The 144179-nt window shown below is 42.8% G+C and overlaps 1 protein-coding gene across 1 annotated transcript; it reads right to left on the bottom strand.

Moving 5' to 3' along the window:
• Positions 1 to 14605: 14605 nt before the first annotated feature.
• Positions 14606 to 108917, bottom strand: LOC126473841 (ATP-dependent translocase ABCB1-like). The gene is made up of 19 exons (XM_050101169.1): positions 108812 to 108917; positions 105447 to 105547; positions 103061 to 103357; positions 93395 to 93584; positions 89924 to 90148; positions 86559 to 86684; positions 82772 to 82975; positions 79108 to 79278; positions 74320 to 74527; positions 68054 to 68313; positions 64067 to 64171; positions 60296 to 60457; positions 53641 to 53844; positions 41202 to 41443; positions 38553 to 38712; positions 34455 to 34646; positions 33167 to 33373; positions 29455 to 29601; positions 14606 to 15300 (listed from the first exon to the last, which is right to left on the bottom strand). Exons 1-19 carry the CDS (start codon positions 108866 to 108868, stop codon positions 15100 to 15102), a joined length of 3459 nt encoding a protein of 1152 aa, XP_049957126.1. The 5' UTR covers positions 108869 to 108917; the 3' UTR covers positions 14606 to 15099.
• Positions 108918 to 144179: the final 35262 nt, after the last annotated feature.

Consider the following 144179-nt stretch of genomic DNA (forward strand, 5'->3'; position numbering starts at 1 on the left):
AATTGCTTCCAGTCTTGCAGAGTACCTTGAGTTTCACGAGCATGTGAAGGCGAGCATTAGCCTGTTGCAATAACACATCACCTTTATATTGCCAAAACAGCAAAAGGACGGGTTGTAATACCATAACTTAGACACTACATTCCTTTTGTTGATTCATTTTGCTTTCTGTTTTGTTCAACATCTCATTGTTGAGCTTCTGTAAATGTTGTTTGATTGAATCTATAACACAAAATTGTATACTCCCTTCTTTGTAAAAACTTTGGTGTCTTGGATTGATTCTATGCAATGTAGTGTATATGTCATTTAAATTCTTTGTCTCATTTGGAGGGAACAAAACTTACTGTATATAATTGTAATTTCTGTGTGAATAATTTTTTGTAGAAATGTCAATATATGCAAATGTTTTGTTTTATTTAATATGTCTGGTTGCTGTTATGTAAACCGCTGACCTTCACTCAGGGTTCTGGCTTATTTTGTATGTAAAAGGTGGTGTGGTTTCCTCGAGAACGCAACAATGTAGCGCGCGCAAAATGTGGTGGGCATGGATAGAACGGTGGAACCAAGAGTCAGTCGGGAACGAGCAACCAAACTATCAACTGCTCATGTAAAAGTTGTGTATTGTGCTGGTTCCGCGAGAGGCTTTTCCTGACGCTTTCCAATGTCTCGGATGGATGGATAAAGAGCTGGAACTATTCTTAAATTGGTATCCATCATCGCCACCAAGAAATGACAGAGTCCAGCAGTTCTACCTGCAAATCCACCTACCAACATGCACTCGCCACCACATTGTGCAATCACTGTAATAGAACAGAAGAACTATAGTAATGTACAGTGAAGGATCAGCTCACTGGATGTGTTAGTGTGCTCAAATATAAGGTAATTTATAACTGAATTAATGTACTTACCTTGATTTTTTTCCTTATCACACCTCCTCTCAGGTTCCTCTCAGTTTGAACTATGATTACCGAGTGTCCTTGGTGTGGAAAAAAGTGAAAGCCTCAAAACCAAACAGTTAATTAAATAAGGTTGTTTGATCTTTGGTAAGAAGGGAGTATTCAGATTTACTGTGGATTTAGTAGAATTGTGGGAGGTAGTAAATGTAGCTTTGTGAAAGCCTTCCAGATATTGAAACAGTCCAATTTAAAGTTTTGTGGACTTTCAGAGGTACTTATTTAATCATTGACTTGAAAATAGAAGACTGTATTAATAAAGACAATTTGCTGTTACTTTCAAAAATTAAATGTTCTCAAAACTGTGGCTTATACAGTTTTGCAAATTAAAAGATCTGAGTGCAGCCTGCTAAAAATCACCCAAAGGTGAGCTATTGTCTTATAACTACATCAAGTTGTGTTCTACTACAGTTTAAGTTGGGAACTATTACTGTTGAAAGTTACATGTTCATGCTTGTTAAGTGCTTGTTTTTTTAAAGTATTGAAAGTGTGTTTAGTTTGCTCTGCTACAGTGGTCAAGATTAAGTGCCCCCCTCCATTGAAAGTAGTTAAAATGCACGAAGTTACTTAATTATAGAATGTTTCAATTACTCTTGCTATTCAAGTCAAATTCTATACAATATTGGGTTCCTCTTGTGTATTAAAAGTGCATATTAATGGTGTAACAGGATCCACAGTTTGTCTATTGTACTCATGCTAGATAACGATTAACAGAAAGACCACTATCTATGAAAACAGTAATTTCTTTACTCGAAAGACAGTGAGAAGTAATTTGTTAGTGCCCTTCATTTAGTTTTCATTCTAAGTAGAAAGGTGTTTAGTAACGAGAGACTTAATCTACGCATAATAATTAATTTTGCTGTGAACCATATCCATATTTCATGTCAGAGAGGAGTATATTTGAAATGGTAATATTGAACCTATGTCCAATTCATGATTCTACAGTGCACTGTAATAGTAATATTATTGAAACCACTCAGTTTTACCAAGTCTTGAAAGCAAAAAGTAGATGTCATTATCTGTTGTAATTATGCCATTAGCCTCGTTCTTCTATAACTGTTAACACTTTCACTTTCTTCATAGGCTATGTTTGCCCATTGAAGTTACTTATTTTCAGTTTCTTGAACAAGAATGTTACTCAAGTTTGTTTGTGTGGCCATCGTCCGCAGCAAGCATATAAATACTTGTTTTGCAAATCAAACTGCCTTTTCTTGCTGCTAGTTAATTTATTTATCCCATACGCGTTTCGCCTTCTCCTGTTCGAAGGCATCATCAGTAGGATCTATAATGATACAGTTTTGTTAGTTATAGATTATCAAACAGTTCACTTCGCGATTTTTTGTAAACATGTAATTACTTACGATTTGCTGATCTGCGTTTCCTCAAATCTGGTCTCGAGGTCGCACTATCACTTTTATCACTGTTCAATATTCACATCTTTGTGTTTTCGCCATCCACACACTGTTCACCATGTTTCTCATTCTTTTTTGTGGTGGACTATCGTTCTTCTGTCACTCTATACAACTATTTCGTCGTACACTTCTTTTCACAGCGTAAATATTGCGACTCCATTACGTGTTTCATCGCCTTTGGCATGTTTACCTATTTGTTGCCAACCTAACGAAGTATATGTTCGTTACTAACTTCTGTTTATAATGAAACTTCCTGGCAGATTAAAACTGTGTGCCCGACCGAGACTCGAACTCGGGACCTTTGCCTTTCGCGGGCAAGTGCTCTACCATCTGAGCTACCGAAGCACGACTCACGCTCGGTCCTCACAGCTTTACTTCTGCCAGTACCTCGTCTCCTACCTTCCAAACTTTACAGAAACTCTCCTGCGAACCTTTCAGAACTAGCACTCCTGAAAGAAAGGTCCCGAGTTCGAGTCTCGGTCGGGCACACAGTTTTAATCTGCCAGGAAGTTTCATATCAGCGCACACTCCGTTGCAGAGTGAAAATCTCATTCTGTTTATAATGTTTATACCGTGTATGTGCGTATGAGTGAGACAGAGAGGGGGGGATAGAGCCGATTTTTTTTTTTTTTTTTTTCGTTTCAATATTCTGAGGAGGGGTCATGGATGAGTGAGTGTAAAGATGTTGGGTTCTATTACTATTACATTGGACAGTATTATTATATTTATACTTTTTGCGAACATTATTCTATTATTTTATCTATTAGTGTAAATAATGAATTGCTTGGCATGTGTACTTGGTCATTCAACAGGATTTTCCCCTCTGCTTTGGTTTTATGTATCTGGTAATTTTCTTGCATGGTCAGAAGGTGCTTTTTATTGTTGATTCTAATTATTCTCATGTCATCTTCTCTAGTGGTTGGTTTTTGGTCATTTTCTCTAAGGTGTTCTGCAAATGTGGAGTGGTTTGTCCCATATTTCCATGCTTATATTTGACATCAAATGTTCTCCCTGTTTGCTCTATGTATGTGCCTTCACAAGTGTTACACTGTAACTGGTATATACCTGCTTTCTGGTATATGTCTCTGTTTTTTGTCATTTTTGGGGTGTATTTTTGTATAGAATTGTCTGTTGTGTATGCTATGTTTATTCCCTGTCTTTTGAAAATGTTGGTGATTTTATGGGTGAGTTTGTGTTTGAATGTCATTGTGTACCATCTTGTGTTTTCTTACATCTTTTTCTGATTATCCTGTGTAGTTGTAAAATAAAAGCAGAAAGCTCCAAACAACAGATAACAACATAACAGAACCAAACACAAACACACAGTCCCATAACAACTATACTGTCTGTCTCACATAAGCGAGCGTTAGTGTTTGAATTCCAGGCTGACCCTCTGAAACTTCTGAGCGCCGTTGGGTGTACTGGCTTTTCTTATTTGTTCTTGTTGTTTGTATTTGTATGGCTTCTAACCGATTTTTCAATTAAGGCCGTTTTGCCCTTAAAACGTAAGATTGTTTGGGCCCTCTGCCTAATTTAAAGAACCGTTTTAAGGTAAGGCCTTGGCCTTTTAAAAATTTATATTGGTCTGAGTCTTAAGTGATGGACCTTCAGCCGATTATTAAATTAAAATGATCTTGCCATTAAGGCATGAGATTGTATGGCGCATTCAGCCAGTAAATTAATGCTGTGTTTTCTTAAAAAATTTCTTGGCTCTTGTAATGTTTGGTGAAATAAATAAAGTTGTACGTTCGAGTGTAACTGACAGCCGCTTATTTTGGCCCCTTTCCACAATTTAAACTACCTGTCCCGTCCTGCGGGTTTAGCAGGGCGTTTCAACTTGCTACAGCATCAAGGAACAGTCTGACGTTTTTAGGAGCAGTAGGTGGGAAAGGAGGGGTGGCAGGAGACGCAAAACAGAGTACAGAAAATGCTGGGTGTAGTAGTCGAACAAGCATGGAACTGTAGCTACGTTTTGAATAACATACCTAATTATCTTATGGGGTTATCATACACAGGGATCATTATCTATAAGACTTAAATTATACAGGATAATCGTATGAGAAAAAATGAACGGTACCTTTTTTGACAAAATTAGTTTCTCACGTACACAATTAAAATATTCCTCGAGATTCAAGCTTATATCATCAGTATTTTTTAAAACGGTTAACCTTGGGCACAGCGTAAAATCACAGATACAGGTTGGCTATCAAACGGAAAGCAAGGCAACAAAAATTCAATTTTTCATAGCAGTAATTATTTGCTCTACATAAAAATCCACCCCTCCCCCCCGTATGAACCATGGACCTTGCCCTTGGTGGGGAGACTCGCGTTCCTCAGCGATGTAGATAGCCATACCGTAGGTGCAACAACAACGGAGGGGTATCTATTGAGAGGTCAGACAATCTTGCGGTTCATGAAGAAGGGCAGCAGCATTTTCAGTAGTTGCAATGGCAACAGTCTGAATGATTGTCTGATCATCTGGTCAATTAACATAAACCAAAATGGCCTTGCTGTACTGGTACTGCGAACGGCTGAAAGTAGGCGGAAACTACAGCCGTAATTTTTCCCGAGGACATGCAGCTCTACTGAGTAGCATGGAGAGCTGCCTCAGACTAGTCTTTGGACTGAAGACCGCAACAACAACAACACGTAAAAATTTAAAATGATGCCATAATCTTCTCATTAAGAGGCGTAAACTTCCGTTAAACACTTAACGAAGTGGGACAAGTATTACAGTTAGAAACTGTGTACATATCTTGGGACAGTGTAAGTTGTTTGCTGTTGTTGTGGTCTTCAGTCCTGAGACTGGTTTGATACAGCTCTCCATGCTGCTCAATCCTGTGCAAGTTTCTTCATGTCCCCGTACCTACTGCAACTTACATCCTTCTGAATCTGCTTAGTGTATTCATCTCTGGGTCTCCCTCTACAATTTTTACCCTCCACGCTGCCCTCCAATACTAAATTGGTGACTCCTTGATGCCTCAGAACATGTCCTACTAACCGATCCCCTCTTCTATTCAAGCTGTGCCACAAATTTCTCTTCTCCCCAACTCTATTCAATACCTCTTCATTAGTTATGTGATCTACCCACTAATCATCAGCATTCTTCTGTAGCACCACATTTCGATAGCTTCTATTCTCTTCTTGTCTAAACTGTTTATCGTGCATGTTTCACTTCCATACATGGCTACACTCGATACAAATACTTTCAGAAACGACTTCCTGACACTTAAATCTACACTTCCTCAGAAACGCTTTCCTTGCCATTGCCAGTCTACATTTTATATCCTCTCTACTTCGACCATCATGAGTTATTTTGCTCTCCAAATAGTAAAACGCATTTACTACTTTAAGCGTCTCATTTCCTAATCTAATTCCTGCAGCGTCACCGATTTAATTCGACTACATTCCATTATTCTCGTTTTGCTTTTGTTGATGTTCCTCTAATATCCTCCTTTCAAACACAGTCCATTCCGTTCAGCTGCTTTTCCAGGTCATTTGCTGTCTCTGACAGAATTACAATGTCATCGGCGAACCTCAAATTTTATATTTCTTCTCCATGTATTTTAATTCGAACTCCAAATTTTTCTTTTGTTTCCTTTATTGCTTGCTCAATATACAGATTGAATAACATCGGGGAGAGGCTACAACCCTGTCTCACTCTCTTCCCAACCAGTGCTTCCCTTTCGTGCCCCTCGACTCTTATAACTGCCATCTGCTTTCTGTACAAATTGTAAATAGACTTTCGCTCCCTATATTTTACCCCTGCCACCATCAGAATTTGAAAGAGAGTATTCCAGTCAAAATTGTCGAAAGCTTTCTCTAAGTCTACAAATGCTAGACACGTAGATTTGCCTTTCCTTAATCTATTTTCTAAGATAAGTCGTAGGGTCAACATTGCCTCACGTGTTCCAACATTTCTACGGAATCCAAACTGATCTTCCGCGAGGTCGGCTTCTACCAGTTTTTCCATTCGTCTGTAAAGAATTCGTGTTAGTATTTTGCAGCCATGGCTTATTAAACTGATAGTTCGGTAATTTTCACATCTGTCAACACCTGCTTTCTTTGGGATTGGAATTAATATATTCTTCTTGAAGTCTGAGGGTACTTCGCCTGTCTCATACATCTTGCTCACCAGATGGTAGAGTTTTGTTAGGCCTGGCTCTCCCGAGGCTGTCAGTAGTTCCAATGGAATGTTGTCTACTCCTGGGGCCTTGTTTTGACTCAGGTCTTTCAGTGCTCTGTCAAGCTCTTCACGCAGTATCATATCTCCTATTTCATATTCATCTACATTCTCTTCCATTTCTATAATATTGTCCTCAAAATCATCGCACTTGTATAGACCCTCTATATACTCCTTCCATCTTCCTGCTTTCCCTTCCTTGCCTGAACTGGGTTTCCATCTGAGCTCTTGATATTCATACAAGTGGTTCTCTTTTCTCCAAAGGTCTCTCTAATTTTCGTGTAGGCAGTATCTATCTTACTCCTCGTGCGATATGCCTCTACATCCTTACCTTTGTCCTCTAGCCATTCCTGCTTAGCCATTTTGCACTTCCTGTCGATCTCATTTTTGAGACATTTGTATTCCTTTTTACCTATATCATTTACTGCATTTTTATATTTTCTCCTTTCATCAATTAAATTAAATATATCTTCTGTTACCCAAGGATTTCTACTAGCCCTCTCTCACAGTGTGTAAATTACCAGCACTATATTGACTCAGTATTTGAGACTTACAGCACTTACTACTTCCAACCAAATTCGCACATCATTTCACTGTGCCGGATCGAGACTCGAGCTCAGGACCTTTGCCCGCGAAACGCAAAGGTCTCGAGTTCGAGTCTCGGTCCGGCACACAGTTTCAATCTGCCAGGAAGTTTCATATCAGCGCACACTCCGCTGCAGAGTGAAAATTTCAGTCTAAAAACAATTACTATATAGTCGCTGTTCATATAGAATAGCTTAGGTATCATGACTTTTAATTTGTTACTACTGTAACAATTCTATTCGCAAAACATTTGGCAGACGATGTCCACATATGCCTGTGAACGTATCTTCAAAATTACCTCATATATAGTTAAGGAGATACAACGTCATAAACACTGAGATGTGTGAAAAACTAAATTTTGCTTAAGACAGAGCGTAAATTACCCACAGTATACACATCAGATGTTTGATAATGAAATCACTTAGCGATTTCCTATAAATTATATATGTAATTTCCAACCTTTTCTATATTTTTTCATGCTTACTCGCTTAATGCCAGATGTTTAACACATTAACTCAATACTAAAGAAATCAGACGTTGGAAGCTGTTTTATACACTGGTATCTGAAAAAAGAGTCGGAGTTTGGGGTGCTTACTTGCAAATAACAGAATTATGGATGAGATAAATGTTTGTTTAATTTGATTGCCATTGAAACGCACTAGAAAGTATACTTCCGTTGATATCAACATAATTTGACTGCTTCCACTGCGTTCGTGATGGTATTATTTGTTTCTTTAATGATACTGATTACTGCTGTAACATGTATGTGAAACCATATTAAGTGAATCTTCCGTCGGTTCTTGGTAGAACAACAAACTGGTGCTTTTCATTTATTGTATGTGAAATGTTAAAGGAAAATTATAGTAGGATTATATTACGTGAATACATGTTTGTGACTGACCAGTGAACGCACAACAAGGATATGCTTCGCCGCTCTGAGAGCAGGGGCATCGTAATAACTCATACACTCTTTTGTAAATACGGAGCACATAAGAACGTGTCAATCATTGAATGTATTTATGTTAGGTTGTCCCTTTTTGTCTGCTCCAAGTCTCTTTGAAACTGTAGGATTTAAGTTTGCTACAAATATGTACCTCTAGTCAAACTGTGTTATACAAGTAGATCTCAGAATTTTCTACCTATCTGAAATACTGTTATTAAAAGAGAGTAGACTATCGCAATTTACAGGAACACGTACCATTGTCGATGTCTTTGTAAGCACTTGTCTGGTGAAATCGTGTAATGATTAAAGCAGTGCACTCAATTCAGTAGTGAGAATGATACATAGCTTCTTGACGGTGTCTATAAACCAATGCAAGCACCTAGTGGGATCGTTGCTTCAATGCAGCCACGGTTGATTTGCTAATAAGTGTTCACCAACTAGAGGAGGAATTATTGTGTAGTGATGTAAATGCCAACGGGATTTTTAAACTCGAAGGAGCATTCCTTCTGAAATGTGGTTCTTCAAAGATATTCTAATGTAAGGAAATATTACTATTATTATTGTTGTTATTATTAAGCATCAGATTGAGGAGGGGAAGCAACATATACTTGCGTGGCTCCCTTTCCCGTTTAGATAGTGCCGCTTACCATTGTTGAACAGTGAGGCTTTGTGCGAGCGATGTGCGGTTGGAGAAGTAAAGTTTGCTAAGAAATTCCCGGACGTCATTCGCACTGAAAATGTACCTAAGGACCAGTTTAAAACTGAGTTTGAAGAATATTACAAGGGGTGAAATATAAGTAGTATGTTAACGTCGGTCTCGACTGTTCTGTCCGCACAATGACGCGTCGGACACGGATGGCTCTGTAAAATACTTGGCACACAGAAAGTAAATGATTAAGCAAACACAAATTTAGAATAATTGACACTATAATTACGAACTTGGACTTAATGTACATATAACGTGTTTACACTTACGTCAGTGACAATGACAGAGCTTGAATGATTTGAAAAGTTTAGAAATCACGTAGCAATGTCCATTCATTAACCACTTTGCGTTTCTGACACGTGCTAGTCCCACATTCAACAAAATGACAGTATTTATCTGTAGGATTTAACAAATTACAAGTCTAATAATGACGCCTATGTAATGGTGCGTCCATACTACACAGGAGATAAAAAGAGAGTGATATCGTCCGGCAGTGGACAATGGGTTGCGTGCTTGTTTTTTTTTTTTTTTTTTAATATTCAAATGTCTTCAGAGTCTGTCTTTAATATCGATGTTTTTACATGCGCATTGAATTTTTCTATAGTTTCGTAAGGGCGTCAGTGGCGCTGGATTCACTTCTCGCTGTAAATCGTCAAAATACATCATTACAATGCGTAGTTAAATATTATACACTTGCAAATAAATGGTTCTTGGCCTCTTTCATTACTCAAACCAGTGTTTTATGTGACGAGATGTGGCGGTGTGAAAATACAACATCTCTTCGCCTCCCGCGTAGAGAACGTGAACTCCTACTGTATTCTCGTGATCCACACACAATTCCAGAGATGATGCAGTTGCACGCAGTATATGCATTCATGTAAATTGTCAAACTCACACTCTTAAATTAATTAACATAACATATACATCATAATATCAGTAATATTTATCAAATAAGTGCATAGAAGTGTTTATTCCTTAAAATTAAAGTCCATTGTTTTCGCACTATTATGCTCCTATCCCCTGTGGTCGGTGCCACGGTCATTTGTGTTCGTCTGTCAATGGACAGGCGGTAACCTACATTTCTTGAAAACTAACTGTACAACACATTGATCTAGCTTTCATATTCTTAAATTTTTAAACTCAATCCTGCTGAAAAGAGAGAAACTTATAATCGAACATGAAAATCCAAGATAGATGGCTTATACACTAATCATTGTCTGTACAATTCTACGATGTTTTAGTTAGTTTCAGGGGTTTTGTCTCTTTTGAAGCTTATCGCTTAAATTTACACTAATAAACTTCCATGTTGCACACGAACACAAAACATGTACGTTAAGTCCAAGTTCGTAATTATAATGTCAATTATTCTAAATTTGTGTTTGCTTAATCATTTACTTTCTGTGTGCCAAGTATTTTACAGAGCCATCCGTGTCCGACGCGTCATTGTGCGGACAGAACAGTCGAGGCCGACGTTAACATACTACTTATATTTCAATCCTTGTAATATTCTTCAAACTCAGTTTTAAACTGGTCCTTAGGTACATTTTCAGTGCGAATGACGTCCGGGAATTTCTTAGCAAACTTTACTTCTCCAACCGCACATCGCTCGCACAAAGCCTCACTGTTCAACAATGGTAAGCGGCACTATCTAAACGGGAAAGGGAGCCACGCAAGTATATGTTGCTTCCCCTCCTCAATCTGATGCTTAATAACAATAACAATAATAATAGTAATATTTCCTTGCATCAGAATATCCAAAGATATCTTATCAACTTATTATATTTTAATTCTGCAACATACTGTACTTTGCTTGTAATTTAATTTTTAACGTCTGCCTGTTTTAAGGCATTAAAGTGTACAAAAAACATTGGTTTATTTGATTTGCGTTAAGGATGTTAATATTGTTAAAAGTCTCAGATACGATGATGACGTGTAAAATGTCGAAGGATTTATAAGTGCGACACGTGTGGAAGCACAGTCTTCTGCAATGTACTACTTGATAATATCCTTAAGGCCAAAGTTGCAAAACTTAAAATAAATAATTTCTGCACTCAAACGATAATATGGTGCTTTTAACAGAAATCATTGCAATGCTTCCAAATGTCCTGGTGTTTGTCACGCTTCACATTTCACATCCATATGATTCTGTTCTCCAGACTTGTAGTTATAGAAAGTTCTTCCTCCATGCTCTGTCAGTAATTTGTGTCTGTGTCAAAATACTATTTATTTCTTTACTGTTAGAATAACTGTAACATACAGAGACATAATTAATAGTGATGTAGATAATGGGAGACGGTTCTTCGACAGGGAGAAACATAAAAGTCCCACAATCATATCTGATTTCAGATCGCGCCCACTTAGCTTATGCTCGTGGTATGAAGTGCAGCACCCACTTTAAGTGCAATAATGGTAAACAATCATCTTACACTCTTTATTCCTGTTACATTTAAGTGCACTTAATTTTTGCTTTTGACAGGTAATTATTGTCTCAAATGAGTTAATCTTCGTCTCTTTGGTTTTATTCTGTTTATATTAATCACAGTTTATGCCAAGAAGCCTGTCCAAGGGTTTCATTGTTCTGAGATACATTTTCTATCACCAAAACGTGAACAAAATGGTCACGTATTCCCGTATTTGTAATATGCTGTTAGCTTCTATTGCCATTTTCACAACAAAATTGTACAAAGTTTTGGTAATATTGTTCAACCTCCTCCCCACCATAAGGTGGATCTTTATAATCTATGTAATATTTGAGAAATAAGTAATCAACATATGCTATGTATTTGTAAAATTTCTGTTTTGTGATTTGGTGTACCTATGTTTGCGAATGACTGATCATACCGTCTCAAGAACACAATGTTTTTTCTACAATCACAAATAGAGGCTATTTGTGACCCTAGAATGATCGTCATTGGTTATAAAATCAAATTCAGATCGTCTGGAGTCTTTCGAGTGACCTTCATACCCGGTGTTTTGTGAGTATGAAGTCTTATTTGCAAACGATCATTTCACGTTTAGCCTGGAACTTATACTTGACATCGAATTTCCTATCCCTGTTACTTCAGTTAACAGTCTCACATTTGCAAGTATAGCCTTTCTCATTCAGGCTGTACTGACATTTATGGTTCAAAATGGCTCTGAGCACTATGGGACTTAACTTCTGAGGTCATCAGTCCCCTAGAACTTAGAACTACTTAAACCTAACTAACCTAAGGACATCACACACATCCATGCTCGAGGCAGGATTCGAACTTGCGACCGTATCGGTCGCGCGGTTCCAGACTGTAGCGCCTAGAACCGCTCGGCCACTCCGTCCGGCTGACATTTATGTTGCGAGGATACTCTCCATAGACGATACCATCATAAAGTGAAGACTGGCTGCATATCAAAATAGAAACAGCATTCAGAAAAGCATCAAAGTAGATTTTCAAAACGGATTGAATAATATACATTGTTTAATCGGCAGCCCCATTTAAGTAACTACTCAAATATTTTCCATGTAGACAGTAGAATAAACATGGATAACATATGTCTGGCGTGCAAAAAGCAGGTAAGTAAGGAAGAAAGGTAGTAAACAGTGATGAATGTACACAGGTTTCAGCAACGATAAAACTCAGAGAATGGTAGATATTATGGAATTTTCTATCGTCTCAGACAAAGCGTTCGAAGTTGGCATGCCTTATGTACGATTTGTACTGTGCTTCTCATGCAGTCACCTCTTTACGTTACTGAAGAATTTCCTGACTTTTTCATTGCTACACCTGTATTTAATGCAAAAATGACATTATTCCACATGGACACTGAGACATAGGTGCTGAATTACAAGATCAGTTATTATCACCAACTATAAAATACACCTATAAGAATATAGAAATTTTCTTTATATTTCTTGGGCATTTCACATCAATTATCAGTTTCAGAAAACCATAATGTGTCTTGTAAGTAGGCTGTTTAGGTTTTTATGTTGGTAACGCCATGTAGCGCTCTATATGAAAATCACTGACTGTGCTGTATGCAGTCTGTGGCTGGTTTGCATTGTTGGAATTTGCTATTGTAGTGTTGGGCAGTTGGCTGTTAACAGCGCGTAGCATTGCGCAGTTGGAGGTGAGCCACCAGCAGTGGTGGATGTGAGGAGAGAGATGGCAGAATTTTGAGAGCGGATGATCTGGACGTGTGTCCATCAGAGACAGTAAATTTGTAAGACTTGATGTCATGAACTGATATATATATTATGACTTTTGAACACTCTTAAGGTAAATACATTGTTTGTTCTCTATCAAAATCTTTCATTTGCTAACTATGCCTATCAGTAGTTAGCGCCTTTAGTAGTTAGAATCTTTTATTTAGTTGGCAGTATTGGCGCTCGCTGTGTTGCAGTAGTTTGAGTAACGAAGATTTTTGTGAGGTAAGTGATTCATGAAAGGTATAGGTTATTGTTAGTCAGGGCCATTGTTTTGTAGAGATTATTGAAAGTCAGATTGTGTTGCGCTAGAAATATTGTGTGTCAGTTTAAGCACAGTTATGTATAATTTTTCTAAGGGGACGTTTCAGTCTTTAAATACATTTAGTTGTTATCTGAATATCTTAATTGTCTGCTAAAAGGATCTACTAAGCTCTATCTACTGAGATTCCTGTTTTATGAAGACTTGTAGACTGCGGTCTAAAAAGCAGCAAGTCCTGGAGTACCTTTGTGTTTAGTTACCACTAAATAATGACGTGATACTCGCGGAGAGACCCGTCATTGCCCGAGTATTTATTAATAACTGTTCATCTACGCCTGTACCACGCAGCTTCTGTCCTTGTGCTTAGTGTTTATGACTTCATGTCTCCTGTATTGTATGTTGTACATTAATATTATTTTGCAAGTACATTCAGTGGCATATGTGAAACAGTCAGAGAAATATTTTGCGAATAGAAGAAGAAGCAAGGAAATAATAAATTTAAACATCATGCACAATGTGGCTGATGTCTACGTATCTCTATGTTTATGACGTCATATCTACTGACGTATATATCGTACGGTAATGTAATGTTGTATGTACATTCAGCGGCATATGTGAATATTGTCTGATATATTTATTGCAAACAGAATTAGTAGCAAAAAAGTAATAAACTTAGACGTCATGCATGATGTGACTGGTTTTCACGCAGCCAATCGTTTATGACGTCATATCTCCTGATATATGTGTCGAACAGTGACATAATTTTGCACTTACATTCTGTTTGTGCTTACCTCCCTGAGGAATTTTGATTACTCGAACAGCGGAAGATTACTGAGCAATAAAAATTTTTTATTTTATCATCTTGTAGGGGTTGCCAGCGAGAAAAAATTTCTTGAAGGTTTGAAATTATGTGTAAAGTCTGTTGCAAGTGTCTAAGCGTCTAATTCTGAACTACTGGGTGAATGAAATCTGGGAATTCACGCTTGTTTTTTACTCCCATCCTCACCACTTTGATAAGTAGGTGGTTCTTACCCGTCCCCCCCCCCCCCCCCAGGAAACTGTTGACTGACATTAAGGTATATGTACACCAAGTTTTGTTGAAATCGGTCTAGCGACTTAGGAGATGGGGAATATACATCACACACATATACACGCATACGTAAGTCCATTCTTATAATTTGTATTGACTGAAAGTGTAATGACGAATAAAAAGGACATTGAAGGAAATAAAATAGTAACGAAAAACGTTATTATAAAACTTGATATAATTTTATTATTTTTTTACAAATAAATAGATAAATATTTTTAAATAAATAAATATTAGACAAGAACTGCAGAGAAACGAAAAGCACATAAAAATAATTTTTAAAAAATCAGTGTGACGAATGAGTCTACTAACAATGTTATTCTTACAAAAAAATTATTTTTCCGTCAGGTTACTCTACTTTGCGCCTAGCGTAGACTGTATTTATGTCTGACGAATCAAAACTGTTATCATTTTCGAGACACTTGAGAACAACTACAAATGGAGGGAGAAATTATAATGGAAGAGTGCACAATACGAAATAATGATCGAAGATAAAGTATTTATCACTGAGTCAGTATAGTCTCCTGTAGACCAACCATTGTCCCACAGGAGTGTAACAGATGTAAATACGGTCTGACCTATAGAATTGAGACAACGACACGAGGGCACTACGACTAAATCACGTACATCGAGAAGTGTGTCTGCATCGAGTATCTGCATCTGCTGAAATGCTGAGTAAAAGTCTGTGTTCTCCAGCTCGCGGTGTTTGCAGAGGTGGTCTTCTCGCACCCACCGACCGATTCAGCCTCCAGTATCGGGGACAACTCTGAGGCCAGCGCCCTCCTGGACGACTACCGGTGTCCCGCCTGCAGGCTTTGCAGCTTGTAGTAGAGGCCGCGTCGCTCCAGCAGCTCAGCGTGTCGGCCTCGCTCTGCGACGCGGCCGTCGTTGATGACGCAGATGACGTCTGCGTCCTGGATGGTCGTCAGCCGGTGGGCGATCGTGATGCACGTGCGCCCCTCCTTCGCCTTGTCCACCGCCTCCTGAACTACCTGTCCCAAAAGGTCATCGCCATATGTCAGTCACATACACAGAAACAAAAATAGCTGTGGAAGGTGTAACACAAGTGACGTGAACTTTGTACACTGTCGCTCCTCTAAAATGACACATACACTATCTGTGCAAAAGTATCTGGACACCCTTATGTAATGCAGAGTTGACCACAAGTTGTCATGATAGACGGACCCTCCAGAATAAAATGAGTCGGTGAGTGTTGATATTGTAAGTAGAGAAGCAATAACAGCAATATGGGTTGGTCAGAGAGCTCAGTGACATCGAACTTGCACTAGTAATTGACGAGACGTCATCAAGTAAAACAGAAGTAACATCTGGCGTTTCTCACGGATATGTTATAGGCCCTCTGCTGTTCCTGATCTTCATAAACAATTTAGGAGACAATCTTACGTTTTTTGTAGATTATGCAGTCATTTACCGTATTATAAAGTCATCAGATGATCGACACAAATTACAAAACGATTTAGACAAGATTTCTGTACGGTGCGCTAAGTGACAATTGACTCTAGATAATGAAAAGTGTGGAGACCTCCACAAACATACCAAAAGATATCCGCTAAATTTCGATTGCTCGACAAATCACACAAATCTAAAGACTTCATATTTAACTAAATACACTCCTGGAAATTGAAATAAGAACACCGTGAATTCATTGTCCCAGGAAGGGAAAACTTTATTGACACATTCCTGTGGTCAGATACATCACATGATCACACTGACAGAACCACAGGCACATACACACAGGCAACAGAGCATGCACTAGTACAGTGTATATCCACCTTTCGCAGCAATGCAGGCTGCTATTCTCCCATGGAGACGATCGTAGAGATGCTGGATGTAGTCCTGTGGAATGGCTTGCCATGCCATTTCCACCTGGCGCCTCAGTTGGACCAGCTTTCGTGCTGGACGTGCAGACCGCGTGAGACGACGCTTCATCCAGTCCCAAACATGCTCAATGGGGGACAGATCCGGAGATCTTGCTGGCCAGGTTAGTTGACTTACACCTTCTAGAGCACGTTGGGTGGCACGGGATACATGCGGACGTCCATTGTCCTGTTGGAACAGCAAGTTCCCTTGCCGGTCTAGGAATGGTAGAACGATGGGTTCGATGACGGTTTGGATGTACCGTGCACTATTCAGTGTCCCCTCGACGATCACCAGTGGTGTACGGCCAGTGTAGGAGATCGCTCCCCACACCATGATGCCGGGTGTTGGCCCTGTGTGCCTCGGTCGTATGCAGTCCTGATTGTGGCGCTCACCTGCACGGCGCCAAACACGCATACGACCATCATTGGCACCAAGGCAGAAGCGACTCTCATCGCTGAAGACGACACGTCTCCATTCGTCCCTCCATTCACGCCTGTCGCGACACCACTGGAGGCGGGCTGCACGATGTTGGGGCGTGAGCGGAAGACGGCCTAACGGTGTGCGGGACCGTAGCCCAGCTTCATGGAGACGGTTGCGAATGGTCCTCGCCGATACCCCAGGAGCAACAGTGTCCCTAATTTGCTGGGAAGTGGCGGTGCGGTCCCCTACGGCACTGCGTAGGATCCTACGGTCTTGGCGTGCATCCGTGCGTCGCTGCGGTCCGGTCCCTGGTCGACGGGCACGTGCACCTTCCGCCGACCACTGGCGACAACATCGATGTACTGTGGAGACCTCACGCCCCACGTGTTGAGCAATTCGGCGGTACGTCCACCCGGCCTCCCGCATGCCCACTATACGCCCTCGCTCAAAGTCCGTCAATTGCACATACGGTTCACGTCCACGCTGTCGCGGCATGCTACCAGTGTTAAAGACTGCGAATGAGCTCCGTATGCCACGGCAAACTGGCTGACACTGACGGCGGCGGTGCACAAATGCTGCGCAGCTAGCGCCATTCGACGGCCAACACCGCGGTTCCTGATGTGTCCGCTGTGCCGTGCGTGTGATCATTGCTTGTACAGCCCTCTCGCAGTGTGCGGAGCAAGTATGGTGGGTCTGACACACCGGTGTCAATGTGTTCTTTTTTCCATTTCCAGGAGTGTACTTAGGGATTACAGCTACGAATAACTTAAGTTGTAACGACCACATAGGTAATTTTGTGGGTAAAGGAAACCAAAGACTAGATTTGTTGATAGAACACTGAGAAAACAGAACAGGTGTACTATACGCTTGTATGTCGTTTTCTGCAGTGTGGGATGAGCATCAGATAGGTTCGACGGAGGATGCCAGAAAAGTTAAAAGAAAGACAGCAATTGTTTTTATCACGATGCAATTTACTTAGCGTATCACAGTTTGCATTCCAGAAACGTTGCTCGACAGAGAATGCTGCTTATACATTCACTTATTAAATAGTACAAACCTTAAATAATAATATATCACCAGTTGGTATTTTTGTAATCTTTCTGCGACATTTGATTGCACAGATTATGTCACACTCTAGAAGAAATTTAGTTTCACTGGCAGGATGGTTTTTTGTAGAGATTGTTTGTATCATACTTAGCAAACAGATTGCAAAAGTGGGTGCTGAATACTTCAAGCAATGTATGAAGCATAGAAAATTATAGGGACTGGTGACAGTTCGCGAAGGGAGTCCCACTGTGTTCAATTTTGGGCCCACTTCTATTCCTTATATATGTGAATGACCTTCCACTTAATATTAAATAAGTAGAATTGGTACTTTTTTGCAGACAGAACTAGTGTTATAATAAATATCATTAGACACAAAGTGACAGAAGAGATGGTTAATGATATTTTACAACGAATTATGAAGTAGTTTTCAGAAAATTGTCTCTCCCTAAATTTTGAAAAAACTCATAATATTCAGTTCTGTGTAACAAACTGAGTCGAAACTACAATTGATGTAGTACATGACTAGGAGTCAGTAAGGATGATACATGTTCCAAATTTCTGGGTGTACATATTGACGAAAACTTTAACTGGAAAAAGCATATTACTGAGTTTCTCAAACAGTTAGGTCCAGCTACTTTTAATCTTCATACAATTGCAAATATTGCTAACACACAAACCAACCTCTTTACATATTTTGCATATTCTCAAAAAATAATATCTTATCGAAAAATTTTCTGGGGTACCTCATCACTTAGAAGGAGAGTACTGATGACACAAAAGTGAACAGTGAGAATAATGTAAGGTGTTCATGATGATTTGAGAAGAACAATGGTATCCATACCTATAACACTAGAGAGAAGAATGACCATTGTTATCTGTTATTAAAGCTGACAGTGGCTGAGAGAGAAATTCAGTATACAGCTTTTTATCTTTTGCCCAATAATATAGGACACCTGACATCAAGCGATGCAAGTTTTAAGTCTAAATTAAAATCATTCCTCCTGAACGACTCCTTGTGTTCCATTGACAAATTTGTACTTAAGACCTGATAGCCAGCAGAAAAATGAGTTTTTAAGTGTAGCTGCATGCGTAGATCTCAAATAATAATAAGTTCAATAATGTTGACACTAATCATGTATACATATCCTGTAAACTTACTCATTCCACGTCATTTCGATAAAAGAATCGTTCAGATGTACTATGGAACATATAACTAACTAACAACAGCTAAACCAAGTCTAGCCAGACCCCATGTACTGACAGGCACTGACTGTGGCCAATGCAGTCAATGGAATTAGTGGAAGGAATAACTCATGCATTCCTAAGTGCTATCAATAGTCCAGCTAGCACAATGAGTATGTGTAGGGAATTAAAAAGAACGGGACACAATGCTGCAGCTCCTCAAAAGCCACACATTTCCGTAGTCAGTGCTAAGTGAAGCTTGAGGTGTTGTAAAGAGCGAAAGCACTGGACAGCGGATGACTGGAAAGGAGTGATTTGCCGTGATGAATCACGCTATACCCTGTGGCAATCCTGTGGAAGGGTTTGGGTGTCGCAAATGCCTGGAGAACTTTACCTGCCATTATGTGTAGGGCCAACAGAAATACAGAGGAGATGATGTAACGTTCTGTAGGAGTTTTAGAGGTGATGGTGTGGTCGCCTTCTTGAGACCACAGCCGGCCTCGGTGACCGAGCGGTTCTAGGCGCTTCAGTCCGGAACCGCGCGACTGCTACGGTCGCAGGTTCTAATCCTGCCTTGGGCATGGATGTGTGTGATGTCCTTAGGTTAGTTAGGTTTAAGTAGTTCTAAGTTCTTGGGGACTGATGACCTCAGATGTTAAGTCCCATAGTGCTCAGAGTCATTTTTGAGACTACAAAAACGCTAAATGTGAAAGGATTTCGAACACATTTAACAGCATTGCATACTGCATTCAGCAGAAGAACTGTTCACACTCGGTGACTGTATCAGCACTACAATTTGCCCTATCATAAATAAGCATCAAAGAGGCCTTGGCTTGTGGACAATAGCAATCCTGGAATGGAAAACAGTAGGATGAGATGGTGCGATGACTTGGCATCAGACATCTACTACTACTACTACTACATCTATACTCCGCGAGCCACCTTACGGTGTGTGGCGGAGGGTACTTATTGTACCACTATCTGATCCCCCCTTCCCTGTTCCATTCACGAATTGTGCGTGGGAAGAACGACTGCTTGTAAGTCTCCGTATTTGCTCTAATTTCTCGGATCTTTTCGTTGTGATCATTACGCGAGATATATGTGGGCGGTAGTAATATGTTGCCCATCTCTTCCCGGAATGTGCTCTCTCGTAATTTCGATAATAAACCTCTCCGTATTGCGTAACGCCTTTCTTGAAGTGTCCGCCACTGGAGCTTGTTCAGCATCTCCGTAACGCTCTCGCGCTGACTAAATGTCCCCATGACGAATCGCGCTGCTTTTCGCTGGATCATGTCTATCTCTTCTATTAATCCAACCTGGTAAGGGTCCCATACTGATGAGCAATACTCAAGAATCGGACGAACAAGCGTTTTGTAAGCTACTTCTTTCGTCGATGAGTCACATTTTCTTAGAATTCTTCCTATGAATCTCAACCTGGCGCCTGCTTTTCCCACTATTTGTTTTATGTGATCATTCCACTTCAGATCGCTCCGGATAGTAACTCCTAAGTATTTTACGGTCGTTACCGTTTCCAATGATTTACCACCTATGGCATAATCGTACTGGAATGGATTTCTGCCCCTATGTATGCGCATTATATTACATTTATCTACGTTTAGGGAAAGCTGCCAGCTGTCGCACCATGCATTAATCCTCTGCAGGTCCTCCTGGAGTACGTACGAGTCTTCTGATGTTGCTACTTTCTTGTAGACAACCGTGTCATCTGCAAATAGCCTCACGGAGCTACCGATGTTGTCAACTAAGTCATTTATGTATATTGTAAACAATAAAGGTCCTATCACGCTTCCCTGCGGTACTCCCGAAATTACCTCTACATCTGCAGATTTTGAACCGTTAAGAATGACATGTTGTGTTCTTTCTTCTAGGAAATCCTGAATCCAATCACAAACCTGGTCCGATATTCCGTAAGCTCGTATTTTTTTCACTAAACGTAAGTGCGGAACCGTATCAAATGCCTTCCTGAAGTCCAGGAATACGGCATCAATCTGCTCGCCAGTGTCTACGGCACTGTGAATTTCTTGGGCAAATAGGGCGAGCTGAGTTTCACATGATCTCTGTTTGCGGAATCCATGTTGGTTATGATGAAGGAGATTTGTATTATCTAAGAACGTCATAATACGAGAACACAAAACATGTTCCATTATTCTACAACAGATTGACGTAAGCGAAATAGGCCTATAATTATTCGCATCTGATTTATGACCCTTCTTGAAAATGGGAACGACCTGCGCTTTCTTCCAGTCGCTAGGTACTTTACGTTCTTCCAGCGATCTACGATAAATTGCTGATAGAAAGGGGGCAAGTTCTTTAGCATAATCACTGTAGAATCTTAAGGGTATCTCGTCTGGTCCGGATGCTTTTCCGCTACTAAGGGATAGCAGTTGTTTTTCAATTCCGATATCGTTTATTTCAATATTTTCCATTTTGGCGTCCGTGCGACGGCTGAAGTCAGGGACCGTGTTACGATTTTCCGCAGTGAAACAGTTTCGGAACACTGAATTCAGTATTTCTGCCTTTCTTCGGTCGTCCTCTGTTTCGGTGCCATCGTGGTCAACGAGTGACTGAATAGGGGATTTAGATCCGCTTACCGATTTTACATATGACCAAAACTTTTTAGGGTTCTTGTTTAGATTGTTTGCCAATGTTTTATGTTCGAATTCGTTGAATGCTTCTCTCATTGCTCTCTTTACGCTCTTTTTCGCTTCGTTCAGCTTTTCCTTATCAGCTATGATTCGACTACTCTTAAACCTATGATGAAGCTTTCTTTGTTTCCGTAGTACCTTTCGTACATGATTGTTATACCACGGTGGATCTTTCCCCTCGCTTTGGACCTTAGTCGGTACGAACTTATCTAAGGCGTACTGGACGATGTTTCTGAATTTTTTCCATTTTTGTTCCACATCCTCTTCCTCAGAAATGAACGTTTGATGGTGGTCACTCAGATATTCTGCGATTTGTGCCCTATCACTCTTGTTAAGCAAATATATTTTCCTTCCTTTCTTGGCATTTCTTATTACACTTGTAGTCATTGATGCAACCACTGACTTATGATCACTGATACCCTCTTCTACATTCACGGAGTCGAAAAGTTCCGGTCTATTTGTTGCTATGAGGTCTAAAACGTTAGCTTCACGAGTTGGTTCTCTAACTATCTGCTCGAAGTAATTCTCGGACAAGGCAGTCAGGATAATGTCACAAGAGTCTCTGTCCCTGGCTCCAGTTCTGATTGTGTGACTATCCCATTCTATACCTGGTAGATTGAAGTCTCCCCCTATTACAATAGTATGATCACGAAACTTCTTCACGACGTTCTGCAGGTTCTCTCTGAGGCGCTCAACTACTACGGTTGCTGATGCAGGTGGTCTATAGAAGCATCCGACTATCATATCTGACCCACCTTTGATACTTAACTTAACCCAGATTATTTCACATTCGCATTCGCTAATAACTTCACTGGATATTATTGAATTCTTTGCTGCTATAAATACTCCTCCACCATTGGCGTTTATCCTATCCTTGCGGTATATATTCCATTCTGTGTCTAGGATTTCGTTACTGTTCACTTCCGGTTTTAACCAACTTTCCGTTCCTAATACTATATGCGCACTATTTCCTTCAATAAGAGATACTAATTCAGGAACCTTGCCCTGGATACTCCTGCAGTTTACCAATATTACGTTAACTTTTCCTGTTTTTGGTCTCTGAGGACGGACGTTCTTTATCAACGATGATAATGTCCTCTCTGGTAAGCCGTCAGGTATTTTATCGTTTCGCCCAAGGGGGGGTCCCTCTAACCTAAAAAACCCCCGTGTGCACGCCACACGTACTCTGCTACCCTAGTAGCTGCTTCCGGTGTGTAGTGCACGCCTGACCTGTCTAGGGGGGCCCTACAGTTCTCCACCCAATAACGGAGGTCGATGAATTTGCAACCATTATAGTCGCAGAGTCGTCTGAGCCTCTGGTTTAGACCCTCCACACGGCTCCAAACCAGAGGACCGCGATCGACTCTGGGCACTATGCTGCAGATATTAAGCTCAGCTTGCACTCCGCGTGCGATGCTGGTTGTCTTCACCAAATCAGCCAGCCGCCGGAAGGAACCAAGGATGGCCTCAGAACCCAAGCGGCAGGCGTCATTCGTTCCGACATGTGCTACTATCTGCAGCCGGTCACACCCAGTGCGTTCAATAGCCGCCGGAAGGGCCTCCTCCACATTACGGACGAGACCCCCCGGCAAGCACACCGAGTGCACACTGGCATTCTTCCCCGACCTACCCGCTATTTTCCTGAGGGGCTCCATAACCCGCCTAACGTTGGAGCTCCCTATAACTAATAGGCCCGCCCTCTGTGACTGTCGGGACCTTGCCGGAGAATCGGCCACTGGTCCAACAGGCGAGGCATCCTGTGGTGGCTCGGAAACGATGTCATCACCACTAGGAAGCACCCCGTACCTGTTGGAAAGGGGTAAGGCAGCTGCCACGTGGCCAGATCCCACCTTCGCCTTTCGGCCAGGCACGCGCGAGCCCACCACTGTCCGCCATTCACCCTGGAGTGATGGCTGACCGGTAAGATGCTCACTGCCGGAAGACGCAGCGACATCAGGGGTTCCATGTGATTCCAAGGCCACCGAAGTAGGCATAGGTCTCACCACAGTTGCCCCAACGCCACTACGAGCCGACGCCTGCGCCTCGAGCTCGATGAGCCTAACAGACAAAGCCTCCACCTGCCCCCGAAGAGTGGCCAATTCTCCTTGCGTCCGCTCACAACAACCACAGTCCCTACACATGACTATGTTTACCCTACTCTATACGGTGACAAATTCCCAAGATAATCTTCTGATGAGCTACTCTGATAATCAAGAAACACTCACTGAAATACGAGACGCGAAAACTACGCTAGGTTTTCCCAGAAAAACTATTTAAAAGCTAAGCGCAGCAAATAAGTACAAAAACGCTTTATACAAACAGTACTCGCTGCTGCTGGTGCTCTCGCTCTGGCTGTCACAAGACAACTGCTGATTCAAGTGACTAGTGGCTAACGGCCGCGAAACAAACAAAAGACGGTTTTAGGGCGCTTTCTGTTCTAAACGATCAAGAAAACAGTAAGAAATCTAACACGAAAACTACGTAAAGTTTTATCAAGAACTTTTAGTTACTATGCAGAGCAGATAAACACAAATAGAATCCCTTCCTTAGTGGAAGGTCGTAAACAAAATGCAAAATAAACGCTTTATACAAACAGTACTCGCTGCTGCTGGTGCTCTCGCTCTGGCTGTCACAAGTGTTCAGCATCACTATCGTCTCTCATTTCGGCTCTTGAGGAAATTTTGCTCTACTATGGAGTGTGTGCTGATATGAAACTTTCTGGTAGATAAACGCACACGCCGCTGCAGAACGAAAATTTCATTCGCCCAAGGTGTGGCTAAGCCATCTTTCTGCAATATCCTTTCTTCCAGGAGTGCTAGTCCTGCAGGTTTCACAGGAGAATTATGAAAACTTTGGAAGGTTGAAGATGAAGTCCCGGTGGAAGTAAAGCACACAGTTTTAATCTGCCAGGATTTTTCATACAGGAACCTCAGTGAAAGTGTCCATACAAAGTTGAAGCAGTCAAAAAGGCGAGTCAAGGGTACACCCTATGTCAACTAATAACTGTCCAGATACTTTTGATAAGGTAATGTATAAATTGAAGGAGCCAAGAATGCCTTTGTTTTTTTCCTTTTATTGGCCCTTGAAGACCTAACACTCATGTGTGTATATAATATGCCATTAGTACGTTGGAATATTACTTTTACTTTTTAAATGAATTTCGACTCGTTCCTGAGAACGGTTCGAATCCTCTATCGATGCATACCAGAACACGTAAACTGTCAAGAAACATGTATTTCTCGCTTCCTCAGCTTAGAGCTGATGCGCAACACGGAAGAGTGACTGTTCAGATCTTCAGTGTCGACATGCGTTAATGTTATCCAGCTTCCCACATGGAGTGAGTGGCCAGTTTCATCTCCTTATCTGTCAAAGACATACAGCATCTATTGGTGGTTGTTATTAAGCTCCTCTTGATTTCTGATTAACTTGTCTGTCAGACGAAGGTTTAGAGGTTCCGATGCATAACCATCGCCAGCTCCTCTAAGCAGTGGGGGCTTAAATCCTGCAGTGCTCCAATGCATCCATTTCTTTTTTTTTCACTTCTACCGGGTTACTTGTTTGCAACATGTAGGTCAAGAGCACGTAGTATTCTTTCAGATTTAAAGCTACAATTGCGAGTGACGGTTTCCCAGTTCTCCCATTCCTGGAACCAAGTAGCTCGGTTCCTTTAAGTGAAAGTAATTTACATTATAGCTATCAGTTACACCAGCCAAGTCCAGTTATGTTGCACTGGAAGAACAGTTGATATGTAGCTCCACTGTGTCAGTGAAGCACGAAACTGGAAGTGAGGAAGCTACCGAATTGACTACTTATTAAGAACTTCATTTGGTTGGAGATAATTACACAAAGACAATGGGAACTTTTATGGGCATGTGCAACGTTTGAATAATTCAAAAACTCACCAAAACCAACGCTATTTCTATAGGCAACTCCCCTTCCTCCAACCACTACAATCTCCACCCCCCTTTCATTTTCTTAGGACGAAATGCAGGTTCCATAAAAACACGGGAGAACTGCCGGGTATCAGTAACTTCCTGCCACGATATTTCAGCGCAGAGTCTTCTGGCCATCTTCAGGTGAATGCCACTGTAGTAGTACTGGCGAGTACGCTCTGAGCTCCGCTATTTAAAGCCTTCTGAGGTGACATTGCGCATGCGCTGCTCAGCGTGCGCGTTCATAACGGCTCCGTGCGCTGCGCCTCGCGCCCTCCACTGCGAAAGCCTGGCGTATCGGTGTCAGGTCGATTTCCATCTTTATGCAGATAACTTCGTCGACTACGAAGTTTCTCTATAACAGGATTCCAAGCAGAGTTCAGCTGATAACCGCTGTCTCGATTGATGAGAGTCTCGTTGTCAGACAATCTTATTTCCACAGATTCATTGATAATCGAGCTCTAGAAGTTTGATGTATGGGCCAAAATTTTTGTGTCGTTGTAATTCATGGAATGGTCTGTGGAAATACAATGTTCGGCGATTGCGGACTTGGTGGGTTGGAGAAGGCGAGTATGCCGTTGGTGTTCCACAATGCGTTCCTGCGCAGTTCGTGTTGTTTGCCCTATACACACTCCTGGAAATTGAAATAAGAACACCGTGAATTCATTGTCCCAGGAAGGGGAAACTTTATTGACACATTCCTGGGGTCAGATACATCACATGATCACACTGACAGAACCACAGGCACATAGACACAGGCAACAGAGCATGCACAATGTCGGCACTAGTACAGTGTATATCCACCTTTCGCAGCAATGCAGGCCGCTATTCTAACATGGAGACGATCGTAGAGATGCTGGATGTAGTCCTGTGGAATGGCTTGCCATGCCATTTTCACCTGGCGCCTCAGTTGGACCAGCGTTCGTGCTGGACGTGCAGACCGCGTGAGACGACGCTTCATCCAGTCCCAAACATGCTCAATGGGGGACAGATCCGGAGATCTTGCTGGCCAGGGTAGTTGACTTACACCTTCTAGAGCACGTTGGGTGGCACGGGATACATGCGGACATGCATTGTCCTGTTGGAACAGCAAGTTCCCTTGCCGGTCTAGGAATGGTAGAACGATGGGTTCGATGACGGTTTGGATGTACCGTGCACTATTCAGTGTCCCCTCGACGATCACCAGTGGTGTACAGCCAGTGTAGGAGATCGCTCCCCACACCATGATGCCGGGTGTTGGCCCTGTGTGCCTCGGTCGTATGCAGTCCTGATTGTGGCGCTCACCTGCACGGCGCCAAACACCCATACGACCATCATTGGCACCAAGGCAGAAGCGACTCTCATCGCTAAAGACGACACGTCTCCATTCGTCCCTCCATTCACGCCTGTCACGACACCACTGGAGGCGGGCTGCACGATGTTGGGGCGTGAGCGGAAGACGGCCTAACGGTGTGCGGGACCGTAGCTCAGCTTCGTGGAGACGGTTGCGAATGTCCTCGCCGATACCCCAGGAGCAACAGTGTCCCTAATTTGCTGGGAAGTGGCGGTGCGGTCCCCTACGGCACTGCGTAGGATCCTACGGTCTTGGCGTGCATCTGTGCGTCGCTGCGGTCCGGTCCCAGGTCGACGGGCACGTGCACCTTCCGCCGACCACTGGCGACAACATCGATGTACTGTGGAGACCTCACGCCCCACGTGTTGAGCAATTCGGCGGTACGTCCACCCGGCCTCCCGCATGCCCACTATACGCCCTCGCTCAAAGTCCGTCAACTGCACATACGGTTCACGTCCACGCTGTCGCGGCATGCTACCAGTGTTAAAGACTGCGATGGAGCTCCGTATGCCACGGCAAACTGGCTGACACTGACGGCGGCGGTGCACAAATGCTGCGCAGCTAGCGCCATTCGACGGCCAACACCGCGGTTCCTGGTGTGTCCGCTGTGCCGTGCGTGTGATCATTGCTTGTACAGCCCTCTCGCAGTGTGCGGAGCAAGTATGGTGTGTCTGACACACCGGTGTCAATGTGTTCTTTTTTCCATTTCCAGGAGTGTATGTTCTGCCGCATTCACACGGAATTTTGTAAACACCTGGTTTACGCAGGCCCAGGTCGTCTTTAACGGATCCCACCAGTGATTAAATTTTGGTAGGAGGGCGAAAGATAACTCTTACTTGATACTTTCTCAATATTCTGCCTCTCTGTGAAGAAATATTCCCAATAAATGGTATATAAGCAGTCGACCTGAAGGCCTCTTCCTCTTCCTTGTTCCGTCGTTTGTAGGTCTTCATCACTCTGTTCACTTGCCTAGGTGAAAAGCAATTCTTCAAAAATACTTTTTGCAGGTGTTCTAGTTCCTCTTGAAGACTGTCGGCGTGAGAGATAGTATGGGCACGGTGGACCAAGGTTTTGAGAACGCCCATTGTTTGTGCTGGATGGTGGCAACTAGTAGCTTGTAGATACAGGTCTGTATGAGTGGGCTTTCTGTACACCGAGTGACCAAGTGTGCCGTCACTCTTCCGTCGCACCAAGACGTCTAAAAATGGCAGACAACCATCTCTCTCTATCTCCTTGGTAAACTTTATGTTTTCATGTATGGAGTTCATGTGACGTAAAAATTCTTGGAGACGGTCCAGACCATGAGGCCACACTACAAAAGTGTCGTCAACGTACCGCCAAAATACTGTCGGTTTAAAAGTGGCAGAGTCGAGTGCCCTCTCCTCAAAATCTTCCATAAAAAGATTGGCCACCAGGGGAGACAAAGGACTCCCCATGGCAACACCATCAGATTGTTCGTAAAATTCGTTGTTAAATATAAAATATGTAGAGAGAGTGTGCTCAAACAACGAAGTAATGTCTGCACCAAACATATTGCCAATGAGGTGTAGTGAGTCCACCAGAGGCACCTTTGTGAACAGTGAAACCACATCAACACTGACCAATAAATCACTACTTTGCAGTTGTAGTGACTGAAGTCGACTGATAAAATCACCAGCATTCTTTATGTGATGTGCACACTTGCCTATCATTGGTTTGAGCGAAGATGCCAAGAATTTTGCTAGGACGTAGGTGGCTGCTCCAATGTTACAATTGGACGTAATGGCACATTTTCCTTGTGGATCTTAGGCAGTCCATATAGCCTAGGTGGAACTGAACTGTTTGGTTTCAGTCTCTTGATGACCTCCTTCGGTAGAGAACTATTTGATAAAAGTTCTGCTGTTTTTCGCACTACTCGGCTCGTGGTGTCCTTATCGATTTTGCGATACGTTGAATCACATAATAAACATTGATCTTATTAATATTATATTATTATATTATTTAAACATCACGAAATGCAGGGTTTACCTATCAAAATATCTCTGGTTTTTGACTAGTCGAAGCGCCCGTATTGTCATGAACTATCGTGGTAAAAATGAATTTTATGAATGCTAGCGCAAAACATAATAGTGGTATAAGAACTGACAGAGGAAGTACAAGAGTTTTACAATGTAAGAGCATTACTACTTTACATAGCCTAAACCATGGGAAGGAGGCTAACACCAGTGAAGAAACGGTTCATCAGCAACAGAATGTAAAGTGAAGAGGAATAAACTAAGTAGAATTTGAAATGTGGTGATGCAGGGGTTACAAAGAACGTTGTCAGACAAAAGACGAAATGAAAGGATGCTAGAAAAAAATAGGCAAAGTATGTTTGGTAAGCTATGGAGAATATTTAATTGGGTACTGGAAGTACCAACAGAAAGCACGACTTGAAGGGGCATTAAAATATTACAGGTAACAGTATGTAAAACAAATATTGAATATGTTGAGTTTACTAGAGATAAGGCACATTGAGGACTTAAAGAAACGAAGCCACAGAAACGAAGCCACTGATTTCCCAATTTCGTAATGGAGCAAGTAAGTGCGAAAGAGTAAAGAGAAATGCGTAGAAATTTGTATCATTAATAGAGGAGCATTCTGACTGTACGTCGTTCCCACAGTGACTGCAATAAACACTACGCAATAATTCTAATAAGATTAGTTTACCTTCTCACTCTCGGCATCGAGTGCAGATGTAGCCTCGTCGAGCAGCAGTATCTTAGGGTCCCGGACGAGCGCCCTCGCAATGGCCACGCGCTGCTTCTGCCCCCCAGAAAGCTGCATGCCCTTCTCTCCCATACGTGTGTCGTAGCCCTGCAAGCGGAAATTTAAACAATTGTTCATGAAATTGTTATGCATTAACATGGCATCAAACCTGATGTTCCAAAACTACACCAATGTTCCTTAGAGACAGAAGAACAAAATTCCCAATTGTGAATACATGACGTAAGAAAATTTGTGCCGGACCCAGAATCGAATCGGGATTTCCTGCTTTACGCGATCGATCTCCGTAACCACTTCGGCTATCCGAGTATGCCCCCCATATGTCACCGTGTGTCCACGTCCTACTCTTGCACAGTTGCTCTGAGTCTCGCACCGAGCGAGGTGGCGCAGTGGTTATCACACTGGACTCGCATTCGGGAGGACGACGGTTCAATCCCGCGTCCGGCCATCCTGATTTAGGTTTTCCGTGATTTCCCTAAATCGCTCCAGGCAAATGCCGGGATGGTTCCTTTGAAAGGGCACGGCCGACTTCCTTCCCCGTCCTTCCCTAACCCGATGAGACCGACGACCTCGCAGTTTGGTCTCTTCCCCCAAAACAACCCCAACTCTGAGTCTCGCAGAGTGAAAGACTTCTTTATTATTGTAGCTGCCTGTCTAGGTATGTATACTATTTTGCAGTGTCTGTGTTTTACGGTGTACTATGCAATGTCCTTCATACATGTAGTATGCAATGTCCGAAGGACATTTGATTACCATCTTCATCACGCAGTGAAAGCTGTCGGATTCCATAACAGCGGAGAGTCGAAAATTTAACAACTTTTAATGCAACGTAAGGGGAACACAGACACAAGCATAAGGCACTACTGCGGTATCTTATTAACAAGAGACAACAGAATTGCAGGAATTTTTCCAAAAGGCCTGCTTCCAATGACGCAGAACGCGTAACAGCTAAGCACTTGTCGAAGATTTCTGGCGTAGTCCAAACCTCTTCTCATGCTGTGTGTTTGCTGCCAAAACTCGTTTCATAGTTCCCAAGGTTTTAAGTCGACCTAGTTTAGCTCAGACGACAGATGTGGCGGTAGACTTTGGGCTCCATATTTTCGATGAGGTTTCTTGCATGCACGTCTTTAATGTGAGAGCAAAGTTTCTTGCGATGACATTCTTGTGAAAAACAATTACCGGTTTTCTTGACGCGTTACTCTGGACGAACCCTCACGCTTTCGACGATCACCAACATCGTCTTTTTTAGAAGCAGCTGTTGGGGCTGCTGTTAGGGTAGTCTTTTATAGCACAAAGACGGTCTGTGATTGGTCAGCGTACGTGATCATTGTATTATGTAGCCATAGGTAATGCCGACGTCTGGTGCGCCACCGCTCCCGTAGGAATGTAAAGCGATTTGATATATATCCAAGTTTCCATTATCATTTTGACATAATCCGTATAGTTACCATCCAGTTGTTGGAATAAACTGCCATATTTGTTTCAAAAGCAAAGCCGTTCTTTGATTAAACTGTACACATCACACGTTATCTGTATCGGCTGAAGTGCATTTTCGGAGCTTAAGGCTTGGCTGTCTTGGCAGTTAAAGAGTTTGTGTTTACGGAAAAGTAAATATTTCTTTAGTAGCCTATTTAAGGATTTATTTTTTAAAGCATGCCATTTCTAGTAACAGTCGGCAAAGTGTTTTTGTTCAGATGTGAACAGCGAAACATTACGCCGTAGTGACTGCTACCTATTGCTTCTCATAAAGAAAATTTATCGGTATTTCTTATGAAATATCAATTCGAGTAAATCAGTTGAGGCACCGAGCTCCCATTCAAAAAATTCGCTACAGAAATACTACAAGATTCAATCCTTTTTTTTTTTTTTTTTGGTAATAGAAGGACAAAAATTAACGTCCGTGGACAATTGAAACGTTGAGTGAGACAACCAAACTTGTCAAATTTACGAAAACTCAGAATGCTACACAAGAAAAATATACAGAGTATGATGAAAAGTGGAGTATGTAGTACGGATTACTGATGACATAGAGTCTGGCTTGTATAAGAAGATAAAGTGTTAGGAGTAGGACAAACAACTGGCAGCTTGTTAGAGCAGTAAAAAGAATGATGAGTGCGTAGAAAGCATGTCGCAGATGCCACAACAACCGGTAAACACGTAAGGTCTGTCAGTGCAGAAATAAGGTTTGTACGGCCAGTGCCCGTTCGAATATAATACTTTTAGACATTATGCCGCGTCATTTTTAAACAAAAAAAAAACAAAAAAAATACGCAGCAGTCGTTTTTAGAGTTTCTCTGAGGACGAAGACTACGAAGACGTTCGAAACGTCGGATTTATAGTCGTTTTGTTTCGGCGGCCTAAATCTCTAAAAGGCTTTTATTCAAGTCGTTAACGTTTTCCAATTACAAAGCAAACACTAAAAAATCAAAGAAAACTCTAACACTTCACTTGTATCTTCGGTTTCACAATATCGAAATTGTATCTCTGCTAAGTTTTTACCGAAGAGAATACTGCTAGTTGATGGAATATTCGGTAACATCGTGCTCATAAACAACATTTAATGGACGGTAAACTCATTTGTGGAGACGTTCAACAGGTTTCCATGAGTGAATGTGTACTAGAAAATACAGGAGATACAGTCATGTGGACTGCGGTTCATACGTACTCCACACTCAAAAGTAACTGGATAAATCTCGATATGGATGATTCCTGCATCATTATTACGTCTGGCTCAAGACGTATCCAAATGTTGGCGCTAATTAATAACATTTCCCTTCATTCCCTCCCCTTCCCTGCGTACCCATTCCCGTCGCCTCCCAGGCATCAGCATACAAATGTGAGGCAACCTTACACGTATCATTAATAAATGAAACACATAGTTTTAACGTTACGCATTATTATGAAACATTAACACTGTGGGTATCAATTTTTACCTTGTGGATACTCTTCCAAGTACCGACCGAGCATTTCAAGCATGTTATACAAATTGACTGAAACGGTTATTCTAACAAAAATTTAGGTTATTCTAACACCAGCGTGTGCAATTGCACCACATCTTATAACAGAATTTTCCACCTGCATCATTATTCTCCCGTTGCCATGATCTAGAAATTCTGAAAAGAAACTTAATTCTGTCTTTTAACCCTTTATTTTAGTCCGCAGGTCACCCAACAGTTTCCATATTGTTGAACTCATTCACTCAATTTCAGATTCTAAGTATGCTTACTGGATCAGTCAGTATATTAAGTAAGTCAGTGTTGTTAGCACTGTTCTTGAGTTACTTAAGTTCATTATTCCGGTTAACCTGAACTCTCTGACTAATTTCATGAGTTGCATGTGTTCACTACGCTCCTTGCTCACCGTTATTATCAGACGATATTTTAAATTTACTGACCTCAGTACTAATTCTCACTCAGCGCTACGACTTCTTCATTTTAAACTATGGGCTTAGAAAACACTGCGACTTCTCCTACACAGGTCTATGTAACTTTTGAGGCTCCTGATTATCAACATTAAACAATGAGAACAGACGAGCAAATCTGAAGCCACTAAACGCAAAATCGCCTGCAATGTAAAGACTATAAACTACACCCAAGACATGATAGCACTACACTGGTCAGGAATAAATATTAACACGGCAGCCCGTGTTACATACCTGGGGCAGAGAAGCGATGAAGTTGTGGATGTTGGATTTTTTGGCAGCTTCAATGATTTCGACCATGGTCACCTCCCTGGAGTTGTCGCCATATGCGATGTTCTCTGCAATGGTCCTGTCGAACAGCACTGGTTCTTGGGACACAAGACCAATTTTCTCCCGCAAGTTCGCCATCTTGACCTTCGACACGTCTCGGCCGTCCAGTGACTATTGAAAAAGTTCATTCTATTTAGAGAAGGACTTTACTTTTGCAGCATTTATATTGAAGTCTAAAACATCCAATGATAATAGCGACACAATAAAAAAAGGATGTAGCGGTTTGTATCGGACATGTAATGGAAATTACAGTATGTTTCACAAGGAAACTGACATATGTTAACATGTACGGACCATTCTGAAAAAGAAAAGGCATTATACGAAGTGTGTTCTCTGCTCGTTAGTTTCCGAGATACACCTATTCGAGACTATCATGGAACTGGGACGGCATATGATGGTCAATTAACATTGCTTTATTTTATTGAAAATTTCCATTTACAGATCTTGGTACCTGACAGTAAAATACTTTATTTCGCCTCCCCATCGGAATGGTCGACACTTTACAAGAGAGGTTGTCAACTCGCCCCAAACTTCATTTAAAGCACTTTTGACTTTCGTTGGGTTTTTGATACGAAATAGCTTCAATTTTATCGTGCGAGGTTTGTTCTCCAATTGTCCCAATAATAGAGACCTTGGGCCAGCTCATTTTTTATTTCGCGTTACATAAAACAGAGGACACTATGGATAAAATAAATCACTCGCTTCTTCTTCGAGCAGTGATCTGCAACTTAACGTAAATTTTTTCATGTTACACCATCCTGCCCTGTACAGTATTTATGAAATAACCCACATAAATATCGGATCTTCACATGCTTCAGGACGTTAGAAAGTTGAAATGAAAGATTTCAAGCGAGAAAAAAAGAAAATATACATGAGGCAACTGATTGTCTCAGGAGACTCACCGGGAATGACACACGATGTTAAATTAAGACATGTTTAGATAGCTTTGTAAGAAAACATAAGTAGCAGCTTATATTAGATAACTCCAGGGGCACTGAGAAACATAAAACATAAGGGTACGTTAAAAGAGGGAAGTAAGTGGCTCGAATGTTAGTGAAAGATCGAAGAACGTTGTAAGAATGTGGAATGAACAAGAAAGACTTGAGAAGTTTCATTTGTTTAATAAAATGCTCCTAAGACAAACAAAATTTCTCAGTTTCCTCACTGAGGTGTCAGATGACAGAATACTCACCACAATGCCAGATATAGGGTCGTAGAACCTCTCGAGCAGCTGTATGCAGGTGGACTTGCCGCAACCAGAGGGCCCCACCAGTGCCACCGTCTGGCCTGGCTGCACCTCCAAGTCTAGGCCCTTGAGCACCAGGCTGGCAACTCGCGTGGGGTACGCGAACTCGACGCCAGAGTAGCGCACATCGCCGTGGCTCTCCTGTGGAGACAGCGAAGTCACTGATGTAGCAGTGAAACTCATAGCCTCAGCATGCTTAACGAGTGAACTGAGATCCAGCCTTGCAGATACAACTCGTAGCTGGCCAAGCAAACCAAGGTACTCTCTCTGACGCCCCTTGCCCCTATCTCTCTCTCTCTCTCTCTCTCTCTCTCTCTCTCTCTCTCTCTCTCTCTCTCTCTCTCTCTCTCCGCCTTTCTATCAGCGCCACGACTCACGCTGGCTGCTAATGCCATGCAGCAGTGCAGCTCAGTCGCTGCTGGAGTACTGATTATAATAGTTACTGGTTTACTGTTCCTGTTAACAAGTATCGCACTAGAATAATATTTTTGACAGCTCTGTCTGATGGGGACGTAAAATCCCGCTTTAAAAATCATTTTGTTTATAATGGGAAACAAACCTGTGCTTTCCGTCAATGCTGGTCGTCGCATGTAAGACGTGATTAGCAGTATTTTTTTGTGACGACTCCAGTGACACACTGCAAAAACAGAATTGCAAATATCTACCGAAACACCAGAGAAAATGCACCTGGTGACTGTTAGTACGGACACCCGGTATGAATAAGTGGCAGTCAAATGAAAACGAGACACACGGACGAAAGGTAAGTAAACTGTCCATTATTTCAAAAGTTATCGCAATAACTGTTAATATATTTAACCCATTGTGAGACAAGATGGTTAACGCCTACATGCAAAAATGTTTGCTGTTGTCTACGGAAGTGGGATTTTAAAAGCGGAATTTTACGTCCCCATCTGATAGAGCGGTCCAAAATATTATTCTAGTGCGGTACTACTTAACAGGAACAGTAAAACAGTAACTATTATAATCAGTACTCCAGCAGCCACTGAGCAGCACTGCTGCATGGCATTAGCAGTCGGCGTGAGTCAGGGCGGTGCTAGAAAGGGGGAGGGAGAGAGAGAGAGAGAGAGAGAGAGAGAGAGAGAGACAGAGAGAGAGAGAGAGAGTACTGTGGCATGCTTGGCCAGCTATGAACTGTACCTACAAGGCTGAATCCCAATTCATTGCACCCAGGCAGGCACTCCCTCGTCCGAAGCAAATCTACAGCAAAGAACGTCTTTCTTCAGGGCTCCAAAAATGCGGAAATCGCATGGCGAGAGATCGGGACTGTGTGGATGGTGTATAATGAGTCCCAAGCATAGGCGAACCAGCCTTGGCAACATGTGGTCGGGCATTCTGTTGGTAGGTTGTTTCGACTACGCTGTAGAAGTTTTGCTGCTTACACAGCTTCCATACAGTACTCAACAAAGCTTCCATACAGTTCTGCACTGTAACGATGTGGATTCCATATTTTTGGAGCCCCAAAGAAAGACGTTCATAGCCGTCCATTTGCTTCGGGAGAAGAGAGACACATATGGATGCAATCATAGTTCCATAGTCAACCGCAAACATTTTTTCATAAATGCTTTGACCGCCTCGTCTCACGGTAGCATAAATGTATTAAACAATTATGGCGATTACTTCTGAAATAATAGGCACTTTACTTACGTTTTCCCACCTGTCTCGTTTTCATTGGAATGTCCCCATATACTGTATAAACACACATACTGTTTAGTAGTTCGGCAGGCATCAATAATAAAATGTAACCCCTATATCCAGTACGGGAGAGTGACTGTAAAGATCAAGAACTTTACGATATCCCAACCATGAGATTCGTACTCGTACAGCCTCACATGCCTTCTAAGTAGAATGCACTGTTTACGGAAAAAGTGAAGCGTTAGAAGACATGCTCGCTTGCCAATGCAATTTCGTATGTATACACACCAGTGGATACGTAAATGATTGTAGTTGAAAAAAATGTTCCAATGTGTGTGAATTCCTAAGGGACCAAACTGTTGAGGTCATCGGTGCCTAGACTTACACACTACTTAAACTAACTTATGCTACGAACAACACACACACACGCACACCCGAGGGAGGACTCGAACCTCCGGCGGGAGGGGATTGTAGTTGCAATTCTCTGTGAGAGCTAGTACCGTTACCAGAATTCATTAGTGTTGCTTGTGTTTAGTGGTATCTCCCGGACTTGTGTGGTAAATATGAGATGTAACGAGACTTAAAGTTCGAGTAATCACAGTGAAGAACACTGAGATGCCGCGTACTTGTGTGAGAGCGATATTAGCACGTGACAGTTAGAAAGGGGTTTCATTGTGGGTCTCCATTTGGCCAGCTGTCAAATGTACAAGATCTAGATTTGTATAGCATTCGACAGTGGCTCAATGTTGAACTGCACAGGAACGTCAGAGCAAGGATACTAGTCGTCAACGTTACAGTCAACCACATGTACTCATAAAGATGGTGGATCTGCCGTATCGTACACCAGGCACATCGTAACCCTTTACATCTGCGCCTGCCACCATAGAACCAGCAGTGGATTTCCTGCAACATTCTGTGTCCTCCTCCACTATTGGTCAGAGACGAGCAGCAACCGGACTAGGGAACTTCTGTCCCATGATTAGGCTGTTGTTGACACCACAACACAAACGGCTGCCTTTGCAGTGGTACGGTTACCGGGAACATGGGCTGCTGATTAATCGCGTCACATTGGGTTCAGCAATCAATATCACGGTTCTATCCAACCCCGGATGACCATCGTCGGGGAGTATGGCAGCGCTCTGGGGAGACGTTCCATTCTTCCAGTGTTTTGGAGAGGCACAGACGTGCTACTCTTGGGGTCATAGTGTAGGAAGCCATCGGGTATGACTTCAGGTTACAGCTAGTAGTGAGTGAAGGGACTCTTACGACACAACGGTGCGTCACGGACATTCTGCGTCCTCGTGTGTTCCCTCTCAAGTGACAGTACCGATGTGTCACTTTCGAACAGGACAATGCTCGACCACACATGGCATGTGTCTCTGTGACCTGAGTGATTTTGAGATTTCTCGTGGCCAGCAAGAGCCCCATATCTGTTCTCGATAGAACATGGGTGGGACCAGCTCGAAGATCAACTCCGTGCCAATGACAAGATATCAAGGATCAGTTAAAACAATAAAGTTCCAGCTTGCCTCAAGAGAGGATACAACGGTTCTTTGACACACTTCCTAAACGAATGATTCTATGCGTTTAGGCCAAAGGGCGTGCAATGTCCTATTGATAAGTGGGCTCATACTGCCAAGTTCTTTGCAAATTTGGCTCGATTTTGTAATCAGTGCAATAACAGACATACCCTCTCAGGCCATGAAGATATATTTCGTTTCACACTCCCCTTCTGGATGCTTCATTGTTTTTGGCAGTGTATTTAAAGCAATATCGGACCTGCATTCGGAAATTTGTCGCACCTTTGAAGCAAATTCCGATTAAAACACGACAGCTAACAGATTTTCCACAGTTTCATTCGTGTATCAGTCTGATTAGGGTCACTATAAAAGAAGCGCAGTATTAAACACTCAGTACAGACGTGAGTTAACCGCCATTGTACTTAGTTGTTATTTTCGCTTTCTATTGACGTAGAAGTCATGGGATCGATTCGTGGTGTTCACCCCTAATTTTTATGGCTAGAGAAGGTCTAACACGGTGTCCAGTCTGCCTCGTGGAACTATATGAGAGGTTATGGGAGAAAATGACAGAAAACTAGAGAGCTTATAAATGAGTGAGGGACTGGTTGTATTTATTTAATATATCTTTTACCGACGTGAATTACGCTCATCACACACACACACACACACACACACACACACACACACACACACACACACACATATATATACACACACACACAATCCAATTCAATAATTTTTAAAAAATTCCACTAATAATTTCAAAGCTAATCAACGTTCAGCAGTAACAAATTATTTTATGGTTTTCTGAGAACAAATTTACTGGTGAGGAGTGGGCGGAACGCCAACTCCAGGTGTTTCCCATACTCACCCACTTGTCTTCCAGAGCGTCAGGTGCATCGAGAACTCTAGGCTCTCTCTTGAAGAGGTGGAATGCGTTAGAAGCGGCGTCTATGCCCTTCTGGAAGTTAGGCGCGAAGGAAAGGATGTTCGATACAACGTTTGTACCCATGATGAGAGCGTTTGACACTCTGTGGAAACAAAAATCGAATCAGGTCACAGATCAGAGGGGCTCCCTAGATTTAAACAGTTAACGTGCACACATCTGACGAATTTTTCAATACTTAAGAACTGAAATAATCGCAGTTTTGCACACACCATATTAAACATGGCCGTAGCCTTCTTTATCAGACGTCAAGCTAACTGATAATTATGACAACCGAGATTTCGCAAGCAATAGTTTCATTTTGCTCAGTAGCAACATGTATCTTATCTTCACGACTGAACTGCAGATGACCATATCAGCGGGTCAGCTGAGAGATAAAATACATGTAGATAACAAGTGCGTAAGTAGTAATCAATATTAGACCGACATTGTATCTTTTCACCAAGGCAAGTAGATTCCAATTGGATTCCAAAAATTCACGAATACATATTCAAAAAAAGTGTGTGGAATCTTATGGGACTTAGCTCCTAAGGTCATCAGTCCCTAAGCTTACACACTACTTTACCTAAATTATCCTAAGGACAAACACATACACCCATGCCCGAGGGAGGACTCGAACCTCTGCCGGGATCAGCCGCACTGTCCATGACTGCAGCACCCTACACCGCTCGGCTAATCCCGCGTGGCGAATACATATTCCAAAAGATTATAACATCACTACCTTCTCCGAAATATGAGGTCTCAAACATTATTTTGATTGAAAACGAGTGTAATTCAAGTCAATGCTTGTGATACTTGGAATAGACAATTAAACAGGCAAACAGCATGATCCTCTAAATGTTTTTGCACTGAAGCGCCAAAGAAAGTGGTATAGGCATTCATATTCAAATATAGACATGCAAAAGCAGGCAAAAGACGGCGCTGCGGTCGGCAACACCTATATAAGACAACAAGTGTCTGGTGCAGGTCTTAGATCGGTTACTGCTGCTACAATGGCAAGTTATAAAGGTTTAAGTGAGTTATAGTCGGTGCACAAGTGGTGGGACAGAGCATCTCCGAGGTAACGATGAAGTGGGGATTTTCCGGTACGACCATTTCACGAGTGTACCGTGAATATCAGGAATCCGGTAAAACATCAAATCTCCGACAGCGCTGAGGCCGGAAAAAGATCTTGCAAGAACGGGATCAACGACGACTGAAGAGAATCGTTAAACGTGACAGAAGTGCAACCCTTCAGCAAATTGCTGCAGATTTCAGTGCTGGGCCGTCAACAAGTGTCAGCGTGCGAACCATTCAACGAAACATCATCACTATGGGCTTTCGTAGCCGAACGCTCACTCATGTACCCTTGACGACTGGACGACACGGGACTGTTGATGACTGGAAATATGTTGTCTGGTAGGATGAGTATCGTTTCAAATTGTATCAAGTGGATGGACGTATACGCGTATGGAGACAACCTCATGAATCCATGGACGCAGCATGTCAGCAGGGTAATGGTCCACCTGGTGGAGGCTCTGTAATTATGTACAGTTGGAGTGATATGGGACTCCAGATATGTCTAGACACGACTCTGACAGGTGACACATACGTAAGCATCCTGTCTGATCACCTGCATCCATTGATGTCCATTGTGCATTTCGACGCACTTGGGCAATTCCAGCAGGATAATGTGACACCCCACACGTCCAGAATTGCTACAGAGTGTCTCCAGGAACACTCTTCTGAGTGTAAATACTTCGGCTGGCCACCGAACTCCCCAGACATGAACATTATTGAGCACATCTGGGATGCCTTGTAACGTGCTGCTCAGAAGAGATCTCCACCACCTCGTACTGTTACCGATCTATAGACATCTCTGTAGGATTCATGGTGTCAGTTCCATCCAGCACCACCTCAGACATAAGTCCAGTCCATGCCACGTTGTGTTGCAGCACGTCTGCGTGCTTGTTTAATCGAGTGATAAAAGTTATTGCTTTACCAGAAAAATAAAACATTGAAAATAAACATACCAGATAAAACTCTGCTTATAAAAGAATGCTGCAATTCTCCCTTTTAGAAATAATCGTACATAGTTGCAAACACGTCTTCCTAAGTTTCCCATGTGTGAAGTATTCAGTATAGCGCTGTCTCACTCATACATCTGCTCGGAATAGAGTAGTAGTGGGGTAAGCCGGAGCACTGAGCAGACTCGGCTACGCTCGCCTGAGTAAGAGTCTGTCGACTACACCTTGCGAAGTATGTAAGACTTTTAAGTAGCTTTTACGCAAACTCCACAGTAGTGGGGGAAGCACTGAGCCGACTCGGCTACACTCGCATATGTAAGAGTCTGTCAACTACAGCCTACAAAGTATGTAAATCTCTTAAGTAGCTTTCACGCAAACTCCACTTACTATTTTCTCTGTGATAGTTGTCTGAGCTATAGTTAACATAGATCCACATACGTTTCATGTAGGAAGCGCAATATGAGTGCAGAAACAGCCTACTTCCTGTACAGGACCTGCACAGTGATTAACGACAAGTCCCTAGCAGTTTCAGTTGCTAGCAGTCTCAGTTTCGCAGGGTGGTACTCACTTGTAAACGTTCTCGTAGGGCAGGCCTTCCGACGCGATGAGCGATCCGCCGAGCCTCATGGCCGCGGCGTACGCGAAGAAGCCGACGCTCCGCGACAGCGCGTACGTCAGGGCGCGCACGTGGACGCGCCGCTTGCACACGTCGAGCGCGGGCTGCAGCTCCGCCATGTACTGCGCGAGGAACTGCCGCTCGCGGCCCAGACCCAGCACCGTGCGGATGTTGCCCACCGACTCCACCGCCACCTGCCACAAGCGTCATCATGCCTCTGCCTACACTCTGCACAGTACACAGGAAGGTATCCGTGTGGCACTGATGGCTCGAGTCCCTGAGGGGTGCCAGATCGCCTCGTGCGTATACGGCTACTTTCCAACACGACCTGTAAGTTTTCAACACTCAGTACATTATGTGATCAGAAGCACCTGGACACCTCCATGTTGTTGTTGTGGCCTCGAGGCCGAAGACTGGTTTGACGCAGTTGCCCAAACTACTCTATCCTATGCAAGCATCTTCAGCACCGAATTACTGTTGCAACTATATCCTTCTGAATCTGCTTTCTGTATTCATCTCTTGGTCTCTCTCTACAATTTTTATCCCCCACACTTTGCTCCTGTACTTAATCCGCGATCCTTTGATGTCTCAGGATATGTCTTATCAAGCGACCCCTTCTTAGTCAAGTTGTGTAACTAATTTCCAAATGGCTCTGAGCACTATGGGCTGAGGTCATCAGTCCCCTAGAACTTAAACCGCTCGGCCACTCTGCCTGGCTCCACTAATTTCCTTTCTCCCAGATTCCATTCAATATTTCCTCATTAGGTACGTGATCTACCTATCTGATCATCATTTTTATGTAACGTCACATGTCAAAAACTTTTATTATTATTGTCTAAACGGTTTAGCGTCTATGTTTCACTTCCATACATGGCTACAGTCCAGACAGATACCTTCAGAAAGGGCTTCTTAACACTTAAATCTATATTCGATGTTAACAAATTTCTGTTCTTCACAAACGCTTTTCTTGTGATTGCCAATCCACATTTTATATCCTCTCCATTTCGGCCATCAGTAATTATTTTGCTATCCAAATAGCAAAACCCGTCTACTACCTTAATCCTTTCGTACTTGAAATATTTCTGGAGGAAGGCAAATTTTAATTTATGTGCCAATGCTCTTAGGTGATTTTTTAATGACTTTAGGTGCAAGGTTTATAAAAAAAATATGTACCATATTTCGCAACATGCTTTACACATTTGGATTCATTTCATGGAATAAAATAATTAATTACGAAATATTCTCTATTGTAATAAATAGTAGTAAATAATTATCTTGCAAAATAACAATAACAATACAGACTTATACAGTGGAGTGAAGCGAACCATCTACATCCGTGTATTCTGGCGGTCACGAGCTGCTACGTTCTGCTGCAGTGACTTGCTGAAATTTTCATAGTCATGCCCAAAGATGGTGGCCCTTGGGCACGAAGAAAAGGTTGAACATTCAGAAATGTGTAAATCAAGTTACCATTGGCAAAAAATACTTCTGTTGCAGCCAAGACACGGTAAAAGTTAATATATACAATGCTAGCTAGAGGATGTGGAAGGGTTAAGCGTCTCGTTTTCTAATCTAATTCCCTCAGCATGACATGATTTAATTCGAGTACATTGCATTGTCTTTGTTTTGCTTTTGTTGTTGTGGCTCTGAGCACTATGGGACTTAACATCTGAGGTCATCAGTCCCCAAGAACTTAGAACTACTTAAACCTAACTAACCTAAGGACATCACACACATCCATGCCCGATTCGAACTTGCGACCGTAGCAGTCGCGCGGTTCCAGACTTAAGCGCCTAGAACCGCTCGGTCACTCCGGCCGGCTTGCTTTTATTGATGTTCCTCTTACATTCATCTTTCAAGACACTTTCCATTCCGTTCAACTACTCTTGCAAGTCCTTTGCTGTCTCTGACAGGATTACAATGTCGTCGGTAAATCTCAAAGTTTTTTAATTTCTTCTCTCAGAACTTTAATTTCTCAAAATTTTTCTTTGCTTTCCTTCACCGCTTGCTCAATGTACAAACTGAATAACAGCGTAAGCTTCAATCGTGTCTCACTCCCTTTTCAACAACTGCTTCCCTTTCATGACCCTCGACTCTTATAACTGTCGTCAGCTTTCTGTACAAGTTGTAAATAGCCTTTCTCTCCCTGTATTCTACGGCCGCTACATTCAGAATTTCAAAGAGAAAATTCTGGTCAACATTGTCAAAAGCTTCCTCTAAGGCTACAAATTCTAAAAAAGCACGGTTTACCTTTCCTTAATCTACCCTCTAAAATAAGTCGTAGGGTCAATATCGCTTCCCGTGTTCCTACGTTTCTCCGAAATGCAAACTGATCTTTCCCGAGGTCGGCTTTTCCCAGTTTTTCAACTCTTCTGCGACGAGCTCGTGTTAATATTTTGCGGTCATGACTTATTAAACAGATAGTTTGATAATTTTCAGACCTTTAAGCAACTCTTTCTTCGGAATTGGAATTTTTACACTCTGCTTGAAGTCTGAGGGCATTACGCCTGTCTCACACACCTTGCACATCAGATGGAAGAGTTCTGCCATGGCTAGCTCTCCCAGGGCTATTAGTAATTCTGACGGGGTGTCGTCTACTTCCACGGTCTTCATCTGTCCTCCAGCCGTTCCTGCTCAGCCATTTTGTGCTTCCTGTCATTCTGATTTTCTTAGACGTTTGCATTTCCTCTCGCCGGCGTCATTTGAAGCATTTTTACATTTTCTCCTCTCATCACTTAAATTTAATATATCCTGTGTTATCCAAGGATTTCTATTAGACCTTGCATTTTTTATCTATTTGCTTCTTTCACTATTTCATTTCTTAAAGTTACTTTCTTTCATCTCTTTAATTTCCCACATTTTTACAATTTCTTATATTTTAATCTACAGTTCATAACCAATTGTGGTCAGAGTCCACACCGGTCCCTGGAAATGTCTTACAATTTAAAATCTGGTTCCGAAATCTTTGTCTTACCATTATACAATAAATCTGAAACCTTCCACTGTTTCTACGTCTCTTCCACGTATACAACATTTCTTGATGACTCTTAAATCAAGTGTTAGCGACGATTAAATTGAGCTCTGTGCAGAGTTCTACTAGGCTGCTTCCTCTTTCATTCCCTTCTCTCAGTCCACATTCACATACTATTTTTCCTTCTCTCCTTCACACCCCCACATAATGCGATATTGACCTTTATATGCAACTAGAGGCGGCGAGAATTGTGTTGCCAGCAGACAATCAGTAATAGCAGAATGTGTCAGTCAGAAGAGCTGAGTGAATTCGAACGTGGTCTAGTCATTGGATACAACCTGAGTAACAAATCCATCAGCCCTTCTAAGTCTGGTCAGGTCGACTGTTGGAGACGTGATCGTGAAGAGGAACGCGAAGGTTTACGACGGACAAGGTCATCGAGAATTCTGGACGGTGGTAGTAAGAATTGCATGAAATCAACGGAGGGAATCGCTCGTGCTACTAGCAGTCCAGATAGCACAATGATTGTGTCCAGGGAGTTAAAAATAATGGGGAACTATGGTCGAGCGGCTTCTCATAAACCACAATTTTCTGTAGTCGACGCTAAGCGACGCTTCAGGTGGTGTAAACAGCGATGTCACTGGACAGTGGGTGATTGGAGGCAACTTATTTGAAGTCAATCCGACGGAAGAGACTGGGCTTGGCGAATATTTGGAAAACGTTATATGCCACCAGTTTGTAGTGCCAACGGTGAAGTTCGGAGGAAGTGGTGTTACGATATGAGGGTGTTTTTCGTGATTTGTGTGTGGTTCCCTTATTGCGCTTAAGAAGACGCTAAATCCGGAAGGATATGACACATTTTACTGCACTGTGTATTGTGTACAGTAGAGTAACAGTTAGAAGACGATGGTTATTATCAGCTCAAGAATGCACCCTGTCATAAAGCGGTATCTGTGAGGCAATGGTTTGTGGACAATAACACTACTGGAATCCAGTGGCCCGCCCAGACTTTCGATCTAAAATCTGTGCAACAATTTTGATATGAGCTAAAACATGGACTTCGCTCCACACCCTAGCGTCCATCATCACTACCTTCACTGGCTCCGGCTCTTAAGGAAGAATGGGTCGCCATTGCCGCACAGACATTCAGACACTTAAATGAAAGTGTCTCCAACAGACAGAGCTCAAGCTTGATAAATGCGTAGGGTCGACACACCCCTTGTTCAAATGGTTCAAATGGCTCTGAGCACTATGGGACTTAACTTCTGAGGTCATCAGTCCCCTAGAACTTAGAACTACTTAAACCTAACTAACCTAAGGACATCACACACATCCATGCCCGAGGCAGGATTCGAACCTGCGATCGTAGCGGTCGCGCGGTTCCAGACTGTATCGCCTAGAACCGCTCGGCTACTCCGGACGGCACACCCCTTGTTAATGTCCAGTAATAGGAGCGCGAATACTGTCGATCAGATAGCACGTATATGTCTATTTAATGCAATGACGCCTGTAGTGTAGAGAATTATGTGCTGTTGTTTAGGGAAGAAAGCGGCATACAATCGCAGGGACGACAAGCATAATGTCTCCTTGCAGGAGCTAGATTATGTTATCGCCGGTACTGCTCTGTTCGGTATATGATTTCGCGAAGTCGGAAGTTTGCCTTGGACACCAGTTGCCCTAGTTACACCGCTGCATCTGATAAGAAGAGCCTGGATTTTTTGTAATTACGTATCCTTGTCCTCTCCTATGCACATGGAAAATATAAGTGTGCACCGATTATGATGTTCTCATATTATCATGTTACAGCTGTGCATCTGCCAGCATCTACTGGGAGGGGGAAGCCTGGGAGGGGGGGGAGGAGGGGAGGATAATTAATATGAAAAGGAGTAAAATTAAAAAGTAAAAACATAATATTATAGTGAGATTTGTAACAATACGATGCAATATATCAAAATGGTAGGCTCGGTCCCAGACCTAAACCTGAGTGGATGACACCATGCTCTCTAGGACAAAGGACTACCGTATTAACAAGTGCTCTAGAGTTCACTATCAATCTCCGGAGGGACGGTGGCGACAGGAGACAGAGGGGGATCTAAATTGGTTCAAATGGCTCAGAGCACTATTGGACTTAACATCCAAGGTCATCGTTCAACTTGAACTTAGAACTACTTAAACCTAACGAACCTAAGGACATCACACACATCCATGCCCGAGGCAGGACTCGAACCTGCGACCGTAGCAGTCTCGCGGTTCTGCACTGAAGCGCCTAGAACCGCTCAGCCACCATGGCCGACAGAGGGGGATCTCCTCGACAAGCTTAACAATAGTACTGTTATTAGTTCGATTGCCATTGTCAGTTTCAGTAAATTCCTTTTTTGTGTTGGGATGCATCATTATGAACCACTAAACAACTATACAGCCGACGTTTCGACCGCATTTGCAGTGATCCTGGTCCGCACGACCGAAGAGCACAGTTGCACAGATGGTCGAAACGTCGGTTATATAACATTAGTACTTTCTAAAGACGCGGCCTAACACTCACAATGATTTTATTCAAATATTTGTATTATTCTGGCTCTTCCATAATGAAATTTCACTCTGTGGCGAGAGAAAAACTTGCTGACAGAGTAAAACTATGGGCAGGACCGGTAATCGAACCTGGGTCCTTTGTGGCTTTAGTGGTCAAGTTCTCTACTCACTGGAAACAATGTCCTAGGCTATGGCATCCTCTCTTCCAGGAGTGACTGATCCTCAAGGTACGCAAGAGAACTTCTGGAGAATAGAAGAAGGGGTACTGGTGGAAATAAAGCTGTGAGGGCGGAGCCTGATTCGTGCTTCGGTAGCTCCACCGGTAGGCAATCGCCCACGGAAAGCGAAAGCCCCAGGTTCGAGTCCCGGTCCGGTACGCAGTTTTAAATTGCAACAAAGTTTCACTCTGGATCTTGATTCAAACTGAATGATGAGCACCTCTGTGAAACTCTTTAGGTTGACGAATTACTATGTACTTATTCAGGTCATCTAATGATTACTTAGTAACATGTCGAAAAAGTTAATGTTGCCACTTTTGTGGGCAAGAGGCTAATATATACAGTAAAGAATTTGCAATACGGCCAATGAATTTCCGTAAGGCAGTATGCATGGCCTGTGTAAATCGTGGCACTTACGAATGGCGAGGTAACAGCAGAGGATTGATGAACGAACCCTGGCTTTTGTAATTTCTTCTCAGGTAATAGGACGTCCATCTGAGAACTGAGTGAACTTGGTAGAAAATTTGTCCAGTCCTAAAAAAGTGACAACACTGTTTATCTTTCATAGCGTCATCACCATCGTCTTGAAGGATTAGGTCTTTTGGTCGGTTCACGTCAACTGCTTAAGGGGCGTCCAACGTTTCTGATTCCCGTTTGATTTTACAGTATTGCAGCTTTAGTTATCCTATTATTAGAAAATGTTGGCTATGACATGCCCACTAACGACTGTATTTTTCAAGCATAGTTGTAATGGGATCTACATTTAGTTCTTGTCTTACATCGGTTTTCGTTTACGATCCAGTAATTAATATCCCACTACAAAGAAGAAGATCTTCAGCTCTGGTGATTCGATTTGTAGTGCCTGATCTTCACAATTATACATAAAAAAAGGAAGGCTATAACACTGAGGTGACAAAAATAATGGGTTATCGATACCCACATAAACAGATGGCGTTGGTATCGCGTACACAAGGTATAAAAGGGCAGTGCATTGGCGGAGGTGTCACTTGTACTCGGGTGATTAATGCGAAAAGCGTTCCGACGCGATTATGGTCGCAAACGAAAATTTTTACACGGAATGATAGTTGGGGCTAGACGAATTGAACATTCTGTTTCTAAAATCGTTAGAGAAGTCAATATTCCGAGATCCGCAGTGTCCAGAGTGTGCCGAGATTACCAGATTTCAGGCCAAGGACAAAGTAGTGGCTGACGACCTTCACTTAACAAACGAGGGCAGCGGCGTTTGCGTAGAGTTGTCAGTGCTAACAGACAAGCTACACTGATTGAAATAACAACAGAAATTAATGTTGGACGTACGATGAACGTATCCGTTTGTACAGCGTGTTGAAATTCGGCATTAGTGGATTATGGCAGTAGACGGCCGACGCGAGTGCCATTGGTAATAGCACGACATCGCCTGCACTCTCTCTCGTGACGATATCGGTTGGGCCCTAGACTACTGGAAAACCGCGGCGTGGGTAGGTGAGTCCCGATTCCAGTTGGAAATAACTGATGGCAAGGTTCGAGTGTGGTGCAGACCCACGAAGCCATTGACCCACGTTATCAAAAATGGCTCTGAGCGCTATGGGATTTAACACTCTCTGTACCAGGCCTATTTTATGCACCCGTCCCTAGAAACCGGGCAATTTTACCAATATTAAAAAAATTACTGCATCAAATCTACTGTTTGGATTGTGGCAAATTTGGTACCATCTTGAAGCTGCACATTTCTACTTTAATTCTGAGTGAAAGAAACTACTTTACAATGCACAGCTTTAAGGTACAGTTATAGAAATCACTTAGATGTTTTAAGAATTTAGAAAAAGTCATACGAATAAGGGAATACAATTGTGATTTATTTTTAACCAAAATTGTGGCACTACATTACATGTTTCTGATAGTATACAGTATTACATATAAATTTCACACAGAATCATATTGTTTTTTAGTGTGGAAAATTTTAAAGCAAGGTTCCAGGCAGAGTGCAACGCCACACTGTTCACATTCGTATCGTGTCTCTTTGCGAGAAGCCTTGCCACTCTGTTTCTTGCTCCTGGAACTGCACACGTGACACACACGAGCAGCATACTTCTTAGTAGTTGCAGGTATGTGCTGCAAAAAATGTCTCTTTGTTAGCCGACCTACAGTTCCTTCATTTCTTGGAATGAATTCAAGTGTGTCGTCTTCAACAAGCTGAACTGCAAGCACTGTTATAAAGTCTGTTATTGTAATTTTCTTCCTGTGCACTGCATTGTACAGCCAAAATGCATTTGATACTCCCATAAGCAGCAAATGGAAATATAATTTTCGCCACCATTTCACAGTTCTGTGCTGGAACGGATTGTACTGCAGGCGTTGGTCTCCAATATCCACTCCAATTTTATTGAGGTTGTAATCAAGTACCTGAAGTGGTTTCAATACTACAGACCCATTTCTCTTAGTATGCGTACCAAATGTTGCTTGATGCCTTGTAGACAATGTATACACATCTCTCTTATCTTTCCACTTCATTGCCAATACATTATCTTTACGCCGAAAAGACATTTCGCCCTTTTTCAGCTTAGCAGATACTAAATCTTTAGGCAATCCTTTCCTGGATTTGTTCACAGTACCAACAGCTCCAGTGCCTTTCTCTGCCAGTTGCTGAAATAGCTCTGGACTGGAATAAAATCGATCTAAATACACAGTGTGGCCTTTGTTCAGCAAGCTGCTGTCAGACAACAATCGCAAAATAACCGCAGACGAAGAATTGTCAACAATATGCTTACCAGCATAAACTTCAAAATTTACAACATAGCCACTACTGGCTTCAGCAACAGCATATACTTTCAGTCCATACTTATGAGGCTTATTTTGCATGTAAACACGGAAACTCACACGACCTCGAAATGGGCAAATTCCTTCATCAATTGTCACTTTTTCTGAGGGACGATATGCCTGGATACATCGCTCCTTCAAATTATTATAATATGGCAAAACTTTGTAAAGTGGATGAAATCCATCTTCGCCTGGTTTTTTCTGATTTGAATTGTCAACAAGATGCAAGCATGACAGTATCTGAGTGAAACGCAAACGGCTCATGACATGGGGACAAAAGTTACAACTAAGAACAGGATTAGTGCTCCAATGGTCCGCAATTTTTGGCTTTTTCGAAACACACATGTGGAAAATAATACCCAAGAAACGCCTCATCTCACTTATAGTCACTGGCTTCCACGAACTCAAAACTGAATGGGGCTTCAGATTATTTCCTCTTCTTTTCTTCTGTATTGTCTGTGATGCATACAAATTTGTCTGTCTCTTGAGTTCATTTACGTCACTGTCAGTAAGGAACACTTTACTGCAATCCAGTACAGAACTCGACTCATCAATATCCACTAGTATCTGCCTGGGTGTCGTGTTGACAGGCAGAGGTCGGTAGGTGTCAACTGCAGTCCACTCACTGTCTTTCGGATACGGCACAGCTGCTGGATTTGAAGCAACACCTTCAACATCATTCTCGTCTTCATCTGAAGACAAACTGTCATCAATCTCGTCTTCTAAAAAGAATATCACATTATGTGTAACTACATACATCGTTTACACATGTTCAACAGATATGTGCGTACTGCACAATTACGTGGAAAATTCGGAAATACGTACCTTCAAACACACCATTGCATTCAGAATCGTCTGAATCACTCTCTACATTATCCAGAGTGTCGCTATGATTGATCAAATACGCAATTTCTGCGTCTGATAAACCGCGCCGAAACATGATGACAAACAACTGAATGATATACAGACTGAGAACGCAAAGATAAGTTTTAACATGAATTACAGCGCTGCCGTGACATCTATGGACGCATTTTGTTAATAAACATCTGAAAAACGTATAGCGCTGGCCAAACCCGTAGAAATAACGTTGCAGTGTTTTGAATGAAATTAAATGTAGCGGCCCGTAAATTTTACGGGCTTGGTGATTTTCGCGCGATCCCAGGCCCGTAAATTTTACGGGCTTGGCGCTTAGAGTGTTAACATCTGTGGTTCATCAGTCCCCTAGTACTTAGAACTACTTAAACCTAACTAACCTAAGGACATCACACACATCCATGACCGAGGCAGGATTCGAACCTGCGACCGTAGCGGTCGCGCGGTTCCAGTCTGTAGCGGCTAGAACCGCTCGGTCACCCCGGCCGGCCCAACGTTATCAACAAGGCAATGTGGAAGCTGGTGGTGGCTCCGTAATGGTGCGGGCTGTGTTTATATGAAATAGACTGGGTCCCCTGGTCCAACCAAAGCTATCATATACTTGAAATGGCTATGTTCGCCTACTTGGAGACCATTTGCAACCATTCATGTTCCCAAGCAATAATGGAATTTTTACGGGCGATAATGCATCATGTCACCGGGCCAGAGTTGTTAGTGATTGGTTAGAAGAGCATTATGGACCATTCGAGCAAATCATCTGGCCACACAGATTGCCCAACATGAACCCTATAGAACATTTATGGGGCATAATCGAGAAATCAGTTCGTGCACAAAAGCTTGCATAGGCAACACTTTCCCAGTTATTGGTAGCTGTAGAGGCAACATGGCTCAGTATTTCTGCAGGAGACTTACAGTGCTTGTTGGGTCCATTCCACGTCCAGTTGTTGCACTACACTGGGCAAAAGGAAGTCCGAAACGATATTAGGAGGCATCCCATGACTTCAGTCGCCTCAGCTTCCTTTGTTAAGTGAAAGAAATGTTTCTTTTCGTACGTTAAGTCTTAATGTACTTTGTATAGGTCCACAGAAAAATCTGATTCTGGTCTATTTTAGCTCTGCAACAGGGGAAGGAAGAAAGATTTATACAGTACTGGCCATTAAAATTGCTACACCACGAAGATGACGTGTTACAGACGCGACATTTAACCGACAGGAAGAAGATGCTGTGATATGCAAATGATTAGCTTCTCAGAGCATTCACACAAGGTTGGCACCGGTGGCGACACCTACAACGTGCTGACATGAGGAAAATTTCCAACCGAGTTCTCGTACACAAACAGCAGATGACTGGCGTTGCCTGGTGAAACGTTGTTGTGATGCCTCGTGTAAGGAGAAGAAACGAGTACTATCACGTTTGTCCGCATCTCGTGATCGTGCGGTAGCGTTCTCGCTTCCCACGCCCGGGTTCCCGGGTTCGATTCCCGGCGGGATCAGGGATTTTCCCTGCCTCGTGATGGCTGGGTGTTGTGTGCTGTACTTAGGTTAGTTAGGTTTAAAGTAGTTCTAAGTTCTAGGGGACTGATGACCATAGATGTTAAGTCCCATAGTGCTCAGAACCATTTGAACCTTTTTTTTTTTTTTACTATCACGTTTCCGACTTTGATAAAGGTCGGATTGTAGCCTATCGCGATTGCGGTTTACCGTATCGCGACATTGCTGCTCGCGTTGGTCGAGATCCAATGACTGTTAGCAGAATATGGAATCCGTGGGTTCAGGAGGGTAATACGGAAAGCCGTGCTGGATCCCAACGGCCTCGTATCACTAGCAGTCGAGATGACAGGCATCTTATCCGCATGACTGTAACGGATCGTGCAGCCACGTCTCGATCCCTAAGTCAAGAGATGGGGACGTTTGCAAGACAACAACCATCTGCACGAACAGTTCGACGACGTTTGCAGCAGCATGGACTGTCAGCTCGGAGACGTGGCTGCGGTTACCCTTCACGCTGCATCGCAGACAGGAGTGCCTGCGATGGTGTACTCAACGACGAACCTCGGTGCACGAATGGCAAAACGGTATTTTTTCGGATGAATCCAGGTTCTGTTTACAGCATCATGATGGTCGCATCCGTGTTTGGGGACATCGCGGTGAACGCACGTTGGAAGCGTGTATTCGTCATCGCCATACTGGCGTATCACCCGTCGTGATGGTATGGGGTGCCATTGGTTACACGTCTCGGTCACCACTTGTTCGCATTGACGGCACTTTGAACAGTGGACGTTACATTTCAGATGTGTTACGACCCGTGGCTCTACCATTCATTCGATTCCTGCGAAACCCTAGATGATAATGCACGACGGCATGTTGCAGGTCCTGTACGGGCCGTTCTGGATACCGAAAATGTTCGACTGCTGCCGTGGCCAGCACATTCTCCAGATCTTTCACCAATTGAAAACGTCTGGTCGATGCTGGCCGAGCAACTAGCTCGTCACAATACGCCAGTCACTACTGTTGATGAAGTGTGGTATCGTGTTCAGGCTGCATGGGCAGCTGCACCTCTACACGCAATCCAAGCTCTGTTTGACTGAATGCCCAGGCGTATCAAGGTGGTTGTTCTGGGTACTGATTTCTTAGGATCTATGCACCCAAATCGCGTGAAAATGTAATCACATGTCAGTTATAGTATAATATATTTGTCCAATGAATACCCGTTTATCATCTGCATTTCTTCTTGGTGTAGCAATTTTAATGGCCAGTAGTGTAATTTAACGTTCCATCGATAACGAGAACTTTTAGAAATGGAGCACGACGCTGGGGTAGGGAAGAATGGGAAACCATTCCGACATTTTCCTGTAGCGATGTATAGAAATCACGCGAAACGTAAATCTTGATGGCCGAGAGGGATGGCCGACCATCGTCCTCCCGAATGCGAGACCAGTGTGCTAACCGCATCTCGTACTTAAGTTTCAGCTCCTGTTCCTTACCTTGGTGGCCTTCTCCAGAGAGCTGGACGTGCTCAGGATCTCGCCGCGCACCAGCAGGCCCTGCACGTAGAAGGCGGCGAACAGCGGCGGCACGAAGGCCAGCACGAGCAGGCCGACGCGCCACTCGTAGTACATGGCGAACACCAGCGCCAGCACCAGAGTGCCCAGCGACTGCGTCACCGTGCCGATGCGCTGGCCCGTCGCCTGCGGATCAAGCCATAGCGGCTCTAGTGTCGGCCTCCACGTATCACACACGTAACTGGTAATAATGAAATGCATCCCTCCGTCGCCAACCGTAGCTGTGGAATCCTAAACGTATCCATAATTGCAGTACCTAACATCCCCTGAACTTCTGTAACATCAAAATTCTACAAATTCCTCCTGCAAGTATTGAGCTCCACCTTCCATTCAATATCTGCTAACCTGTGAAGCACGAGTCGTTTACCACCTCACCAAAGTATCCTCGCTACTCACCCTGTAACACCACAGCTCTAATGCTCTACTGATTTACCCGGTGATTAAAAAGTCAGTATAATTTTGAAAACTTAATAAACCACGGAATAATGTAGATGGAGAGGTAAAAATTGACACAGATGCTTGGAATGACATGGGGTTTTATTAGAACAAAAAAAAACAAAGTATTACTAGACGCGTGAAAGATCTCTTGCGCGCGTCGTTTGGTGATATTCGTGTGCTCAGCCGCCACTTTCGTCATGCTTGGCCTCCCAGGTCCCCCAGACCTCAGTCCGTGCGATTATCGGCTTTGGGATTACCTGAAGTCGCAAGTGTATCGTGATCCACCCACATCTCTAGGGATGCTGAAAGACAACATCCGACGCCATTGCCTCACCATAACCCCGTACATGCTTTACAGTGCTGTTCACAACATTATTCCTCGACTACAGCTATTGTTGAGGAATGATGGTGGGCATATTGAGCATTTCCTGTAAAGAACATAATCTTTCCTTTGTCTTACTTTGTTATGCTAATTATTGCTATTCTCATCAGATGAAGCGCCATCTGTCGGACATTTTTTGAACGTTTGTATTTTTTTGGTTCTAATAAAACCCCATGTCATTTCAAGCACGTGTGTCAATTTGTACTTCTCTATCTACGTTATTCCGTGATTTATTCAGTTTTCAAATTTATACTGAATTTTTTATCACCCGGTATTTTGCCTTTTGTTTTATTTAATGTTACATCGTTGAGCTTCTTAAAATGTGTTTGACTGAATCGATAACACAAAATTGTATACTCCTTTCTTTGTAAAATCTTTGATGTCTTTTAGAGTATAGGAAGTGTAATCTCTGTACTATGTACAATATGAGCAATTTATATGTTTTGTCTTTGTCATATAATCTCTTTGGTTATCTTTAAAATTAAATAATTTTATTTAAATAATTTTGTGTAGAACTACCAATATGTGCAACTGTTCTGATTTATTTAATATGTTTGGTTGCTGTTATGTAAACTGCTGACCTTCACTCAGGGTTCTTAGTTATTTTGTATGTAAAAGGTGTTGTGGTTCCCCTCAGGAACGGAACTGTGTAGCGCGCGCAAATTGTGGTTGGCCTAGGTAGAAAAGGTGGAACAAAGAGTCAGTCGGGGACGAGCTACCAAACTATCAGCTGCTCATGTAAAAGTTGTGTATTGTGTTGGTTCCGGGAGAGGCTATTCCTGACGCTTTCCAATGCCTCGGATGGATGGATAAAGAGCTGGAACTATTCTGGAATTGGTATCTATCATCGCCACCAAGAAATGACGGAGTCCAGCAACTCTACCTGCAAAACCACCAACCAACATGCAATCGCCACCACATTGCGCAATCACTGTAATGGAACACCATAGTAATGTACAGTGAAGGGTCAGCTCATAGAATGTTATAGTGTACCCAAATATATGGTAAAATTTGACTGAAATTTTGTACCTACCGTGATTTATCCTCAATCACATATCCACTTAGGGTCCCTCCCACGCTAAAGTGTTTACCGAGTGTCCTTCACTGAAAGCATATTAAAATTAATATCGTATTAGAGTGTGCTAAAATTAATATTGTTTGTTGAAAGGATCTCACAAAAATCTCAAATTTGTGTTTCACTGCAGTAAAAGTTCAGAACTGTAACTGTTGAGAGTTATATGTTCATGCTTGATAAGCACTTGTTTCTCTAGTGTACTCGAAGTGTGTTTAGTTTGCTCTGCTACAGTGGTCAGTATTAAGGGTTCCCCACCATTGAAAGTGGTTCAAATGCACAAAGTTACTTAATTATATAAAGTTTTAATTGCTCTTGCTATTCAAGCCAAATTCTGTACAATATTGGTTTTCTCTTGTGCATTGAAAATGCATATTAATAGTGTAATAGGATCCACAGTTTATCCTTTATGCTCATGATAAATAACAATTAATAGAAAGACTACTATCTATGAAAACAGTAACTTTTTTTATTCAAAATTCAGTGAGAAATTGTTTGTTAGTGAAATACATGTAACTTTCGTTCTACATAGAAAAGTATTTAGCTGAGAGAGACCTAACCTATGACCAGTTCATAATTTTGCGGTGAACTACATTTACAATTTTTTGTCAGATAGGAAAATGTTTGAAAAGTAATACTGAACCTATGTCCAATTTATGATTCTACAGTGAATATTAATAGTAATGTTATAAAGACTATTCAGTTCGAATAAGCCCTGAAAGTAATAGTGTGCGTGGTTATCTGATATATTTATGCAAATAGTTTGTTCTGCTCTGTCAGATCTAACCTTACCGTGAACATATGCAGGTGTCAGACTTCATTGCACTCTCGAGTGACAAAAGTATAGGCTGTGTTTGCCCATTGAAGTTACTTATTTTCATTTTCAGGAACAAGAATGTTACTCATTCTCTTGCCTAATTAGGCTGGCGACAGTTTTCTTTATTCTTTGAACAGTGTAGATAGGTAAAACGTTGTTTCTTACTGTTTAAATATTTACGTAATTTTGACTTTCACTTCCGATAAGCCACCTCCGGTAGGTACAACACGGTCAACATAACAAAATTCCTCTCAGAGGGTAACACTGCTCTGCTTCTTTATACTATAACTGCTTGAATAAAAATAATTTCATTATACAAACTGCCTCCAGCTTTGAGGTTATAGTATAGCCGTAGCGGACAGTAGTGTTATAACCCACTGTCCTGCATGCCCCAAAAGCTCTTTGTGGGTGATTCCATCGTTTCTCTCCACCTTCCATAATCCTTCACACATATACCAGCAATGCCTCCAAATTACAGGTACACATTCCTCGGATACTCTCACGACGACTCTCGCAGTGACGTCTTGTCTGCGTGTTCTAGCAGATAGAAATGGAGTGGCCATAAGCCACGGGGAGGCGCCGGATGTGATGTCGATCATCGGCTGCTGGGGCCTATGCTGTGCTTTTGGCACCATACAGTCTTGGTTCCAGACGCCCCAAATTGAACACTGCGACCATCTGCATCACAACAGACCCTCATTCGCCACATACCCCACTACAGGGACCACGTCACGTCTGTTCGTGTAACAACAGCGGCCAGCCTGGGCAGCGGTATACGCGTGTGGAAACAGGGTATCCGTGATACTGAAAATCCACCCTAGACACAGTGTACCTCGGAAATCTTAACTCTTATGTAATCTACTATATGCCATGACCTATAGGTCCTGCTCCGATTGCCACCACGGGTTCAAAGTCGTTTAACTCGTGTGTGTGTGTTGGGGCTTATGGGCGCTCAACGTCGAGGTCATCAGCGCCGTCGTTTAACTCGCGACGTGCTGCTGTGATCACGACAAACATCTCTGTAGCAGGCTACTCAGATACCATGTCTACCGCACGCCGCCTCTACAGTAACTGCAACATTCAGACGTGACACACGACACGTTTTCAAATGCGACAACCATATTCCTGACTTTTTGCCATGCAGTGTAACAGTTCCCTGCATTCCCTTTTGAACACTGGGCCAGCTAACTTCACATTCGATAGTAAACCTGCGCTCGGCATCTGTACCTCAGATATCGAATACTGTTTCGCCAAATCATTAATTTTTTAATTTCTCTACGAATTGCCAAAACCATTTTATAAGGGGTAAAGCTTTAGTTATTACGTGGAAAAAATAAAGTTACATATTCGCTATTAGTTTGTTTGCAGTTACAGTCCTGGTTCACAGTCATATCACCGCACCACAGTACCGTAGCACGCCACTAGGGGAGACAAAAAAAATGGCGCAGCCTATTCATAGAGTGGAATATGGCACGGTAATTCGTTTTCTGATTTTGTTTAAAACGCTCCAACAACCTACGCCAAGTTGATGGAAATATACAATAACAATGCTCCGTTGTATGACAGTTTCTAGGTGCGGCAGGCACTTCCATTGTGTTCCAACAAGCCCGAATGACGAAGAATGAAGTGAAGAATAGGGAATAGCAAGGGAAGCGGAGGTCCTGGCGCCCGAAGAACCTCTTGTCTCAATCGAGGCGATAGCGGAAAAGGTGAAAATCGGTCTTGGATCAGTTTTCAACATCTTGCACGACATTTTGAAGTTAACAAAAGTCACAACTGCTCACACTGACTAAAATCGTCCGCTGAATCGAGGCAGCGGCGGATATGACGCAACTACCGCAGGTTACTGCAGGTGACTTCCTTAGGCGCCTATTCCCCATGGACGAGTGCCGGATGTGACACTACGATGTCAAAACAAAGGAACAAAATAAGCAGTCGAAACACGTGACTCCACCACCACCGAAAAGGGTCAAGACCCAACCATCACCATGCAAAAGGTGGACTGCCAAGGTGTAGTGCTGGTAGATTGTGCTCTTAAGGAACCAACCGTCAGAGGAGCATGCTACCAGAATCTCCGGAAAAAGATTACTGAAGCCTATAAAGCACGCTTTCGAAGGGACCCTTATGCGCCAAGACAACGCATCACCCCTGCTACACCCGACAGCAACACGTGCTCCTTCTCCGTGCTACAAAATTTTGTCTCGCTCCCACGTATTCTCCTGGCATGGCAGTCACAGACTTCTTGTTTCCACAGATGAAGAAATCGTTACGTGACAGGCCTCTCCATAATGACGACAAATTGATTTTGGAGGTTGTACTTTCTTGAAGAGCCAAAATGCAGGTTTCGACAGCCGGAGTCTCAGTCATCCATTGCTGGAGAAAAATTTGTCGCATTGAAGAGGCAGTTTGTAGAGAAAATGAACACCATCACGTTTCATAGCAGTACCCTGATGATTTCGAGGTGATGATTAAAACTTTATGACTAGCGCTTATATACGAATTTACCCATTGTTGTAAGAACTTATTAATTTTGTAACGGTGTATACCAGGCTTGAGCAACCTTTGTTGACCCGCGGGCCTGATTCACATACCTAATTAAGATCGTGGACTGCGTCGTCACGTGACGCGACAACAGTGGTCTTGGCGCATAAAGTGAAAACTAAAGCGTTCGTGACAATATTTATGGGGTAACGCACAGATATCAATGGCACCTGTTTCTCGACACGCCACGTAAACAAATTAAGCCTCAAGACACGCGTTTTTGAGATACCATTCACTTTACGTTCAACCCACCTACAGATGTTTAAATTTATTTACGCATAGCCAACGTTGTTTTCTTACTCACGGCGTTTCACAATGGCTGTCTTAAAAAAATTTCGTTGTAAAATTCTGCAACACTGTCAGGAAAGAAAAACAATATTCACGACTGACTCATAAATGTAAACATATGAAGATGTGGTGACAGGCATCCTGAAATGTGAGCATGGAAAATTAAACGCCTATAAAAGTAACTGGTAGCAGCTAACTCATTATAAATTACCTCCAGTTTCAACAGTAGCAGTGTTCTGCATTCGTCCTGGAGTTGGCGACATTCAGCATCTGCATTTCTCTTCTTAATGTCAGATATTTTGGGAATAAACTGAGTAACGAGAATAGGAAACACTTGCACGAAATTAAGAAACAACTAGAATAAAACTTTACGCGTGAATCGACAATGGATAACTAGAATCGTTCACCAAGTAATAGCCCTTGTTGTCGTTGTTCAAATCGTCATATTTCGCTAGTACTCGGTAATTTTCGTGCCATTCTCGCCTGCTACCAACTTTTGCGATCTATCATTGTGTAGCACAGAGACAGGCAGCATACAGTAATTGACGTGCGTGTGTTGTCAGCACTGATCCAGAAGTGAAAATACTTCTACCTGCACCCTTGTACAGAGCAAGCTGTTTCCTCCACGCTCCTCACGCAAACAAGTATGCGGGCCGTAACTTCCCATTCAGACTCGGTTGCGCATGCGTGGAGTACGCAAAACTGATGTGCGACATGAGCCGCAAACCCGAGATGAGTCAAGCGTCGGCGGAAATATCTGAAAATGCGTCCCTTGCGGAATATAATGTATGCGCCTTGCTCTCTCTCGCACGTATTTCTCCCGTGGGCCGGATGGAAACCAGTAGTGGGCCGAACTTTTGCCCACCCGGTACAGCGTAAAGAAAGAGTCAGCAGATTTCTTCCATTATGATGCAACAGATTAGCTTGTTGTCGAGCACTACTACTAAGGAAAATTATATTCAAGATTGATGATGGGACATTACGTCTCATCGTTAATTTATAATAATAGCACGTATTTCAGCAACACCAACGTACTTACCCCCTGTATCTTTGCTGCATCTCCGGACAGCCTGGCGCACAGCGCCCCAGTGCTGTTGTTCTTGTCGTCGAACCACGCCACCTCCTGGCGCAGCATCGCATCAAACATCAATTCTCGAAAGCGCAACGTCAGTTTCTCGCCAGCGATGCCGTACAGGTAGCTCTGAAGTTCGAAACATACAGTGTTTGCCTTATGGTGTACTACATAGTAGCCTACTTAACAGGGTATATCATTTACTTTCTATCTATTCCCACCACAGAAGTAAAAATGACTCGCTAAGAGTAATTTATACGGCAAGAAGTACTCTCCTACGTTATGTGCAGCCCATTTGCTATAAGTCTCATCTACTCATGAAAAGCTATCACCCTCACCGCCCTGCCCTGCCTCCACAGGCCGTCCTTCTCCTTCGGGAGTCCCGCCGCCTCTACCGCTCTTTTCTCCGCACTCGTGACCGGGATACACTTACCCGCCACCGGCAATTACAGCGACACATCCGCAACCTGCTTGTTGCGAAGAAACGCCGAGCCTGGCGCCAGACATGTACACACCTCAACACCACGCTCCCCATCAACTCTTCCAAGTATTGGTCTGCTTTCCACCGCCTTACTGGGAACCGCCCCACCCCCCAGTACCCTCTCCTCCTTAATGACCGTCCCTTTCCTGACAACCTCAGTAAGGCCAACCACTTTGCCTCCCACCTCTCTGATGTTTTTTCCATCCCAGATGATCCCCACTTTGATTATTCCCTCTTCCCTGATGTCGTGGACCGTACGGATACCTCTGTTCCTCCCCTTGCTCCTAGCTTCCAGTACTTGGGCCACACCCCACCATCTGCACTTAACACTCCCATCACTACACAGGACATCAGCCTCACACTCCGCACTAAACGCAACACTGCTCCCGGCCACGACTGCGTTACCTACCGCCACCTCAAACACTGCCCTCCCTCCTTCCTTTCCCTCCTTGCCGCCCTCTACAATGTCATCCTTGCCACTGGCTTCTATCCTGACCTGTGGAAAACCTCCCGTATCCTGATGTTCTCCAAACCCAATAAGCCTCCATCTGATGCCTCTTCCTATCGTCCTATCTGTCTCACGTCGGTGTTCAGCAAGCTCTTGGAATCCATCCTTTCCCGGCGCATCCATCTCCACCTCCACCAAAACCACCTCCTCCCAAACACCCAATGTGGCTTTCGACCTTCCTTCTCTGCTGATGACCAACTCCTCCGCCTCACTCATCTCCTCTCCCTCCAGCTTAACTCCCGTCGCTCCGCCATTTTTGTCTCACTTGACCTTGAAAAGGCCTACGACTGTGTCTGGCATCCCAGTCTCCTGTTTAAACTCCAAACCTACGCCCTTCCTATCAACTACATCCGTCTGGTGGCCTCCTTCCTCTCCCGCCGCCCCTCATACGTTACCATCCATCATGCCAATTCCCGCACCTTCTACCCCTCTGCCGGTGTGCCCCAGGGCTCTGTCCTCTCCCCTCTCCTCTACCTCCTGTACACGGCCGATATGCCCCAACCCCCCCCTCCAGTGCACCTCTTGCAATATGCTGATGACACCGCATTCCTCGCCCTCGCTCCTACCCTCCAACGGTCCCAACGCCTTCTCCAGAATCACCTTGACCTTTTTTCTGCATGGTGTAACCAATGGCTCCTGAAACTAAATCCTTCCAAGACCCAGGCAATCATCGTAGGTCGTACCACTCGCTCCTTCCGGCTCCTGGATTTCTCCCTTACTGTCTGCGCACGTCCTGTCCGTCTCACCCCCACCCTCACCTACCTTGGCCTCACCATTGACCGTCACCTCACCTGGATCCCTCATCTCCGATCCATCCAATCCAAAGCCCACAGCCGCCTCCGCCTCCTCAAACTCCTCTCTGGCCGGACATGGGGGTTGCACCCCTCCACCATCCTCCACACCTACAAATCCTTAATCCGTCCCATCCTCTGTTATGCCAGTCCTGCCTGGATATCTGCCCCCCCCCAAATTCTATCAGTCCCTCCAGATCCTTGAGCGTCATGCACTCCGCCTCGCCTTCCGTATCCGCCTCCCGTCCCCCACGCGGATCCTCTATGATCTCATTCCTTTCCCCCATCTGCTCCTCTTCCTCGAACATATCCACATCCTCTACACCTCCCGCCGTCTTGAACCCCCTCACCCCCTGGTTGCTCCTCTCCTCTCCCATCCTCGCCCCCTGCCACGTCTTCACCGTTGTGTCCCCCCTGCCCTCCATCTCTACACCCTCCATCTCCTTTCCCAAGGTGGCTTCCGTCAGCTCCCCCTCCCGGATGATGCCCTCTCTCCCTCCATTTATCCTTCCTATCAACTCTGATCCTCCCTCCCCCTCCTTTCCTCTGTCCTTTCCCTGGGCTCCCTCTTCCCCCCCCCCCCGGTTCCGTCCTGTTTCCTCCCCACTACGGCTCTCCCTACCTCCCTTCTCCCCCCCAGTCCTTTTGTATTCCCCTCCTCTACCTACCCCCCTCCCTGTCGCGTCTGCCCCCTACCCCTCTTATGGGTCCTCATCCTCCATCAGCTCCTTTCCCGGTTCCCCCCCACCCCTTCGCTTTTACTCTCCTCTCCCCCCTTTTGTTTTCCCGTCTCCTGTCCAGTTTCCCCCACCTGCTCTCGACTGTGGTGTCACCTTTGCCGACTTTTTCGTGCTGTGTTCTAGTGCCTATTCAGTGTTGTGTTGCGAACAGAAACCATGCTGTCGCTGGGTGTGAATTTTATATACTTTGCGAACAGAATCCAGACTGTCGCCGTGTTTTTTTTAACTGTCTGTTGTTTTCCCTGTCTGCTCCGTATGTATTTTTATTCGCTTCATCATCCCTCTGTTGCTTGTTTTAATTTCCCCATTTTCTTTTCACCTTGTTACTCACTAAGTCCCTAAGTCCCCGATTTTATCGCCTGTTTTTTATTATTATTTATTCTCCTGCTCTTTGTCAGAAAATCTGTAGGCTGCAGAGCGGCGTCCTAAGCTGCTGCCAGCCCGCCCCCTTTGGGGGGAATTGAAATTCAATAAAAAAAAAAAAAAAAAAAAAAAAAGAAAAGCTATCTCTAGTGGGCTAATACTAAGGCCTTCTGAGAACGAATGAGTTACATTTTTTCGCACATAGTGGAAAACGCGTGAGAAGATACACACTCCAATGTGATACTCTGGTTTTTGCTTCCCTGTAGTGACCTCCTTTGTAAAAGTGATGAAGGTGCTGTGTCAGCCTCAATTGTAAAAATAAAATTCCTCTGTATAACGTTATCGCTACAAGAGTGACGTCTCAGAATTTGAACAATATTAGTTTTAACGTGACCTAAAAACCAGGCACACACTTTAGCTGTTACTACCGTAACGTCGTTCTTCACCTTAACTTCTATTTGTTACATTGCACAGTACCAGCGCAGGTGTCATCAGCAACAATCTAATTATTCCAGAGGGTTACACAAAAGAATACAAATCTGAAGTATATTTCTGACTCGTAATTCCAGAACACTGAAAATTTGTATCTTCAGTTAACATTGTTACTTCACAGAAACTATCAATCCAAGCATTCGTTCGTTTTTAAAAGATACCAAATGGAAATTGTGCCCTAAGAACGGAATCTGATACAGTGTAGAAACGCTTACAGCAGTTCTTAGTGTGTTCGTAAAATTCAGATTGTTTCCAAGGTGTAGTAGGATTTCTACCGAGAGAAGCATCATAAACCTCCAGAATCTGTATAATTAGAGTTTTTATTTTACTATGATTACTTCTGTTAAAAGCATGAATACGAACCTGTATAAAAGAGGACAGCCCAGCGACGACTCCGAGGATGACAAACATTAGACAGTATATGTTGGTGTTGTTTCGGATTTCCACAGGATCGATAGTCCCGAGGGCCTGGCAAACAAAAAGGTTATGACCTCACACTTTAGTGCGAACTGTAAAGTATTAATGAGTGTGATAGAAATAACCGATACAAAACTGCAGGAAATAAGTGCTATCGAAGTTGAAATACAGTAGAGACAGGTAAAGGGGTAAAATCTCTTATTACTCAACAGTCACTGGAAACAGCTTTTTTCTAAATACTCATCAAACACATTTCGTAACACTTTTAATGCTAGAGGGTATTATACGGTTTTATGGAAAGAAATATGTCACAAATGCTTCAAAGAACAAGAAGAAATAAAAGTAAACAGCGTTAAAAAAGCTGGATAATACTGTTTAGTGCAAAAAGCTAAAACTGAAGCAGAACATCGCAGAAAATAAACAATTACAACTACGTAACAACATTTTTTCGATGGTTTTAATACACTGCTCGCGGAACTTTGATTCCTCTATTCTTTTTTCTATAGTTTCCTGCTTCTGATTCCGAAACATCATTTTTTTTTCGAGTCTCATTGATGTGTGCTACTAAAGTTACCCTCATGCAGATATTTTCTACACTGTACAGCTGATTGCACAATTTTTCTATATTATTCTGTTCCTTACGTAATAGTAAGTTCAGTAAAGCATAATAGATGGCCCTTAGTTATATTTAATCTTCTTGAATCTAGCGTATTTTCAAAAATACGTTAAGCTCTTTTCCTTTGTATTTTTTTAAATTAACTGTCTTTTTTTCAGTTATTTTTGTTATAATCGCCGGCCGAAGTGGCCGTGCGGTTAAAGGCGCTGCAGTCTGGAACCGCAAGACCGTTACGGTCGCAGGTTCGAATCCTGCCTCGGGCATGGATGTTTGTGATATCCTTAGGTTAGTTAGGTTTAACTAGTTCTAAGTTCTAGGGGACTAATGACCTCAGCAGTTGCGTCCCATAGCGCTCAGAGCCATTTGAACCATTTTGTTATAATGTTTCAAATGGGCACATTTCACTGTCCGCGCCCGATAGGCGGCGCAACGTGTCAGTAGTGTAAGCCAGTGGGCCTGCCAGTCTGATGTTGTTCCTAACTAGGCACACGTGCCAGAGGCTGGAACGTGTTCCTTTTTATATTTTTAACTTGAGCATATGCTCTCTTAAATCTGACCATTGATTTCTCACAATGTAATTGTACGCAAGTAACCTTTGTACGTTATGATAATTGTGGTGTCCCCGCCAGACACCACACTTGCTAGGTGGTAGCTTAAATCGGCCGCGGTCCATTCAGTACATGTCGGACCCGCGTGTCGCCACTGTGTGATCGCAGACCTAGCGCCACCACAAGGCAGGTCTCGAGATACGATATAGCACTCGCCCCAGTTGTACGGACGACATTGCTAGCGACAATAAGGACGAAGCCTTCCTCTCGTTTGCCGAGAGACAGTTAGAATAGCCTTCTGCTAAGTCCATGGCTACGACCTAGCAAGGCGCCATTAGCCTTACCTAGTTTGAGAGTTATCGTATAAATGTCTCAAGAAGAACTTTGTAAACCAACAAAGATTAAAAGTTAAGTATATTCCAAAGCTACGTATTTTCTTTATAGCAGTCATAACGTATCCTGTTCCAGACTTGACGCCAGTCGGCGTGTGTGTACGCGTGCCTTTCGGCTCCCTTCTCAGTGTGGCGTAGCTAGCTTGTTACGCCACAACAATAATTGTCATCTTGGTATATTTTCCGTCATACTTAATTTTTTGTTTATTATTTTATAGGGTTTCTAAAAATTTCATTCCTATGTACATATCCTAAGAGGTGTCAAAAGCTAGGTCAATGCACCAAACAGTTATTTGCAACCGGTTGGCTGTGTAATTTCTATGTTGTAACTAATATACGTTTGGTGAGAAACAACCATGTTTAAAACTGAAAAACGACAGTAATCGAATAATGATCGGTCTTTCAGCTCATGATAGTATGTTATAAATACAGGGTGTCCCTCCAAAGAGTCTCCAGCTTCGTTTTCTCTGGTGTTTCGGTAGTTATTTGCAACTTAGTTTTTGCAGCGAATAGCTGCAGTCATCCCAAAGAAATACTGCTCATCACGTCTTTCAAGTGACGACCGTTCTTGACGGAAGGTGTCGGTTTATTTTCCGCTACAAACAAAATGGATTTCAAAGCGAAATTTTAATGCGCATTCAGTACAGCGGCACAATTTAGTCTACTGCGACGTTCGTTTTATCGGTATGTATTAAAAGACAGTAAAGCATAAAGAGTAACCTAGGACTCCAGCCGCGACAGCAACGCGCTGTGCCCTGCTGACTGCAGGCCGCCATGCAGCTGCGCTGCCCAGTCGCTGGTGAAGTGCTGGTTAACTCTTTGTCTGCATTAACAATGAGAACATTAGAGGTCTTCTCACGTTGCCTTGGGGTTTATCCCATATTACTTTCGCACCTGTAGATCATTCGTCGCCCAATATAACGTAATGTTCCGTGTGATCGTCTCTGGTTTAGAAGGCGATGATGTGGTGCAGCGTCTAATGTCTTTTGAAACTGTTGAAGACTGAATCTACCCATATACCAGCATCTACTGCCTGAAAAATAGTGTGTATGGATAAAGCAAGCTGTCTTCAACATATGTGGCTTTTCCTGAAAGTAATGCCTTCAGGGCACAAAGAAATTACAGACACTGGCTCCGATTGGGCATTGATTGAAATCAATGAGAAAAGTCGAAATTTTTGTGCCTGACCGGGATTCGAATTCGGGTCTCCTGTTCTCTTGGCAGATACTCTGACAAATAAGCGTCCAGACACGGCGGTCATTGCAACTGCATGGACTACCCTAGCACACCTCCCGTCAGACCCAAATTCTCAACTTATCCAAATACTACTGATGTAGTGCCCCTTGCCCATTTTCCTCATTACTTGCGGCATTTCGCCGATAAGAGTTTGTGCCTGGTGCGCATCTATACTGAAGAGATCACCACCTTATATATACAGGGTGGTCCATTGATCGTGACCGAGCCAAATATCTCACGAAATAAGCGTCAAACGAAAAAAACTACAAAGAACTACGGTAAAACAATGTTCTACAGTTATTCTGAGTACAAGGACTAATTCAGCAAGCGCTACACGTAGACACTGAGACAGCCAATCTTGTAAACAAGGTAGTCTTCGTAAACAAACCCCTGCAGATCCTATTTGTTACAACATGCCACTGAACGTCTTATGTTTCAAGCGTAAACTTTACGTTACAAATCACTTCAGATGTAATTAACATTTTACAATGTAACAAACGGTTTTGATTAAGTATTTGTTTCTATTTTCAGTTGTGCTAAAAATAATGACAGGTTTCCATTTTAAAGAAACATAAATATGTGTTGAAAATCATACTTCCGTGGATTTGTCCGCGGTTTGTAATAACCAATTCCACCAGCCCCTCTCCTCACTTTCGGTCTGTGGAATTGGTTATCAGTGTTTGTTGCAGTTTGGGGGGTGTTTCCAGTGGTAATGTTAAGTGACTCACCCTGTATTGCATATAGGTTTCATACTTTCAGGTTTCATACTTTCAACATTCACTGATTTGGCTGAAAGTGTAGCGAAGAAAACTCCACTTTGTTGACGTGCATATAAATATCTGCACGTTGGAGTTGTTCTGTAAGATACGTTGCGAACCTCTCAGGGTTTTTAGGAAACTATGGAATGACAAATTTGATTTCATTGTTTAGTCATCGTCGACTTTTATGGCACTAGGTACACTCGGTATTGTGAAAACTGTGTTCCAAATCCGTATAAACGTAAGTATTTTCGCTCATCCGGTATCGTATTTAGAAGTGTTGCTAGCTGGCCGCTTGGGGCGCTACTATCGCCGCTGGTGACAAAAACGAGACGGGAGCGTGGCGAAGGTTTTGTTCGACTCTAGCTCTGCTGTGCACTCACCCCGAGCACGCTGCCGAAGATCACGGAGTAGACGGGCATGGAGCAGCCGTTGAGGACGGCGGCCAGCGTGGCCCCGGCCAGCAGCGGCCACTCCGGCCTGTTGACGCGCAGGATCTGCAGCATCGTCGCCGTCTGCACGGGCGGCTCCTCGTAGCGCTCCGCTAGGCGCCGCTGGCCCTCCGTCAGCTCCTCCTCCTCTTCCACAGCCGAGTGGTCACTGCGCACGCTCACCAGCCTATCCAGTTTCTGCAGTCCCGCACCTGAAAGCAACGGCAACGTAGCAGAAACTTACCTCAGACGACAATCTGTGCACTTAGGAAGAAAAAAAAGCCAGTGTCAATTTGAATAGCCGCGCGGGGTAGCCGCGGTTCGCTACCGTCGGAGGTTCGAGTCCTCCCTCGGGCATGGGTGTGTGTGTTGTCCTTACCGTAAGTTAGTTTAAGTTGGATTAAGAAGTGTGTAAGCTTAGGGACCGATGACCTTAGCAGTTTGGTCCCATAAGACCCTACCGCAAATTTCCAAATTTTTCCAATTTGAATAAAACACTTTGGCTATTTGAAACACTAAAACAAAACATCGACGTTTCGACCGTTCTTACAGTGGTCCTCCTCAGAGTGAGTTAACTGCTGGATAACGGTGGGTATAATGACTTCTCTGGAGACTAGAAATCTACTCTGTAGGAATCAGCATGGGTTTCGAAAAAGGTGATCGTGTGAAACCGAGCTCGCGCTATTCGTCCACGAGACTCAGAGGGCCTTACACACGGGTACCCCAGTAGATGCCGTGTTCCTTGGCTTCCGCCAGGTGTTTGACACAGTTCCCCACATTCGTTTAATGAACAAAGTAAGAGCATATGGACTATCAGACCAATTATGTGATTGGATTGAAGAGTTCCTAGATAACAGAACGCAGCATGTCATTCTCAATGGAGAGAAGTCTTCCGAAGTAAGAGTGAATTCAGGTGTGCCGCAGGGGAATGTCGTAGGACCGTTGCTATTCACAATATACATAAATGACCTTGTGGATAACGTCGGAAGTTCACTGAGGCTTTTTGCGGATGATGCTGTGGTATATCGAGAGGTTGTAACAATGGAAAATTGTACTGAAATGCAGGAGGATCAGCAGCGAATTGACGCATGGTGCAGCGTATGGCAGTTGAATCTCAATGTAGACAAGTGTAATGTGCTGCTAATACGTAGAAAGAAAGATCCCTTATCATTTAGCTACAATATAGCATGTCAGAAACTGGAAGCAGTTAATTCCATAAATTATCTGGGAGTACGCATTAGGAGTGATTTAAAATGGAATGATCATATAAAGTTGATCATCGGTAAAGCGGATGCCAGACTGAGATTCATTGGAAGAATCCTAAGGAAATGCAATCCGAAAACAAAGAAAGTAGGTTACAGTACGCTTGTTCGTCCACTGCTTGAATACTGCTCAGCAGTGTGGGATCCGTACGAGATAGGGTAGATAGAAGAGATAGAGAGGATCCAACGGAGGGCGCCGCGCTTCGTTACAGGATCATTTAGTAATCGCGAAAGCGTTACGGAGATGACAGATAAACTCCAGTGGACGAATCTGCAGGAGAGACGTTCAGTAGCTCGGTACGGGCTTTTGTTGGAGTTTCCATAACATACCTTCACCGAGGAGTCATGCAGTATATTGCTCCCTTCTACGTATATCTCGCGAAGAGACCATGAGGATAAAATCAGAGAGATTAGATCCCACACAGAAGCATACCGACAATCCTTCTTTCCACGAACAATACGAGACTGGAATAGATGGGAGAACCGATAGAGGTACTCAAGGTACCCTCCGCCACACACCGTCAGGTGGCTTGCGGAGTATGGATGTAAATGTAGATGTAGATGTAGATATAGAGATCTTCCCCTAAATACTATTGTCTGTCGGTTCTCGGTTGGCTATCGACATCACACTTTGGGATGTTATTCGCCAATTCGAAGTTAGGAATGCTATGGAAGAGTCGCCATACAGCAGCCTGTGCTGCTCTGGCCGCTGATTGGTAAGCAACAGCGAATCGGCGACTTGAACGCAAGGGTAGTGTTGTCCCGCCAACAGTGCCGCACAGCAATTCTCAGGTGGCAGCTTGTTCATATTGTTGAACTTGGGTCATGTGGAGCTACTGGCTCGCGAACACAAGCTGGCAGCTAGGCTGTCGGCAGTTTGCAGTCATCCTCCCTGTTCATTGCTAACATTTTCTTTGGCATGAAGACTACTGCCCAGTTTAATGGGACGAAGGTGTTAATGGGTTTTGGCTAGTTGTCTCATCCTATTAGTTCCGTAGTCGAGCAACCATCTTAATGCAGTCGATTAGCCCACTCTTTTATTAGTACTATTTACGTGTAACAAAGGTATGAATAGATATAGGCCTACTGGAGATGGTACGTGAACGTTTATATGACTGTGGCTGCACTTATATGGCCTTTGCTTTTGATTTTAATCAGAGTAGCTACTCATACATCAGTCCCAAACTCTTGAGAAAGGGCGCTGATGGCTACACTGTTAAGCACCCAACAATTTAAAATCCATACAGTCCGCAGCTCGTGGTCGTGCGGTAGCGTTCTCGCTTCCCACGCCCGGGTTCCCGGGTTCGATTCCCGGCGGGGTCAGGGATTTTCTCTGCCGCGTGATGACTGGGTGTTGTGTGATGTCCTTAGGTTAGTTAGGTTTACGTAGTTCTAAGTTCTAGGGGACTGATGACCATAGATGTTAAGTCCCATAGTGCTCAGAGCCATTTGAAAATCCATACAGCCATCGATCCTGTTTATGCAGTTAGTGCGTTCAGTTATTTCGATAGCTTCTTCAACACCCCAATGCCGAATCCTTGGCTAATTAGCATGCACGTGAGATTCTTGAAAATTAATATACATCGGTCACAGACGTGGTGGCCTTCAGCTATAGCTGATTTATTGTGTCGCCTCTTTCGCGCGTTCATGCTCCGACAAGCGAGTGCTAATCGGTCTACCGGTTTCACCAACGTAGGCTTCGCCGCATCCACGTCAAAGTTCGTACATGCCTGCAGCGTGGAGCGCATCTGCGGAGTCCTTCGAGGATCTCAACAGATGCCGTATCTCGTGGCCGCTCTGGTATATTATATTAAACGCGCGCGGCGCAGCAGCTTGCCTTTCGATTGCTGACGCCTATCACTTACGGTAAGCGAACAACAGAAACAGGTTGTCTGTAACGGAAGATCATCACCAGAATGCAGCTGTTAGTCACCTCTGAAGTGCACCGCTGTAGTGTTTCATAATGACTTGGCTTAATACCCAAACCGATTTTATTCAAAGGAAGAAACTAATTCATTTTACATATATCCATGTATTAATGGGCTACAGAATACTTTTCTCGTAATACCCAACTTACTGGAAGAGTTAATGGTCTGCAGAAGCGTGTTATAAGAAGTAAGGTGAGACAGGATAGTACCAGGCGCGTAAGATTTATCGAAATTATAATTTTTTTCCTAAGGTTGTATTGGAATATTTTTCGCAGTAGCCAATATTACGATAAGCTACTTAATCAATATATATTATAAGAGCAAATGTTCAATGTGCGTTGCCCTAATACTCAGAACCAAGTCCCTGTACGATCAATGGAGTTATATGGTGTAGTAGCCGCCTATCCCCCATCTGTGAAGAGGGTTCCCGTTTTTAACTGGAAGGCGAGCCTTTGAAGATATAAGGGCTGGAAAGGTTCGCCCTCTAGAAATTTCTAGAACATTCGAGAGCATTCGAGAACATTTCAGAACATTCGAGAGCATACGAAAGCATTCCACAACATTCTACCACGTTCCGGAATGCTCCACAATGTTCCGGGATGTTCTGGAATGTTCGGGAATAGTCTGTAACATTCGGGAAGATTCCAGAATGTTCGGGAACATCCCAGTACATCCTAGACCATTGTGGAACATTACAGTAGACTATCGAATGTTGTGTAATGTTCTGGACATTGTGAACAGGTTTTGCGTCTGTCGACATAGTATGAAAAAATAATGCCCAAATTGCCTTTCTAATATCGCTTACACATTTAGTATTTTGCCTTATACAAAGCTAATAATATCTCTGCAATATGCCTATGAAATCATCTGTCAACCTTTTCCTACCTCCAATAGGCTTTCCATCAGCAAGTTGCTTCCTTCCTAATTTTGCTCTGGGCTACTTCAGTCTTGACCCCAGTCTCTTCTGAATGTGGCAAATACAGTCCAGCTTTTTTACTTGAATATCATTACCATAGGGTTTCAATTCATCAGTTGTTTTGAAATTTCTGCAGTCAATATCACCTAGCAAATTGACATATCTAGTGTTGTACCATGAGATAGACCTTTCAAAAATTTTCTTTACCCCTTTAACTCCTATACCACCACTGCTTCCATTATAATTAGCTTGACAGCTTCCAGAATGTTTATTTTTAATTCTATCAGGGCATCTGCAATGTCCATCTGGTCCATTGTCATAGCGTGAAAAATGCAGGAGAAATCTACAACCACAAACAAAATTTACCTGCACCCATCATGGAAGAAATTAAGCCAACATTTAGAGAAACGTCAAATGGAACATTATTGGAGAAATGTCTACCTGGAAAAACACAAAATTGCAATGAGAATGTGTATAATGTAATCTGGAGTTTTTGTTGAAATTAGTACTCTACATTTTGGAGTCTATGATGCAGTAGCTGCTTAAAGTAAAAGAACTGTGATTAAGACTGAAGTTCTGAAGAGACTAGGACTAAAACCAGGATGATTTACAATTCAATTCATGGCTGCGATACACTCTGAAAGAATAAGAAATGCTTAAAGGGTACAAATTGCTTATGGGAACAAACTTCGACAGAAAAAAACATAAAAAAACTGTTAAGTAAGATTGATAACCCTCCCAATCCATCCTATGCAGCTGGGATGTTCTAAACAGGTAACAGATTTTAAAGCTTCGTTTCTCAAATTTACATATTTTATTTTATAAGTACCATTTTCTTTAAAACCATAATACATACAGGGCTCGCTTCACATGCTGTTGTAATATGTAAGTTTACTACCTTAAAATTTTTCTCCTGAATTTCATGTTACAGAAAAAATTTTATGAGATATTCTATGTTATATTTTTTGTTAAAATATTAGTATTCAGATAAAAAAAATATTAATTTTTCATATTACAGTCCATTGGTCCCAAAACATTTTTTAATACTGAATAAAGGTTGTTTAACAACCTGCAAAAATTTCATCATACTATCTTAAACGGTTTCCAAGAAACATTTACCTAAAACTTAAAGTTTTAGCAAGGAAAACATACAGCTCTCTGGGTCCCCTTAAAGGAAAACTAACAAGAAAGGAACAGGTAATGTTAAGAGATCTCCAAGGAAATGTCATGATGGTGCTATTGTTTGCGATATATATAAATTATCTAATGGATAACTTCGGAAAGTCCATGAGATTTTTCGCGGATGATGCATTTGTCCATTAGAAGGTAACAGCACCGGGAGACTGTAGTGAATTGCAGTAAGACCTGGAGAGGGTCTGTAACTAGTGCACGGACTGGCAGTTGACCCTGAACAGAAATAAATGTAGCATATCACGCATAAATAGGTAACCAAGCGTTGGAAATGATACATAATTTACCGTTGTTGCCTAAGATTAAACATCCTGGACGACATAATGTGGAATGAGTATATAAAGAAAATTATAGGTAAAGCATATGCTAGTCTGAGAGTCATTATTAAAACCTTAAAGCAAGTTGCTCATTCACGAAATACGTGATTTGCAAAACACTTGTTCGACCGATTGTTGAGTTTTGCTCACCAGTCTTGGGTCCTTCACCAGGTTGGGTTAATGGAGGAGATAAGATCCAACGAAGAGCGACGAGTTTCGTCACATGATCTTAACGGCACGAGAGCGTTATGAAGATGACCGGCAAATTACACAGCCAAACGCTACACCAGAGGCGTAGTGCATAGCGGTCTTTTGTTAAAATTTCAAAGCCGTATGCTCCGAGAAGAGGCAGGTAACAATGTACGTCTTGTCATATACGTCTCGCCGCATGACCACGACGAAGAATTCAGAGAAATTGGAGCCCTACTGAAGCTAACCGCCAATCGTTGTTCCCACGCTCCCTTCGCGAATGGAACAGGGAAATGGGCCAAACATAGCGGTACCAAAAAAAATGTAAAAGCAATACCAACCTCTGGAGTAGAAAAAAACTGCCTTTGTATATTGCCCTCGTATGCTGTTGTGTGGACGCGTGAGTGGCACCCACCTTTGTCCTCGGCGTGGGGCGCTGCCTCTATGGCGGCCTCTGTCGTCTGCCTGGTGACCAGGTCAAAGTAGTGGCCGCGCTGCCGCATCAGCTGGTCGTGCGGACCTTCTTCCACGACGCGGCCCTCGTGAATCACCACGATCTTGTCCGCGTTGCGGATTGTCGACAGCCGGTGCGCCACGATAACCGTCGTCTGACCAACACTGGCCTGCCGGCGACACAAGAGCTGTTTCAGGTGACAAAGGAAACTAACTGGCCAAGTGGGAGTAGGACTGAGCGCTCTGAGACTTCCGTAACAAAATTCATTATGTTCATCCGTCCAGGGAATCTGAGACTAGCCTAAACATTCAAAAAGGAACGAGCAGGGATTAAACTTGATATATGTAGAAGGAGAAGATTTAATAAACAGTTTTTATTTATATTCTAAAACGTGGGTACAACTTACATTTTACACCGAAGAGCCAAAGCAACTGGTACACCTGCCTAACATCGTGCAGTGCCCCCGCGAGCACGCTGAAGTGCCGTAACATGACGTGGTATGGATTCGACTGTCTGAAGTAGTGCTAGATGGAATCGACACTATAAATCGTTTGCTGTCCATAAATCGGTAACAGTCCGAGAGAGTGGAGATCTCTTCCGAACAGCACGTTGCAAGGCATCCCAGATATGCTCAATAATGTTCAGGTCTGGGGAGTTTGGTGGCCAGCCGAAGTGCTCTAACTCAGAAGGATATTCCTAGAACTATTCTGTAGCAATTCCGGACGTGTGAGGTGTCGCATGGTGCTGCTGAAATTTCCCATGTCCGTATGAATGCACAGTGGACATGAAAGGATGCAGGCGATCAGACAGGATGCTTACGTACGTGTCACCTGTCAGAGTCGTATCTAGACGTATCAGGAGTCCCATTTGACTACAACTGCACACGCCCTACACCATTACAGTGCCTCCACCATCTTGAACAGTCCCCTGCTGACATGCAGGCTCCATGGATTCATGATGTTGTCTCCGTACCAGTACACATCCATCTGCTCGATACAATTTTTAAACGAAACTCGTCCGATCAGGCAATATGTTTCCAGCTATCAACAGTCCAGTGTCGGTGTCGACGGGGCCAGGCGTGCTGTGAAGCTTTGTGTCGTGCAGTCATCAAGGGTTCACGAGTGGACTTTCGGCTCCGAAAGCCCATATCGATTATGTTTCGTTGAATGGTTCCCACGCTGACATTTCTTGATGGCCCAGTATTGAAATCTGCAGCAATTTGCGGACGGATTGCACTTCCCTCACGTTGAACGATTCTCTCCAGTTGTCGTTGGTCCCGTCCTTGCAGGATCTCTTTCCGGCCGCAGCGATGTTGAAAATTTTATGTTTTACCGGATCCCTGATATTAACGGTACATTCGTGAAATGGCCGTACGGGAAAATCCCCACTTCATCGGTACCGCAGAGATTCTGTGTCCCATCGCTCGTGCGCCGACTATAACACCAAGTTCAAACTCACTTAAATCTTGATAACCTGCCATTGCAGCAGCAGTAACCGATCTAGCAACTGCGCCAGTCAATTGTTGTCTTAGCTGGCGTTGCCGACCATCGTGCTGTATTCTGCCTGTTTACATATCTCTGTACTTGAATACGCATGCCTACACCAATGTCTTTGGCGCTTTAGTGTATGTTTGCATGCAGTAAAATTTTTCTGTCATGCTTACGATGGATGACGAATAAGTTCTATATCAAAAATATATATTTTATGTGATATAATTACAATTCAACAATTTTCGTTTTTTTCATCTTTACTTGTATTCCGAAAACTTGCTTGTTGCCAAATTTTATGATTCTAGATCAACGGAAAGAAACCATATCCGTCTTGATGAGTGAGTTTGCGATTATCAAAATATTTGACTTAAATGGATATTTCTTTTGATTGCACTGACTTAGAAGATTAAATCTGTTAGACCGACAAGGCACCACAGGCCTTAGTATGTAGCGGTATCATAAATTTCAACTTGATACGTTTACCCGCTCCTCAGAAAAAGGCATCTTAAGAGATGGCCAGACAGTGACCCTACAAGCGTTCTTTTTTTATCGAGTGAGGTATGAACCCTAAAAATGAGGCAATGCTAGTTTTAACTCGACATCGGTACCGCGGTCTAGAGATGGATAACATATTCAGTATTCGCCTATTGTGATTTACCGACGCCATCCGAAACACATATCTTGAGAGTTGCCTTATCATATGATGAAATGTTACAAATGTTTAAATCTGTGTTGACTAAATCGACCATGACTGTTTCAAATATATGATAAGCTTTTTAAAGACGGCTACGAGTGTGGAAATTTGTTGACTTACTTACATTATTTAATGAAGCAACATGTTTTGAAGTACAAACCTCATCTTCTGGTTACAATGGCAACACAAAAACATTTTACAAAAATACAAATAGATATTAAAGTTGTTCTGTAAAGTTTTACCATATGATGTGACCATTCTGCAGAGAAAGAAAGAAAAACCTAATGAGGCAATATTCACTTCTTTCGCTAGTCAGCTGTACACATAAATGGCATTAATTAATAACTGAACTGCTGTCTTCTTGTTGTGTGTTCAGGTGCCTTGAATGCCACAGCTTCATGGATCTTGTTAATCACTGTCCATAAACGTGCAGTGGACACTTAGAACACATCACAATCAAATCCATTGTGTAGCAGAGACAAGACGGCAGTCAAAACAACGCTTGCTTCGATTTAACTAACGATGTGCCGATCAGTCACTTGCATTGTCTTCTGCCATCTTGCTATCGCATCTATGACATTAGTTGATGAAATATACTACAATAGGAGGGACTTTAAAAATGACAGTAGAAAAACTATTTTAAAAAATTGGAAAAGATATTACTACTGGAATCCACATTCGAGTACACTGCTGTGCAAAACTTTTGGATGAAAGTATCTTTTGGATGGTGCGTCAGCATAGCTCGGTAGAACTTGGACCATATATAGAAAAAACTACTACAGTGTAGTACAGAAGGTAAATGTAAATGTCGTGTGACTTGGGCCTCCCGTTGGGTAGACCGTTCGCCGGGTGCAAGACTTTCGATTTGTCGCCACTTCGGAGACTTGCGTGTCGATGGGGATGAAATGATGATGACTAGGACAACACAACACCCAATCCCTGAGCAGAGAATATGTCCGACCCAGCCGGGAATCGAACCCGGGCCCTTAGGATTGACATTCTGTCGCGCTGACCATTCAGCTACCAGGGGCGGACAGTACAGAAGGTAACTGAAAGAGATAGTCAATGAGATGAACAGAAATGACTACCTATTCAAAGAAAATTGTCACAGTGAAGGCACACCTATTTGTGTTGGTTTCCCGGCCATTAAAAATGCAGGACATTGTTCTTAACATGGTGCGCGACACCACGGACGGCACTGCATGCTCTGCAAAGTGCTCCCGTGCTGGCCAAAACGTTGGTAAGTTCTTGTGATAGGCGCTCCGTTCCTCCACAAGAACGGTTGACAACTGCTGGCATGTCGACATGATGCAGTACTTTTCCCCAACACATCCCACATGAGTTCAATGGGACTCAAGTCCGGAGAACGGGCTGGGCAGCCCATTCGCCAAATATCCTTTCATCAACCTGCGCTGTTCGATGCGGTCGCGCACTGTCATCCATAAAAATGAAGTCAGGGCAGAATGCATCCCTGAGGAGGTACGCATGAGGAAGAAGTACAGTGTCAATAATTTTGACTTGTGAGTACAACGTCTTCAAGAGTTTGGAGGTCTGAACGCGCATGCGATCTATATGCCTCCCTACACCATAACAGCTACACCACGAAAACGATCATGTTCGACAGTGCTAGACGTACCCTCGTATAACTCCAGACCATCGAACACGACACACTCAACTGTCAACGCTCTTGCGTCACTGTAGCCCTTCCCTACGTGCGTGTTTTTAGGGGTGTATTCGACCATGACTTTATTTTATGAATGACAATTTGCAGCCGCATCCAAAAGCGCAACTGGAGGAGCTTCTGGAACGAGAGGGATATTCGGCAAATGGTCTGATGGTTCTCCCGCCTTAAATCCCATCGAGCATGTGTTGGATGCATTGCGGAGGCGCACTTCAGTATGTCCACATGCACCAATGACTATCCAACAGTTGTCACCTGCGCTGATGGAGGAAAGGAACGCCCCACCACGAGAACTCCTTATCAACCTTGTGGCCAGCACGGGACGACGCAGCAGATTATGCAGGCCGTCTGTGGTGATCACACATCCTATTAAGAACCATGTGCCATCCTTCGTAATGTTCAGAAAACCATCATGAATCGGAGCGACTTAAGTGTAACAATTGTCTATGAATAAAAATTTCATTTCTGTTCGCCTCGTTGTGTATTTCTTTCTTTTGCCTCCTGTGCAATAATGTAGCAGTTGTTGCTACGTATGGTCCCAGTTTCAACGAGCTGTGTTACATGGCAGTGAAACATTATACGGAAGTTATTGTCGTCCTTACTTTTCACGCCGGCGTACTGTATTTTATATTGTACCTGTACTGAATTTAACTTGGTGATGAAATCTGAGTTCCTGAAATTTGTCATTTCGTTTAGAATCCCGTTTCTCCACTTTTGGCCGTGAATGAAGTTTTAGACACATACACAGAAAATCATCAATCGCGAACACTGTCCTTGTTAAGTCCTCTACACACTGCAGCTCACACCGACAAGTAGGATTCAGAGCATTACTGGGATACTGGTTCTGTGGATTGAGTTTTGAGCAAGAAGTGGACGCCACTCACCCTGTCTATTGCGGCCTGCACTTTAGCCTCGCTGCTGGTGTCCAGTGCGGAGGTGGCCTCGTCCAGCAGCAGGATCTTGGGGCGGCGCACCAGCGCCCTGGCAATGGCGATGCGCTGCTTCTGGCCGCCCGACAGCTGGGCCCCACGCTCACCTACCATTGTGTCGTAGCCCTGCAAAATACATTTGTTCCACAGTCAGACACTAACACGTTTCCACTGTTCATCTCCGCATGGTATACGCACCTGTGGAAGTCTGGAACTTTAGGGCACGGCCTCCATGGGTTTCCCCATCGACACCCGTCAGCTATTTCGTTAAAGCTGGCTGATGAGTAAAGGCATCACTCTTAGTGTTGTCCCCCCTAAGCAGGCTAATTTTTCATAGTCACTAGTCGTGGTAGGGGTGATCAAAAAGTTTCCGTTCGATGGCGTTAAGGTCCAGAATCGGTATACCAGTCAAGCAAAACCGCCGTGAGCACTGAGGCAATGATCCCACCGACGCATGAGGTGGAAGATACCCGTCTGGTGTAACACTGTGTCCTGCTACGTGAACAAGTCCGAAACTGCCTGCTGCACATCCCGGTCCAACAGAAATCGTCGATCCTTCAAGGCCTTGCTCAAGGTAACGAAAGCGTGTAAACCGCATGGGAGACATCAGGGCTATGGGGTGGGGACTCCAGTATATCCCACTTGCGTTGGCGTTACTTCTGCGGTACATTTGCGATGAGGACACGTGCTTACCATGAAGCAGCAGCACTTAACATGAAGCAGCAGCACACCTTTGTGTGTGTGTGTGTGTGTGTGTGTGTGTGTGTGTGTGTGTAGCTGTCGTGGTATTTACTCCTAGTTACCAGACAAGACTGACTGATATTTGAGACAGCAGGTACCCTTCGGGATTACATAGTGTCCCACTGATAGTCTTTCTTCTAGCGCTCCATATGCGAATAAAGAAGAGGAGAGTGGGAGTTGATGAGATCGTCGTTATGAAGTGCCCACATTAATTTGGACCTAAACCAAAGTCCAACAAAATTTCGTAGGTTGTTCGGAGTATTTTGACATAAGACTGGTCTCCGACAGCTAATTACAGAGTAACTACAGTTTGGTTGATTTCTTACATCCGTTCACCATTGTATCTGTCTTGTCCCAAAAATATCTGCACAGCAAAAAAAAAAAAAAAAAAAAAAAAAAATGGCTCTGAGCACTATGGGACTTAACTTCCAAGGTCATCAGTCCCCTAGAACTTAGAACTACTTAAACCTAACTAACCTAAGAACATCACACACATCCATGCCCGAGGCAGGATTCGAACCTGCACCGTAGCGGTCGCACGGTTCCAGACTGTAGCGCCTAGAACCGCTCGGCCACCTTGGCCGGCTATCTGCACAACAGTGCAAATGTCGTCGGAATGTACTGTATGTCTTGTTTGGAAACAAACGTGTTCTATTCACTCAAGCTACTTGCTGTTGACAATGGTACGGCCCACTTTACTCCTCGCCCTCAACTTTGTTTTCAGAAACTTACTCGTTCTGTCTCAGCTTTCTTCTTCTGGCAGTGCTAGTTGTACATTAACAGCGTTACACAGAAATGCATATATGTTTACTGGTGAAGAGTTAGCTGTGTGCACCTCATGCATGCTTCCATTCAGTATAATGGCACAGTGGCACAACGACTCTATACTGAGCTGTTCTCCCAGCTATGGCAGTCACATCACAGTATTTTTACATTTGTTCGTAGCTCTGTGTCTTACAACGTACGTTTTGGCGACTGCTTGTAGTACTGCTGTAAAATTATTTTCACAGAAACAAAGGTAAATGGGTTAAAAAACAAATAAATCATAATTAAATTACTATACTGCAATGTGCAAAGTTACACGGTTTGCTTCAGTTACGATAAATTAAGTGGAACAAGTCCTTCGTTAACATCCCTACGACGCACAACATCTTGCGACTGCTTCGGTATTCGTCAGTTTTCTTAAGAATGACCGACGTACAGCAATACAGCATCCAAAAGACCACTATTTCACGTGTGAATTACAACACAAACTCCCCCCCCCCCCCCCTACAGGATAACCAGAAGTGTATGAGTGTAGAGAGATTTAAAAGCGAGTTACACTCTTGTCAAAACACTTACAGGAAGTCTAGCTAAAGAGTCCATAATTTCAAAATTAAATATCTGTAAAACGAAGATCGATAGACGAGTGCAAAAAATGATATGCTTATTGTGATACACAGAAGTTTCGAAATAGTTCGAAAATCTAATAACAGATGGTGCTGCACTCTGTGCAACTCTTTAAAGTAACAGTGTGCATCACATCACTATCTTTATAGAATGTCCATCACTCACAGAACGGAAGTGGCGCAAACGAACTACGAAACTTGCCATCACATCTTGTAGTGTTTCAACGGAAATTGATTCAGGTGAGATGGTCCCGATAGAGAGTGTCTTTTTATGTGCTCCACAAGAAACAGTCAAAAGGAGTCAGATCGGGCGAAGATGGAGGCCAAAATCTCCTTGTAATCACCAGTAAATGCAACGCAGTGAATCTATTCCCGAAGTATTCATCAAGAAAGCGAAACACCTATTCGGTGAGATTTGGTCTGGCCCCATCTTGCATGAACCGCTCGGTGCCTGGTCGATCCTCCAACACTAGCTATATGGCGACAATTGTTCCAAAACTGCAACGTAACGTTCACCAGTGATCGTTTCTCGCATGAAAAAGTGTCCAATAATGCGTCTGCTGCACGCCGCAGCCCAAACAGCAACTTTGGGGAGAATACATGGTTTCGCTTCACAGGGTGTTTTCGGAATCCCAAAATCGCCAATTTTGTTTATTCACGACTTCATTCATGTGGAAGTGTGCTTCATACGTGCACGAGATGCAACCAGCATCAAATCCTTCATTATCAACTATTGTGAGAATCTCGCTCGCAAAGTCAAAACTCAGTCGCGCAGTTAGTACAGGTATGACCTGGTGTCTTTAGATTTTTAAAGGAAACATGTGTAGGGTCTGTTCCGGTCTTTTCTGCGTGCTGGAACGCTTCAAACCAGTTTCTGCTGCAATTCTTCTTGCTGAATAGTTCCAGATGTCGTGCCGACATTTTTAGGAGTAACTACAGTTTCCATGGGGCCAATATTCCCCGCTAGATCATCAGCCAAGCTGCCTGTTCGTTGGAATTTGGCGAAGAGCTTGCGAACAGTTTGTGCATCTGATCTTTTTGGAACGTTAAATCGTGTTAGAAAACTGCGCCTTATTACCGTAGTACTGTGTTCTAACCTCTGGTATTCCAGTACCGGAAAAAAACACTTTGTTCGATGATATACTTAATTTTAACGTCTTCCTTTGGAAAGCTAACGTCCTTCCACGTGTTAACAGTGGAACTGATTGCTCTAAGCTGCGGCGCACTATTTATAGGCACAACATACTGCGATTAGAGCGCTATCTGTTAGCAGCTTTTTGAACTATTTCGAAACTATTTTTTAACTTCTGCATAAAATTCTTTCTGTTTTCACAACAAACATACCGTTTGTTTCACATTTCTATCGATCTTAGTTATATTTGATTTTTGAGATCAGGGACTCCTTCGCTGGACACCCTATACAATTACTCACACAACACCATTGCTTAAGCCTAAATTCTTCAGCCCTATGAAGATGTAGCGGTCCATACCAGTGGTAGCTTGGAGATAAAGCCGTGTGCGTTGGCCATCTTAGCGGCCTCCGCGATGTCTTCCATGGAACAGCCGTCCCGTCCGTAGCGGATGTTCTCCGTTATGGTGGTCTGGAAGAGCACCGGCTCCTGCCCGACCACGCCGATCTGCGAGCGCAGCCAGCCCACGTTCAGATTCCTGATGTCGTGGCCATCAAGTTGCACCTGGAAGGCAAAACGCTGAAATGTGTCTCTTATTTGTTAACTAAAACTTACTAGAAGATGAGTAAAATCAACTGCGTCTGCGGTGTTTAGTGTCACTGGAGGTAAAATACCGGGTGATAAAAAAGTCAGTATAAATTTGAAAACTGAATAAATCACATGCTTGGAATGACATGGGGTTTTATTAGAACCAAAAAAATACAAAAGTTCAAAAAATGTCCGACAGATGGCGCTTCATCTGATGAGAATAGCAATAATTAGCATAACAAAGTTAGACAAACCAAAGATGATGTTCTTTACAGGAAATGCTCAATATGTCCACCATCATTCCTCAACGACAGCTGTAGTCGAGGAAAAGTGTTGTGAACAGCACTGTAAAGCATGTCCGGAGTTATGGTGAGGCATTAGCGTCGGATGTTGTCTGTCAGCATCCCTAGAGATGTCGGTCGACCACGATACACTTGCGACTTCAGGTAACCCCAAAGCCAATAATCGCACGTACTCAGGTCTGGGGACCTGGGAGGCCAAGCATGACGAAAGTGGCAGCTGAGCGCACGATCATCACCAACCGACGTGCGCAAGAGATCTTTCACGCGTCTAGCAATATGGGGTGTAGCGCCATCCTGCATAAACATCGCACATTCCAGCAGGTGTTTATCAGCCAGGCTGGGGATGATGCGGTTCTGTAACATATCGGCGTACCTCTCACCCGTCACGGTGGCAATTACAAAACCAGAATCACACATTTCCTCGAAGAAAAAAAGGTCCGATATCGGTAGATGTGGTAAATCCAACCCATACCGTGACTTCCTCGTCATACAATGGAGTTTCAACGACAGTCCTAGGATTGTTGGTAGCCCAAATTCTGCAGTTGTGGGTATTGACAGACCCTCGGAGCGTGAAATGAGCTTTGTCGGCCCACAACACGTTACTCAACCAATCATCTTCCGCCATCTTTTGAAACGCCCACACCGCAAATGTCCTCCGCTTCACTAAATCGCCAGGTAACAGTTCATGATGCCAATGGATTCTGTACGGATAGCATCGGAGGGTACGCCTAAGTGCCAAGCAAACAGTAGTGTATGGAATGCCGGTGCGACTGCACGAGCGCTGACTTCCCCGTGCATAGACGAACCCTCTACAGTCTCCATTTCTTCTCTATCTACATTATTCCGTGGTTTATTAAGTTTTCAAATTTATACTGACTTTTTGATCACCCGGTATAAAAACTGACGTGCTCTAATACGTCCCCAACGCATCCCAAACAAGCTTTATGGGTTTTAAGTCGGCGGAATAGACAGGCTAGTTCACTGGCCGAAGACCCTCTCGTTCGAGGAGCTCCTCCATCTGTGCTGTTCGATGCGACTGCGCATCGTCATCCATAACAAATAACTCAGTCCCGAATGCACCCTTGAAAAGACGCTCATAGGGCAGGGTACAGTGTCACAGTGACGTTGACCTGAGAGTAAATCCTGATCATAGGTTTTGAGGACAGTGGGCCCATGCAACATTATGCCTTTCTGCATCATGACGCCTGGACCATCAGAAAAAGCACGTGCGACAACGTTTCTGGATACATTACGTGTTCCAGCCTCTCGTCCAGAATCACTACTCAGAATGAACCGGTTCTCATCCGAGAAGAGCACATGATCACACTTCTCGTTGGTCTAGTCACGATGCTCTTAGCACCATCGCAAACGGCGTCGCAAATGAGCGAGTGTCGGGAAGAAAGACCACCCCGCGCAGTCGCTGTGACACTGTGGAACGTCAGACTGAGTGCCTTGCAGTCCTGTCAAGTCTAGCTGCAACAGCATCCGCTGTTTGACGTAGGTCCCTTCACGCCTATTGCAAAACGTTGCGGTCATCTGCTGCTATAGTTGAGCATGGTCGACCATCACATCTCCTTCGGGGAGCGTGCACCGTAAATGCTCGCTGTTCGGCACAGTGCAGTTTTCCGTTCCTTCAGCTGCCTCATGTAGTGTTTCCATCTCTATTTGGCGCTATAGTAACGCTGATCTCATGCGTTGTGACGGCTAGCTTTGTGTGCCAAACTGGGAGACCTCTGGCAACATGTTCCCGCATTTTCATTCACTTCCACCGAGTTGTTAACATGTTATGTTTATATATCTCATCCTTAAGTTTTTGAGAGCAGTATATATTTCCAGCTTTCGATATTTGAAGAATGACTCATACCGACAGTTCAGAGGATTTTATATTACAAGGGGCATTTCCGTACGTGACATAAAACTAACAGGGTCAATCTTTGACAATATGAGTGCAACTTGTAAGCAAGAACAGCGAATTCATAGAGGGAAAGGAGTCGTACTTTTTTTCGGTTTTTGATGCAATAACTTCCATGTGAGGGCTTCGACTACTTTCAGAATTCTGTGGGTAACACTTGTTATGATGAAGCAGCAAAGTTCCCATAGGCATAATAATCGTCTTCAATTAGTCTGCTACCAACCTTATACAGGAGACCAAATTCCTGTGTACGTCCACATAAGATAAGGGAACAATATTCTAATCGACAACATAACCGCCAGTCCAAAAAATTTGGAGACTGGATTAGAATAAAATAGAGAAACGTTGAGATGGTGGCTTTAATACTTCAGGTACTCTGTACCCACTTCAGTACAACGCACAGAAAGTTCGTATATCGACGTGAAAGTGGCAGAGAAATCCTTTATTGGGATGTTCTGCAACTTCGCGTCATATTGGCTTGAATATCGGCATTGTCGTAGAAGTATTGATCTCCCCTGTCAATTTCTGCACATTGTCGTTTTGTGTTAGGTTTGTATTAATTACAGCAAGCCTCGTTACCGACGCCGATTTTTTCAATTAAGTCTCGGCAGACGTCAGCGCATCGTTTTATTTATTAGAGAGTTAAGGTGTGCAAAGCAAACACTACACACACTTTTCACTTCTTCGGCATATTCTGCAGAATGTCGTGAACACTTGATTTGGAGATGTTGTTCCTATGCGATTTGTGACACAATAACATTGACACTACAGTCACACGTCCGCTACGTAACACCTGTTGCTCACAACAGACGAGTCGAATGCACATCTGTTTCTCACAGCTGTTAGTTCAAGCCGCCACCATAGACGTCGCTTATACGCCAGGGATAAGACCAGTCTTGGAATTTTATGGACGGACTGTGTAGTTACACATCCACCAGTCTAAGCTCTATACCTGGCTTGCATCAGATGTGATAAACTACGTGAGACAATCTAGTTCCTCGCTGTAACACCGCTACAATACACAATCTCTCCGGATTGCTTGCGCATTCGTAAGTTTTCTTAAGAATAACCGTCACAAAGCAATATAGTGTCCAAAATACAACTACTGCTGATATAAGGTACATTGTGGTTTCTGCCCCACAGAATGACCAGAAGTGTAATATTCGACATCTGATAAATTAAATGCAATCGATTATGATAGGATATCTGCTTACGTTACCTTGCACCAAATAATTAAACATGGATCACATACTCCCGCGCTTGCTATGAAAATATCCAATCAGAAACTTTCTAATATTTCTAACACTTAGTGTAGATGGCTTCAAGCATGAGACCTGTAACTCACCTCGCCCTCCAAAGGGTCGTAAAATCTTTGTATGAGCTGGATACATGTCGATTTTCCACAGCCGGAACTTCCCACTATGGCTACAGTTTCACCACCTTTGATCGATAAATTCAGACCTTTCAACACCTGAAACATTGTTAAAAATGATGTCAGTATCAAGCAGCAGTAGAACAAATACAGACTATTTTAAGTAGCGATTAAGTTTAAAAAAAATAGTGATCCTTTACTCAGGTGCTGAAGCTTAGGAAAAAGAGCATATACAGACTGACCTACTAGGATGTATACTATCGTGTGTACGTGTACGCATGATGATACGTGTCATATTGGAATAAACAAGGAAATAATATTGGAGCGTAAACAACAGACACACCACATGCAGTGTGAACTTGCCGTTACTGTTGTTGCTGTTGTTGGTGGTGGTGGTGTCGGTGTTACCGATCAGCAGTCTGGTTGGATGCAGCTCTCCACGCTGGTCTATTTTGTGACTCTCTTCATCTGTGTACAGCTATTGCAGCCTTAATTTATTTTAACCTGCTTACCATTTTCCTCAACGCTTTTACCCACTCTATTACCATATCAACTATTCGTTGATGCCTCTGGATGTGTCCTATAAACTTACCCGTCCTTTTCCTCAAATTGTGCCATAAAGCTCTTTTCTCTCCAATTCGTTGAAGAACATCTTCGATCTATCTATCTAACCTTCAACACCTCGTGATGACTGGGTGTTGTGTGATGTCCTTAGGTTAGTTAGGTTTAAGTAGTTCTAAGTTCTAGGAGACTGATGAGCATAGATGTTAAGTCCCATAGTGCTCAGAGCCATTAACCTTCAACAGTTTTCTATAGCACCACTCTTCAAAAGTTTCTATTCTTTTTTTGCCGGTATTGTTTATCGTTTATGTTTCACTTCTACATAAAACTACACTCCGAACAATTACTTTCAGAAAAGACAAGATTGCTTTAATTTTTTTTTTAATTTGATATTAATTTTTTTCATAAAACGTTTTCTTGCCATTGCCAGTCCTCATTTATACCTTCTTTAGTTCCGCTGTCGTAAGTTATTATGCATCTCAAATAGCAAATCTCTTCTGTCGCTTTCTTATCTCAAACCCAATTTTGTCGTTTCCAACAGCATTAGAATGTCAATTCTTCTTCCTGAACTACAATTTCCTTATCAAATACTTCCTCAATTATCTTTACTGACTGCTGAATGTACAACTTGAATATAGGCTATAATCTTAGCTTACTCTCTCCTTAATTACTGTCTCCGCAACATGTCTTTCAACTGTTACAAATGCAGTCTGTTTTTGGTATAAGCACGATTTGTAGATAACTTCTTGCTGTCTGTATATTATGTTTGCTACATTCAGACTGTCTTCTAGTTAATACTGTCAAAAACTTTTTCTGAGTCTACGCTTGTAATTTATTCAGTCATGTGTGTTTTCCGCGCATGCCTTGGTACTACGTCCACTCGTGTGTAAAATACCTGAGAGAGAGGAAGAATTATAGGTTAGACTCATCGTTGAAAATTAAACAGAATGACAGTACTCTGCTGCAATGCCTGTTGTAAACTAGATTAGAACAGCCTTTTGACTTTTTCAATTTTGCACACTTTCAGCTGTGTAACTGTTTACAAGTGTCTGAGATCCATACCTGATATCTATTGTTGTTGTGGTCTTCAGTCGGAAGATTGCTTTGGTCCCAGCTCTCCATGCTACTCTATCTTGTGCAAGCCTCCTCATCTCCGAATGACTACTGCAACCCTTAGGTTTCTGAACCTGCTAGTTCTACCCGTCTCTTGATCCCCCTCTGTTGTTTTTACCCCCCCTCCAACACACACACCCTTTCAACCGATCCCTATTTTGAGTCAAAGTTATTTCTTCTCTCTGCAATTCCGTGCAGTACCTCATTAGTTATGCGATTTACTCACCTAATCTTCAGCTTCTTTGTAGCGCCACATTTCCAAAGTTTTTATTCTTGTTTTCTGAACTGCTTATCGTTCCCATTACACTTCCGTACAAGACTACATTCCAGATACACTTAATTTATATTACATATCAATAAATTTCTCTTCTTCAGAAACGCTTTTATTACCATTGCTCGTTTTAATTCCCGAAATTGCAGAACTCATCTATTACTTGTAGTGTCTCATTTCCTAAATTACACTCCCTCAGCCTCGCCTGATTTAATTCGATAACATTCCATTACTATTGTTTTGCTTTTGTTAATGATTATCTTATAGCCTTCTTTCAAAACACTATCCATTGTGTTCATCAGCATTTCCAAGCCCTTTGTTACCTCTCTCAGAATTATATCATCGGCAAACCTCAAAGTTTTTATTTCTTCTCTGTGAACTTAAATTCCTGCTTCAAATTTTCGTTTGACTTCTTTTGCTGCTTGTTCACTCTAGAGATTTAATAACACTGGGGAAAGGCTACAGCCCTGTCTATCTCCCTTCTCAACCCCCTCGTTTCTCAACCAAACGTACCAGATACAGCACTGTTAGAACTAAAATATGAAAGAGGAATCCTTACCCCCGTGCCACCTATTCATGCACTATGCTACTTTCATAGTTGAACGATGATTACTTAAGTTTGTATGGTACATACAACATATTTGGTCGCTCAGCTTTATCTCTGCTCAGCTGCCCTGGAGGTGTCGTAAATGTCCAGTATTTCCAAGTGATACCTTATGTCACAGCTTTCCATGAAACGCTTGGTGCATGTTGTTTATTTTGTATTCCCCTATAGCAGTAAAATATTTCATTACGTGATTTTGTCCCGTACTATATATAGAACGTTTTTAATTCTGCTTTTATTTTATTGCACAACAGCCCACCCAACTGCATTTTAACAGTGTATGATGTATGACCAAAATAAGTTTTGACGGTAACTCAAATATGCCCATTTGATGGGTCATACCAAGTAAGTTCTCTTTTGTTTTGTTTTGTTTTATTTTATCCTTTATACTGTCGACAAAAACAACTAACGGTTGTTTTATATTTGCGTCTTAACTATGTTACATCTGGTACATATTTCAGGCAATAATGGCTTTAAATGTCAGTTACGACAGTCACTGTGACAGATCATTGTCCTTCAAAAAAATCTGTCTCCTCTGTGGACGCCGTTGCATCTAGAATAAACTGAAAGTCATCCTACAGGAGGAGTTCAGAAACGTTGCACCTAGGATTCTATTTATGATGCTGGTACTAAATGCTGTAAACCACGAACGAAAGCGGACAGGGAGAGTTCGAAGTTGGCAGATGGTAATTATCAGTCATTCTGATTCCACTCATGTCACAAAAGAATACGGTTTGTAACGATAGAAGCCACAGAGCTGAACCAGTTGATAATTGTTGCTAGACAGACCTTTACTCCTTTGCGGCTAGGATACTCGAACTTGACGTCCTTGAAGGTGATGGAGCCGACCACCTGGTCCATCCGGTCGCCTTCCTCGGACATGCTGTCGATCTGAGATTCGCGGCTGATGACAGCGTACACCTTGGCCGCGGCTCCTCTGGATATCGAGAACACTTCGATATACGGCGACGCCAGTCCGAACATCATGGACGCTGACATGATACCCATGAAAACCTGCAACAGGAGGCAAAAGAACAGGTAATGACTTTGGCACTTAGCAGACTTTTTTTACTTATACAGCATCTGATCAAAAGTATCCGGACTCCTATTAGCGAACATTAACGTGAGGTGCGTCCGCCTTTCGCTTTTATGTCGGCTTTAACTCTGCTGGAAGACTTTTAATGAGGTAGCTGAATGTCTTTAGAGGAATGGCAGCCGATTCATTTTCTAGAGCAGAAACCACACAAGGTGGTGTTGTTGAACGCCAAGGTCTGGAGAAAAGACGATGTTCTAACTTATCCCAAAGGTTTGAGGTCGGGACTCTGCGCAGGCCAGTCCGTTTCAAGTACGTTGTCCAAAAACCATTTTCTCACAGACACTGTTTCACGACAGGTTAGTACTGAGTCATAAAAGTCATGATTTATGACTCAGTACTTTAATGTAGAAGAATATGCGATGGTGTCACAGTGAAAAATTATATTTATGACTAATGACTCAGTGGTTGAGAGTACAATATGTGACGTGTTACATTCTGTAATGACATTTTATAATCAGCAGATGAATGCTAGCACATTCGAAACCGGTAATAATTTATAAACTTACGATCTAGACAAATGAAAGTTATACTTACATTTTCGACAAAAAAAGAAAATAAAAAGAAGAAAGAGAAACGGACAGAGGAGCCCATCTTCACACGTCATTCAATTTAGGATCGGCCCAACTCTGCCTGTGCCGAGTTCTGAATAGTACGGATCGCAAATTTAATCATTGTTTTCATTGACTGTCCAGGAATGATGATTCAAGAAGGCCTTATACAGTATACAAACGAAATGCTTGTACGAAAAGTAATATCACCATTCATAAAAAGAAACATATTCATCGCAAATTCCTACCAGAGGACCATGCTGTTCAGTCAGTATCGGTTTGAATCATGTAAAAAGAAATTATTTAGTGTAAGTTTCGCGAACTGAGATTTCTCTGAACGCTCTCTTATGTCTCCGACGCTATATCTCTGATATTTCTCGTAACGTCTTGAGAGATTTAGCCCACCTTTTCTTTAGGAGCATTCCCGGTTGTATACGTATTCGTAATTATGTCTATCGCTTATTCAGAATACGAGTATGCCTTCCAAGGAGGTACTAAATGGTAACAGTTGTGTTAGCATTTAACAGCGTGAGCACGTTTTAAAGTAAGATTGTATTTTATGCATCATCTTATCGTCTATCATTAGTGTCTTCATCATATCTGAGTAACACGAGGGCTTTTCAAATAAAACAAACGCATTAACATTCTACATCTTCGTTCTTCACGTGTACATATTTGCAGCCCTCTGCCGCTAGGTGGCTCCGAATTGTAGCGTGTAACACGGCGATGTGTAAAATATCTATGTCGGTGCGTGAGAAGTAGTATATTGTAATTGAGTTTCGAATTCTTAGAGTTCGTCCACACATAGGGCACCGTATCACGACCTCTGCAACTATCCGATGCGTTGGGTTCACTGTCATCGGTCTTTTCCCATACAGTCAGTCCCGGCTTGGCCCCATCCAATTTACATATGTTTCCAAAAGTTAAAGAACGCCTCCCTCCAAGACCCAGGCGATCATCATAGGCCGCACCACCCGCTCCTTCCGCCTCCATGATTTCTACCTCACCATTTATGGCCGTCCTATCCACCTCACTCCTACCCTCAAATACCTTGGCCTCACACTCGACCGCCACCTCACCTGGACTCCCCATCTCCTTACCATCCAAAACAAAGCTCACAACCGCCTCCGCCTCCTGAAACTCCTGTCCGGCCGGGCGTGGGGTCTGCATCCTTCCACCATCCTTCACATCTACAAATCCATGATCCGCCCCATCCTTTGTTATGCCAGCATCGCTTGGATTTCCGCCCCTCCCCGGTTCTATAAAGCCCTCCAAATCCTCGAACGCCATGCACTCCGCCTCGCCTTCCGCATCCGCCTTCCGTCCCCCACGCGCATCCTCTATGACCTCATCCCCTTCCCCCACCTTCTCCTTTTCCTTGAACACATCCGCACACTATATATTGTCCGCCGCCTTGATCCCCCTCACCCCCTGGTGTCTCCCTTCCTCTCCACTCCCAACCAGTTGCCGCGCCTTTACCGTTGTGTCCCTCCCTCTCTCCATCTCCACACCCTCCATCTCCTTTCCCAACACAACTTCCACCGTCTACCACTCCCGGATGATGAGCTTCGCCCTGACATCTACCCTTCCTACCAACTCTAACCCCCTCTTCCTGCCTCCTCCTCAGGGCTCCCTCTCCTCCCCCTCCCTCCTTCTGAGCGGATTTCCCCTCCTACTCCCCTTCCATCTCTTGTGCCTTCTTTCAGTGTCTCTGCGCTCCCTCCTGCCCTGTCTTCCCTTTCCCTCTCCCGCCCCATGTTTCTCCTGCCTCTTCGTGCACCCACGGTTGCCCCTCCTCTCTTCATCGCGCCACTTCCCCAGCTGCCCCATGCTCTCCCCTCCTTTTCCATCCTCTCTGCCCTCTCCCTCGGCAGGTCCCGCCTGGTAGTTTTACTCTTCGTCGTGTGTGCTCCAAGTGGGTTTTAAGTGTGTTGTTTTCGGAGTGTTTTTAATACTGTGGCCAACTTTTAAACTGTGCATGCGCATCCAGTGTCTTCTCTGTGTTTTAAGAATCGCAGACTGTGTTTTTTAAACTTTCTGGTGACTATTTTAACTGTCCCCAATGAACTTCTACATGTCAGTGATTTTTACCTCCATTTTCTCCCCTTACTCTGTTTTATGTTCCCCTTTTTTTACCTCCTTATGTATGTATTATTTTATTCTTGTTTTAGTTGTCATGTCACTCGGCTGAAGAGCGGCGGATTGTGCTGCTGACAGCCCTCCCCTGCCCATATGGGGCAGGGGCATGAAATCACAATAAAGAAAAAAAAAAAGAACGCCTAGGATAACTTCACTTCGATAGTGAGGAAGCGGTGCAAGCAGAGGTGAGATGGCTCCGTCGACAAAGTCAGACATTCTACAGTGATGGTACAATCCAACAGGTCAAGCGTTCGTCGCCAGGGAGACTACGTTGAGATATAAATATGTATACATAGTGAATAAAGATGTAGAATATCAATGACGTTCATTTTATTTTAAAAGCTTGTAAGAGTTTTCACATAAAAACTTTTTAGCTCTCACTCGTATTTATACAGCATTGTCACAGTTGAATAATTTCATTTTGTTAGATGGAGACTCGACTGAGTACTAGATGTCTACGCAGAACTGGATACTCACAGTGACCATAGTCGAAGCGTCGTACACTTTGTCCACCTTATCCATGTCTCTGATGATGAGACCCACACCGTAATAGAAAGCGAGGGCGTAACCGGAGTATATGAACAGCCACAGGAAGGCGAAGATCATGGAACTGAAGAAGCTTCGCTTGACGTTGAGGTCTTTCGCAGTACCCAAGTTCTTCTTGTACCTGTTGTAAGAATTTAAAAAGCTCTTATGTGACGTCATTTTTTCAACAGTTTCAAAGCTGGTAGGTTTTGTACATGAAAAGTCGAGGTATCCTGATGATTTAAGTAAAATGTACTTTACTAGCTGCACACAGAATATCGACGGGTGCCATATATACAGGGTGGTACATTGATCGTGACCGGGCCAAATATCTCACGAAATAAGTGTCAAACGAAAAAACTACAAAGAACGAAACTTGTCTAGCCCGAAGGGGGAAACCAGATGGCGCTATGGTTGGCCCGCTAGATAGCGCTGCCGGGTCAAACGGATATCAACTGCGTTTTTTTTTTAAATATGAAACCCCATTTTTATCACATTTCGTATAGTACGTAAAAAAATATGAATGTTTTAGTTGGACCACTTTTTTCGCTTTGAGACACATGGCTCACAATTTTAGACGAACCGTTGGTATCAGGTAGGTTTTTTAAATTAAAATACAGAACGTAGGTACGTTTGAACATTTTATTTCGGTTGTTCTAATGTGATACATGTACCTTTTGTGAACTTATCATTTCTGAGAACGCATGCTGTTACAGCGTCATTACCTGTAAATACCACATTAATGCAATAAATGCTCAAAATGATGTCCGTCAACCTCAATGCATTTGGCGAAACGTGTAACGACATTCCTCTCAACAGCGAGTAGTTCGCCTTCCGTAATGTTTGCACATGCATTGACAATGCAAAGACGAAGGTTGTCAAGCGTTGTCGGTGGATCACGATAGCAAATATCCTTCAACTTTCCCCACAGAAAGAAATCCGGGGACGTCAGATCCGGTGAACTTGCGGCTTCGACGTCCTATCCACCTGTCATGAAATATGCTATTCAATACCGCTTCTACCGCACGCGAGCTATGTGCCGGACATCCATCATGTTGGAAGTACATCGCCATTCTGTCATGCAGTGAAACATCTTGTAGTAACATCGGTAGAACATTACGTAGGAAATCAGCATAAATTGCATCATTTAGACTGCCATCGATAAAATGGGGGTCAATTATCCTTCCTCCCATACTGCCGTACCATACATTAACCCGCCAAGGTCGCTGATGTTCCACTTGTCGCAGCCATCGTGGATTTTCCGTTACACAATAGTGCATATTATGCCGGTTTACGTTACCGCTGTTGGTGAATGACGCTTCGTCGCTAAATAGAACGCGTGCAAAAAATCTGTCATCGTCCCGTAATTTCTCTTGTGCCCAGTGGCAGAACTGTACACGACATTCAAAGTCGTCGCCATGCAATTCCTGGTGCACAGAAATATGGTACGGGTGCAATCGATGTTGATATAGCATTCTCAACACGACGTTTTTGAGATTCCCAATTCTCGCGCAGTTTGTCTGCTGCTGATGTGCGGATTAGCCGCGACAGCAGCTAAAACACCTGCCTGAGCATCATCATTTGTTGCAGGTCGTGGTTGACGTTTCACGTGTGACTCAACACTTCCTGTTTCCTTAAATAACGTAACTATTCGGCGAACGGTCCGGACACTTGGATGATGTCGTCCAGAATAGTGAGAAGCATACGTAGCACACGCCCGTTGGGCATTTTGATCACAATAGTCATACATCAACACGATATCGACCTTTTCCGCAATTGGTATACGGTCCATTTTAACACGGGTAATGTATCACGAAGCAAATACCGTCCGCACTGGCGGAATGTTACGTAATACCACGTACTTATAAGTTTGTGACTATTACAGCGCCATCCATCACAAAGCGAAAAAAGTTGTCCAACTAAAACATTCATATTTCTTTACGTACTACACGAATATGCAAAAAAGATAGAGGTTCCAACTTTAAAAACCGCGGTTGATATCCGTTTCACCTATGGCAGCGCCATCTAGCGGGCCAAGCATAGCGCCATCTCGTTTCTCCCTTCAAGCTAGACGAGTTTCGTTCTTTGTAGTTTTTTCGTTTGATGCTTATTTCGTGAGATATTTAGCCCGGTCACTATCAATGGACCTCCCTGTATATAACAGCCTAACGAATCAAGTGGGTTATCGTTAGCTGCATGATTTCTTGCATATTACTTGGGTGGCAAACATTTGTTCCGTCTGGTCAAAGGCAGCACTCCAAATATCTATTCGGTTAAATTTTGATTCAATTGTACGTGTTTCTACAGTTTCAAAATATCAGTCGAAGCAACTGCGCAGTCTGCCTCAGTAGCTGAGTAGTCAACGCGTCTGACTGCAATGCAGAGGCCACGGGTGAAATTCCAGTCAGCTTCGTGAGGCCACTTGAGGAGTCACTCGAATAAAAAGTAGCGGCTCCAAGGATTGGAAAACCGAAAACGGCCGGGAGATCGGTGTGCCGAACGTCTGCCTCTCCTTAACGTATCCGAATAACACTATGTTGATGAGGATGACACGGTGGTCGATCGCATCATGGGGCCCTTTTATTTTATTTGTCTAAGTCAGTGTGGAAATTGTGGAGGGAGGGGTGGGAAATGGTCATCTCTACAACTCTGCAGACAACTTAATCTCTCTCTTAAGTTATTCTCAAGATCGCTAAAGCGTCCTCACACGGGACGAGGGCCAACGTTGACGTGGACGCGACATCCAACCACACAAAACAACGCCATTGGCACACGGGACGAGATGGTTAACGTGATTAGATCTCTCAGCGATCTCCAGCAGCAGTTGTCGGCTTTATTTGGCTCGCAAGCCACACAGATTTTTTTTTTTTTTTTACGAAAATAGACGCGCGTTAAATCCCTACATTAGCTTTACTAAAACTCACACTTCCTCCCTCGTCCATATGCTGTTCACTTTCTTCTGTCTGTTGTTTACCTAAATAAGAACTTCAATATCCCCGAACATGTTATAAGACAAAAAGAAAAGTCGCACGTCCAGAAAATCAGGTTACAGAACTTCACAAATTAGGACAATCTTACTCGTGAGAGACATCAAGTATCAGACAAATTATTACGTATTTTTCGTTGAAAAATGTTTCGTTTAATGTACCTCAAATACATGTTACTCTGTGGAAGTAAGTAGCGCAGTAGAGATGCAAGTTTTGCATGTTAACTATATAGCAAAATACTCCCCATAATTTCCCAAAAACTCGTTTCAAAACCTCGGACCAATTAGAAGACGTGAGGGATGTTATAAATATTTTACTTTCACTATATCATTTTCATGCACAAGTGACAGTGAGCGCACTACATACAATCCATTTTTTTGAGATTGGTGATATAGATCTCATCTCATGTTTAAATAAAAATTCAGTATCATAGGTACCTGTCATACACAGATGTCTACCACCTAGCATGCACTAAATGCACTGTCACAGTATCTTAGGAAGCTCTATTTTCATTGCAAAGTATTCGAATTTTGTGCATGGCTTATTTAATGTTGAAATATCACAATAACTATGTGCATTAACGAGGTGGTAGACCGTTCATCGAGAAGCTGACGAAGCAGGATAAGAGTTGCGCGTGTATCTAATTTTTTGCCGAATAGTTTGTTTAAAATCGTTTGAGAAAGATTACGGAGCAGCCAATGTGTACATCCCTCTACACCAAAATAGGCAGAGCATGTTTTATTCATAACCGATAAAACTCACAGCTCAACAGGCGATAGCAAACTGAGGCAGCAGCCCCTTTGGAACAGACGTGTGGGCTCACCCAGCACTGAGTGCGAGAATGCGTTTTTGATCGGGACCAAGTTATTTTGCGCAAGCACTATATTTCCGTATTACCTACAACGCAACAACATACCTCCGAGCTCATCTGGCGTCACCGGCTTGCCTGACTGTGAAGAACCACTAAGGATGTGGCAATCACAGAACAGGTGTCACTAGTGAATGGCATGTGGTTTCCTTAGCAAGCTGCACGGCACTTGTCTAGCATCTTCGATATAAATCGAAGTCTTCCTCTCGCCTTCTCTGCCAACGATTTCATCATGCGAAGCGGCGCACTGGTTTGCACACTAAATTCTCATTCGGGAGGAGTGAGGTTCAAATCCTCGTCTGAAGTCCAATTTAAGTTTTACGCCATTTCTCTAGACCAATTAAGTCTTACGCAAGTGTGTGTAAATCTTTCAATTGTTCTACTCAACCTCGATATGTTGCACAAAAGACCAAATACTTTATTCTGTTGCGACTAGATTCGAGTGGCCGAGCGGTTCTAGGCGCTACAGTCTGGAACCGCGCGACCGCTCCAGTCGCAGGTTCGAATCCTGCCTCGGGCATGGATGTGTGTGATGTCCTTAGGTTAGTTAGGTTTAAGTAGTTCTAAGTTCCAGGGGACTGATGACCTCAGAAGTTAAGTCCCATAGTGCTCAGAACCAGCCACTAGATTCGACATAGTGTCATCACATGTCAGGCTTTAAAACTCAGAGTGGTAAAAACGACGTGTCCGATATACTAATGTACCTCAAATACATGTTACTCTGTGGAAGTAAGTGATGCTGGTGTACGGCACGACATCATCCAGCACACAACCAGAAATGAGTTGTAGAGTCTGTCAGATGATGACGCTATGTCAAAACTACTCGCATGAGGAGGATTATATTCAACTGCAGCTTGTGGTGGTAAAAAAAAGTGTGTCTCATACAGAAAGCTAGGGTAGTTTTTTTAAATATCGGTTTCCTCCCAGTCCTTGCCCACTCTGAGCTTGTTTTCTGGCTACAACTCGTCATCGATGCAAGGTTCTGTTTCGGCTGGTGGTACACCATTCTTTTCTGCCTCTGTCTCCCCTCCCCCCAGCCCAATGCTTTTAATGTGCCACACATGTCTAGGGTTTTAATAATAACAACAAAATATTTTAAGATAAAAGTCATAAACTGTTTTCATAAACTGTTTGATTACTATGAAATACTTAATATGATATTAATAAGTTCCTTATAGTCGGGCTTAGAACATCGCGTCAGCATAATTTCCAAGAGGCTGAAATTCAGAATACCGCATTTCAGAGATATTTGTCCGAAAATTTGAGAAATACAAGTGCTATGCAGTTGATTTAATATTTATAGCAGCAGTAACGCCCCCACCCCCATCCGCCTCCCAGTCTGACGATTTCATAATTTACACCAAGTGTGCAGTCATATTACCAGTATTTCAATTAGTACTGCCCTTATGAACACAGGTTTGCGGATCGTGGTTACAGGAACCTGTAAGAGCAGGTGATCCACCGACAACGCCTGTAAGAGCAGGACTCGATGTTTCCTTCAGTCGTTTCCACCCACATTCACAACCTGTTCTGTTTTTTCCCTTGGTCCCTCTCTGTCTATCTTGCATTACTCAATGTCGTGCGGATACCGCCTCCGCCTACGGACTCACGAACCGCGTCTAATTTTTGTTGGGAGAAGGTACGGTCAGTCTGTTTTTTCCCGGCTGCAATGTTTACTGCATGCGGTCAGGCCACAAGCCCATACCAGTATGATAACATTCACGCCAGTAACTGAAAAGTATTCTAAACACAGCTTTTAATTTCTAGAATTCTTTGCCATTTTCGAAGCGCCTTATTCTCCGAAAGTTAGTTGAGAAATTTAGAAATTGATTTGTGTCTATGGAACTTCAAACTCTCGTCTTCATTCCTTCTTTCCCGCTTCTGATTACACGGCTTCCTTCCGGTTCACTGACTACACTAATGATGGCAGAAGATGTTCTTGCGATTTCGCAACAATAACAACGGAAGCAACATTACAGAGCACTTAGTTATTTTTGAAATAACCATGATAAGAGGCTATTGCAAACTTATTTATTTATCGTGTCAAGTGTGTGTGTGTGTGTGTGTGTGTGTGTGTGTGTGCGTGTGTGTGTGTGTGTGTGTGTTGACATAATTTTACACAAAAGAAGACCAAAAATTGGACACTTTAAGTGCATTAGGTTTAGCTCTCATAAGGTCTTGCATGGTGAAGGCGGCTGGTAATGCGAAATACTGAAGGAAATGGCTGTTAGTCTGCTCAACGCCACACTGGCAAAGAACTGAGTCCACAGAGAAACCCCAAGTCCGCAGATTGGTCTTGCATCTCGTTGTGTTTGATCGTAATCTATTGAGAGACCTCCATATTGACCACTTCTCCGAATGTCCAGGGGGAAGTTCTTCCTTTGGCGCCATCCATTCTCCCAAATACCGACATTTCTCCCGCCATCAAGAGATCTTTGCTGTATGTGGATTCTCGATGAGAGCCTCGGTAGTTGTCAAGAAGTTTTTTCTTGATTTCATCCTACGATGTGCGGGCTGACGACCATATAGTGGACGGGCTTCCTTCGTTGCGGCCTTACTTTTCTCATATCTCGCAGCTACCTCACGTCTGATTTCACGAGGAGCTATGCCAGCGAGGCAATGGAGTTTGCCCACAGGAGTAGGTCTTAAGCAAACCCGTGATAATCCGGCAAGACTCATTTAGAGCCACATCTACGTTCCTGGCATGACTGGACTTGTACCATACCGAACAAGCACATTCAGCAGTGGAATAACATAGAGCAAGCGCGCTTGAGCGCACAGTGCATGGATATTCTGCAAGTATAGATACTACTAATATTCCTCGCCAAATAGATTTTACGAACCTTTGGAACAGACGGTAAAGTTTTCCTCACAAGGGACGTGTTTCTCATCGCGAAGCACGCCAAGTTTCCATCATAGTTGGAACATGCTCCCATTGGAAAATCCCGATCGCAACCACTTCAGATTTAGTGGTAAGATGACACAGTGGATAGCCCATCAAAAACTGAACGCAGATCAAGCATGAAAACAGGAAAAAAGTATACTGCACTGTGAAAAAAGAAGCAAAATAGAAAGTAAACGGTCAAAGCTCAACATGTATCACATCGAGAGAATTAGAAGAGCCCCGGCATCGTTACTGTGTGTTGATGGTCTTGGACTGCCAAGCAGACGATCGGCTGCTCTAACAATTCATCACATTTACTTGCGACGGTAACGACTCATATTCTGCAATCAATGTGTAGTATGACAATTTCCAAGACTACAGAAAGAGAACAAACACGTTAATGATCGGACAGACAGTTGATTTCGTGAAAAAAAAGGTGCATAAAGCAGAGTTGAACATGGATCTCCCGCATTGTGGTCCAACACCGTGAACAATTTTTTTTTTAATCTCGTTTTGTTCTATACTGTTCGTTGAATTTGTTCGTGGCGGACGTCCGATGACACCAGTTCAGAGGGTAGCTAAACCCTCTGACCGAACACGCTGAGCTACCGGGCCGGCAACCACTCAACCATGACCTCAGTGCTGTTGCATGTCGCTCGATGTAGCACATCTTGAACTTGAACCGTTCATTGTGTCTGTTTTGCTTTGTTTTCACGGTTCAGTACACCTTCTTCCTATTTCCGTGTTTGACCTGTGTTCGGTTTTTGAGGGGCTATCTACTGGGCCAACTTACCACTAAATCTGAAGGGGTTGCGATCGGGAGTTTCACTTGTCAGAAAAGAGCTAGTACGTCACATGGAACGTGCTACTCACAGTAATTCGCGGCAGCAGCGCTGTCACCGGCACTTATCTGCCTTATCTCGCGCTCAAATCCCACTGTATGTTTACGAAACTGTGCATGCGTAAAACCGCTACGTTAGCTCTATCAAAAGCCACACTTCCTCCTTTGTGCCGCATCTCGTGGTCGTGCGGTAGCGTTCTCGCTTACCGCGCCCGGGTTCCCGGGTTCGATTCCCGGCGGGGTCAGGGATTTTCTCTGCCTCGTGATGGCTGGGTGTTGGGTGTTGTGTGTTGTCCTTAGGTTAGTTAGGTTTAAGTAGTTCTAAGTTCTAGGGGACTGATGACCATAGATGTTAAGTCCCATAGTGCTCAGAGCCATTTTTGAACCTCCTTTGTCAATGTGCTAGTCATTTTGTTTTATCTGCGGTAGGCATAAGAAACATCAATTTACACGAACTAGGTACGACGAAAAAACAGGAGTTCCACGTCCAATCGGTAAAGCTTTTAAAACTTCCATTACTAACATTGCGATACAAAGTGACAGTAGTCTTCTACAAAAGATTTAAAAAAAACAGTTCGTCATTCCTACTTTTAGTACAATCCTAAGAGCAGTCTTGTTAGAGCATAGCATCTATTTGGTAGCAGAATTTTTAGAACCTATTAAAATTGAAGAGACTTGAAACAAGAAAGTGTAAGATCTGTTTCTGCTACTAGTGCGAGTTATCTCACAGATAAAGTAAAAACGAAAAAAAAAAAAAAAATCACTTACTGCAGTATCGCTGTTAAATGTTCTGCACGTCTTGCAAGAGTAAAAAAGTGTTTGTGTGTGTGTGTGTGTGTGTGTGTGTGTGTGTGTGTGTGTGTGTGTGTGTGTGTGTGTGAAAAATATAGGCAGACAGAGTTAGTAAGTGTACACGTCCATATCCAATATTTACTCGCATAAATGACTGATGTATTCCATAATCTCGACAGATTTTTGGATGAATAAAGAAATAAATACTGAACTGCGAGATAAATCAGGCAGCGGAATGTATAAAAATCATTTAATTCATTGCTCCATGTTGCATGACACATTCAGAAAATCGAACAAATTCACACCTTAATGGAGGGCTTTCTTACATGTACGTAACTTAATAAGGAAGTCCCACAATCATCTAGGCCAATATTAAAATTACTGCAATAACCATGTCACCAACCAGCGACTTTTCCGACAAAAGATGCCTTTGCACGCTACTCTATAGTCATCAGACGTCAGTATGAGTCTATGTCTTTGACCTTACACAGTTCTCAACGCTTTAACCATCAGTATGTCATCAACTGACATTTAATGATAACAAAAACGATGCGTTCTTGTTAAATATACAATATGCCAGTGTCTTAAAGAAAAAAAAAAAGGAAACGACGCGTTCTTGTTAAATCTTGCCTTCAAACGGCATACTTCCATGGGAGGCAAGTTATAATACGAAACCCACGAAATGCGAAAAGCGTTTAATGTCATGTTATTATAGGAAATCGTACCAAAAATTACGCCTTCTTGAGAGGTGTTCAACGTATCAGTGGTTTAAACAGCATGCATCCATACCACTTAAGTTATAACGCCGGTAAGTTATAACACCAGCAAATACGGACTTGATTTACAAATGACACTATCAAACATGGTGTCTCCTAAGTTCACTGTGCGGCTGGTCCCGGCGGAGGTTCGAGTCCTCCATCGGGCATGGGTGTGTGTGTTTGTCCTTAGGATAATTTAGGTTAAGTAGTGTGTAAGCTTAGGGACTGATGACCTTAGCAGTTAAGTCCCATCAGATTTCACACACATTGGAACACATCCTAAGTTCTGCTTGTGACGTAGCAATCGAACCCACATCTCAATGGCCACTTTACTCTGTACAAAACAAAAATCTGACTTGTCTTATTCTGCAGTTCACCCTGAGCAGAGCGGCGCAACGTGAAATTCCACGTCGTGACGTTACAAAACTCGAGCAACCTCACGTCCACTTTCGGTTTCACGTGCCGTGCAGGAACGGCTTAAAGCTTACCTCTCTACCTCCTTGTCACGACCTCCGAAGGCGATGACAGTCCTGATGGAGCCGAGGACTTCTTCGGCAATGGCGCCCGCCTTGCCGTACTCCTGCATCTCCTTCCTGGCGATGCGCGCCGAGATGAAGGCGACGACGCCGATGGCGATGGTGCCGGCGGGCAGCGAGATGAGGCAGATGAGCGCCAGCTCCCAGCCGCGGAACAGCGCCAGCCCCACGTTCCCCAGGAAGGACACCACCATCTGCACGAACATCGGTACCTTCTCCCCCACGCCGTCCTCCATCTTCTGCATATCCCTGACACACGGATAACAATGCTTGCACACTTTCCGCATTAGCTTAGGTTCATTCCTCAAAAGACTGCAACTTGTTTATACTACACTGTACCTTCACCCGCAAATATCCATCTTCCTGTCGCAATTCTCGCGTAATTAAGTGCGGAGTACCCTGTGAGTCATGTTTGGATAGCTCAGTTGGGAAGAGCATTGCTCGCGAAAGACAAAGTTCCGGGTTTAACACTCCGCCAGCAAGTTTGAAAATATCGCACATTCCTCTATAGACTAAATTATCATTCTAGAAACCATACCCTAGGCTGCAGCTAAGCCGTTTCTACGTAATATTCTAAGGACATGCAGGGGAGCTGTGATGTTTGGAAGGTAGGAGATGAGGTACTGGCGGATGTAAACCGTGAGGTTGGATCGTGAGTCGTGATTGGGTCTTAGTCGATAAGAACAATGCCCATGAAAGCCAAGGTTCTGGGTTCGCGTTAAGGTGCGGCATTTATTAAATCTGTCAGTAAGTTTCTAAACATCCCACACTCAGCTGCAAAGCGAAAGATACATCTCCACTGTAGTATCGACTAATATCTGACATATATGCAGCTGTGGTCTTCGTGCAGTGATTTTGATTAATAATCCAAAACGTCTTGGGTTCCGGGTTCTAACCCAGTTACTGCTTAAAATTTGAATGAAAAATCATCAGCAATAGCGGCCGAAGACTCCCGTATGTCTCCTTCGTTCTGCTAACGGCCTTGTCAAAGAGCACTTTTGCAGCGGCCATTCAGGAACATTCAGCAATGTTCAACAGCATGATGCAAATGGCAATGCGAGCAGCCGAATTAAAGATATACGAAGTGCATCCACAGGATATGTGCTCTGTTGTTGAAAAATAAGAATTTAATGATTATCTCCCTGTTGGCAAATGATTCCAGATTAACCCCCCATTCGGATCTATGGGAGAGACTTGGTAAGGAGATGGTAACAATGAGAAAAAAATTGAATAAACAACGAAAAAGTAACATTCTACGAACAGGAGAGTAAAATGTCAGAAGTTTGGACATGGTAAATAATCTAGAAAATCTAAAAAGAGACATGCAAAGGCTCAGTCATGATATAGTGTGGGTCATTGAACTGAAATGGAAAAAAGATAATTCCTGTCAGACGAATATCGGGTAACAACAACAACAGCGAAGAGTACAACGAAGTTAGGACAAAATTGAACAGTTCTGAGATACTGTTGTTCCCTTCAGAATGGACAGGAAACTAACGCTAACAACTGTTGAAGTACACATGCCGACTCTGCGAGCAGAAGATGAAAACGCACAGAAAGGATAACAGGGTACTGAACGCAAAATTCGGTGCATAAAGGGAGATGATTATGTAATAGTAATGAGCGATTGCAATGTGGTGGCAGGGAAAGGAACAGAAGAAAGAGTTACGTCACCCCTTCGCATTACAGATCACTTCGCGGTGTTGATGTTGAATAGGCACACAAACTGAGAATAGGAACTCATATCCGGAAATGGCATCCGATGACGCAAAAGATAGTCGAAGTTACAGGGTCAACTTCTGGATCTAGGTCATCATTTTGGCAGCAAACGTGACAGGGGTTTTCTTACAATGGCTGTAACAGCATTCAGAACATTATGAGTGTCGAACAGATTCACGTCTGTCATAACAACACCCTTGAGACAGCTCACGCACTGGCGTCAACCTACAGTGGTATGTTTTCCCTTGAGGAGGTGACACAGAGCCAACCGTTGAACCCTACAGGTAGGACGCTCTGTATCGTCTCTGGATGACGTTTCCGAATATGGGTTCCTGTTCTCAGGTTATTCCTCAGGAGACCCTCTAGGGCCCGTCGAAGTTGGTCCCTCTCAAATATTATGGGCTAAGTTTGCTGTATATGATAATGAGGAATGTACTAATTCAAAATTTAAATAATCAGTTGCAAATAATGTCTCTGTCTACGTTCGCTATTGAAAGATAACTGCTGTCCGTGCTGGTGGCAGTGGAAGTCGTGTACACGTGTTTCTGCACCGGGTGATCTAACTATGTCACGTGGGGAACTGTGGACATTAAAAATCACGTGTGACTGTGATACTCACTCTGACAGGCGACTGGCAAACTCGCCAGACTGGTGGACATCGTACCAACTGATGTCTTGTCGCAGTGCGGACTCCATGAAGCGCCCTCGGATGCGGTGGATCTGTTGACAGTAGTAAGAGGATTACAGTGTCAGCGATCTAGTCATCAGGCGTCTCGAAAAAAACACTCGGTTGAACGGTAAGCGGTGCTTCCAGGAACTGCAACATACAGTAATCTCTAGAAGTACGTGATATACAGGGTGATTCAAAAGCCACGTTCCATGGTAGAAGGTCTATATCTTTGCCCATATGACAAAGTCGTATTCAGATATATGAGAGGAAAGAGCATTCGAAGCAAAAATGAGTCTAGTCTCTGAAACAAATAATAACACATAATTGTTTCTTGTTTTGGTCCATACACATTCCTTCCAAAACATGAGTAGCAAAGAGCATGCAGTAGAAGAGATTCGTTTGTCAGTATCGAAGTTAAATAAGTGCTCAAGGCTCTTAAGGTATGCGTTTTTAGAGACCATGTTTACTTGACTTTCTTGCTTCGATGATCGTTCTTATCATAGGCTTGTATATGACTCCGTCCTGTGAGCCAAGGTTGTTGAATCACCACTGCAGACCTTGTCTTGTGGGACGTAGCTTTTGGATCACCTTGTATAGTAATCACCTAAACCATATTACTACTCCATTTAGTTCACTACACTACATACCATTCACAAATGGATCTGAGCACTATGGGACTTAACATCGGAGGTCATCAGTCCCCTAGAACTTAGAACTACTTAAACCTAACTAACCTAAGGACATCACACACATCCATGCCCGAGGCAGGATTCGAACCTGCGACCGTAGCGGTCGCACGATTCCAGACTGAAGCGCCTAGAACCGCTCGGCCACACCGACCGGCCATACCATTCACAGTGCATCTATCGTAAGCAGAATGCTTATTTTCTCATTGTAGTTGGTGCAATCTTCCACTGAGCTTGTTTCTGCAGTATTATTTTTTAATTGACAATTATTCGAGCGTTTCACTTGATATTCAAGAGTAACAGGTATTAATGGTTTTTCTCTAAGCACTGTCATTCGACACACTCAGTAAAAATTCATTTATCCCGCATGAGGCTACACTACAACCCTGCAAATCAGTTTGTAGATGACAGCCAGTCATTTAAGAGCATAAATCTAACTGTGTTGGGGAGCAAGCAATTTGATAAGAGATAAGTTAGTCGAGACTGTCTCGAGACAGTCATAATACCGTACCTCATAACTGTTACCTACGCTATCTAGTCAAAAGTAACTGGACACCGCTATGAAATGCGGAACTGATCAGTAGATAGCAAGAGAGGTGAACCCGCCTGTATAAAAGCAAGCAGTAAGTAGAGAAACAGTAACAGCAAAATGGCTCTGTCAGGAGAGTTCAGTGACTTTTAACGTGGACCAGTCATTGGATGTCACAGTTAGAGACATTCCAACCTTTTTAAAGCCGCCCAAACCGACTGTTAGTGTTGTAACTGAGAAGCGGGAAAGCGAAGGAACAATTGTAGATAAGCCAAGACCAGGCAGGCACGGGGAAGGATTCGAGCATTGCAGAGGGTGGTGAGTAATCTAGAAAATCTAAAAAGAGGCAAACAGAGGCTCAGTCACGATGCAGTGTGGGTCATTGAACTGAAATGAAAAGAAGATAATTCCTATCAGATGAATATGGGGTGATATTAACAACAGCGAAGAGTATAATTAAGTAGTATTCTTTATGAACAGGAAGGTAGAACAAAGATTGAACAGTTCAGGGATACTGTTGTTCCCATCAGAATGGACAGGAAACTAACGCTAAAAACTGTTGAAGTACACATGCCGACTCTGCATGCAGAAGATTAAGACGCACAGAAAGAATAACAGGGTACTGAACGCAAAATTCAGTACATAAAGGGAGATGATTTTCTAATAGCAATGAGCGATTGGAATGCGGTGGAAGGGAAAGGAACAGAAGAAAGAGTTACATCACCCCTTCGCATTACAGATCACTTCGCGGTGTTGTTGATGTTGAATAGGCACACAAACTGAGAATAAGAACTTATATGCGGAAGTGGCATCCGATGGCGCAAAAGATAGTCGAAGTTACAGAAGCCGGCCGGGGTGGCCGAGCGGTTCTAGGCGCTACAGTCTGGAACCGCGCGACCGCTACGGTCGCAGGTTCGAATCCTGCCTCGGGCATGGATGTGTGTGATGTCCTTAGGTTAGTTAGGTTTAAGTAGTTCTAAGTTCTAGGGGACTGATGACCTTAGAAGTTAAGTCCCATAGTTCTCAGAGCCATTTGAACCATTTTTGAAGTTACAGGGGTCAACTCCTGGATCTAGGTCATCATTTTGGCAGCAAACGTGACAGGGGTTTTCTTACAATGGCTGTGACAGCATTAAGAACATTATGCAGTGTCGAACAGATTCACGTCTGTCACTATAGTGTAAATAATTATTTCTCAGCAAGTCTTGACCGTTTTCAAGAACGAATTTATTCAAACCTTTGCGACCTCGTCATTCTGGAAGGCACAATAGATCAACACAAGTATACATCTATCCCTGTGGACCATGTCCAACCCCTACATGCAGTTTGTTTGTCCTCGGCAGGATGACATCTAACAGTAGGACAATGCAACGTGGCACGCACCTCGCAGTGTGTGTTCATGGGTCAAAGAGCACCAGAGTGAGTTTATTGTACTGCACTGACCACCAAACACTCCGGATTATGGTTCAATTGGCTGTGAGCACTATGGGACTTAACATCTGCGGTCATCAGTCCCCTAGAACTTAGAACTACTTAAACCTAACTAACCTGAGGACATCACACACATCCATGACCGAGGCAGGATTCGAAACTGCGACCGTAGTAGTCGCACGGTTTCAGACCGAAGCACCTAGAACCGCTCGGACACTCGAGCCGGCACTCCGGATTAAACCGTGTCGAGAATTTGTGGGCCACCTCGATGGAGGTGTTCCAACCACGGATCCTCAACCCAGAAAACTAACGCAGCTAGCCATGGCAATGGAGTTGGGATGGCTCCACATTCCTGTCAGTACCTTCCAGAACTACATTGACTCTTCTAGCACGTCTCGCGCTGCAAAAGGTAGTTAGTCAGGCTTTTGACAGGTGGTCACATTAATGTGACTGATCAGTGTAAATAATTATTTCTCGGCAAGTCTTGGCCGTTTTCAAGAACGAATTTTTTTCATACCTTTGCGAGCTGTGGGGCAGCACCAGCACAAAATGTTTCCAAGCTTAAGAAAATTAAAAGCGAACACGGAGACAAAAGAAGGAAAAATACTGGGAAAGATAGGTAGACAGGGGAGAAAAAAAAAGAGAGAGAAGCTATGTTGTGACAGTACCAGAGTGAAACCGACGTAGTTGAAGCTGGCGATGGCTATGTGACTGGAGACTAACATGAGGACGCCATTGAAGGAGTTGTAGATGGCGAACGTCTGTATGCCTTGGAGAAAGGTGTCCGTGGCTTCGGCGGCCGTGACGTTTCCGGCAGCTGAGACGGGCTCCGTGGAGTACATGACGCGCAGCACGGCGTCTGTCAGCGTGTCGTTAGGCAGTTGTCGGTAGCCCGACATGTAGGACACTGCCGCCGCCGAGATGGCTTCCGCCATCTGCGTGCCGTAGTCCACCATGACGCCGATCAGCGAGCCGAAGAAGAGCACGTTCAGCGGGCCGGTCACGCCGCTGAACAGCGACATCAGCAGACCCACCGCCAGCAGCAGCCGCTCGCAGCCCGTCGTGTAGCGGTACTGCCAACAAAACCACATCTCTAGCCACGACGGTGCAAGTTACTGACGATTAACCCGGGGCAAAGAGCAACGACGCAGATGCAGGTTGCCTATCTAACGACTTCCAGAGGCTACAAAAATTTTATTTTCAGTGTCTGTATAAAAAAAATGTAAATGTTCGTTTCTACAAAATCGTAAATGTCCGAAAGTTCTTCTCCCATTCCTTTGAAGTTCTGACACAAAGTTGCATTCGAATAAGAGCGTGATTTTATATACCTTCTGGAGGTTCCTGATTGACTGCAAAAAATCGCAACACCAAGAAGGACTTGTGCGACATAAACGAAAGTTGGTAGTCGTGTTTCTAGATCTGACAGATGATGTTTATCCTAATCTCGCGTCAGTCGCATAGGAGTGGCGTTAGTAGCGCCACTATGAGGATACAAATCAGATTTGCTTTAAATACACGCTGGACGTGGTGAATGATTTTAGTCAAGAATACCTTTAGGGCGACACGGACGCCGTTGTCAACACCTCACTAAGTTTGACCGAAATCGTGTAATAAGGCTACAAGAAGCTGGATGTTACTTCTGCGATACTGCAGAAACACTTGCCTGGAGTGTAGCCACTGTATTTGATTGCTGGCAGCGGTGGTCACGAGAGTGTATGGTCGCAAGAAGACCGGGCTCTGGATGGCCGTTAGGGAAATGTCCGGAGTATGGCTCTTGCATCATACTCCATCTGCAGCAGCAATCTGAGCAGCAATTGTCACCACAATGGCACAAGGAACTGTTACCAGTCGGTTACTTCTAGGACGGCTTCGATCCAGACGCCCTGTAGCGTGCATTCTATTGATCCCAAACCACCGACACTTCCGACTTCAGTGGTTTCAAGTGAGAGCATATTGGAGGGCAGGGTGGAGGTCTGTTGTGTCTTCTGATGAAAGCTGGTTCTGCTTCGGTGCCTGCAACCAACTTGTCTGCGTGCTAGACACACTGGACGCACACCTGGAGTTTTGGTGTGGAGTACGATTTCGTATGACAGTATGAGCACTCTCGTGGTTATCCCACTCACCCTGACTGCAGATTTCTACGTCAGTCTAGTGATTCCAACATGTTTTGCTGCCATTCATGAACAGCATTCCAGGGGGTGTATTCCAACAGGACAGAGCTCGTCCACATACCGACGTTGTAACCCAACATGCTCTACAGAATGTCGTCATGTCGCTTTTCCCTGCTCGATCACCAGATCTGTCTCCAGTCGAGCACATATGGGGCATCGTTGGACAACAACACAAGCATCATCCACATCCAACATTAACCGCCCCTGTATTGGTCGATCAAGTGCAACAGGCGTGGAACTCCGTCCCACAAACTGACATCCAACACCTGTACAACACAATGCGCGCTTTTCTGCATGCTTGCATTCATCATTCTTGCAGTTGCACCGGTTATAAGCATTTCACGTTTGCAATGGCTTACCTTGTGTTTACATTAAACTGTGTTCTTTCAATGTTAATCCCTTAAAAATATGTTACCTAGACAAACATATTCCCGAATTTTTCATTATTCTGCTTTAGTTATTTTTTGGTGTTGCGATTTTTTCCTCACACACACACACACACACACACACATACACACACACACACACACACACACACACACACACATATATATATATATATATATATATATATATATATATATATATATATTAAAAATATATGTATGTACGACACTCCAGTAGATATAAAAAATGCGCTTATTCGTATGCAGCGTCATGTTAAAATTTCACAGGAATCGGTGAACAACTTTCGGAGATTTACCATTTTATATCTATGTTATAATGTAAATGTAAATGTTCATGTGTTCTCCGAAACTTCTCCACCGCTCAGTCACCTTCTTCGAGTCCTTTACAGTAGCGGGAACCCGACTCTGGAATAACCTCCCTCGTTATATTAGAGAACTTAAAAACATGTCCGACTTCAAAAAACAGTTAATGACGCATCTACTTAAGCAACAGTAATGCCTTCCTCTGTACATGAATGCACTTCACCTCATTACTTCCCTCTTTCCCCCTCCTTAAATCTAATTCCCCCAAAACTCGCTATACTAGTAAGCATCTACTTTACACACCAAGATATTAATGTACATCTGCACAAATCTTCATTACTATTGCCAATTTTTCTCATGTTTATCATTATTATTTGATTTTTTTACTGTTACTATTATTACTTTTATCATAATTTGTATGTACAGCACCTGTTGTAAAAATACTGCCAGCACTTACTTTATTAGGTCTTAGTCATTACTCTTTATTGATATTGTCACTAGATTAATCTAATTTTCTTATTTAAACTATTGTCATGATGTAAGTCTGATGTATGAAATGCTGCATGTGTGAAACACTGGTCCGATGTAAGAGAGGGCCTGATGGCCCTAATCTTATCAGGTTAAATAAAGAAATATTGATTTGAAATATTTACACAACGTTGCACGCAAATACGCGGATCTTTTTATCTTCTTACTAGCGCTCCATATATAAGAATAACCATACACATAATAATTGGAGAAATCTATCTAAAAATGTATATGTTCGTTTGTTGAAAATCTTAATGCTCTGAAGGTTCTTCACTGATCGCTTCTAAATTATGCCCAAACGCTACATTCCAATATGTGCGTGTTTTATATACGTTTTTAATATGTATAACATATGAATAAATATGAAATATATAAAGGGGAAACGTTAGTACCAAAAACTCAAAAAGTCCATGACCGACTAATTTTAAACTTATATACTTGTGTGTGTGTGTGTGTGTGTGTGTGTGTGTGTGTGTGTGTGTGTGCGTGTGTGTGTGTGTGTGAGTGTGTGTGTCTGCGTGTGCGTGTGTGTGCATGAGTTGTCAGAAAAGAAGAAAGTTGTATTTATTGGTTATCGGCCCATGATAAGAATAATACAACAGCCTCTGAATATGCAGTAACAATAAACAACGCTCAGAACCAGTGAGAGGGAGCAGATGGAGAGAGAGGGGAGGAGAAGATGGACATATAAGGAGGAGATGATGGACAGAGAGAGGAGAAGGAGGAGATGGAAAGAGACAGGGGGACAAAGAGGTTAGGACGTATGTCCTATTACCATGCATATTAGAAACGTGTACTTTCACGTATCTTTGTTTCCATTTAACCAGACTGAGCTACAGTAACACGTTGCCAGGAACAGCTAGTATTCCATATAAATAGTGACCAAATTTCAAAAATTTTAAATGCTGACATAATCTGCTCATTAATAGATACGTTATTTGAAAGGTTCAGCACAATAAGAGGGGTGTTATAGCTGGAAACTGTTTGTACACCTTAAAGCCAGCGTAACTCACCGCACGCGAACACTCGGACTATATTTATCCAGCATTTGAGAATCGAAAAGAATCAAAGCATTTGAGTTGCCGTGCTATAAAAGAACTTTGAAAACCAGGTGGACTGATAAGGTAAGGGACGAGGAGGTTCTCAGCAGAATCGGCAAAAAAGGAACATATGCAAACACTGACAAGAATAACACGTATCATGTTCGAGTATAATGACTTTTCTGGAGACTAGAAATCTACTCTGTGGGAATCAGCATGGGCTTCGAAAAAGACGATTGTGAAACCCAGCTCACGCTATTCGCCCACGAGATTCAGAGAGCCATAGACACGGGTTCCCAGGTAGATGCCTTGTTTCTTGACTTCCGCGAGGCGTTCGATACAGTTTCCCACAGTCGTTTAATGAACAAAGTAAGAGCAAATGGACTATCAGACCAATTGTGTGATTGGATTGAAGAGTTCCTAGATAACAGAACGCAGCATGTCATTCTCAATGGAGAGAAGTCTTCCGAAGTAAGTGATTTCAGGTGTGCCGCAGGGGAGTGTCGTAGGACCGTTGCTATTCGCAATATACATAAATGACATTGCGGATGACATCAGAAGTTCACTGAGGCTTTTTGCGGATGATGCTGTGGTATATCGAGAGGTTGTAACAATGGAAAATTGTACTGAAATGCAGGAGGATCTGCAGCGAATTGACGCATGGTGCAGGGAATGGCAATTGAATCTCAATGTAGACAAGTGTAATGTGCTGCGAATGATAGAAAGAAAGATCCCTTATCATTTAGCTACAATATAGCAGGTCAGCAACTGGAAGCAGTTAATGCCATAAATTATTTGGGAGTACGCATTACGAGTGATTTAAAAATGGAATGTTCATATAAAGTTGATCGTCGGTAAAGCAGATGCCAGACTGAGATTCATTGGAAGAATCCTAAGGAAATGCAATCCGAAAACAAAGGAAGTAGGTTACAGTACGCTTGTTCGCCCGCTGCTTGAATACTGCACAGCAGTGTGGGATCTGTACCAGATAGGGTTGATAGAAGAGATAGAGAAAATCCAACGAAGAGCAGCGCGCTTCGTTACAGGATCATTTAGTAATCGCGAAAGCGTTAAGGAAATGATAGATAAACTCCAATGGAAGACTCTGCAGGAGAGGCGCTCAGTAGCTCGGTACGAGCTTTTGTTGAAGTTTCGAGAACATACCTTCACCGAAGAGTCAAACAGTATATTGCTCCCTCCTACGTATATCTCGCGAAGAGACCATGAGGATAAAATCAGAAAGATTAGAGCCCAAACAGAGGCATACCGACAATCCTTCTTTCCACGAACAATACGAGACTGGAATAGAAGGGAGAACCCTCCGCCACACACCGCTAGGTGGCTTGCGGAGTATGGATATACATGTAGATGTATAGAAGGAACAAGACTATAGGACATGTAGGAGGTGCAGTCAAGTTCTAAGGCCTCCGATTTTTTTTCTCCGGACTGGAAAGAGATAGAAACATGCGCATTGTTTTAAAATGAGGCGGCGTTCATTGTCAATACGTCCCAGAGATGGCAGCACCGTACGGCAGATGGAATTTTGCCGCCAGCGGCGAGAATGAGAACTGTTTTAAATACTTAAAATGGCGACGTTTTCCTTACTAGAACAGCGTGCAATCATTCGTTTTCTGAATTTGCGTGGTGTGAAACCAATTGAAATTCATCGACAGTTAAAGGAGACATGTGGTGATGGAGTTATGGATGTGTCGAAAGTGCGTTCATGGGTGTGACAGTTTAATGAAGGCAGAACATCGTGTGATAACAAACCGAAACAACCTCGGGCTCGCACAAGCCGGTCTGACGACATGATCGAGAAAGTGGAGAGAATTGTTTTGGGGGATTGCCGAATGAATGTTGAACAGATCGCGTCCAGAGTTGGCATTTCTGTGGGTTCTGTGCACACAATCCTGCATGACGACCTGAAAATGCGAAAAGTGTCATCCAGGTGGGTGCCACGAATGCTGATGGACGACCACATGGCTGACCGTGTGGCATGTTGCCAAGCAATGTTGACGTGCAATGACAGCATGAATGGAACTTTCTTTTTGTCGGTTGTGACAATGGATGAGACGTGGATGCCATTTTTCAATCCAGAAACAAAGCGCCAGTCAGCTCAATGGAAGCACACAGATTCACCACCACCAAAAAAATTTCGGGTAACCGCCAGTGCTGAAAAAATGATGGCGTCCATGTTCTGGGACAGCGAGGCGTAATCCTTACCCATTACGTTCCAAAGGGCACTACGGTAACAGGTGCATCCTACGAAAATGTTTTGAAGAACAAATTCCTTCCTGCACAGCAACAAAAACGTCTGGGAAGGGCTGCGCATGTGCTGTTTCAGCAAGACAAGGCACCCGCACATCGAGCTAACGTTACGCAACAGTTTCTTCGTGATAACAACTTTGAAGTGATTCCTCATGCTCCCTACTCACCCGACCTGGCTCCTAGTAACTTTAGGCTTTTTCCAACAATGAAAGACACTCTCCATGGCCGCACATTCACCAGCCCTGCTGCTATTGCCTCAGCGATTTTCCAGTGGTCAAAACAGACTCCTAAAGAAGCCTTCGCCGCTGCCATGGAATCATGGCGTCAGCGTTGTGAAAAATGTGTACGTCTGCAGGGCGATTACGTCGAGAAGTAACGCCAGTTTCATCGATTTCGGGTGAGTATTTAATTAGAAAAAAAATCGGAGGCCTTAGAACTTGAATGCACCTCGTACTAAGATACCAGGGAATTACTCCCATCGTACTAGAGCAGTGGTTTCCAACTTGGGGGTAATTACCGACTAAGGGGTAAAATAAAATTATCTGAAAGGTAAAAACAAGGTTTTGACTGTGTCTGTAGCGAAACTAAATTATTTTTAAGATATCAATATTATTAATATCATCATCATTTTCAAGACTGCTATACTGATTACGTAAGTTACTAGTGATTAATTTTTTCGAATGCTATCATCAAAGCACGACATGATGTGGAACACATACTTCTTCATATAGTCCACACATTACACGTGTACTTTGCTTATTATCGTGCACCCATAACAGTAAAAGTGAGACATACGTTTAACAAACGCGAAATATGTCATGACAATTTCTTCCCTGCGATATGTGTACTTCCTGAAATGGACCGAAATTGTTTCATCACTCACTTTGAAACCTATAAACGAACTAATTGACAGTGTAACACTATAGTAACTACATGATGTCTAATATAGTTCTCTAACAGTATTATTGTTAGTGGCACTGGGCAGACACAAAGAATTGGGGGCGTGAAGGCTACTAATTTCAGCCAGTTCAGAGGTAAAGAGACCAGCAATCAGGTGATTTAAAAACTGTAAATATGGTGCGCACATCTAAAGTTGATTGGTTTTAAAAAGGGGATTGCTTCATCATGTACCCTAGCACTCAGACTACAGAAACACAGCACTTGGAAAAGAAACGTTGTAGTAAATGTTTAAATATACGCAAGTACAATTTTAACTATGTGGCAATGAAGGAAGAAAGGACGGGAATGCACTTGGACTGTGATCTACGATGGGGCACTGACTGAGAACAGCCAACCAAACAATGATCTCAGAAAGGTTGAGAACTACTGTAGTAGAGGGAGTTGTAGAGGGTAAAGACTGTTCAGCAAGACACAGGTTCGAATACACACACAACTAATTTACAACTCTGGTTGCAAATGCTATTCTGAGATGAAGAGGTTGGCACAGAATTTGTGGTGGGCCGCGTCAATCCAGTCAGAAGACTGATGGTTTAAAGAAGAAAAAAAAATGTAGGGAATGAGACCTAGAGGCTTACAACTAATTCTACACGTAATTACAAAACTGTAAGAAACTTTTTCTAGCTAATATCCCCAACGAAATGATTAAAGGAAAAAATTTTATCACTCAGTACATTTTCGCTGTTCATGAAGCAAAACTGTCGCATGAAGTATGAGGTTTTAGTTCATTTCTTCTTTACCACGTACTAGTTGTATTAGCAACACGTTTTGTACACAGTGTCCACATGCAGTACTAAGTGGACCTGCAAAATTATGTCGTTGTTGAACAACATGGTTCACGAGCTATGACGACATAAACAGTAAGGCGCGTGAAAAAAATCTAGCTTTTGCTTAAAAGGGAGTGCCAATTACCAGGATTAAACCCACTCACTGTTTGGTGATGAGAGCACTTAGCAAATTTCAACAAACTTTGAGCAACATTTTAAACCTTTTCTGATTTTTTTCTCGTTTACATGCTTAATTTCACATTTTAGCACATTAATTCATCTGGAAAGTAATATGAAGTTTGAAGCTTTTTTGTGCATGAGAGTTGGTTTGTTCAAAGATTGGGGGGTTTAATGGTCTCAGTTCATAAACGGCTATCGCGGTGCACAAACTCAGTTGCAGGCTACTTATTTGACAGCTTCCAGCGGCAACAAAAAATTTACCTCTAATGACCTCGTCGTCGTCGGACGGTACAACACTCATTTGCACTAAGAAAAATATGATTTTCAATATTTCGGAAATTTAAAATGCCATCGTAATGTAAAGGTGTAACACAGTGCTACAAGTATTAAAGTTACAGGTTGAGTATTTTGTTTTGATACAGCTTTATAATTAGTATTTGTTTGGGAAGACTTTTCGTGAACAGTACAGCACGTGACGAAGCCACACACACTGCTCTTTCCAGTAGTAGCGAAAAAAGATAGTGAAATGAAATTAACGTAGAAAATAAGTTCGCAGATTCGTGAAGCTGATAAGATGATGAGTTTGTTGATTCTGTGCACAGACCTATTTACTGCAAAATTAAAAAGATCACTAATTCAGTCAATAAATTTGAGTAGCAACACTGATTTTCTCCGACCAACAAACACCACTGAAGCAGGTCTGCATGGTTGACTATCAGCTGGAGAGGGTTAAACGTTTTACCCAATCACCATTTAATTACACTACTGGCCATTAAAATTGCAACACCAAGAAGAAATGCAGATGATAAACGGGTAATCATTGGAGAAATATATTATACTAGAATTGACATGTGACTATATTTTCACGCAATTTGGGTGCATAGATCCTGAGAAATCAGAACCCAGAAAAACCACCTCTGGCCGTAATAACGGCTTTGATACGCCTGGGCATTGAGTCAAACAGAGCTTGGATGGCGTGTACAGGTACAGCTGCCCATGCAGTTTCAACACCATACCACAGTGTATCAAGAGTAGTGACTGGCGTATTGTGACGAGCCACCATTGACCAGACGTTTTCAGTTGGTGAGAGATCTAAAGAATGTGCTGGCCAGGGCAGCAGTCGAACATTTTCTGTATCCGGAAAGGCCCGTACAGGATCTGCAACATGCGTTCGTGCATTATCCTGCTGAAATGTAGGGTTTCGCAGGGATCGAATGAAGGGTAGAGCCACGGGTCGTAACACATCTGAAATGTAACGTCCACTGATCAAAGTGCTGCCAATGCTAACAAGAGGTGACCGAGACGTGTAACCAATGGCACCCCGTACCATCACGCCGGGTGATACTCCAGTATGGCGATGACGAATACACGCTTCCAATGTGCGTTCACCGCGATGTCGCCAAACACGGATGCAGCCATAATGATGCTGTAAACAGAACCTGGATTCATCCGAAAAAAAGATGTTTTGCCATTCGTGCACCCAGGTTCGTCGTTGAGTTCACCATCGCAGGCGCTCCTGTCTGTGATGCAGCGTGAAGGGTAACCCCAGCCATGGTCTCCGAGCTGATAGTCCATGCTGCTGCAAACGTCGTCGAACTGTTCGTGCAGATGGTTGTTGTCTTGCAAACGTCCACATCTGTTGACTCAGGGATCGAGACGTGGCTGCACGATCCGTTACAGCCATGCGGATAAGATGCCTGTCATCTCGACTGCTAGTGACACGAGGCCGTTGGGATCCAGCACGGCGTTCCGTATTACCCTCCTGAACCCACCGATTCCATATTCTGCTAACAGTCATTGGATCTTGACCAAAGCGAACAGCAATGTCGTGATACGATAAACGGCAATCGCGATAGGCTACAATCTGACGTTTATCAAAGTCGGAAATGTGATGGTACGCATTTCTCCTCCTTACACGAGGCATCACAAGAACGTTTCACCAGGCAACGCCGGTCAACTGCTGTTTGTGTACGAGAAATCGGTTGAAACTTTCCTCGTGTCAGCACGTTGTAGGTGTCACCACCGGCGCCAACCTTGTGTGAATGCTCTGAAAAGCTAATCATTTGCATATCACAGTAAATTCTTCCTGTCGGTTAAATTTCGCGTCTGTAGTATGTCATCTTCATAGTGTAGCAATTTTAATGGCCAGTAGTGTAATATCTATTAAAATCAGTCAAGATGGTGAGTTTTCTTGGAGTTGGAGTCGTTACTTTCAATCCTGGCCAGAGGGTACGCCGGCGCGTTGGGACACCAGTGGTCCACGAATTCGAAGAAATGGCGCCCAATCAAGCCCGATAGCCTACACTTCAGACAGTCAAGCCGTTCCCCCGGTGTGAGGCCACGGGAACCGTTAGTACCTCCTCCCAAAGTTACGTTGGCATCGGGCACCTGTTCTCCGCTGTAGAGTATCGCCCAAAGTAACAGAAGCACGTATAACTGATCTCCGGGTCTGGAGGAACTCGACGAGCAGAGGGTCCTTCAGTCCAAGATGAACGTCATCATGACGTTACCGGCGGGGCAGATGTGAGATGTTTCCATTGCTGACTTTGCCGTTTGGCGTCGGACTGTCAAACCGAGCGAGGTGGCGCAGTGGTTAGCACACTGGACTCGCATTCGGGAGGACGACGGTTCAACCCCGTCTCCGGCCATCCTGATTTAGGTTTTCCGTGATTTTCCTAAATCGCTTCAGGCAAATGCCGGGATGGTTCCTTTGAAAGGGCACGGCTGATTTCCTTCCCCATCCTTCCCTTACCCGAGCTTGCGCTCCGTCTCTAATGACCTCGTCGTCGACGGGACGTTAAACACTAATCTCCTCCTCCTCCTCCTCGGACTGTCGCAATGCTTTCGGACGGAATCCTTCTGCTGCACGATAACGCCTGCCCCCACATTGACGATCAGACGAAGGCTACGCTTCAGCGATCTGACTGTGAAACACTACAGACTCCTCCTCACCGTATGGTTTTCACGCCTTTGGTAACCTGAAGACTGACATGCTTGGACGTCGGTTTCAGTCGAACGAGGGCTTGCAAAAGTGGATGCGGTTGTGGATCCGTCAGCTGCCGACCACCTTCTCATCTCACAGTGGAATAAATGTCTAAAAGCGTGTGAGATTACTTTCGAATGGAATCGTTCCAGGCCCCGTTCTGGCGGGTGTTCGGCTTTCATTCCACTACTCCTCATAGTAAGCTCTAACGTACCGTCCTGTTTCGGCTGACTTATTTCGACTCCCGTGGCTTACATTTCAACTCTCGACGTTATTTCTCGCCCTCTCTCCAGGTTTAATTTTTAGATTTCATTGTTTTATTGAACTTCCTCATGTATTTCCAGTGTGTAGCACCTGGCCTATAGCACGAAAGCAGTTTGCCAAATCGTTGGTAAACGTTACTAGACAAGCACGGGCCACGTCAATGTACGTTTCATTTGGGTTTATAATATACTTTCGTGTTAAACTTCACTCAACGCCTTTCACTTCTTGTAACTTTCCCCTGTGCCATTTTTTTTAAAATTAAACCATCGAATAGACAATCAGCTCCTGAACTAGATTAACAAGACAGATACCTATGCGGTTAAGGGACAGAAGTTCAGCAAGTAAGTGGCTCTCACCCTCTGATGGGGAAAACGGTTTTGGCCATCCGTCATTTTTTTTAAATCTCAGTCGCCACTGATGTCACAACAACTCCAGTCACTGCGACACTCCATTAAAGCCAATGATACAACCTCCAGTCGCTACAGTGACTCCAGGCAAACATTGCAGAAATTAATTTGCAAATATTTGCAGAAATACCAGATAAAATGAGATGACACAGGTAATAGTATATACAACAGTATAAGCAGAAACGTTCCAGTTAACAAACGAACACAAACGAGCAGTCTGCGAGATAAATATGAATGTGTGATTATTATCCGCCATTGACTTAACCATGAAACACTGTCGCGGTTAGTACAGATATACCGGGTGATCAAAAAGTCAGTGTAAATTTGAAAACTTAATACACCACGGAATATTGTAGATAGAGAGGTAAAATTGGCACACATGCTTGGTATGACATGGGGTTTTATTAGAACCAAAAAAAACAAGGTATTGCTAAACGCGTGAAAGATCTCTTGCGCTCGTCGTTTGGTGATGATCGTGTGCTCAGCCGCCACTTTCGTCATGCTTGGCCTCCCAGGTCCCCAGACCTCAGTCCGTGCGGTTATTGGCTTTGGCGTTACCTGAAGACGCAAGTGTATCGTGGTCGACTGACATCTCTAGGGATGCTGAAAGACAGCATCCGACGCCAATGTCTCACCATAACTCCGGACATGCTTTACAGTGCTGTTCACAACATTATTCCTCGACTACAGCTATTGTTGAGGAATGATGGTGGACATATTGAGCATATCCTGTGAAGAACATCATACTTGCTTTGTCTTACTTTGTTAAGCTAATTATTGCTATTCTGATCAGATGAAGCGCCATCTGTCGGACATTTTTTGAACGTTTGTATTTTTTTTTTGTTCTAATAAAACCCCATGTCATTCTAAGCATGCGTGTCAGTTTGTACCTCTCTATCTACATTATTCCGTGATTTATTCAGTTTTCAAATTTATACTGACTTTTTGATCACCCGGTATTTGAAATTCAAATTTATCGATTTAGTTCCGTTCTAATTGCTCTCAAATTTCATACATGGCGGACCTACCTTAACGTCGATATCAGTAAAAAGAAGCATTTCAACCTACCAGTTGAAGAAATGACACACTGGGCACTGGTTCCGGTTTCTCTTTCTTGTCCGGTTCAGTGAATTCTCTGAAACAGTGGATGCAGGCTGGGTGAGATACAATACTAATGATGAATTTGTATTTAATATTGTGATTCAGAGTGTGAAATTTTGATGTGTAACGAGAAACAACCTTTAACAACAGTATTTCAAGACAAAGTCCCAGTACTTACGGTTCAAGCGGATCGCTCCCTTTCCCATTCTTATCGAGACGTTCCGCTTTCTGAGATGACCCTGGTTCTTTTTGTTTGCTCTTCATCTTGCCGTTATAATCCTAAAATCGTAAAAGCATCAATTTCAGAGATTCCAGATTGAATAACTTAGGTTACTGTTATATAGTCTTATTTTCATTGAGGAGAAAGGACAACAATTTTCTCACGACAGTGATGAATGAACGCACATCTAAATTAATTTATCTAATATCCTTTCACTCCAGCGATGAGGAGACACACTCAGAGAGTGATGGAGATAAGTGTCTCATTTCCTGTTATAATTACCTCAGCATCACCTGATTTAATTTTATTCTACTTCATTACCCTCAATTTACTTTTATTGATGTTACTCTTACCTAATTTCCAAGACTCTATCCAGAGTTGAACTGATTTTTTATGCTCTTTGCCATCTGACAGATTATAGTTTTCTCGGCAAATGTCAGGCCTTTATTCCTTCTTCCTGAAACTTAAATCCCTATACAAATTTTTCTCTGGTTTCCCTTATCACTTGTTAAATGTACAAATTGAATAACATGGGGGGATAGGCAACAATTATATCACAATAATCAGCCGAAACAGTAAATATACAGTGTGTCCTGAAACGTTTGCAACAAACTAGTACAGACATTAGGGAATCCTAAAGAGAGCTGAGGGAATAATGGTATACGCTGAGTACATCATTTCGTTCAAGGTACTGAATGATCAACGCGTGTGAGGTATGTGTAAATTGCTTACGTTACGTAACAACCAACATCGACGCTGATGACATCTAGAAAAACAATCGTCTGTGGTGTGTCCATGTCTACGTTTATCAGTGGGATCAATTCGCAACTGGTTGTCAAAGACTAAGTATTACTTGTTACAAGAACTTGCAGATATTTTTATAATCGGGAATGCCTAAAGAAATTTATTAAATAAGAGATTAAATTTCGATTTTTTAGCTCTCAGGACGCAATACCTTGCCTATAATGTCTCGCTATTTAATTGTGGCTCCGATATTTCCATAGCAACTCTTTTGTGTAACATCCTTCAGAAAACGACATGCAAAATTTTATTTTCAGTTCCGGGTAACCAACATTTTTGCACACTTAGGTATCATTGTCTCCTCCAATATTAAAGCTAAAAAAGCAAAATTTTGCAAAAATAATAATGTAGTGCTTGCCTACACAGTAAATCAAATTATTCGGCAGTGCATTAAATATTTTACGCTCGCGCATGTCATATGTTCTTAAATTATTAGGAGAAAAAACAGACTTCTAAAATACGCAAAACAAGGAACTGGTAAATACTTCCACTTTATTCTGTTTACGAGTCAAAAGAATAAAGTTTGTTTCGGCGTTTTATTCTGAATAGTGTGCAAACGGAATGTTCGAAAAATAAAAATTACACATAATCTAGTATGTAAGATAAAAATCAATTTTCACTCCATTATGAGCTTCACAACATTTAAATTTTTGTCACAAAGAGGTCACGTACGTTAAAGTTTCATTTCAATACCTATTAAAGTTTTCAAATTACAAGTAAAACATACAGACCATGACGTTCAGGTAACCTTAAAACAGTTCACGTACAGGTAAACATTTTGTAATAAATAAGGATGCCTTGCTAACGAAAAGCGCCTAGATGTATAAATAACAGTTCCCGTGCGGCAAACAAAAAGGTATTTTCTTGTTAACTACTGCAATTTAGCCTATGCTTGGAATGCTGAGAACATGAAGTCTCTCCCTCAACATTTATCGCAAATTTTTGACACTGGAGAATGTAGTCTGCTGCGAGCAATATGTAAGAATGGCTAGTGAATTTTAAGAAAAGTCGCATATGAAACAGAATAAATGGCAGTTCATATCCACTGGTAACACAAAGCTGACGATCCATGTATGCAGATTCTCTGGGAGACATGAAACCATTTACATTCACTAGCAGCGGAGGTCCGTTTTAAATTACCTCAGTAAATGGTAGCGACCCTCACACGGGGACATTTAGCAAAAATTTAAATGCCTTAGTTGTATCTGATAATGTTTTCGTGACATATTTGGAAAATACTAAATGTACTGTATAAAAAGTTACAATAAACTGTAAAAATAAGCCATTTGAAGTCGGTTCGTCGTAGCTTATATCTCGTCGAAGCTACTACGAGTACTCAGTGGTAGTTTCTTTTCCTGTCGCAAATCATGAAATATGATTTCCCACAGGAATCCGAATGATTCGTACTTGCACGAATTACTTAAAAACAACGTAAGTGCGTCGTTGTAGCCTGTGGTACTTTCCCGGAACTTTTTGTATCGCTGGGCTCCTTGTTCTGGATCGGTAGATGTCGGAAAATGTCGGGTTTCTAGTGTTCTGTGTCCGGCCATTGCCATCCAAATCATTGTAAAAATAATCACCCTGGTCAACAATGGGAGAAACTGAGGAGTCACAGTAACAATACCGTGTATGACACTGGTAGCAGTTTCCACGTCACGTGTGTCGCGGGGAGGTGTTGCACACATCAAAAAAACTATTGAATCACCCCGTTCCCAGAACTCCTGAAGACAGACGTTCACTGTGGATATTGTATCAGAGCACAGTCCCTCTGACAACCATGCATGAACAACGCCTATTAGACGAGGGGATCCGACAGTCGATCAGTTCCAGTCATTCCACCATGAAGGAGGTACACGGCTTTTGTTGTCTGTATTTCAACTATGCCTAGACGGTCAATACCGAGGTTCGATCGCGTCCGCATTGTTACTTTGTGGGATAAGGGCTCTCAACAAGGGAAGTGTCCTGGCGTCGTGAACCAAAGTGATGTTGTTCGGACATGGAGGAGATACAGAGAGACAGGAACTGTCGATGACATGCCTCGCTCACGCCGTCCAAGGGTTACTACTGCAGCGGATGACCGTTAACTATGGATTATGGCTCGGAGGAATACTGACAGCAACGTCACCATGTTGAATAATGCTTTTCGTGCAGCCACAGGACGTCATGTTGCGGCTCAAACTGTGGGCAGTAGGCTGCACGATACGCAACTTCACTCCCGACGTCCATGGAGAGGTCCATCTTGGCACGACACCATGTTTCGCGGTACAGTTGGGCTCAACAACATGCCGAATGGACCGCTCAGGATTGGCATCACGTTCTCTTCGCCGATGAGTGTCGAATATGCCTTCAACCAGACAATCATCAGAGATGTGTTTGGAGGCAACCCAGTCAGGCTGAGCGCCTTAGACATAGTGTCCAGCAAGGGCAGCAGGGTGGAGGTTCCCTGCTTTTTTGGGATGGCATTATGTAGGACCTACGTACGCCGCTGGTGGTCATGGAAGGCGCCGTAACGGCTGTAGGATACATGAATGTCATCCTCCGACCGACAGTACTATTGGCAGCATATTGGCGAGGCATCCCTCTTCATGGACGACAATTCACGCCCCCATCGTGCACATTTTGTGAATGACTTTCTTCAGGATAACGACTTCACTCGACTACAGTGGCCAGCATGGTCTCCAGAGATGAGCACTATAGATTGAAAAGGGCTGTTTATGGACGACGTGATTCATAACCGCTCTGAGGGATCTACACCGAATCTCCGTTGAGGAGTGGGACAATCTGGATCAACAGTGCCTTGATGAACTTGTGGATAGTGTGCCACAACGAATACAGGCATGCATCAATGCAAGCGGACATGCTACTGTGTATTAGAAGTACCGGTGAGAACAGCAATCTGGACCATCACCTTTGAAGGTCTCGCTGTATGGTGGTACAACATGCAATGTGTGGTTTTCATGAGCAATAAAAAGGGCGGAAATGATTTTTATGTTAATCTCTATTTCAATTTTCTGTACAAGTTCCGGAACTCTCGGAAGCGAGGTGATGCAAAACTTTTTTTGATGTGTGTATTTTGTCTGTTTCTAAATGACTGATTAAGCGATTCTGAGGGATTCACCAGTGATATCTAAAACTTCTGGGAGAAGGAAGATTACATATTATAGTCCGTAGATTCTCAATCCGAAGTACAAGGTATGTTCGTGATAACAACGCTGTTTCACTTGTTTCCCCGATCTTGTCCCGTGGAAGTCTCATTTGGACTGACAACAATCATGAAAGCAGTATACTGATAAACATTATTTGTTCGTAATTGCTCTTAGCATATGCACAAAATAGCTGAGATTCTGAGAAAGAAACGGAGCTATTTTGGATAACGTCGGATCTTTGTTCTCATAAAACCAATCCAAAACAATTTTAGAACAACACAACATATAATCATCGTGTGACCTCCAACATTTTACGTGTAGTTTACATCTTAGAATAAACAAAGAATAAATCTTACGTTATGAGTCTTACCCTCTATGGAGATGTTTCCTTCGGGATGGCACGAGCTGAAGTAGCGAATCTGTCGTACATCTCGCTAATTATAGGAATAACGAAGGATATGACGTACACAAGGACAGAACATTGGTGTCAAGAATAGTGATCGTATTTCCTGTCTTATCGAAAGATAATCTTATCACTTCCTGTTGACAGAGAAGTTGTACTCGCCCGTCTACATAACAGGTGTGGTATCAGCTTGCAATCGCGCCGAAAACTCGTGAAAGACAGTTACGGTGCTGTTGTACCCATTCTCTACCCATTTTTTCCACACATAGCTTTAATTCATTACTAGCTTGTCCAAGAATCAGTGTGGTCTACTAGTAGATTCGGTTTGTTAAAAGTTACAGATGAAGTCAAATTATACATCAAACTCCAGACGGATACACTACTTTCAGTAGTTGAACCCTACATGTACATTTACATACATACTTCGTAAGCCACCATAAGGCGCATAGTAGAGGGTACACTAATAACAATGATGGTCATTCATATACTCGTATGTAATAGTACTGTTGTGCAACATGTCGCAAATGTTGGGTCTCTATAAAGTTTTTCCCATTAGTGCTTCGCAGAAAGGTCTTCTTCCCATTAGCACTTCTCATTTGTGTTCAACGAGCATAATTTAGCAGCATGCCCTAGAATTGCTTAGATGTCTTCCTTTAACCTGACATGGAGCGGATTTCAAATACTCGAGCAGCACTCAAGAATGAGTCGAACATATTGTACATGCCACAGTATTCTATTATTGCTTGCTGATTTGCAACAAATAATTGATTTCCTTTCCCATATAAGCATAAATTATAGTGTTCCATATTAGACACTTTATGCTTAAATAGTGGAAGTGCTACGCAATCATAAAGACTACACGTTGTAACGCACGAAGCAAATTATAGAGACAGCCTCTCAGCAATAAACCTGATGTCAAAGTCTCTCAAAATTCGATAACTCAAACATGTTAAATAGTTTCTTTCATAGATTAATAATGACTTTCTATTTTTATCCTTTTTCGGTGCTGCGATCTTGGTAACAAAAGATATTTAAGACGCAAAGGACACTGTCTCCTAGTGGGCAGTGATTTAAAACAGTGAGGAATGTTGAAAATGTATGACGGAACGGGATTTTTTTTCTTTCTAATGAGTGATCCCGTAGGCAAAGTGCGCAGGGGTCATTTTGCAATACTTCGCTACTATGTCTCCGTCGCCAAACACGAGCATATGGAAGGGATAAACGGCCACAGGAGAATATTTATTTATTGACAAAAAACAAATCCGTCTTTTCCATGATCTTATCGCCAAGATTTTAAAAGGAGGAGGAATACGTACTGCTAGCGTGAATAAAAAACAAAAATACTAAAATACAAAATTAACACTTCTTGAACTTGCCGCGTCGGTACACCTCGGATGCCGCCGTCCCTTCTTCATGGCATGTTTTCTCGTAATGTCGTGTAGTTGCAATTATCTGTTCAATCTTCTACGTGTGAATGTATCAAATTTATCTCCTGCCATGAATGATCCAGCTACGGGGCGCATCGTGGAAGATGCTCCACACTTCGGGCTCTTCACAATAGCACAATGACGAGTGTTTAAATAATTCCAAAAACCCATGAGTCCTATGACACCACCTTCAAACAAATAAAGAATCGCGCGACCTCTGATCCACGTGACCTCGTAGTGTTTCGTCCTCAACATAGCGTCCGTGTAGAGGAGAGTGTGGGAATCGACATAAGCGAGCGACATCCGTAAAAAGTGAGGGAAATTTAGACGCACAGAGTATCAAATCTCTTCCGCCGGCCTACGATGTAGCCGGTATTCTTCTGTTCCTGAACATTGCAGTTCACACATAAAGGCGAAACGGCAAGATGGATCCTATGGAGTCTCCCTCGAGTGAACTGTTTTCTGTTCACCGTCATGTACCAGGTCGAACATAAATCTGAATCGAGCGTTACAGCGTTCACAGTGCGCCATAGTACCGTCCAATGCACGGTAGGCTATGTCAGTTCGACGACATTAGGCAACCGGTGGCGAAGTAGGGTGCGATAAATGTCACAGGCCGTTGGTAAGCGACTGACAGGGAGAACGTCCCGTAAGTAGCTGTACCCCAAATAAAACCTACAAAAGGAGGTCCTCGGGAGAGCCTGTAACTCCTAGAGGGCGCGTCCCCAGGTGGCGGATCGGGGAACGCCTCCCAGATATGGGTGGTAGGAGGGAAATCAAATACCTCCCGCGGACCAACAGGCCGGGCAGAGCAAGTTCGTTAGCTGAAGTGAAAGCAACTGCTCTAGGGGTAGGCATCCCCGAAATCAAGACCCTGGTCCTCCAGGTTGGGGGTTGTGCTTAGGGCCAGCGACCCTATCACAGGATCCTGAAGGAGAAAATGGATTGCTACGAATCAGAATGACAAGAATGCTGGGCCACCAAACTTGATGACGAACTTGCAAAATTTAAAGGTTATGAATATGGGAACATGGAATGTATTAAGTCTCTATAGATCAGGATCACTGATAAATGTCATACAGGAACTTGAAAGGTATAAAATGGATTTAGTTGCAGTACAAGAAACCAGATGGACGGGTAATGGAAGTATAAACAAAAATAAGTATACAATAATGTATGGGGGAAATGATACACAAATACATGCACTAGGGACAGGATTTATAATAAACAACAAATTGTTACCTTTTATTAGGAAATTTGAGGCAGTGAATGAAAGGATATCTCACATTACGATTCAATGCAAATATAAGACTTTAAATGTTATAAATTGCCATGCTCCAACAGAGGATAAAGAGGACAATATTAAAGAAGAATTTTACAACAAATTGGAACAGGTATATGATACATTCTCGAAAAATTCAATTAAAATAATTCTAGGAGATTTCAATGCCAAGTTAGGACATGAAAATCATTATAAACCTACAATTGGACCTCATAGTCTACATCAGCAGAGTAATGAAAACGGAACAAAACTTATTAGCTTTGCCACTTCCAAAAACATGTTGATCAAAAGTACATATTTTGCACATAAAGATATACATAAACAAACATGGGCTTCAAGAGATGGCATCACAAAAAATCAAATTGATCATGTATTAATCGAAAAACAACATCATAAATGCATACATGATATCAGAAGTCAAAGGGGAGCAGACTGTGATTCGGATCACTTTCTTGTAAAAGCCAAGTTCAAGATCTCACTCTCAAGACATAAATGGTCTAAATTAAATGGTGTTCCTAGGTTTAATACAATGAAACTGAAAAACCCAAACATTCTCAACCAGTACATTAGAGAATTAGAAACACACAAACCTGAAGTGGAAAGTAAAATTAACAATGATGATACTAATCAAGCCTGGAACGCTCTGAAAGAAAGTATCACACGAGCAACTACCTCAGTTTTGGGACATTTTACTACAACTAAGAACCCCTGGTTTGATGCCGAGTGCTCGAACGCTATCGAAGATAGAAAATTAGCAAGGGAAAAATTCCTACAAAAACCAATAACACAAAACAAACTTATTTTTGAAGAGAAACAGAAACTTGCCAGGAAACTCATTAGGAAAAAGAAAAGGGATTTTATGAATTACAAATTAAAAAGAGCTGAGAATGACCGTACCACAGACTCCAGAGGATTTTTCAAGAGCATAAATATGTTTAAAAGTGGGAATATAAAAAATTATGGACAGTTCATAACAGACCCAGATGGCTCCTTGCTAACAGAAAGAAGTGACATTGCTAACAGATGGAAGGAATATTTTAATGAGTTACTAAATGCTCCAACTATAAGCGTCTCTCAGGAAGATGACAATGAATATCTTACTGCGGACCCATCGGACGAAGAGCCCAGCTTAGCAGAAATTAAAGAAAGCATCAAGAAGTTGAAGAGACATAAAGCTCCTGGAAGTGATGGTATAGACACAGATATATGGAAGCTCAGTAAATTTCCTTTTGTAAACTGCTTACACAAAATCATCACCAACATCTGGAAGCAGGAACAGGTCCCACATGATTGGAAAGAAGTAGTTGTGTGCCCTATATACAAGAAGGGGGACCCAACAAATTGTTCAAACTACAGAGGAATTGCGTTACTAAACACAACATATAAAATTCTGACAAATATACTGTTAGCAAGGATAAGCCCTTACGTTGAAGACTCCCTAGATGATGCCCAATGTGGATTTAGACCTAACAGATCGACTATTGACAATATATATGTCCTAAGGATGTTGGGTGAAAAGAAATATGAATTCAATCAAAATGTACATATGCTTTTCATTGATTTTAAAAAAGCTTTTGACAGTATCAACAGGGAATATTTATGGAAGTGCATGAGGCAGATTGGCATCCCTAACAAATTGATAAATTTAATAAAATCTTGCACTTTAAACTCAAAATACAAAATAAAAGTAGCTAGCAAACTTTCTGAAGACTTTGAGGTTAGAACTGGAGTCAAACAAGGGGATTCACTCTCACCAGTTCTTTTTAACATAGTAATCAATAGAATAATCCAAAAAGTAAAGCTACTACAAATTGGAGCACAACTGGAAAGCAAAATTAACATTGTAGCATACGCTGATGACATTGCATTATTATCTGACAGTGAGAATGATTTGAAGCTTCTTACTGCACAATTAATTAAAGCCACAAATGGCACAGGCCTCCAGCTGAATACAGACAAAACAATGTACTTTATCTTATCCCGCTATCCATCAAATAATAATGTACTGCAAATTAATAACACAGCTTTCACAAAGACAAATGAATTTAATTACCTTGGTACAATAGTAACCTCTGACAACTCCATAAAAATTGAAATAGAATCACGAATTCAGAAGGCTAACAAATGCTACTATAGTCTCTTGACAGTTTTCAAAAGCAAGTTAATTTCTAGGAACACCAAACTACAAGTATACAAATCATTGATCATACCAGTACTCACCTATGGATCTGAAACCTGGACTCTCACAAAAAAAGAGGAAAACAGATTAAGAGTATTTGAACGAAAAATATTGAGAAAAATATTTGGACCCATAAGAGATAGGATCAGTGATGAATGGAGATTGCTAAATAACAATGAAATTTACAAATTATATAAAGACTCCGATATAGTGGCCAAAATTAAAGCCAAAAGACTGAAATGGATAGGGCATGTCATCAGAGCACCACCAAACAGGACCATCAAGAAAGTGACTGAAGAGATTCCCACCGGAAGACGACCTCTTGGACGCCCACGCATGAGATACTTGGACAATATTCAAGACGATCTCAGAAAACTAGGACATGACAGACAGTGGCAAATTACTTGTAAAGACAGAGCAAAGTGGTTCAACATTGTCCATTCTGCAGCAAAAAGCCTTCATGGATTGTAATGCTTAATAATAATAATAATAATAATAATAAAAGGAGGTAAATGGCATCGGTATCTCAGCAAGCGCCACGGGAGGGTTAAGAAAAGATGGTGCAAGAGCTACCATCAGTAAGTCCGTGAGGCTTGTCGGGCATCGCCACGAAAGGTTGAGATGCATATCAACATATAGAGACACATCTCGATCTTGAGCACTGACACGGCCAAGTCCACCACGTTCGTTAGGTAGAGTAAAGGCGTGTTGTTGTTGTTGTGGTCTTCAGTCCTGAGACTGGTTTGGTGCAGCTCTCCATGCTACTCTATCCTGTGCAAGCTTCTTCATCTCCCAGTACCTACTGCACTTACATCCTTCTGAATCTGCTTAGTGTATTCATCTCTTGGTCTCCCTCTACGATTTTTACCCTCCACGAAGCCCTCCAATACTAAATTGGTGATCCCTTGATGTGTCAGAACATGTCCTACCAACCGATTCCTACTTCTAGTCAAGTTGTGCCACAAACACCGCTTCTCCCCAATTCTATTCAATACCTCCTCATTAGTTATGTGATCTACCCATCTAATCTTCAGCATTCTTCTGTAGCACCACATTTCGAAAGCTTCTATTCTCTTCTTGTCCAAACTATTTATCGTCCATGTTTCACTTCCATATATGGCTACACTCCATACAAATACTTTCAGACACGACTTCCTGACACTTAAATCTATACTCAATGTTAACAAATTTCTCTTCTTCAGAAACGCTTTCCTTGCCACTGCCAGTCTACATTTTATATCCTCTCTATTTCGACCATCATCAGTTATTTTACTCCCCAAATAGCAAAACTTCTTTACTACTTTAAGTGTCTCATTTCCTAATCTGATTCCCTCAACATCATCCAGGAGTGTTATTAAAACTTTAAACATCATTCCAACGCTGACAAAGCAACCGACTGCCGCCATTAGACTCAGAACTGTGTGTTTAGGCGTCGGTAGCGTTTGCGCTACATGCGGAATTCGTGACGTCTGACAGACGTTAATAAATTCGGTCCTTTGATGAAGATCCGAAGCACGAAGGCGATGATCCAAAAGTCCAGCGCGGATATGTTGCAAGAGGCCCCGATAGTCAAAGGTCGTCGTGCGTGAGATGTCGTCCGTGAAGTCGATACTAAGTCAGCAGATTTTATCGCACAGTCTGGGTGAGTCCAGCGCCAGTATTCAAGCCTACTGATTTATGTACATTCATACGGCTCTCCGAAACTAATCCATAAGTAGGTAAACAATCCATGACTCTGCGAGCATCACGTTCGTCACGAAGTTACTATCAGACCATCTGCGAACGCAGTGCACCTAAAAACGATGCCACCAAGAGACAATCCCTTGCAACAGTATCGCAGTCCGCACAACAACGCTTCTACAGCTAAAGCTTAGAGTATCGTCGATGAGGAGCACCCTTGCCCAACAGAACGGCGAATCTGCAAAGTGTTTGATACTCTGCCATTGACGAGTACAATAGATGTTGTGTCTCGTAGAAAACGGAGCACCATCTCCACGAAAGCACCCGGGTATTTCATATTCTGAACAGCAGTTAAATACATGTGACTGGTGTGATCAAATGCTTGACTAAAGTCTACTGCAGCCAGCGCTCTCAGTAGCACTTTAGCGGGGGCAATCACGTCTCTTAAACGGCTTAGTGCGAGATAGATATTAAGTGTCCCACTTATCGATTCCTGACCCATTGAGAGGATACGAGACGTCGTACGCCGAATTCGAGCCTCCGGTAGATGTGTGAAGATTTTCGTATCACTCATCAACAAAATTAATGGTTGGCAGCACACAATACGTGATACTGCCCAAGGTTTACAAATTAGGATGATGACTCCTTCCACAAAGGCAGCAGGAAGCTGCACCACTGGCGTCGTGAGCTCTTGACATATGGTAGACAAATAGGGTACCAAGAGCCTCTGGAACGTCCCATAAAACTCCGGAGATAACCCATTCGGCCCTGGTGTCTTATTGGGAGCCCCTTTTCTTAAGGCATCCAATACTTCTTCACCAGTCACCTGTTCTAGCAGAGAGTTCCAGAATAACTGCGGCGTGAATCAAAGTCACAATCTTCGCTTTTTCTCAGCTGTCCGGTTATGGGGGCATAACTGAACACTTCCTGAGGATGGCGTAGTAGAGCTCTGTAGTGCTGCGTCTCTACGCCACAGTTCCTTATTAAACGTCCTCAAGTTGTGTTGAAGGCTCAGCTTGGCACAGACCAGCCATCACTGTAAAGTACACTATTCGTCATCACAGGCGCAGTCTTCATGTGCCTCCCACGGCCGCTTGACATTGACTGCGAGTGAACACAATGGGGGAAGTTTGAAAATTTGTGCTGGACGGGGATTCGAAGCTGACAATATACATATATATACATATATATATATATATATATATATATATATATATATATATATATATATATATATATATACTTTCCAGTGTGGGTGCACACCAGTCTCGAACTCTTATGGAAACCGGCGAAATGCCGCGAGTAATGAGGATAGTGGGCAAGAGGCACTACATTAGTAGTTGTGGAGGAGTTGAGATTTTAGGTCTGACGCCACGTGAACGATGTGGAGACAAACTCGGAGAGTGATTGATACGAGGGCTGTCCAGAAAGTAAGTTACGAATGATCGCGAAATGAAAATCACAGTGAAAATCAGAAATGTTTCATTTGTAACAGTTAGCTACACCTTTCAGCTGCTTCTCTACGTAGTCGCCGTTCTGACTCAGACATTCGTCGTAGCGTTGTATCGACTTTCCAATAACCTCATCATAGAAGGCAGCCGCCAGTGCTTTCCGCCAATTCTCTACGCTGACCTAAAGCTCGTTGTCTGTGCCAAAAGGTTGTCTTCATAGCCAGCGGTTCGTTTGAGCTGAGATGAAACTCAGTGGGAGACAATTACGGGCTGTATTGTGGGTAACCAAACATTTCCAATTGAAACGATGCAGGAACATCTTCATTGCCCCTGCAGAATGTGACTGAGAATTGTCTTGAAGAAGAAACCGCACGACAGTTATGTAGTGTTGGTTCCATAGCTTCAGGGTAAAATTCTCACCAGGCCATCGTACTTGGCGGGAGACACTATTTTCTATGACATCTTTACGCGCTCACTAAGAGCTCAGGAATGAAAAGAGCGACATAATTCTACCTAGAGTCATACTAGAGACACTGCCCAACACATCTTTGCAAAGCTTTATCGGATTTTCATAGTCGTTTCCATTTCGCGACCGATCGTAACTTACTTTCTGGACAGCCTTCGTATAAGCGTCTCGTATAAGTATTATATATGTGTCTCCTATTATAATTACCTCAGCAGTGTATGGTTTAATTTTGCTACACTGCATGGCCCTTGTCTTATCTTCTTCGATGTTACTCTTATAAGCTCTTTCAAGACACTTCATTTCGTTCAACTGATTCTTTTAACTTGTTCGGCTGACAGAATTATATTTCTCTCGGCAAATTCAAGCCTCTATTTCTTCTTTCTGAAACTTAAATCCCTACCTAAATTGCTCTTTGGGTGCCCTTACCACTTGTTCAGTATATAAACTGAATAAAATGAGGGATAGGCTACAACTGTATCACAGTGTTCAGTCGACGCGGTTAATATACAGAGTGTCCTGAATCTTTAGCATCGAAATAGCACGGGCGTTAGGGAATCATAAACAGAGATAAGGAAGTAATGATCTAAAAGGAATCCATGATTTGGTTCAAGGGCTTGAACGATCATTGCATGTGAGGAATGTGTTTTAAAATTGCTTGTGTTACCTAACAACCAACCGTCTGCCACATCGACATTGATGACATCTTGAAAAACAATCATCTATGACGCGTCCACGATTGAGTTTGCCCGAAGAAACACTTCAAGATTTGCAAAGACTGAGAATTTTTTGTTATAAGAACTGCGCAGGTATTTATTTAATGTATAATGTAAAAGCATACAGTGCTTGGAAAGCCTAACAAGTTCACAGTTTCGCAAGCTGTGCTATCTTAATTGGAAGAAGAGCATCGTCATGGACAGATATCTACGAGGAATTGGGTCGTACAAGCCACACACAAAGCAAACCTTAGGTTCCCCGTGAAATGCATACATCGAAGAATGCAGTGGTGAGACAACCTGTCCAAGCATGGACCAAACAATTTTCAACCCATAGTTCATTTCTGTCAGTGGATTATACTGCGCAGTGCTGCAGTGACGAAGTTTCTACAATTTTTTATTGTTCCTGGATGAGGCCTCTTCGAGCCGCGACAGTTTTCAACTGCCGTAATTCAGTGACATGGGTGATGAGAATTCATATTCAACAATCGTCTCAAATCATCAACAATGACTCGCTATCACCTTGTGGGCAGGAATTGTACAATATAAAGTAATAAGACTTTATCTGCTCCGATCCCACTTAAATGGTGCACTTTTACCTGAAGTTCTGTTGTATTTGTTGGAGATCGTACCTCCCGTTGGCGGCGAGAAGATATGGTTACAGGACTACTGTGTTCCATCCCATTACTGTCTAATCGTTTGTCAGCATCTGACCAACAGACACCCCCATCGTTAGGGATGATAGGAAGGTCCTGTCCAACGCCCAGCTGCATCTCCATATCTTGCTCTTCTTTTGTGAATCATCGTTTTTTTTCATTGTTTTGATGCGACGCTCCACGAATTTCTCTCCTGCGCCAACGTCTCCATCTCAGAGCAGCTGTTGCTCGCAACGTCCTCAATTATTTGCTGGACGTGTTCCAGCCTCTCTCTTTCTCTACAGTTTCTACCCTGTAGAGTCTAGAGCTCCCTGTATTGTCGTACCACGCCGATTATACCCTGATGTCTTAATACATTTCCTATCATCCTGCCCTTTCTTCTTGTCAGTGTTTGCCATATACACGTTTCCTCGCCGATTCTGCCGATATCATAATTTCTTACCTTGTGAATAAACCTAATTTTCAATATTCTTCTGTAGCATCACTTTTAAGACGCTTCGATTCTCTTCTTTTCTGGTTTTCCCACAGTCCATGTCTCATTCCGTACAATATTGTGCTCGAAAAATACGTCCTCTCAGAAATTTCTTCCTCAACTTAAGACCTGTTTGATACCAGCAAGCTTCTTTTGGTCAGGTATGACCTCTGTACAAGTCTGCTTTTTATGTTCTTACTTTGTCCGTCACGTGTTATTTTGCTTCCTAGGAAGCAGAACCTCTTCAGTTCATCTACTTCACGGTCCCCAGTTTTGACGGTAAGTTTATCATTAATCTTATTTTGCAACTCCTCATTGCTTTCATCTTTCTTCAGTTTACTCTCAATAAATATTCTGCACTCATTAGACTGTTCGTTCCACTTAACAGCCCCTGCTATTCTTTCGCACTTTCTTTGACGATAGCAGTCAGGAAATCTTATCATTGATATCCTCTCACCCAGAATTTTAATCTCACTCGTGAACTTTTATTTTATATTCCACATTCCTTGTTTGATGTGTAGATTGAACAGCAGGGGCGAAAGTCTGCTTCTCTGTCTTTCACAGCTTCTAATCCGAGTATTTTGTTCTTGGTCTTCCATTCCTGTTTTACCATCTTTGTACTTGTACCAATTGTATATAACCCATTTTCTTGGAAATAGACATTTTTTTAATGTAACATGAAGTCTTTGGTACATGAGACCCCGGTAAAAACAGAAAGTGAACTGCGTACATCTGTCTCATGTAGAACAGAACAGAAATATCCGAGAGAGAGGGGCAAAGCTTTGTGCGCCCCAGTAATACATGAATTCTGACGTCGCCGCATGCGGCCCGCTATTAATCTGGTGGCGGCCCGCTTATCACAGTTCGTTCTTGCAATATTTTTTTTTACTAATCTTTCATTCCGTCCCACCAACGAGAGGTCACGCCAATGCAGAACTTAGTTCTTTTGAGGATACATTGATGTAACTTTATTCGTTAAATACAATGAATACTCATTTACGACCATTAATTCGCGATGTCAAAGTTCGGTAAAGGATCTTATATTGCTTCTATGGTTTTCACAGGTAAATTATCACATAGTATGACTGTCGTAATTCATGTTATTTAATTCCATACTTTCACCTCTGATGATTACAGTACTTTACAAGCTGTATGTCCGAAGAAACTGGTCGTATTTGGGCGTAATATCGGATACGGAGCTATTCGATATATAAAAAAGTTATTTTTTAAATTTTTTGTTGGTAGAATGGGTCAAACAAAGTTTGAATTACTTCAGGTATTGGGGTGGTTATTGTTCGCTGATTGTAGCAATCAGAAAAAAAAACGCCTTAGCTAATGCTGCATATGGATTTTTATTTATACATGACGACGTGTTTCGCCTTTTTAACACTGCACGCTCAGTGGGCGCCTTGAAATATTATATGATTTTTCGTTTTTATGTGTTGGTTTTTAGATTTAAGGGGACTTGGACATCACGAGGGCTAAGAGAAATGGAAATTTTGTTTCTTATGTAATAAAATTCTGTGATTCTTCCTGATTCTAAAAATATATGCTAAGAGCATATTACATTATTTTCGTGTTTAAATGTATTTCTAGAGCTGACGCGGCACATATTTTTTAAATACGAAGCCGTCACTGTACTGCCAAATAAAAAACCTTGCCTGAAATGTCTTCTTATTTAATTTTAGCTCCGATATTTCCAAAGGAACTCTTTCGTGTAATATCGTTGAAGAAAATATCGGATGTACTCCAAGTAGGGTTTTATTGCATTAGGATTTATTGCATTAGGATGTACTCCAAGTAGGGTTTTATTGCATTAGGTCTTCCCGCCGATGCAAGTAGTTTACAACAGTTTACTGTAGTTGTTGGCTTATCACCTTTTCAGACTACTGTGATGTGTGCTATAATGTGATTTAATTATGGAACCATGAGTAGACTAAGCATCAGAACTGGGGACAACATAAAATGGCCTTCTACGAGCTGACAGGCAACGTGTCTCTGACGCTGAAAAAGCTGCCGGAATCAAAATAAAGGAGGCCAGAGTAACAAAGAAAAGAAGGAATACCGAAGAAAATGAAAAGGACACAAGGAATCAACATCATTACAGAACTGCCATGTTTTCACATGTTGCCATTGAGAAGAAAATGATATGCAAATGTTTATTTTCAGTTTCTCATAATCCATGTTTTTGCGTGCTGAGGTATCATTATGTCACTCAGTATTTAAGCTACAAAAAAAAATTGAATTAATAGTAATATACTGCTTGCCTACACAGTAAACCAGATGATTCGACAGTGTATCAAATACCTGAAACTGGAGCATCTACAGCTACATCTACATGGCTACTCTGCAGTTCACACTTAAGTGCCTGGCACAGGGTTCATCGAGCCATTTTCATACTACTTATCTACCATTCCACTCTCGAATGGCGCGTGGGAAAAAGGAACACCTAAATCTTTCCGTTCGAGCTCTGATTTCTCTTACTTTATTATGATGTTCATTTCTCCCTTCGTAGGTGGGTGTCAACAAAATATTTTCGCATTCGGAAGAGAAAGTTGGTGATTGAAATTTCGTAAATAGATCTTGCCTCAAAGAAAACCGCCTTTGTTTCAGTGACTGTTACCCCAACTCGCGTATCATATCACTGACACTCTCACCCTTATTGCGTGATTACACGAAACGGGCTGCCCTTCTTTGCACTTTTTCTATGTCCTCCGTCAATCCTACCTGGTAAGGATCCCACACCGCGCAGCAATATTCTAGCAGAGGACGGACAAGTGTAATGCAGGCTGTCTCTTTAGTGGCTTTTTCGCATCTTCTAAGTGTTCTGCCAACAAAGCGCAGTCTCTGTTTCGCCTTCCCCACAATATTATCTATGTGGTCATTCCAATTTAAGTTGCTCATAATTGTAATTCCTAGGTATTTAGTCGAACTGACAACCCTTAGATTTGTGCCATTTATCGTATACCCAAAATTTATCGGGTTTCTTTTAGTACCCATGTGGATGACCTCGCACGTTTCTTTGTTCAGTGCCAATTGCCACTTTTCGCACCATACAGAAATTCTCTCTAGATCATTTTGTAATTGGAATTGATCGTCTGATGATTTCACTAGACGGTAAATTACAGCATCATCTGCAAATAATCTAAGGGGGCTGCTCAGATTATCACCTAGATCATTTATGTAAATCAAGAACAGCAGAGGACCTATGACACTACCTTGCGGAATGCCAGATATAACTTCTGTTCTACTCTATGATTTGCCGTCTGTCACTACTAACTGTGACCTCTCGGAGAGGAAATCACGAATCCAGTTACACAACTGAGACGATACTCCATATGCATGCAATTTGATTAATAGTCACTTGTGAGAAACTGTATCAAAAGCTTTCTGGAAATCTAGGAATATGGAATCGATCTGAGATCCCTTGTCGACAGCACTCATTACTCCATTACTGTGTTGCACAAGAACGATATTTTCTGAGTCCGTGTTGGTTATGTATCAATAAGTCATTGATTCATAATTTTAGAGTACAGTATACGCTCCAAAATCCTACTGCAAATTGAGGTCAGTGACATGGGTCTGTAATTCAATGGGTTACTCCTATTTCCTTTCCTGAATATTGGTGTGATCTGTGCTACTTTCCAGTCTTTAGGAACAGACCTTTCGTCAAGTGAGCGGTTGTATATGATTGCTAAAAAGGGCGCTATTGTGTCTGTATACTCTGAACACATGTAATAAAATTATTAGGAGAAAAAACTTATATCTAAAAATCAATTATTTTACACAAAACAAGAAATTGGTAAATATTCCTTCTTCATTCTTTTAACAAGTTAATAATTAGAAAAAATTGATCTATTTCGAATAGTGTGGAAGGGCAACGTACCTAAAATAAAACTTACTTGTAATTCATTGTATAAGATATAAATCAGGTTTCATTCCATTAGTAACTCCACAGCATTTAACTTTTTATCACAGAGGTCACAATATACTAATTATGAGGGTCGTTCAATAAGTAATGCCCCACACGTCTTTTACAAATCTGTTAATACACACAGACATACGTCCTTGTTGGTGCTTCACATTCGATGTCTGTTCTGTGCACCGGTGGAGTTTGCAGATGCCAGAGCCGTAGTACAGCGTCAAAATGGCGTCTACATACGACTCACGTTACAAGCAGCGTGCTGTTATTGAATTCTTGTGTGCAGAGAAAGAAACCGTGGTGAACATCCACAAACGCTTGTGTGCAATGTATGGCTATTCTGCAATTGATACGAGTACAGTTTGGGCGATGGGTAAAGAAAGTTAGAGCCCCAGGAAATACAGAATTTCAGCCACGCTCGGGACCTCCTGTCAGTGCACACATGCTGAATTGTGCGGATGCCATTATTCGTGCCGACCGGCGCATCACAACTCGACAATTGACCCTACAATTGTCGGTCAGCATTGGAAGTGCGTCTGCAATGATCGAGACTCTCGGATATTCGGAGAGGTGCTCACGATGGGTTCCAGGAATTCTCACAGCGTACCACAAGATTCAAAGAAAAGCCATTTCATCCGAATTGTTGGACCTTAAAGAGTCTCTACGGGGAACACACTTTGAAGATGACGAGAGTGTCAGTCATGCAGTGAAAACATGGCTACGATTACAGGACAAGAACTTTTACCAGCTGGGAATACATGCTCTTCCATAACGTTGGCGTACGATCATATAACGTGGTGGATGCTACGTAAAAAAATAGGAAATGGACAAGACATACTGATGTATAATGGCACCAAATTCTGACTCTTAACAATAAATAAGTTCTGAGAAAAAAAAAATGGGGCATTACTTATTGAACGACCCTCGTATTTGGTTAAGGCTTCGTTTCAATATCTATTACAGTTTTTGTGTTATATTTCAAAACAGAAGTAAAAAATACAGACCATGTTGTTCAGGTCCCCTTAAAATAGTTCACGTAAACATTTAGCAATAAATGAGGACGCCTTATTAACGCGAGATGCATCTAGGAGTATAAATAAAGAAACATGCGCAGTATGCAGAAAAATGCGCTTCCTTGCTAAAAACTGCAATTTGTACTTCTGATCTGTAGTAGTCTACCTGTAATAGTGTAATAATGACGTCTTTCCTTCTACATTCATCGCAGACTTTTTTTTCATACTGGAGAATGTTCTATGCTACGAACAAGACTACGCAAGAATGGCTCGTGAATTTTAAGAAACGTCGCCTATGAAACTGGGAACGAATGGGAGTACATATCCTCTGGTAACAGAACGCTGAAGATGCATGTGTACAGATTCTGTGGGACGGATGAAACAGTTTAATGTCACTAGCAGTGGAGGTCCGTTTTAAATTACTTTCATAAATCATAACAACCCTCCCACATTTGACAAAAATCTAAATACTGTAGTTCGTATTTGATAACATTTTCATGGCAACTTCGAAAAATATTGACGGCACTGTATCGAAAGACACAATAAACTGTACAAATTGGGCCGTAGTAGTCGGTTAGTCATCGATTAGGTCTCGTCGAAAGAACTATTCAGTGGTAATTTCTTTACCTGTCACATACCGTGAAATACGATACCCCATAACGAATCCGAATGATTCCTATTTGCACGAATTACCTACGCGCAATATAGCTACAGGATTTTAGCCTATAGTACTTCCTTGGACTTTTCTTTATCGCTAGGCGCTCTTGTTCTGCATCGGCTGATGACGGAAAACTTCGGGCGGCTAGTGTTCTGTATCTGGCCATTTGCAAACTTAATCATCATAAGAATAATCACCCTGATCAAGAATGGGAGAAAGTGAAGTATCGCCAATACAATTGAGAATTTTAGAACAACAGAACATACAATCAGCGAGTGACCCTCAACATTTTACACACAGTTTACATTTTACAACAAACAATGAGTAAACTTTGTAGTATAAATCTTACCGTATATGGAAATGTTTCCTTCGAGGTGACACGAACTGAAATACCGAATCTGTCCAACACCTCTGTAATTATAAGAACAACGACGGATATTACGTAGACAGCGGCAGGATATTGGTCTCAATACCAATGATGGTATTTCCTGTCTTATCAACAGATAATCTTATCACTTCCTGCTGGCAAAGAAGTTATGATCACATGTCTACTTAACAGGTGTCGTATCAGCTAGCAATCACGCCGGCAAAGCGGCGAAATGCTTTAACGATTCTCTCGCAAAGGACAGTTACGGTATGGCTATTTATGTTGCTATATCCATTCCCTATCCATTTCTTCCACACAAAGTTTAGTGCATTGACAGCTCATCCACGAATCAGTGTAGTTAATCGTTTGTTAAAAGATACAGACGAAATCAAATTGTAAAGCAAACGCCAGACAGACACATTACCTTCAGAACTTGATATCTACATGTAAGTTTACATACACACTCCGCTAGCCACCATGCGGCGCACAGTAGATGGTGTAGTGACTTGGCAAGACAGCCAAGCCAATCGGAGGTAGCCGAAAGGCACGCGTTTAAGCTCACGCGGACTGGCGTGAGGTCTGGAACATGACAATGTCTTGAGAATTGCAAATAAAGTACGAAGATCTTGGAATACTTAACTTTAATCCATAATTGGTGTACATCGCCCTTGATGATACATAAAACAATCTCAATATAAACTGGTAATGGCGCCTTGCTAGGTCGTAGCCAATGACGTAGCTGAAGGCTATGCTAACTATCGTCTCGGCAAATGAGAGCGTATTGGTAAGTGTAGCATCGCTAACAAAGTCGGCTGTACAACTGGGGCGAGTGTAGGACGTCACTCTAGACCTGCCGTGTGGTGGCGCTCGGTCTGCAATCACTGACAGTGGCGACACGCGGGTCCGACGTATACTAATGGACCGCGGCCGATTTAAAGGCTACCACCTAGCAAGTGTGGTGTCTGGCGGTGACACCACAGATGGTACCCTAATAATAATGATAATCGTTCGCTTTACTTTACCACTTGTAATTGGAGTGAGGGAAAAACCACTATCTACATGCTTTTGTAAGAACCCTGTTTACTACTGCCTTCTCTGAGCGATCCTTATGCAAAATATATGTTGGTGGCCGTAGTATTGTTCTGCACTGTCACAAATGATGATTTCGTAAACTATCTCATTCTGTTTCGCGAAAAGGTCTTCTTTCCTTTATGGCTTTTCATTTGAGTTCACAGAGCCTTTCTGTAATCGAATTACAGGTAACATATCTAGCAGCATGCTCTTGAACTGCGCAGATGTCTTCCTTTAATGTGAATTGGTGAGGATCCCAAATACCCGAGTAGTACTCAAGAATGGGTCACACGTATTGCATGTTCCTCAGTATTTTCTTACAGCGGGTTTGCAACAAATACTGGACTACCATTTCCACAAGCACTTAAATCCTTAAATAGTGTAAGTGCTACGCAAATAAATGACTCTACATTTTGTAACGAACGAGGCAAATGACTGTGGCAGCTACTGAGCAATAAACCTGATGTCGAAATCTCTCAAAATTCACACAGTCAAAAATGTTAGCTAGTTTAGGTTACAGATTAATAATGACTTTTAATTTTTATCCTTTTTCGATGTTGCAATCTCGGTAACAAAAGTTCTTTGATCGACAAATAACAAAAAATATTAACCATGTGCCTTGCTGTTTAAACACCGTTCAACAATGATAACTGCAGAGGTTCTCATTGTCGCAGACTGCAGAGCAACATCGATTACAGTTCACTCAGTTTAAGAACAAAAAACATTGAATGTT

This window comes from Schistocerca serialis, chromosome 4, assembly GCF_023864345.2.
Source record: "Schistocerca serialis cubense isolate TAMUIC-IGC-003099 chromosome 4, iqSchSeri2.2, whole genome shotgun sequence".
In the NCBI taxonomy this organism is placed as follows: Eukaryota; Metazoa; Arthropoda; class Insecta; order Orthoptera; family Acrididae; genus Schistocerca; species Schistocerca serialis.

Excerpts from the sequence above, each read along its gene's own strand:
- LOC126473841 (XM_050101169.1), bottom strand. The coding sequence starts at position 108,868 with ATGTTAGTCTCCAGTCACATAGCCATCGCCAGCTTCAACTACGTCGGT. Across the intron at positions 103,358-105,446 it reads TTTGCCAGTCGCCTGTCAGA|GGATATGCAGAAGATGGAGG; the intron begins GTGAGTATCACA and ends TCCGTGTGTCAG. Across the intron at positions 93,585-103,060 it reads CGTGACAAGGAGGTAGAGAG|GTACAAGAAGAACTTGGGTA; the intron begins GTAAGCTTTAAG and ends TTCTTACAACAG.